Genomic DNA, 144,179 nt, shown 5'->3' on the forward strand with positions numbered 1-144,179 from the left:
GAAAAGTTTCTTATCTGAACAATCGGTTGTATGAGATATATACTATATATACAACCGATCTCTATGATTTTTTCAAACAACAATATATGCTATATATGTAAGCAATCGGTGAAATTTGAAGCTTACAGCTGTTAAAATGGGGTAGAAATTGCGAAAAGTTTCTTATCTGAACAATCGGTTGTATGAGATATATACTATATATACAACCGATCTCTATGATTTTTTCAGTAAACAATATATGCTACATACCTAAGCATTCGTTGAAATTTGAAGCCTCTAGCTCTTAAAATAGGGCAGTAATTATGAAAAGTTCCTTATCTGAAAAAACGGTTGTGGGGGATATATACTATATATACGACCGATCTCATCAATTTTTTCAGGCAACAATATGTGCAATATGCGAAAGTATATGGTGAAGTTTGAAGCTTCAATCTGTTAAATTGGGTAAGATATTACAAAAATCCTCTTTTTCTGAAAAATCGGTTGTATGGAGGATATATGCTATAGTGGTCCGATCCGGTCGGTTCCGACAAATGTCTAATCGGACACACAAATACACCCGCTCACCAAATTTTATCAAGATATCTCAAAAATTGAGGGACTAGTTTGCATACAAACAGACAGACGGACAGACGGACATGGCTAAATCAACTCAGCTCTTCAACCTGATTATTTCGGTATACTTAATGGTGGGTCTATCTATTTTCCTTTAAGGACTTACAATTTTCGGTTTCGTGACGAAATTAATATACCATTTCACTTTCATGAAAGGTATAAATATAGGTAGGTACTTTGTGTGAGGATGCAAAGCTTCAGGTTTTATGTGGTCTGAATGTAAAAACTATGACTACGAATCACGTATTTCAAAAATATAAGACGTAAACGTAACTATTTGATGAAATTTGATGAATTTTGAAGCTTCTATCCGTAAAAAAGGGGCAAAAATGAGAGTTTATATGAAGTATATAATATATATGCCACCGATCTCTATGATTTTATCAGACAAAAATATATGCTATATACGTAAGCATTTGGTGAAATTTGAAGCTTGTAGCTGTTAAAAAGGGGCAGAAATTGCGCAAAGTTTCTTATCTGAACAATCGGTTGTATGAGATATATACTATATATACCACCGATCTCAATGATTTTTTCAGACAACAATATATGCCATATACGTAAGCATTCGGTGAAATTTGAAGTTTCTAGCTGTTAAAATGGGGCTAAAATTGCGAAAATATGTATATATACTATATATATATACTATATATACCTATATATACTATATATACCACCGATCTGTATGATTTTTTCAGACAACAATATATGCTATATACGTAAGCATTCGTTAAAATTTGAAGCCTCTTGCTCTTAAAATAGGGCAGCAATTACGAAAATTTTCTTATCTGAACAATCGGTTGTGGACGATATATACTATATATACGACCGATCTCATCAATTTTTCAGGCAACAATATGTGCAATATACGAAATTATATGGTGAAGTTTGAAGCTTCAATCTGTTAAATTGAGTAAGATATTACAAAAATCCTCTTTTTCTGAAAAATCGGTTGTATGGAGGATATATGCTATAGTGGTCCGATCCGGCCGGTTCCGATAAATGTCTAATCAGACACCCAAATACACCCGCTCACCAAATTTTATCAAGATATCTCAAAAATTGAGGGAGTAGTTTGCATACAAACAGACAGACGGACAGACGGACATGGCTAAATCAACTCAGCTCTTCAACCTGATTATTTCGGTATACTTAATGGTGGGTCTATCTATTTTCCTTTAAGGACTTACAATTTTGGGTTTTGTGACGAAACTAATATACCATTTCATTTTCATGAAAAGTATAAAAATAACAGTGACTAAAACTGTGATTATGACATACGCAGCGACGGCAACGAGAACCGTGATAGTATCCGAATCATGACTGAGACGAAAACCATTGCCCTCAAATTTTTGGTTTAATCCTTATAAATAAATAAATGTAAAGCGCGATAACCTCCGAAGAGGTCTAAGGCCGAGCTTCTCTTCCAAATTGCGTCGTGCTCCTCTTGATTTTCCCTACAGATTGGCCGGACCGGACCCACATGTTTTATACCGACTCCGAACGGCATCCGCAAGGCATATGAGTTTTTCCTGAGAGCTTTTCATGGCAGAAATACACCCGGAGCGCTTGCCAAACACTGCCGAGGGGCGACCCCGCTTAGAAAAATTTTCTACTAATTGAAAAACCTTATTTCTAAAATTTTGATGTGGCTTTGCCCGGGATGTGAATCTAGGGCGTACGGTGTGGTAGGCGGAGCACGCTACCATCACACCACCGTGGCCGCCAACTTAATCTTTAACTGCAGCAAAAACCGTGACAGTGACAAAAATCATCATAGTGACCGAAACGGATACTGAATAAAAACTATAACAGTGCCCCAAAAACTTCAATTTAAAATGCAAATAAGAGATATTGAGGGACCTTGTATGTATGGGAATCAGCATTAACAGCGAAAGCAATATCAGCTTAGAAATCAAACGAAGAATAACTCTTGCCAAAAATACTATTTTTGACTAAATGGGCAATTGAAAAGAAAACTCCTCTATCAACGAACAGAAAACACGCACTACAAGTCGCTTATCATAACTAGGGGAAAAAGACGAAGACATATAAGAGGAAAGAAAAACAAAAAATGGAAAATAAAGAGGAGAGAAAAGAATTGTAAGAGATTACCATCATCATAACTTTATTTCTTCTGCTCCATTTTCTAATATTCCTTCTTCACCGTTTTTCCATTTCCTCATTTCTTTGGTTGTTACTTTCTAGGCCTTTCATTTCATATTACCTTTCCTTTCAGTCCTCTCTTTTACACTTTAATTTTGTTTATTTCTCTCTTCTCGTTACCATCCGCTTTCGTTGTTCTGATTTGGTTTATGTCAACCCTGTAAGAGTTTAGAGCTGTTTCCTAAATATTCGGCTACACCTACCGTCACTTAAAATCGTACAGGGAGAAGTTGGCAATTCACTGGAGTCTTCTATATCTTCATCAAGGGCATTCACAACTTAAAGCATTTGTATAAAAAATGTTCTATAATTCCTAACCTCCCTAATACATCTACATCTCTACAAATATTCACTGCTTTGCGTATCTTATGAGTATTTGGCACAAAGTAATACAACATCAAAGCATTAAAGTTTTTGGTTATTTAATATTCTCTAGATTTTGAATTATTTTGTAATCTGATAAACATACATATGCACAAGCACACACAAATTAACATATCCACATATATATTTTTCCTCGTGACATATATGCAATTTTTCAGAAGTGGCCGAAGGCTTAACATAGCCGCCATTCATATACTGTTAAAAATAAAAAAATAAATGTAAGGCGCGATAACCTCCGAAGAGATGTAAGGCCGAGCTTCTCTTCCAATTTGCGTCGTGCTCCTCTTGATTTTCCCTACAAATTGGCCGGACGGGACCTACATGTTTTATGCCGACTCCGAACGGCATCTGCAAGGCAGATGAGTTTTCACTGAGAGCTTTTCAGGGCAGAAATACACCCGGAGCGCTTGCCAGACACTGCCGAGGGGCGACCCCGCTTAGAAAAATTTTCTTCTAATTGAAAAACCTTATTTCTAAAATTTTGATGTTGCTTTGCCCGGGGTTTGAACCCAGGGTATACGGTGTGGTAGGCGGAGCACGCTACCATCACACCACGGTGGCCGCCATTCATATACTGTTAGTTTTGTTTATTTCAATAAATTTAAATTAAGTTTCTTATTTAATGCAGGCTTCTTTGTACGAAAAGTAAAAGCTCAGTATAAGATGTGGCCACTCTTATGTAGTACACTCATACATACACATACACAAACGCTCTTGTGGAAATGCTGTATGTGAAAATACCCAAAAGCACTCGCATCGCCTCATTTGGGTTGTATGATTTTGGTTCCGTTTGTGGTCCTTTTTGAGTACTAAAATAACAAATATTCGTTAGCTTTGTACAGTTATCATTCAACAAATGTGTGTATTGCGGTTTTTCAAAGTAAAAGTAGGTGTTTCAGGTAAAATAATTAATTAATGAAATGTTTCAAAAATTTTGAGAAATTCGTTTTTATTTAAAAAAAACATGTTATACGCCCTTCGAAAAAGCTATAGTTTTTTTTTTTTCTTATACTTGTCAAGAAGAGAAACATGCTTTTGGGAGTACAAAATCGGCATATATACATATGTATTTCGATCAAAGGTGGCCAAGAAATCTGCAAATATTTCTCATACGAGACATATATCTCTATATGTCGAGCCGCATATTAGTTTGCAATGAACTCCGAAAGTAATTCATCGATTTGAGAAGAATTTGGTAGGATAAGGCAAGCTTATTATACTCGTCATACTATAGAATACCCTTCCTACGAAATGTGAACCGGAAATCCGTTACATCAAAAAAATATTTCGTGTGATAAGATTTGCTTGATAGATGAAGGGTACAAGGGTGGAGATGGGCGAAAAAGGAGGGAAAGATAGGAATAGAGATATAAAGAGTAAGTAGGAGTAAGAGTAAGAATAAAAGTAAGATTAAGAGTAGGGTGAGTGTAAGAATAAGACAGCAAGTGTTATTGAGAGTAAGAGCTAAAGTAAGAGTAAGAGCAAAAGTAAAAGAAAGACTATGGGGTAGAGTAGAATAAAGAATAAGAGTAAGTGTGAGAATGAGAGTAGGAATAAGAAAATGGAGCTGAGAAATAGTAAGATCAAAATAATGAATTTGAGAAGGAGAAAAGATATAGAAGGTGGCGACAGAAGGACAAAAGGCGTAGAATATGCCCGAGATAGGCATGCCAGTCGTAAGAGACACTTAAAATCCACAGACCCAAAGGGTCGTGGGTGAAAAATAATTGTTCCCGAGGCAGTCGAGCTAGTACCTGTAGGTTTTTGTCCTGCAAGGTGCGGATTCATATCTGGCCTGCCATATGTAGTTAAAAATAAAGCGAAATATGGGGCTTTGTCTTCTCAGATGCATCAATTTTTATCATAGACTCTGACTGAGAAGTACAATATGATCTAAATCACAGTTTTCAATTACAATTTTTTATAAACGTAATCACAGACCCAATCACAGTTCTCTTCACAACAAAACATTTGGATCCAACGATATGAATCAACTCCCCTGCAGTCAAAAGCCAAAGTAGTCAGCAAACATTCTAGTTAATTGACTAGAATTGTGTGGCGTTCATCATACTGATTAGTTTTAGGATGGTTCATTGGCTATAATTTTGTGGTGTTATTAATACTAGTTAGTATTTAAATAATTCATTTGACTAGAATTTCGTCTGTCGGCTCGAGGAAATGCGCGAGGGCTTTCTGTAGCCAACTTGCAATGCATACTTCAGTTGACAATGCTAGATCAAATCAACGGGCACAGAAACACAAGCATGACGAGTCAACCCTCACCGTTACCTCAACAGAGGTTAAAGAAGTTATTGAAAAGGCCAAGCCATCCATATCAATAGTCCCAGACGGAAGACCTATACCGATGCCAAAACACCTGTGCCATGAGGGCATCAGTAGCGTAGGACATTTTGTCTACTTGTCGTTAATAGCCTATGCCTTTCCAGAATAACAGAGAAAGACCGAAAACCCAGTCAGTATCTACCGATATTATCCCTTTAGTCAGTGACGAAAACGTTTAAAGCCGTTATGATTACCTCAATTAAATGAAATTGTTCGGTTATCCAGCCATAAGCATGACTTCCGTAAAGTGCATATCACTACCACCATTCTGAACTCCATTAACACTCATAACAGGACGGCGCTAGTGCAGCTTGGCCTGTTTTTACACAGTCAACCACTACTGGTTCGTCCCTTCTCCGTTAGATAGATAGATAATTTATTGAGGATTGCACTGCGACCTTTGGTCAGGACCTCATCCCATCCGACTTCCATGATGAACCCTAGCAGTTCTCTTGGCTTGAGGGATTTAATGTGGGAATGTTGTGGCCATCGTGAACCCATAAACCTAGCCCTGCGTCTTCAGATTGCGTCACATTCGTTTGTTATTCTGTTAATTTTTAGCTTTCATATATATGTACGTATTTTTATTAAAATTTATTCCAAAGTATAATGAATTGAAGTGATAAATTTTAAAGTTATATACATATGTATACATATACATACATTTTATATATATGAAATATAATGAATAACATAAATTTGAGCTAATTTTTTCAATTTTCAAGTAATTTGTCAACCCAACTGAGACTAGTATATTAAATAGTAGGACATTGATGCATAGACTGAGTAGTATGCCAATTGGTATGATATTGGTGTATATAATTACTAGTTTGTCAATTGGTATGATGCTGATGCAGAGGCTGGCAATTGATATTTCGTAGGACATCGGCGTGTTAAAAATACCAGTTGGTAATATGGAAAAAATACAGAACTCATACTAGTTGAGATTTTTGACTGCAGAACTAACTGGCGCCATCTGACATGAAAAAGTAGCAACTTGCAAAGTTTGTTGCAAGCAAAGCATAAGAAGATGAATTTGACATTTGCTTTGGTTAAGGGTGCTGGTACTCTTTTCGAGTAAAATAATTTTTCCCACTCGTTGGTAACTTTTCCACCATTTTTCACAATTAAAGACTGCAATATAACAAACTGATATGACACAAAATATGTTATCAAGTACTTTTGTTGCATATAACAATGTTTATAACAGTGCTTCGCGAAAATTTGAATGCGAATGGGCAAGGCGAAGTAAACTTCAATTGCCAAGTCTGAAGTTTCTTCATATTTATAAACGCAGCATCTTGGTTGATTTTGCCGATGTTACTGGAATGAATAAGCCTGCACTGAGTACTCATTAAATGCTCAAAGTAGACCAACCGTTGGCAAAATTAACTTATTTAACACATTTGCTTTGAACTACTTTTCTACTGTTCGTTGTCACTATTAATAGAACATATATTTTTGGGTAATACATTAGCATTTAACAGAAATTTCCTTATTAAAGTACAGCCTGCTCACATACACACATATATGTGCTCACACCAAATCTTAATTTGTGCCAACGGCTTGTAAACTTTTTCAGCTGTTTCTAATTTATTATAAAATTCTAAATTTACTTATTTTAACTGCATACATACATACATATTCACATACATACTTACATATACAGCAGGGACCCATTTTAATAGTTATTTTCCTTTTTAAGTCGAAAATTCGGATCAAAAACTGTCCCAGTTGTAAGTTTATGGGATCCCGGGATATCCATAGCATTTGCATAATGAATCATGCATCCTTTTCATATTCCGGACTTTTTGCAAAAAGTACACAAATAAAAGTAAAATCCGAACTTTTATTTTATAAGTCCGAATATTTAAGTTAAATCCCGACTGGTATTTTTTAAGGACAAATAAAAGCCCAATCATATAACTATGGCCTGGTTCAGCCAACTAAAACGAATTTTTTACCAATAAATTCTGTCAAATGTCTAGATTTTAAACTCATATAATCATTTGAAAGTTTTTGTTAATAATATCAAAAATTTTCCATAGAAAAACTGAAACCAATTCTCATAGTATTATACTTAGGTTCTTCGCATAGCGCACTTGAAACTGTGTTTTTTTTTCATAAAGTTTGATCCAATGAGATATTGTTTTGCAATTCGATGCGCTGCTTTTTGTTGAAACAAGAACGATTCTGTGTGAAAAAAATTCGTTTTATTAGGATGAGCCGTTTCATAGTTATAGGGCCGTACTTTTATTTTGTCCCTATAAAATAAAAGTCCGGATTTAACTTTTATTTCGGACTCTTTAAATAAAATTCCGCATTTGAAAATTTTTTGGGACTACAAACTAAAAGTCCGTAATTAATTTTGCCGAAGAACTTTTATTATAAAGGAATAACAGTTTGGGTCCCTGATATACAGCCTTTTCAATTTTTTTACAGGAGTTATGATGTTTGAATATTTATTTAAAATTTTCAATTAAGTTTTTTACAAATATGAATTTCACCTTTGTAAATTAAAATGAAATTGTGCATATTTAATATTTATTTTTAATTTTCCAATCGTATTTTTTATTTTTTACGTGTTTCTACTCCGTTTTTTCATTCGCACGTACTTTAAATGCATTTCTGATCAATGACGCAGAATAATATTTTATTATATATTAATACCTTTATATTAAGTCGCTTTCATGTTTGTCCCCTCATTTCCGTACGAATTTTTGACCCACGGAAAAGTCATTTTCGGTAACTTCCCGTCGAGCTAGACACTTGATAATCAGAGCATAGTTCAGATCTGGGAGACATTACAATGCAAGTGAAAAAAAAAATCCGCTGGGTGGCGCACGGATCGAGATATACAGAAAATTAATTTTAAAATGGAAATTTTAATATCGACTTTTAAGTAACTTTTCGGGGATCCAGAGATTTGAAACTTAGCACATAGTTTGCGAGTCGATGGCACTACAATTCGCGGAAAACAAAATGCCGCCAGGTGGCAGACGAATCGAGATAAACGAAAATCCCTGAAAAAACGCAGGGAATCTTGCGATCGATTTTTAAGTAACTTCCCGGTGAGCTAGAGACTGAAACTTGGGCCGTGAGTCAGAACCCGGTGACAATGCAATATTTGATCAAAAATTAATTAATTAATTTGATTAAGAAAATTAATTAATTGATTAAGAAAATAAATTTTGATTTGGAAATTTTTCAATCCATTTTTAACTAACTTCCCGGTGACCTAGAGACTTGAAACTTGGCACACAGTTCGAGGCTTGATGACAATACAATTTATAGAAAACAAAGTTCCGCCAGGTGGCGTGCTAATTGAGATAACTACAAATCCCTGAAAAACGTGGGAAATCTTGCGATCGATTTTTGCCTAACTTTCCGGTGAGCTAGAGACTTGGAACTTGGGCCATTGGTCAGAACCCGGTGACAGTGCAACATTTGATCAAAAAAAAATTCGCTAGGTGGCGCACGCGGATCGAGATGGTAAGAAAATAAATTTTAATTTGGGAATCTTTCAATCCATATTTAACTAACTTCCCGGTTACCTAGAGACTTTAAACTTGGCACTTAGTTAAAGGCCTGGGGACAATACAACCTATAGAAAACAAAGTTCCGCTAGGAGACGCGCTAGTCAAGATAACTGCAAATCCTTTAAAACGCGGGGGGGGGGGGGGGGGAATCTTGCGATCGATTTTTAAGTAACTTTCCGGTGAGCTAGAGACCTTAAACTTGGGCCGTGAGTCAGAACCCGGTGGGAATACAATATTTGATCAAAAAAAATTTCGCTAGGTGGCGCATGAATCGAAATATTAAGAGAATAATTTTGATTTGGGAATCTTTCAATCCGTTTTTAACTAAATTTCCGGTTACCTAGAGACTTGAGACTCGGCACTTAGTTAGAGGTCCAGTGACAATACAACTTATAGAAAACAAAATTCCGCTAGGTGGCGCGCTAGTCAAGATAACTGCAAATCCTTGAAAAACGGGGGGAATCTTGCGATCGATTTTTAAGTAACTTCCCGGTGAGCTAGAGTCTTGAAACTTGGGCCGTGAGCCAGAACCCAAAATTCCAAAGCCTTTTTGTAGGCAGCACTAAAAAAGTGAAAATAAAAAGATGATAAAAAAATTTTAAGGACTACCTTTATATAAATGGACCAAAAAATAGAAGGCAATTTTTCCTTTAATACAGACAAAATCTTGTTGAATTTTGACTAAAAAACTTTAACAATTGCTTTTGTAAAAGAATTTTGGGATTTAAAATTGTGTGTGGAATTGTGTGTGTACGTAACAATATAAATTAAGTGTTAACTAAACTTTAGCTCCATTTTTATGTCGAGAGTAGCAGATTCAGATGTTCTATTTTTTAACTGAGCGTAGAATTTAATCAAACCAAAAATATTTTAAAATTAAAAAACTTATTTACACTTAGTTTGAACTCGCCTCTCAATTAATAGCTCACATAGATTGAATGTGTCCAAAGTGTTACATTTACTTGTGACAATTTTGTGTAAACTTTCATACTCATCATCATCAGTTGAGGCCCACCGCTTATCCGATTTTTGACGTTTCGCAACAAGTCACGCCAGCTATCCTTGTTTCGCGTTAACTGATGCCAATTGAGAGCACAAAAGGTCAGAGTCTTCCACCACCTGCCACTCCCAACTCAATGGGTGATCTCCCCTTTCCTCTGCTTCCAAACTGCGGCGTTGACTGAAATATTTTTCTGGCCGGGCCGTCTTCGACCTTTCGCAAAATATGACCTAGCCAGCGAAGCCTCCGGGATTTTATTCACTACACTAACATCATATCTGCGTAAAACTTAAGCAACTCATCATTATACCTCCTTCGATAGTCGCCATCGGCATCACGTATAGAACCATATATCTTCCGGAGGACTATTCTCTGATTCCATGATTCTGAGCCATACATCAGGACAGGTATGATGAGTGACTTATGCAGCGTGATTTTGCTTCGTTGCCATCTTGAATTTATCTAACTCTTCATCGACACGGTATTGACAAGTTATCGATATGTTGTCGAACTTTTATAAATTTGCTGTTGATAACAAAGTTAGTCGATGAGTAGTTGTTTTTAAACGACGATTTATAAGTTTTATCTTAAAGCACCTGAAAAGTTATCGACTTCTTGCGGAAAAGTTTTTAAATAAATAAATGTAAGGCGTGATAACCTCCGAAGAGATTTTAAGCCGAGCTTCTCTTCCTATTTGCGTCGTGCTCCTTTTATTTGTTCCTATAAATTGGCGGGACGGGATATACTTGTTTTATGCCGACTCCGAACAGCATCTGCATGGCAGATGAGTTTTCACTGAGAAGTTTTTCTTGGCAGAAATATTTGAATTGAAAAAACTTGTTTCTAAAATTTTGGTGTTGCTTTGCCAAGGGCGTGAACCCAGAATCTTCGTTGTGTTAGGCGGAGCACGGAAAAGTTATTATGTGTGGATAAAATATAACTAACGGTAAAATATTTAACGATTTTGTATCGACAAATTTATCAAATATTTATCAACAAGTTATCGACTTGCTTTCGAAATATTATCGAAATGGTACTGATCTGCTATCGGTACAAATTTTTATCGGCGTGGTTTTGATATATTAACAACGACTTAGCGGCTGGTTATGTAGCAGTTACCTTTACAGCTTCCATATATAATCGAAGACACATCAGTAATCTGTCAATAACAAGCCATTAAAAAATCAATAAAATTGAGATAACTCGACGGTAGCAAACCGATAACAAGCCAACACTCGACCACAATTCGCAACGGATAAAAAGCCGGTAATAAAAAAATATGGTCGTTAGCGTTACGAAGCCGGCATAAGCTCAAAATTCCCCAAAATTATTGTTTCGCCTATCCTATTGTGGCTGAACTTTAACCCATTGGCACGCCCTATTTTATTTAAACACATAAGTTTTCCAGACCTCGGCTTGTATGTTTATGCATCGAACTTCACAAATGCTTGGTACTCACGCCTTTTTTGTGTGAAAAGGTGCCTTCCATCCTTCTTCTACCACTTACCGAGTTCACGTTAAATGCGAAATTAAATTAAAAACAAAATAATATTAATGACTTTTAATTTGCGTTAGTATCAATCTCGTACTTAATTACCCAAACCGAAGCTTAATTAGTTTAAATGTAATTAATTAGCAAAAGAACGCACTTTATCAACCAACATCCGTTGCGAGCATTATTACACTTGATTTATTACTAACGCATTAAATTCCGTTTAAATTAAATGCAATTTAAGCAGTGAAATCAACAAGTGCAATATAAAATGAAAATGTTGAACGAAATTAATGAAATGCATGTGAGCGTATTGAAGTGCCACGAGAAATCACAAAATTTTTGTTCAAAAGTACATGAATAGGCTCTCCGATTTAATACAAATTTTAAATTTGCATCAATTATTGTATTCACACTGCTTTAATAATAATAACTTGCTTTATTTAGTATACTCTACATACTAAACATTGAATTTCATTACTAAATTATTACATTAATTATGCAGTAAGTTAAGTGAAGCGCATGATTGTGTATTTGTCGCCATTTATTCATTCATTCTTGCATACAAATTGGGCGGCGGGTCAACGGTGCGTATGAGCACTTAATTTAGCAAAATTCTAATACAAAGCATCAAAAATTAACTGAAAGCCATTAAGAAGCTTTTGTTGTATAGCCGCACCATTCACTTGCTTCATTAAAATGAGACATATTTTATAAACATCGTAAATTTTCTAGTTAATAACATACAACAACAATAATTGAAAATTTGATTTTATATTTTGTGACATTGTGCATACATACATACATCCATATATATTTGCATTTGTGTCCAATTATGTGCGCTCACTTTCTATCGTCTAGCTGAAGTCATATAAGCCATGTACATTATGGGCATTGCTTCAGCTGTTAAAACATTTCTATTAGAAAAGCAATATTTATTTGTATGTCTAATATTCAGATCGTTACTAAAAAGTGAATATGTAGGCAATTGAAAGAACAAAAATCATGGAAAGAGTGTATATTTAGATAATGGCCCCATCTTTTTTAAATGAGTCGAAATAGTTCTGATCAAAGGATATTCCTAGGTATATGGTACCAGGAGACATCATCACCAGCACGGTTGCCTACCGCACGGGAAAAGCAACACCAAACAATTACCTCTCAGCAGTGCTTTGTCAAAGAGTCCGAGTGGATTTCTGTTAAGAAGAGCTTTGCAGATACCATTCGGGCTCGCTATAAAAATCGTTCTGTTACGGCAATTTGTAGGCAAAATTGTGAACGTAACACGACAAAAGAAGCACGGCCTAAATCCCCTCTGAAGCATATCACGCCAAATCTTTTAACCTAAATTAAACAAATGTAAATAAGTTCAATACCAACCGATTTGTCTTAATATTTAGAACTTAAAAACATATACGGTTGCAAGCAGGAAAATAACAGCGAAAATTCTAACAAATGTTTCTACATTTTTTCTCCTTTTGTTCATATACTTAAAATTCAAAAAGAACTTCAATGAGTTGTGTAACTAAAATAATGCAAAAAAAAAACATAAAAACATTTTCCAAAAGTTCGAAAATTAGAGTTTTGTGATGAATATTTCGACTATTTTTTTTAATTTTTCAGAATATGTAGATCGCGTGCGTCGGTCAAAATAAATATGAAAAATTGAGACATGCGGTTCCAAAAATAAACCATTTCCAAAAAAGTACCCTTTTAAATGTTTTTGCAAAGTAACCGGGCTCAAAAAAGTATCTGATTCCAAAAACAAACTGGTGTCAAAGAGGTATCCAGTTCCAAAAAGAAACCGGTTTCAAAGAAGTATCCGTTTTCAAAATGAAACCGGTTCCAAAGAAGCATCCGTTTCCAGAAAGAAACCGGTTTAAAAAAAGAACCGGCTGTAACAAGCAAACCGGTTTAAAAAAAAAAAACTTTTTGCAAAAAGGTACCGGTTTCGAAAACAAGCTTGTTCCCTAAATAAACAGATTTCTTAAAGAAACCAGATTGCAAAAATAAAACGGTTTCATGACAGTGTAAATGATGAAAGACAGTAACCGCCTCCAAAATAATAAGCGCTTTCCAAAAACTAACCGCTTCCAAAAAACCAATCGATTCCAAAAAAGGAACTGCTTCCAAAAAATTTTACGGCTAAAAAATAATAACCAGTTCCAAAAAGTAACCACTTCCAAAAATGGAACCAATTCCTAAAAAGTAACAGGTTTGGTATGGAACGTTTACATAAGCTACCCGATTCCATGAAAAAACTTTTTCTATAACGACCCAGCTCCATGAAGAAGTTTGTTACAAAAAAGTAACGGGTCTCGGTTCTAAACAGGTAACCGACTCCAAAAAAACACATGTTTTCAAAAAATTTAAAAGTGTAATGCGCGATCACCTTCGAAGAGATTTTAAGCCAAGCTTCTCTTCCACTTTGCGTCATGCTCCTCTTGATTTCTTCTCCGCATTAGCGGGACGGGACCTTCTTGTTCTTCTAATGAAAAAACGTGATTCTAAAATTTTTATGCTACTTTGCACGGGGCGTAAACCTAGGATCTTCGGTGTGGAGCACGCTACTATCGCACCACGGCGGCCGCCAATCAAAAAATTTACCAATTATAAAAAAGTAGCCATTCCAAAAAGTAAGCGGTTCAAAAAACGTAACCCGTTCCAAAAAGTAACGGATTCTAAAAAATTAATCAATTGCAAAAAAAGTAACCGTTTTCAATAAAGCAACCAGTTTCAAAAAAGTGAAAGGTTTCAAACAAGGATCCACACAAGTAAGCGGTTCCAAAAAAGTGACCCGTTCCAAAAAAGCAACCAGCTTCAAAAAAAGTAACAGGTGCAACAAAAAGCGGTTCCAAAAAAGTAAATGGTTTCAAAAATCTAGCCGGTTTAAAAAATGTTTAAAAAACTTGACATATTAAAAAAAGAAAGCCTCTCTTTTTTTTTAAACGTATTTCACCTGGATAAGCTTATCCTACAATCTGACTGGTATAGTAAAACTCAATCGTTTCCTGTTATTTTGTAAAAAACAAGTTTACAGTAAGAAATAAGGTTTTTGTGACTTTTATTTTATAAATCATAACTGTTTCATTCTCTGCATTTAGAAAAATGTATGCGAATTTCTAGTTTCAAACTTGATACTTTTGTCAAGCCAATTTATCGATCAGCTGTCGCACTGTGCGGCGTCTATCTTAATCAATAAACCTTCCCAGTGTTTTAAGATGAAAAAAATAGTCTTAATGCTTTTAATTTTTTTTTTTTATAGAGGTTAGATTTGCTTATTCTAGGAATTAAAAGCAACGGATGCTTTCTCCAGGTATCTGGTACATTATCGTCTCGCATAATTTGAAACCATTAATATGCTACCTCGATCTACGATATTAGCTAATTTGGTTTTCGAGGAAATAAAGGAACCTTTCGATATCATTTAATTTTTCACATACCCAAGAGTCCATGAACTGCCGCAATTTATTATTCTATTTAGAGCTAGATGTGATCCAGATGGTTTTTTGCGAAGCCTTGATCTCTCCTCTGTTTTCTTAGGTTTCCACAAAAGTTTCATGATTTTTTTGTTTTTTTTTTTTTGTAGTTCCAATCGTGATTTTGTTTACAAGTATCGACTTGAGTCAATATTTATAACAAAAATTCCAACAGTTAATTTTCTTAAGTTTTAAATTAAAAATTGTTCTCACAAATTTTATAAAATTTTACCATTAAATCCATAAGTTTATCAAATGCCATTTAAATCAAATTCACAAACTCCTCCACAGCATATGCTTACATATGTAAATATACAGATATATTTATGTGCACACATACATATAAATTTCAGATTTATAACTTTTAAACATTTGCCTAATTTTTTATGCAGATTTTTGTCAAAGCTGTTTTCATAAATATTTTACCGCCCTTAAACGAACGAGAAAAACTTAAATATTCTACACAGTTCATTGATTCTGTAAACATGATATGCAACACAATGCACTGCGGTGATGTGTATGTGTTAGACCGCAGTCAGTTGTACCTGTTGTACTTGTATGAATGCATGTTGCGCGTGTGGTGAAAATGTTAGGTATTGTACAATAAAATTACAAAGTATGCGGGTTGACAGTCATGCATACATACATACATGTGATTATGATGAAGTTGGAGCTTTGATGCAGATATCATGTTTTGTCGCAGAGACACATAATACTAATTTATTATGCACAAGCACATTTATGTATGTAGGCGCTCGTATCATCGTTGCAAATACCCGATAGAAAATTTGCATTGCAAAACAGTTCAGCAAGCTTTTAAAATTTCGTAAGGGGTAGCATATCTCCAAATAAGCAGTCGTGCATATGGAAATTCATCACTGCCTTTGTACACTTCTCCAATTGATTAGTGCTTAGCCATTGTCTCATTACCAATTAATGAATTGAAATTGAAAATCTGCCATTGGCGCACTTTTAACAAAAAGTAGCTCATTTTGTTTAGTAATGAAGCACGGTTATACATCGAAATTAAGGCCTTCAAATTATATGGTTGTGGAACTAAATAGTACACTGTGTTCAAATGTGCTTCTTTTAGCTTCATAGTAAATTTATTACTAGCTTCACTTGTACAGCTTAAATCGAATAATACAAGGTTGTAATGGCGTAGAGGCATCGAGATGTATATTACTTAAATCAAAACTTTTCGTTTCGCAAATGATTTTGATTGAGCGAGTCCGCTCGTAAATCCGTTAACACTTTAACTTGAGCAAAGCTGTTGATATCAGCCCCAAGTTTTATACACGGGTAAATATGAACCCTGAATTGAGTGGTATCAAAATTGCTTGAAATCATACGATGACAACGCCCACTTTTTCGATATCGAAAAATTTGAGAAATGAGTAATCAAGATCCGTGGAAGATATTTAACTACTGAATAATTATTGTCATTAGCATTTGGAACAGGGTTTATTCTCAGAACTGGCACTTTATGGAACTGAAAACTTTTTACTATTCGGATTTTAAAACCGGCCACCTTTTCAGAATCGAGCACATTTTCGGAACCGGTTACTTTTTAACAACCGAGAACTTTTTGCAATCCAGGTAATTTTTTACAACATGGAACTTTCGCTAAACCTGGGATTTTTCGCCATACATCAAGATCCGGGCTTTTTCGTATCCTGGTACTTTTTTTAAAACCGGGCAATTTTTTTTTTAACTGAGTACTTTCTTGGATTAGGGTACTTTTAAAAAAGCAGGTACTTTTTGGTTTCGGGTACTTTTTTGCAGCCAGGTACTTTTTATTATCGGGTTCTTTTATAGAACTTTGCCAGTGAACGCACTTAAGTTGGTGGGATGTATAACAGTTATAAGCCACTAGCTTTTATTCCTAAGGAAAGGGACATAAACCTGTTAAAAAGTATGAATTTTTCGTACTAAGGACGTAGGTACAGGACAACGTCTAATGGGCTCGAGTTCGTAGTATTTTATATGTAAAACACAAAATATAGGAAACACAATATCATGCTGCACTCGAACAGCTACTCTTCATCATCTTCACTTAAATACATACAAAAATTTTAAGCTATTTTTATATGTAAGCAACATTTCCATTTTCAATAATACGGTCATAAATAATGAGATTTTCAAACCCGTGATGGGCGTATCATTTGGTCTAGACAACTAACAGCGTGAATGCACCTGGCTGGGCAAAACAGCATACAAACATGCAGGAAATATTTTATAACTTGTACCATTAATTAAATATTTTACATGAATACATAAATGCTCTTTTTTTTTGCATAAAAAAGGTGTTAATTAAATTTAGCTGCCCTTACATTTATTTTGTGAAAGCTTTGCTAAAAGCTTTTCGTTATTGTATCCAGCGTGTGGCTGCGTATGGGAATATTACAACTTTGATGCGACAACGGTTCTTTTTTATCGAGAGAGATATAGACCTTCTCCTATTCGTATATCTCAATATCTTTATGTTTCTTAACTTGCTTATGTCAGCATCGAAAAAGATTTTTTTGAGCCATGTCCATCCGTCCATCCGCCCGTTCTAACGATAATTTGAGCAAAAATTTAGATATCTTTACGAAATTTGGTTTACTGGCTTATCTGGACCGAGAAAAGATTGATGTCAAAAAAAGGGACGAAATTGAATTATAACCACGCCTACTTTTCAACATAGGGAATTTCGAAAATTAAAAAATATTCAATTGATAATTTACCTCCAAAGGCTGATAAAGCAATGGCGTGGCACCGGCCATATTTCAATGATAACAAGTAAGTGTGTCTAAGTTCGGGTGTAACCGACATTGTGTACTCAGCGGGGGTTTCAATTGTACAGTTCATTTCAAATAAATTACTTTTCCAATTTTATTACAAGGGATTTATTTTTTTTTGAGGCTCTAGAAATGTTGTGTAATGCTTGATCGGAATAAGGGCGTGACACCGCCCATTTAAAAAAATGTATCCCAATTTCCTCTTGCAATAAAACTTGGTAAGTGAAATATCATTGATAAAAACAGTTTTTCGCTAAGATATGGACGGACGGACATGTATCAATCTTATTACGATCCGATAATTTTTCTTCGAGTTATGCCTCCCGAAACATAGAAAGTTGCTTGGTCAAAAAAGGGGCGGTGTCTCGCCCATTTCCAAACATTTTAGATTTTTGCTTTTCTTGTTATAATTCCACTTGGGAAACACCATTGATATAAAGCTCATCTAAGAACCTTTTGAAATATTTTATATAAAATGAGGCGTGGTTATTAACCGATTTCGATATTTTTTTACTCAGTTTACATAATTTGGCAGGGATAGTGCCTCGGACGGACGGACGGACATGTATTAATACAATTTTTTTCGATACTGATGATTTTGGTATATTATGGAAGTCTATATCTATTTCGATCCGTTTATACCTGTACAACCAACCGTTAACCAATTAAAGTTAATATACTGTGTGTGCAAAGCATGCTGAGTATAAAAATTGTGTAGTATTAGAAGCCGTACAACTGTCTACGTCTGTTGGAAGATTTCCTGTTGACAGATATTTCAGTGAAAATTAAAAAAAATTCACAGGCAACGCCAAAGCAACTCAATAGAAACGCAAAAATTTGATTCATTTATATTAAATTCAACTTTCAACTTTTTGTGTACGTTCTAATAAAATTGTTAATACAAATTTTTCATCATAATAAAAAATCAATTATTGAGTTTTCTCTTGCATTCATTTTAGCAGGCAAACTTTCAACGTGCATTATTTCAAAGTGACGCCAGCGTCAAAACAACGCAAAAGTCGAACGTTTGGAACTCAAACGTTTTATAGCCTCTTACGGAAGAAGACGTTTTCATATGTATATATCAGTTTCATACATTATACTATTCACAGAGCTTGGTATATAATCTTCGCCCGAACTTTCACTTCCTTACTTTTATAATTACATTTCCTCAAATTTCTCAAAACTATTCTTTATCGCACTTGTAGATCCAAAAAATCTCGCTTAATAAGCAGGCGAAACTACACTCATTTTTTAAAAATCGTATGTACCCGCCTTAAGAACTCTTTCGGCTACCTTTTGTGCTAATGCGAGAACCAATTTTTCGATACTTACATTGATGACCCATATTCTGTTATGTATGGAATTTGTACATTAAAGGGGCATTGCGATATACCGATTTTGCTAAGAATGTGTAATCGCTTTACTATCGTCGAATTGGCGGTTGTGTTATGGAAAAGTTCCCGATATATTATTGAAAATATATGTGAAAAGTTGTCGTTTTGTTATCGAAAATTACTGACATTTGATCACCAAGCTTTCGAAATGTATCGATTGATTTCCACAAAGTTTTCGATTTATTATAGAAAAGTTGTCGATGTGTTATCCAAAAATTTATTCGATTCGATTTGATATCGAAAATTTATCGATTTCTTTTCAGAATATTACCAATAAAAAGCCAATAACAAACCGATGACTCGACGATAATAACTCGATATCGATAATGTCGGTTGTTAACGATTAGATACCGTCAAGGTTTTTCTCAAAAACCCCGTAATTATTTTTTATACTCAGCTGAGCAGAGCTCACAGAGTATATTAAATTTGTTCGCATAACGGTAATCCGTAACGGCATAAACTAATCGAGATATATATAGACTTCTATATATCAAAATGATATGGGTGAAAAAAGAAATTCATTTAGCCATGTCCGTCCGTCTGTAAACACGATAACTTGAGTAAATTTTGAGGTATCTTGATGAAATTTGGTATGTAAATTCCTGGGCGCTCATCTCAGATCGCTATTTAAAATGAACGAAATCGGACTCCAACCACGCCCACTTTTTCGATATCGAAAATTTCGAAAAACCGAAAAAGTGCCATAATTCATTACCGAAGACGGATAAAGCGATGAAACTTGGTAGGTGCGTTGACCTTATGACGCAAAATAGAAAATTAGAAAAGCTGTGGACAATGGGCGTGGCACCGCCCACTTTTAAAGGAAGGTAATTTAAAAGATTTGCAAGCTGTAATTTGGCAGTCGTTGAAGATATCACGATGAAATTTGGTAGGCACGATACTCCTATTACTATATGTGTGCTAAATAAAAATTAGCGAAATCGGATGACGAAAAAAAAATTTTTTTTTTTAAGTCAAATTTTAACAAAAAATTTAATATTTTTACAGTATAAAAGTAAATTATGTCAACATTCGACTCCAGTAATGATATGGTGCAACAAAACACAAAGATAAAAGAAAATTTCAAAATGGGCGTAACTCCGCCCTTTTTCATTTAATTCGTCTTTAATACTTTTATTGGCATAAGTCGAACAAAAATTTACCAATCCTTGTGAAATTTGGTAGTGATATAGATTCTATGACCATAACTGTTTTCTGTGAAAATGGGCGAAATCGGTTGAAGCCACGCCCAATTTTTATACACAGTCGACCGTCTGTCCTTTCGTTCGGCCGTTTACACGATAGCTTGCGCCTAAAACGATATATCTTAACTAAACTTAGTTCACGTACTTATCTGGAGTCACTTTATCTTGGTATAAAATATGGCCGAAATCCGACTATGACCACGCCCACTTTTCCGATATCGAAAATTACGAAAAATGAAAAAATGCCATAATTCTGTACCAAATATGAAAAAAGAGATGAAATATGGTAATTGGATTGGTTTTTTGACGCAAAATATAACTTTAGAAAAATCTTTGTAAAATGGTTGTGACACCTACCATATTAAGTAGAAGAAAATGAAAAAGTTCTGCAGGGCGAAATCAAAAGCCCTTTGAATCTTGGCAGGAATACTATTCGTGGTATGAAATATATAAATAAATTAGCGGTACCCCACAGAAGATGTTCTGGGTCACCCTGGTCCACATTTTGGTCGATATCTCGGAAACGCCTTCGCATATACAACTAAGGGCTACTCCCTTTTAAAACCCTCATTAATACTTTTAATTTGATACCCATATCGTACAAACATATTCTAGAGTCACCTCTGGTCCACCCTTATTGCGATATCTCGAAAAGGCGTCCACCTATAGAACTAAGGCCCACTACGTTTTAAATAATCATTACCACCTTTCATTTGATACACATGTCATACAAACACATTCCAGGGTTACCCTAGGTTCATTTTGCTAAATGGTGATTTTCCCTTATTTTGTCTCCAAAGCTCTCAGCTGAGTATGTAATGTTCGGTTACACCCGAACTTGTCTTTCCTTACTTGTTTCTTATAAAGCTTCCTCTGTTGTGGCTCCAACCCCGAGCGAGCTTTGGTTAAACTAAAAACAGTTCTCTAGACGCACCACATTTTTTATTTCAATTAGTTTATATGTGTACAATTACCTAATATATTTTTCATTGTGTTTATCAATAGTCTAATTGTGCTCGTAAGCAATGAATGTTAAATATTATGTTTATATATTAAAATTTCTTGTAAAATTTTTTTCAATTTTTTATATAACCTCTTGCATGCAAAAGTGTCTTTAATATGTATGTATTAAATTATACCATAAACCTGCGCATGTGAATGTTTTATATTTGTTCTAAAATAATATAAGTGAATCGCCTTTCAAACATATTCCTTTGTGTATTGCTCATGCTATGCGTGTTTAATGAAATATTTTCCCTTAATTATTGCAAGTCCAAATTTTATGTATTTAATAATACAGCAACCAAACCTTACCCATTGTGTTTTCTTTCCAACGCATTCGTATTTGTTTTACCTACCACAACAAAAAAAAAACAAATTTAAAAAAAACATTGAAAATTACAAAATAAATAGTACACCAATACCAATCAATCTAATACCCCAACAACAAGCACAACACAATCCTCAACCTGTAGTGATATCAGTTTCGAAGAGCATAACGAAGAAGAACTCGAAGATTTACAGGAAGTAGAAGAAGAAGACGATGAATATAATCATAATAAAGATGAAAATGAAAAAAAATTAAATAAAAATGAACAAAACTTAAATAACGAGCAAAGCGCTGTATCGCCAGCTGAAAGTGGTAGCGGAAACAACAACTACAATTCCAATACAGAAGTGGCTACGAACAACGATGTGGATTGTAATTCTCTTACGACTAACTGCAATCTGGATAATTTTAATGCCAATACCGAAACCAATACCACCACAAATAATAGTAATGCGAATGCGATAGCAAATATAAACAATGCATTAACCACGACTGATCCCTGCACAACAACAATTAGCAACACAATCCTTTACAATTGTATTAGTAGTACCCCGTATGAAATTTCAACACTTAATCGCAATCGTACTATTAATTCGCAAACGAATGTTAATCGTAATCAAAATCAAAATTTAGATTTAAATACTAATTCGGTAAATAATTCGATAGCACAAAATTCTAATGCGAATATCAACACAACCCAAAATCAAATGCAACCAAATATTTCCTCAAGTCTTGAGATTATATTAACGCCAATTATACAAAGTAGTCGACGGTAAGTTATTTTTATATGCATACATAAAAAAAATTTATACCATTCCTAAATTCGAAAAAATATAAAAAAATTTTTAATAGTTTTTAAATCCACGTTTAGATACGAATTTATAAGCAGCTCCAAACCTATTCTTTTTTTTATGAATATCTATACAGCAGTGAACACTAAAATAGCAGTCGCAATTCTCATCACATTCCGTCTAACATATTATTCTTTTTTATTCTCGATAATTTAAAATTCTGAACAAAAAGTTCGAAGTTTTAGTAAAACTTTTACCAATTTTGGATTTTTTAGAATTTTTTTTTTTAAATTGCTGTGCATAGTTTCTGTTTCAAAATTCATAGCTTTTTTTGGTTTTTTTACCTGAAATCATAAAAACCAAATTCAAAAACTTTTTCGAACAATTTCGAATATTCCACAAATCGTTACGAAACCTTCGAACTTTTTATTTCACAATTTTTTGTTTTTATTGTAGTTTTGTAGCCCAAACATTTTTTGTCTAACAAAGCGCAAGTTAAGTCTCTCAAAATTCGACAATTTTTGTATTCTGAAGAATGTTTCAGAATTTCTTCTTTATAAAAGAAAAGGAAATAGCCGGAAAGAAAAAGTTCTTAAACTTAAATTCGCAAAAATTTTTTCAAAATTTCGAACTTTTTCTAAGAGAATTTTTATTAGTTTCAGTCACAAAATTTTTTAAAGTTTTCACTCAAATTACCGAAAGTAGAAAAAAGAAAAATTTTATAAAAAACCTGGCGCTACTATTTTTCTGTTCGCTGCTTTACCTACATACGTACATACCAATTTTGTTGCTTGTCCCAGTTTATGTTGTGTTATAGATATTTTATTCATATACCCTCCCAGTTAACAAAAGCAATCTATATCTGTAAATTCATTTATTGATTTCAGGTAATAAGTCTTGATAATCCCTGTGTAAAGAAATATTTTAAAAATTACCTTTCAACGAATTGAACCTTTACTACTCAGATTCCGTTTAAATATTTTCAGTTTCCCAAAATTAATTATAAGACTATCTTTCATTAAAAGCAACTATAAAATTAGAAATATATAACTTAAATAGAAGCTCTTAAGCTTTTGTATTAAATGGTAAGGTTAAATAAGTTAAGTACCAGGGATACACTTTAAAGACTCTATTGCTAGGGTGGTTCTTAAAGGTACGTTATCTATTTGAGCTTACAATTAAAGTTAGGATTTCTCGAGCTTGTTCGAGAAGAGATTTCTCGCGAGTCTCGCCTTCTCGCGAGATTCTCGAAGCTCGAATTAATCGTAAGGCTCGCGAGCTTCTCTACATTCAATTTAATCGATTTATTGGCTGTTTTTATAGAGCTTACGATTTCTTCTGAAGTGCAAACGAAAATGTCCACAAAACCACAAGTAAAAAACACCGAAATGTATAGAATACTGCCAATGCAGTGACTGAAGTGAAAGTCGTAAAGCTCGCGAGAAGCCGTGTTCTCGATGTCTCGTTAAAAAAATAACATATTGTGAATAAAATTATATGCATAATAAATATGTTTTGAGTTAAGTGTCGTTGGAAAGCATAATAAACAACCAAAAAATAACAAGTAAAAAAACCAAGTGTATAAATACTCTCCATACAGCGATTAAGTTTATATCGAGAAGCTCGCGAGATTTGCGAGTACTTCGAGACACGAGAATCTCGCGATAAATCGAGTTCTCGATTTCTCGGGTATTGAAAATCTCGCTTGTGTTCGAGAAGAAATCGTAAGCTCTACTTACAATACAGATTATAAGGATATTTTTACATAACGCATATAAGCATTTCAAATCCACACATACTCAAAAGCCTTTTTGATTTTATAGCTTACATTTTGAAAATCAGCAATTTCCAAAAAATTTAAAAAACGTGACGAATGGGTAAGCTAATCAGCTTGTCTCAGTTATTACACCCAGCTGTACTCGTAAACAGGGTATTATAACTTTGTTTGTATGGTTGTACAGGTAGAAAGGAATCGAGGTAAATATAGACTTCCATATATCAAAATCAATAGTATCGAAAAGAAATTTTAATGAAATTGCCATGTCCGTCCGTCCGTTAACACGATAACTTGAGCAAATATTGATAAATTTTCACCAAATTCAATATACGGGCTTATCGGGACTACTCAGAATAGATTGGTATTGAAAATTAGCGAAATCGGCTGATAACTACGCACACTTTTTCTATATCCAAAATTTAGAAAAATGGAAAAAATTAGATAATTCAAAAACAAATACCGCTAAGCTAATGAAATTTGAAATACGGGCGTGGCACAACACACCAATTTGGAGGTTAAATAAAATATTTATAACATGAAGCTTTTGTAAATATTTTATTGTTGCAGTGCATAAACTCACGAAACATGAAAAGTGCTGATATTTGTGACATGCAATGTGAATCGGCGGCCACCGTGGTGTGATGGGTAGCGTGCTCCGCCTATCACACCGTATGCCCTGGGTTCAACTCCCGGGCAAAGCAACATCAAAATTTTAGAAATAAGATTTTTCAATTAGAAGAAAATTTTTCTAAGCGGGGTCGCCCCTCGGCAGTGTTTGGCAAGCAGTCCGGGTGTATTTCTGCCATGAAAAGCTCTCAGCGAAAACTCATCTGCTTTGCAGATGCCGTTCGGAGTCGGCATAAAACATGTAGGTCCCGTCCGGCCAATTTGTAGGGAAAATCAAGAGGAGCACGACGCAAATTGGAAGAGAAGCTCGGCCTTAGATCTCTTCGGAGGTTATCGCGCCTTACATTTATTTTTATTTTATTTTAATGTGAATCTCCTTCTGCAATCCCTAATGGTGTTAGTACTTCCTTGCCTTATTTTTTCATTTTAGGCAGTTTGGGCGATGTGGGGAGTAAGTTTCCAACAGCATCCTATTTGCTGCGTGCTTTCATTTAAATGTACTTATTTGTGTATTCACTGCATTGTCTCATAAGTCTTATTTGATTTTTGTGCTGCGCCAAAAGATTCAAAACGCAAAAAAACAACAAAACACAATAGTAACTGATGTTGGAAGGCAGTTCTTTTTATTACGCGCAAACTTTTTCAGCTTTTATGAAAATTCATATTTTATGCATTATATAAACATTTGTTTTTTTTTTGTTTTTTTTTTTTTTTTGTTCATTATTTTTGCCTTTATAAAAATTTTATTTCAATTCATTTTGCGTTTCATTCTTTATTTTTATTATATGAGTCTCATGATTTTTGCATTTGCCATTAATTTCACAAATTATTCTGTTTCTTTATGATCCTTTGCCAAAATTTGTTATTTAAACTTTAAAACTTCTTGAAAATTGTTTGCTATGCTAGAGATTCATATGTATTTTTAAAGTGAGAAAGAATTTAACTTGGAAACTTTAATGCAATTAAAGTAAAGCTTTTAGTGTCGGACTCTAATCCAGAACGTACGTCTATTGCGTATTGAAGTAGGGCGGGTTCGATGCTCCAAATGCCTCGCAATAATTTGAGCTTAGTTGATCTTTAAGATGAGTAAGAGGTGCGGAAAAAATTTAAAAGGCATTAGCGATAAGATCAAGGACACATCTTTTCAGAATTTGTAATAAAATACTTAGCTGTACAGTACCAAATGTACCCGCAAAACCTAAAGGTTTCAAAGATCCAACCCTACGTAATATTAAACTTTAAATATTTCACCCGCCTATGGTGTATTCTTTAAAATTTGAAAAGTGTTTACGAAATAGTTTAAGCTTGAACCTACAAATTAAGGAGCCTGAACGCGCACCACATTTACTAATGTGCTTAGGTTAGCTAAAATTCGCTCTGGAGTTGAAACTAAGTCACAACAGAGGAAACCAGTCATTTTTTACTTTTTGAGATGAGCTTCATTTGCGGCACATTATAAGTGAAAACGGATAGCGAAAAGCTAATTTTGTATAATCAAAAGCGAATTGTTATCGTCGAGTTATCGGTTTTTTAAAATCGAGTCATTAGCTTGTTAAAGGGCGGGTTACAGATGTGCATTAATCTATATCTATGAGTCGTACTTAACAAATAGATAACACGGTAATTGCAAACTGGTAACGGTTCGAAAAAAATCCACGACATTTCGATGTCATAAATGGTTTCATAAAAAATTTATAATTTTTCGATAATTAATCGATAGCAAGTCGATAGTTTTTTTTTAACTTTTTTTTCTTCGATCACTTTTTGATAACAAAAAGATAAGTTTTCAATAAATATCTATACTTATTCTATATTAAATCGACAACTGTCAGAACACAAATCAAAAACTTTTAGTGACATATCGATAACATTTTGATAACACATGATAACTTTTCGAAAGCACGCCGATAAAAAATTGGTAAACCTCCGATAACATACCCATAATTTTCCGATAACAAATCGATACCACTTTGAAAACATTTCGACAACTTTTATATATATACTCGATGACTTTTCGTTAACAAACCGATAATTCGTCGACGACAAATCGATAGCACGTCGACAGCGTTTATTATTGATATCAAATGTATAACATTTCTACAGCAAATCGATAGCTTTTCTATACCTCGTCAATATCACACCTATAACGAACCGATATTTCGTCGATAAGAAATTGTTAAGATTATAGCCGGAGACAACAAGCCAATAACTGATCGACATCAAACCGTTACCAATTCGAAAACAATTTAAGAGCACACATAGCCTTGCCTTGCTTCTACTTGAAGTCTGATTTCGCTCATATCAACTCTGCCACGTACATACGTATATCTATTGTTCTGGTATTTCCCTGCAGTGACTAGCTCACGCTTACATTTTTTATTCCTTCATATAAGTTACCATTTCCAAAAACTACAATTAAGCTTATACTTACCTAAAGCTTACATTCCGGATTCCTTAAAAACTTTCGCTAAATGACGGAAATATTGTGATATTTAAAAAATCATCCGAATAGGATCCTCATAGGAAACTTCTAGATAAACTGAAGAAAATGAAACCTTGAACATAGGTAAATCCATATTCGATACGAGATATTTAGAGATGTTTATAAAATGCTGAAAAAGGAGAAAAGTTTTCCGCTAGGTGACGCACGGAAATTCTTTGAAAGTTTTAAATCTTGGGATAGGGTTTTGTGTAGTTTCCCGAAGAGGTGAATAGTTGAAATTTTAAATGTTGTTCAGAGCCTAGCAAATGCCTTACGCATATGACGAAAAGTTTCTCTACATTGTGCACGAATCTTAAAATTTGGAAAGTCGCACGGATCAGATGGAATAAAGCGAATAATTTTTGAGATATTTTCCATTCAGATATTTTAATAAAACATACGTAGTTCTAAATGCATTAAATAAAGCAAAAAATTAAAAGAAAGATGGTGCATGAGATGAAATATTTGAAACTATTTCAAGTCTCGGGCAAATGAAAATCAAACATTTGAAAAAAAGCGTTTGCAAATAGAAAAAAATGTTCCATGCAGGTTGGCCCCTCGGCAGTGGTGCGAAAAATTTTCCATGTATGTATCAGCCAGGACAACTAAAAATAAAAATAAATGTAAGGCGCGATAACCTCCGAAGAGATTTAAGGCCTAGCTTCTCTTCCAATTTGCGTCGTGCTCCTCTTAATTTTCCCTACAAATTGGCCGGACGGGACCTACATGGTTTATGCCGACTCTGAACGGCATCTGCAAGGCAGATGAGTTTTCACTGAGAGCTTTTCATGGCAGAAATACACCCGGAGCGCTTGTCAAACACTACTGAGGAGCGACCCCGCTTAGAAAAATTTTCTTCTAATTGAAAAACCTTATTTCCAAAATTTTGATGTTGCTTTGCCCGGGGTGTGAACCCAGGGCATTCGGTGTGTGGTAGGCGGAGCACGCTACCATCACACCACGGTGGCCGCCAAGGTGCCAGGACAACTTCTCAATGAAAATTCATCTGCTTTACAGGTGCCAGTATTTTCTTTCGCCATAATCTCCGTTAGCATTGGAGCAGTTCGTCAACCCAACGATTATTTTTTAAACTTTTTTAATTTTCTCGAAATATAATAACTATTTTTCAATTCATTCGCCACTTTCTGGAAAACCATTTTTCTTTTATGAATGAAATTTGCACGTTCCGAATTTCCGTAAGCCCTTTTCTGAATTACAATTGACTTATAAATATTTACCTTTTCTGCAAATGAAAATGCCATTTTCGGAAAGAGATTATTTTGTTCTGAATTTTATTAACCTTCCTCTGAATAATAACCTTAAAATTCTTCGATTTTTAAAAAAATATTTTTGAATTTCGGTTGCCCTCTTGTTATGCATAGCACTTTTGAACATTTTCAAAATAAGTTACGGTTTTTCAATTTCTATAATCTTAGTTAACTAATCGAGGTCCGTTTTTTTTTTTTTTATTTTGTGCGCTCTAAAAACAAAAATTAAACTGACTTTCTTGTCTCAAATATACCCATCGGTATATAAAAAAGATCTTTGGCAGCATATAAATGTTCATGTGTTTATATACAAATGTACAAAGATAATAGTGTAAACAACAAAACTCCCCCACATCATTCTACTTGCATAATTTAGCTTTCAAGCGACACAAATACAGACAGCCTGTCACCCCAATATGCACCACTTAACATTTTGCTCCATTTTGGCTATCAGAAGAAATTGTTTTTAAAATCTAAAAGAATTTGGCAGGCATAGCAACAACGGTAAATATGTACTCCAAAAAACAGCAACAATACACATATACTCTTGTATATAAATAAATTACTTGGCATAACACAGCGCGCCGAAAAGCAATTCAATTCCTGGAATTATTGGCAATTACTTAGAATTTTGTTTGTAATGGTGTAAGAGAGAGTGTTTACAATTTTTCACGGTTACTAACGATAGAAATTCAATTTATTAATGACTTCAGTTATGCGGCAAATAGAATGGAAAGTGAAAATAAACAGAATTTAAGTAGACAAGGGACATGAAATTCATGTGTTGTCAAGTTCACTATGTGTAGGTATGCAAATCAGTAAAACGAAATAAATATTTTTATTTAAATTTAAGTTAGCATGTTGCCTATCTTCGCTTCGAGGGAAATCTTAAGGCCACAAAAGAGGCGGATGGTTGGCGCAAGGGCGCTCAAATGGCGGACGTGGCGATACATGTGTACAGTAAGGTGGCCCTTATTTTCCAAAGTGTTCCGATTCTCGATCTATCCCCCTAGAAATATGCGAGTAGCCTAGAAACTAGAACATACAAAGTTTCAGGTCAATCGAAAAAGGGTTAGAGGTGGCGCAAAGAGCTTGAAATCCTGAAAAATTACGAATTTTTACAATTTCTTAAATTTGGTCAACCCTACTTCTTTTTTTATAGGCGCAACGTAACTTATCGTGTTATTAGTAAGTTCTAGAAATATTTGACTTTCAAATAAATCTAGAACAACAAAAATTGGTCAAATAATAAAGTTATAAAATAAATTATGCCTTAAATACGGTGTAATTACTTCAAGAATGTGTATATAATGTGTATACGTAAATGAGTTTGTTTCAAACTTTTTTATTATAAACTTTTTTGAAAATACATTTTTAAAACATATACATATATCTTGTGAAACTTTAGCTGACACGTATATATATAATATGATATTATTTCCTAGAACCTAATTAATGATGATTTATTATGTGATTCAAATTGTTTTTGTAATCAGTTACAACTTGTAATAAATATTGTTTTTCTTGTTCGTCGTTTTTAGGTATTCTATTATATTCTTCTATAAGTTTTACTCCCCGTTCTGCTGTGTCGTTAACTTATTTTATATTTATAACAGTATCCTTAGCTTTTTTATAGGTTTCTGTATCCCCCCAGTATAGAGGATGCACCTCCAGAAATTGATATGATATCCCAAACCGACCAAAAAAATCAATTGTATTTCCTGTTACAAACCCGTGTAGTTCCTTTTCTATGAATTTATTGATTTCACTGACCCTTAAATGTAACCTCTTTAAATTTTCTGTTTACTTGTCGCAGTTGACTATGCTTTTGAGTTTTTCCACAATCTTTTTCCTCATGGTACAAGAGACGTTATAATCGAACAAAGCCAATGCAATTCATTCATCAAACAGGTACCGAAGGTGGTTACAAAACTTTTTTATTGCAATGTCAGATATTTTTTTATTAAAATTTCTGTATTTATAAATTTCTTTAATAAAATATAAGTCTTGAAGAGGTGCTCTATGAGGATTGGTATAGTTTAACCAAAGCTTAACATAGAATTATATAATAAACGCGCGTATACTTGCTATCGAATTCTCTTCATACTCCGTTAGTTTAAACTGTTTACAAAATAAATAGATTTTTAAGTAATACAATGCCTTAGACGTCCACCGAGCACGATAAGTGGGCCTCGGTACACGAAACTTTATGCCATCACTTGGTCCTAGACATATAGACATTAATTCAAATAATTCTCTATAGTCATCTTTTACTATTTTCTTTTTCAACTCTTGCTTACAGAAATTTAGAATAGTATCTTTGCTATCGCTTAAAGTAATTTCAATTCGTTATTTTAATTGGACCTTTTTCCAATTTTCTTGAAATCGCCGAAACAACTTGACGTCCTTACTTGTATTTACTGGAAAATAACATTCGAAAACCCCTCTCATCAAACCTTCATAAATATGATGATGATAAGGTAGATACAATAGTTCTCACTCAAGTGTTTTTCTAATAACGTTGCAGCTCCTTTTATAACGCCTGTATTAACCGATATCGTATCGAAACAACAGACCACAATATCATCCTTCGGATTCCATTCAAATAACAGTTCATACAACGTGTAAGCCATTTCCGAGCTTGTTGCAGCATATAATTTTGGAGCTCCTATTAACTGTTCGCCATTCCTGTAAGTAACAACAACTGGAAGTCGTTCCACCTTTTCATGACCTGTTATTTCTGGAAGTAGTTTTCCTTCCCAATCCAAAGTGCCGCAATTTATCTATTTAAAAAAACCTACTATTCAGAATTTTTTCATTCAAGATCAGTATAGTTTTAATACGAAAACGTTCGAAGTACACATTTTATAACGGTAACGTTTATAAGGGTATATCACAAGCATGTGGCGCTTCAGGATGCACGTGCAACACATTTGCACAGACTTAATTTACTTTTCATATTTGTCTGTCGAAAGTAATATATATTTTGCCCTGTAACTCTGTTATTGATTGACCGATTTTGAAGATTGTGGCCACTTTAGAAAAGGAAGAAAGTAAAGATCTTATTACGGTATAGAAAGGCAGTAAATTTTCATAGGGCTTAGAAATATGGAAGCCTGAAACAGGAAATTGTAAAAATTAGTCATTTTTCAGGATTTGAAGCCCTTTGCGTCACCTTTTAATCTTTTTTTGATTGGCCTAAAACTTTTTATATATTCGTTTTTGAGATATTCGCATATTTTTATGGGGTAAGGTCAAGAATCCAAACATTTTTTCCCCTCCATAAAAAGAAGGGCCACCCTAGTATACACAGGTGGTTCCAAAGTAGTAGAATGAGTAGGGTCTGCGGTATACTGTGCTGATCCTGAAATAAACAGATTCTGCAGGCTGTCATATTACTGAAGCGTTTTCCAAGCGGAAATATTAGCCGTAACCAAAGCAGTAGAAACACTGGAAGAAAATAGCTTAAGATGCAACTGTGTTAACCTTTATATTGACGGTCAAGCAGCAGTTAAGGCAGTAATCTCGCTTAGACTAACAAAATTGCTTCTATCATTAAAATGAGAGGACTGTTGACTCATGACGGGTATTCTGACTGGACACTGCCTTCTGGCGTCACATGCCTTTAAATTAGGTTTGGTCAGTAATAGCAGACGTACGAAGTGCGGGTTGGAGGAGGAAACGATCGAGCACATTCTGTGTTCATGCCCTGCGCTTGCCTGGCTAAAACTCCAGCTATTAGGAGTGATACAGCTGTCAGATCTAGAAGCAGGAGGTGGCTTAAGTCCTAGAAAGCTTCTAGCATTTGCCAAGAGGACGGAGTTTTTTTATAACATAGATCCGGTTTGATGGGGTTCTCAGTTTGGTCGTTAAAACAAACTTCTGGTAATAGTACGGACTCATTCAGTCTATGTGAGGTCCTCATGGACAGGCCAGTTCAACCTCACCTATCCTAAGTGAGCACGTAAGAGTTTGGTTAAGTAAAGATGCAATTTGGGGAATTGTTGTTGGATTACCAAAAAGGAAAGCTTAGAGACTTGCAAAATGAACTTGGAGAAATGTAACAGTTTAGATGAAATAAAATCTTCTAAAAATGATATTAGAACAACTCATGAAAAGTAGCAAACGCCAGCTGCATACCTAAAAAAATTTAGAGTACTCCAAATAAAACGCTCGAAATTTTCGTAAAATTCTCTCAACTTTACGAATTTTTTCGCAAAGGTTTTTGAGGTTTGCTTAAATAAATTTATTTACAAAATTTACAGTTTTTTTTTTTAAATACCTGATATAAGGAGAATTTAATTAATGCAATTTGACTAAAATTGCCGCTGCTATTTTTCCGCTCACTGCTGTGAAATTGGTTGCTCAAAATCTCGTAAATATTAAGCAAACTGCTCGACAACCATTTATCTTTAGTTATATTTCCAAATCAAGGTATATTAAAACAGATGCAATTTGCTTACGCTCAAAATTAACACAATATTGTTTTCATTTCATTTAAAATTTATACAATACTAAATAAATATATAAACATTTTCATATATGCAGCACGCTTTTCAGCTGAATCAACATTTAAGTATCCCATTCATAACGTTAACGTTTTTGAGGTTGTTTAACTGTAAATCGTAAAACTGTTAACAAATTTAGTATCAACATTTTGTATACAAAACATAAATAAATATTTTATCAATTGCGACACATTGCCAATTGCCATTTGAATGCCCACAGAAAATACACTCCAATGCAATCAAATTATAAAATATAAATAACATTTGCGAATGGGAAAACACATGTAGGTAGCACATTCATATATGAATATTAGGGTGACCGCAAGTTATATGGTCAATTTTTTTTTCGTATTTTCACTTGGCAAACCCCTTAGATTTATTCCAAATTAGAAAAAACTTATATATAAAAAATTGTAGATCGTTTGCATTATTATAGGGCGAGCCTTGAGCCCGCAAAATTTGCTAAAAATGCTATTTTTCTCACTATGGCTCGCTTTAATTGTTCTTAACTTCAGTAATATTTATTTTATAGAAAAACTTTATTCACAAACATTCTAGGGAAACATCTGGTCAACAATGTTGCTCTGTATTAGTTTTCTTTAACATTAATATTTAATCCAGAAAAAACCAAATTAAAAAATAACAGCGAAATTTTCACATATCTTCGCATTCTTTGCCTGATGATTATTTATTTTATTAAATGGTGTAATTATAAGAAGTTTTGTAATAAAATCTCCTTCGTGCTCATAGGAAATTGTTTTTGATAGTTTTTTAGTACTTGCAATATATATTGTTTTTGTTCCTCGTCTTTTGTGAGAATTGGGTTGTAGTCTTGCATCAATTTCACCGCTCGTTCAGCTATATCGTTTACCACGTGAATGTCATTAACAATTTGAAGAGCAGTTTTAAAATTACTATCCGCAGGCCATAAACTTGGATCATTTATCAAAAATGCTGTATTTATTTTAAAGCGAAGAAAAAAATTTTTTGTCTCAGAAGAAATGAATAAGTGGTTTTTAAATTTGTGTAATGCAACTCAATTTTTTTAAAAGAATCCAGTTTTTCAAAAGCTGAAAATCTTTGTATGATGCTTGTGCAGCAAAAGGGACAGAGAACCACATCTCAACATATATTGTAACAATAAAAATACATATATTACATAAAGCTTTCCTATCTTTTACTGCCAAATCAAATTCACGTCGAAATAAAAATATTTTTAAGCAGTATATAGCTTTTGCCATCAATCTCGCTTGGTGGACAGCCCTAGGGGCGCGAAAAGCTGCATCGCGAATAGGTGGAGTCTCGCCAAGAAATATTAATATTAGCTCAAGAAACTCCCTGTAATCATCTCTTGGCTGTTTAGTTTTGATCGCGTCGTTCACAAATTCAATTATTTTATCTTTATCTTCTTTTAAATATTTTCTGACATCATTATCTTCCATTCTCCAGACTGATAATTATTTTGGTTAATATTTCCCACTGTATTTTTAAATTTCTCAAATATTTTGACATTTGGGCTTTCATTTTTGTTCATCTTAACTTCAAAGGCACTTTTTAATACGACTTCCAAAATGTGGGTTGGCAAGGTAGCCAAAGAAGCTGCTTTTGAAGACTGTGTTCAATAGTCGTACGTGTTCCATTAAAACGGCCTATATTTACGGCAGTTGTGTCGAACACCAAGGCTTTTATATGATCTTAAAGTGCCCATTAAAATATAGCTTTACAAACAGCAGACGTCTGCTCTTTGCCAGTTCCACTTTTAAATGCGGGCACTTCAATTAGTTGCTCCGTACGCCCGCATGAAATTATGATTGGAAGTCTGTCAACTTTTTCATTCCCGATAGGAGCTGGTAACAGCTTTCCGTCCCAGTGCACACATTGCACTAAGTTCGTTCTGGTTGAAACGTTCTTTTATATTTTGGAACTGTTCTGATCGTATTTATTCCCATGCATTTTGTATAAACGTTTAATTTATAATATAGTTTTGTACTTCAAGACCGACTGCTTCCACCACACATATAACTAATGCACGGCTTTTCGATCACTGATCTTGCAAACATCTAAAGCGGCTGCAAGTTTTGGAGTCATTATATTTTTAAATCCTCTAAATTTTTTGGCTGGCGGTGGTATTACAGCTTCTGCTCCCAAGACCTGCTAAAAAGGAATTAAGTGTTCTGGTTGTAGTTTTGTAATGTAACCCTGCGTGTATCAATTATTTCTCATCTACGTTTTATATAGTTTCATTCTCACGTTTTACTTATAATCTATAACCGTGAACTTACCTCATAGCTAGCAGCGATTTCGCTTTTATCGCTCTCCGCACTGCAGGAAGAAAGTTCAGCTGTTTAATCTAAATAAAGACAGTACAAATAAATATATATATTGTGTACTTTATTAAAAATAATATACAATTTCTGTTTACTAGAAGCAACGAATGCAGGACCATTCTGTTCTTTTCGTTTTAAATGATTTTGTTGATGTTCTTCCATCCTTTCTTCACTTACTGCTGTTTTGTAATCGATGCCATAAATAAATAATCTCCAAAAATAATTTGTCCTCTGAGTTTTTAATAACGTCCAGTGCATTTGCACTTGCTAGATATATCAAATAAGTCATCTAACTTCAACGTCCACGCCTCTTCTCTTTCTCTTTGCATTACCGATTTAATTTTAGAATTTTTATTCACTTTCCTCCAAGCATTATATATATTATATAAATCTTCAAGTTTTGTTATGCAGTGTTGCTTGGTTCTAGTCGGGATTCGACCTTTATCCCAAAAAATATTCCCTTCTTCGACCACTAATTTAGCACTCTCACGTAAATTTAATTTTACCGCCCGTAAATTAAAAAATAATACCTTTATAACTTCTTTGTTAGAAGGTAGTTTACACTCACTTAAGGAAGGAGAAAAATAGCCTAAGAAATGAATTTTTTTACGCAAAATTCTTGATGACATGTCTAATTACTTTCAATGCACGGCAATAAATGAAATGTAGTTGTCGTTAATTAACAACAAAAATAATATGCTGCTCTGCTACTCAGTAGGAACTAACGCTAAACTGTTGCACTAATTGTGTTGCAAATAATTATATGAAAATATATTCGTATACAAAGAATGCGAAGATACATACGTGAAAATTTCGCTGTTATTTTATAATTTTGTTTTTACTGGATTAAATATTAATGTTAAAGAAAACTAATACAGAGCAACATTGTTCATCAGATATGTCCCTAGAATATTTGTGTATAAAGTTTTTCTATAAAATAAATTTTATTGAAGATAAGAACAATTAAAGCGAGCCATAGTGAGAAAAATAGCATTTTTAGCAAACTTTGTGGGCTCAAGGCACGCCCTATAATTATGCAAACGATCAACAATTTTTTATATATAATTTTTTTCTAATTTGAAATAAATCTAAGGGGTTTACCAAGTGAAAATGCGAAACAAAAATAACGTTCACTCTAATGAATATGTTTCATTTTACGTTTATTGAACACCATGCCGTATGAGTGACGGTGACATATAAAAACATTTGCTACATCCCACATGGTCACTCATACGCAGTGTAGGTACTCGATTATGTGTTAGCATAGCGATAAGCAACAATATTCCATATCAAATGAAACTACAGAAGTAAACAAAATTATATACAACTATGAATTGTTTATGATAAAATAATAAAATAACAACAACGCTGCATATATGTGAAATAGGCAATCCTTTTCCAAACACATGTTAACACATAAATAGACGCAATTGGGGTTATTGGAGCTATAAAAAAGGTTGGCTACAAGAGTCAAAGGTTCATGTGGATCAATGGGTTAATTTTCGCTATGTTTGAATAAGCAAGTATATGATATGAATAAACTACAAAACTAAAAGCTAAGCGGCTGGAAAAGTATGAATCCAACAGACAACAACTAACATAAACCTGCACAAGTGCGTTTCTAAATAAGTCATTCCTTGAGTAAATGACCAATAGTTCAAATAGACCGTAATTGAGTTAAACTACATTCGTATTTAGGCCTATGTTTGAAAAAAAAAACAATAAATAAAAAATATTTTGTAAAATTTTCAAGCGTTGACGGAGTATTATTATTTTTAAAGAAACTTGCTTGGGAAAATAATATTTGTCTAAAAAGTTTACCAACAAGGTCGAGCGTTTTATCTAAAATATATATATTTTTGTTTTCGTTTTTATATCAATTTTTATGTCAATAGAGAAAATCCAGTGCCATTTTGAAGAAGAAGAATTCTTAAATAGAGGGTTTTTCAAACAAAACTTTCATATAGGCTGTTTTTTCAAAAGATTTCCCAGAGACGCCGTTCAGCCAAGATAGGCTCATATTCCTGATATATATTGGAACGATTTTCCTTCTCTTGTCTTGTTTCCGGATAAACCGGTTTCGGCGTTGTGCCATAATCAGTAGTTCTAGAACGAAAATCGACACTGATGATGGCACAACGTCGAAACCGGTTTGTCTCGAAACTTCTTGACGGAAAATCGTTCCAATATACATCATTTATCTACCCTGTCGGAAAATCAACAAAACAAAGTAAGTCATATTCCTCTCAACATTCGAAATATACGTTAGTTCATGTTTTCGAAGAAACGCATTTTGTTTCCTATATATTGGACTGCTTTCAAATTTACAAACAAATTTCAAAACAAAGGGCTGGAGATATTTGGAGATCTTAAAAATCTATACGAAGTATGTGTAATCTTACTATCGATCTTTAAATAACTTACCGTTGAGCTAGAAACTTAAGACCCCACCCTTCTTGTTCTACTTGTAGCGAAAGTTTTATATATCACCGTTGAGCCTCTTAGCTCGACCAAACCTTATTTCATGGGACATTTTAGTGCCACCAGAGTTTTGCCTGCTAAATAAATAACATTAGCCATGAATAGGTGATGTTGATATTTGAGTCTGCGCTGGCAAACGCTTGGGAGGGTTGTTATACAGAACGCCATGAATCCCTGACCCTTATCGAGATAATTAGAAAATTCATACGAGACTGGATTGGAAATTTAAAGAACTCAGAACTCAATCACAAAAAAATCTCGCTATGTGTCTTATGGGACTAGATATTAAGAAAAGTCATACTTAGCAGAAAAAACCTTTTGAACAATTTTCAACTTTCGTACCTTATAACACTGCAAGGCGCGATAACCTTCGAAAAGGTTTTAGGCCGAACTTCTCTACTAGTTTTGCAGATGAAGTTTTTCATGAGAGAAATACACTCGAGGTGTTTGCCGAGGGGCGGCCCCGCTTAGAACAACTTTCTTATAATTGAAAAAACTTGTTTGTAAATTTTTGATGTTGGTTTTCCCGGGGCTTGAACTCAGGATATTCGGTGTGGTAGGCTGAGAACACAACCACCATGGGGGAATCTCGCGTTTAAGTTTTAAGAAACCTCCAATTGAGCTTCAGTTTTGCGGCCCCACCATACATCAGGAAACAAAGGCAATACAGCAAAAGCAAAAATCACGCCAGGTGGCGCAAGGCTGGAGATAATTAAAAAAGTTATGAGAGACTTCGAAATTGCGATCGCTGTTTATGTTATTTCTTTGTATGGTAATGACTTAAGTCACACGTAACTTACTTAGGCCCTTTTGCAGAACGAAAAGTTTTCTTTTCACTCAGAGTTAACCTGTCATGAGGGGTTAAAATCATAATTTTTTTACAAATTTTTTTTAACTAACTTTGAGCTAAAAAAAATGTTACACTCTGCAATTGGGTGTTAGGTGATATCGTTTAATACAGTGTCTCGTTTGCTATCCAGTAAGAGCGCAAAAACTATCACAAGAAGCTACGCTTAGGGCTGATCGAATTGTTATAAAAATTCCTCCATAAGGTGAGGGAAAACTTTGTCATCAAGCCAAATTTTGAATCTCATACACAGAAAAAATAAAAAGAGATAACAAAATGCAGTGCATGCACGTTTAATATCTTCTTCGATGCGAGGTTTTTTATTGAGATATACCTTAATTATTTATTCACATATATTCGACTAACGAATTAATAATTATGGTTACTTCTTTTGTAAAACAAAAATTCAATGTGACAAAGAATGGCCCATAAAAGTAAATATATTTATATATGTAAACACTAATGTAAGCATAAATGTAGCGGGCGCTTGTTATTTTGTTTAGATCAACAAAAGGATATATGTAGATAAAAACAACATTTTACACTTACATAAAAATTTTATATTGTATAGAACTCCAAACTCTCCAAAAACCATAAAAATATGAATGAATATTTTAAATAATGACCTACAAAAAACTAAACAATGGCGAAAACGCCTTTAGGCAACTGCCATAAAAAATATGCCAAAGTATCTCGTAGCAATAAATGCTGATAAAGCTAAAAAAAAGAGCAACAACAAAAGTGTCTGCGCGCAAACCTAAAAACACATATAAAAATTCTTTCTGAATGAAAGGACTAAAGCAGCATAAAATAGTGCTGAAGGCTAAACAAAGGAAGCCCATAAACTAACCTATATAGAAAGTATATATGTATGTGTAGGCGATATGTGGCATCGTTTATGTTTACACACAAAAAACAGATACATTAAAAAAGCAAAATAGGAATAAATTTATAGAAAATGAAGAAAGAAGTGTTACTAAAATAGCACACAATTCATTAAAGCACAAAATTTAAAGTAATATATACGTTCCTACCAATCAGTGGAAAATAACTAAAAAAGTTAAATTCTGAAAGCTTTTTAGCTTCAAATTTAGTGTAGCTGACTATGAAGACAAAAAAGTAAATATATAGATAAACTGGGATATATACCCAAATTCATATACATATATTTATTAAGGCGGGTCGATTTAAAAATCGCTCATTGCTCTGTGAAAATCGTATTCTAGGGATCAAAATAAGAAACTTTGCCAAAGGAACCATACCTCTAAAACGAATTCTGATGCCCCCCCCCCCCCCTTTGGGTCGAACTTTTGGGTAGGGGCAATTTCAATTCTACCTGCTAACAACACAAGCAATTTTACGATCTGCAATTGTGTCACAGTGATACCTTCATTTTTTAAAACTGTTGAATAAAAAACCCACACAACTATGTTTACGACATGCAAATGCATCACAGTGATGCCTTGGTTTTAAAAGGGGGTTGTAAAAACGCTAATTTCTAATAATTTTTTTTAATTTTTTTCTATTACTAAGTTAAATTCATTTTTTTATTTACATATGTTCTGACTGAATAAATTTCTAAAGAGAGAAAAATAAACTCCAAAAAGAAAAAACATAGGCATTTCAAAGTGGGATTTTTCAAAATTTGCCCCTACGACCCAAATGGGGGGGGGGGGGACATCAGAACTCGTTTTAGAGGTATGGTTCCTTCGGCAAAGTTTCTTATTTTGATCCCAATAATATGATTTTCACAGAGCAATAGGCGATTTTTTTGCCTCCCCACAAATCGACCCGGCCTAATATTTATATATGATCCCTTCAAAATAAATGTTTTATAATTCCAATAATTATCCAATAGAAATCTAATTTCAATTCTTTATGAATCTATTTACAAACGTTTCTAAAATGTTAAGACGGAACGGAAACCTAAATTGTTTTTAACTGAGCGTGACATGAATGGTTAAACTCATAGATTTTTAACAAATTTTTTTTAATTAACGCTAAGCTAAAAAAAGAAACTGCTGTTCTCCAAAAGGGCCTCAACAAGTTTAAAAATCTTTGGTTTTTGAGATAAAATGGCAGAAAAATTGTTAAAGTTGTTTCGATCTTTTATCGGCATAAAAAGGGTGCGAAAATGATCGTATTATTTACTCTGTCGATACACGTAGATCCTACAAGCTGTCAGATCATTGCAGTGCCTTTCAGGTAGAAATTGTAGCCATGAGGAAAGCAGCTGAAGGCCTGGAGGCGCTTTAACTAGGAATTTCCTGGAATGCAAAGAAGCATTGGAAAGGCTTTGTTCAGGCCAGTAGTGGAATTCACTAACATTTTTAACGACATTTGCCATCGCTTTATTTGCGAATCGAAAACTAAAACACTTTCGTTATTCAGTAACTATTTTGTATCGATATTCGTTTATCGACGATCAGCTGTGTTGATAAATAAGACAGGTATATTGGCTGCGTTAAAAAATTAATATTTCTGGCAATTTTAGTTAAAAGCGAAAATTGGAACTTTAATTAAATACTTTCAAAAAAAAAAAAGCTGTTTTATTTATAAATCAAATGGCAATTGATACCTGGCGTACATTTTATCACAAGATGAAGAATTACTAAATCCATCGCCAGTGAACAGACGCCTTCTTAGAGAAGTATATAACCCATTCCACTTGAATGCGACGGAGTTTCGAAAGCTGTACCGACTAACCCCAGACTTGGCTCATGATATTATTTCTCAACTTGATGGTCAATTAAGGGGTACAAGAATAACTGCGATATCAACAGAGAAAAAAAGAAATTATACCGCATTTACTTACCTTTTGTTAAAATAGGTAAAAACTTGCACAATAATGACTTAGTATACGGAATTTTTTGAGTTTTGGCATTCATTGTGTGTTCTTCGCATTTTTTAGGTTTTGTTAAGCTGTGCTGACACTTTTCTACTATTAAAACGAAATATAAATGTAATTTATTTCGAGTCGTTAAAACCAAGTTAGTGAATAGTACAATCGATAAGGCAAGCGACAAAATCGTTAATTAAAATCTCGACAAATCGCATCGTTATAAGTTAGTGAATTCCACTACAGATCATTTATCTATACAAGGTTCCCGGTCATAAGAGGATACAACGTAACGAAAACGACGATGAGTAGAAAAGAAAAAGGGGTATAGCACTCACTGAAACGAGGATAGACGTCCCAATCTGGATGAAATTTCTAAAATTATTTGAAAATTCTACGACATTATACTCTCAAAGTTGCTTTTATCCCTAAAGAGAGAAGAAGAGGCTCACTATAGGTATACTAACTGGACACTTCCTGGCGTCACATGCTTATAAGTTAGGCCTTGTAAATGACAGTTAAGCATGTTTTGTGTTCGTGTCTTGCACTCGCGAAATCAAGTATGCAGCTACTAGAGGCAGCAGAGTTCCCAAAATCTCGAGGCAGCTATAAGGCTGGGTCCTCGAGAAGTTCTTTTATTTGCCTCAATCTCGGATTTGTTTTATAACCTAGGTCTTTGTAGGAGGATTGGAAGTTTTTCGACCCATCTGCACGCTCATTTGACTGAAGGAATAGAAACGACGGTTTCGACATCAAGAAATCTGTAGTAACTGCGGTTTACATCAAAGTGCTGTGTTCTGATTCTTATTTCCGCGTAAATTAATCAATCAACTAATCTTTTACTCAAATTTATGCAGATTTCGTTGGTATATGCTGAGTAACTTTGAAGGTTCCAATGCTGATTCTCAAAAATATCTTTGGAGCATTCCACGGATTGAATATTTAAATTTTTTATTTTTTTGAAAATTAAAAATAGATACTTGGCGCGATTTAACTCCAAATTTGTTCTTAATATTTTTAATGTTACTTTGCCTTGGACTTGAGCAAAGGACCTCCAGCGTGGTAGGCAGAGCATGCTAGCACCACATCAGCTATTTACTATTCAAAATTAAGGGAAAGGATTCATAAAAAAACTTGGGCTGCCGCTTATGTTTTTTATTATTTTTTCCTTATGCATCGAGGTAGAATAAACTAAACTATATATTGGCTATGAATAGGAGAGGGCTTTTATAAGGAGAGCAATTAGAAAGTCGGCCAAAATGTATAAATACCCATGAAATTTTCGATTTATATCTCACTTAAAAGGAGACAGCGAAATAAGACCCACGCCATCTCCCTCCCTCCCACTCTAAGCAGGAATTGATCAATAACAAAAACAATTGAATAAAGCAATATGAGCATCGCTAATGAAATACAGATAGTAGAAATATTTACTCATACCATTAAAAATTTTCCCAGTTTAAGGAACATTTTTATACTAAACGTTTACAACTTTCAAAATATGTTTTTATTTGAGGATGTGCGTACAGAACAAAATACTTGAATAATGCGCCAGTTTTTTTAAGCTTTTAAAAACATCCTCCGATAAATGATTTCAAACTGTAAATGCCTATAGCAAACAATAGGAGCAACCACAATATGATAACAGTAAAAAATTAGGGAAAAGGTTCCAAAGGCGCTCCACAACTGGAAAATGGAAGTATATTCCTCTTCATCATTTTCTATGTTAATTTTTCTTGCTTCTTGTTACGCGTTACAACAACTCAACATGCAAAAATTTCTAACAAAAAAAAAAAAAAAAACAAAGTACCATGAAAGTTCAACGGAAAACGGGAGGAAAAATATATTAACAAATAATCGTATTGTAAATAAAATGGGCACAGTCGATGACTTGTAAATAAATAATGGAAAGGTCTAAATTTTAATTAAAAGAAGAAAATGTACATTCAATTGAGCGTAGTCGACTTACAAAAGTTGTGCTATAAATGCCTTTAGAATAATTCAATCAAAAGGGCAAGAAAACATAATGGTTAACAAATAGAAAAAGGGCAGCGCGAAATAGAAATTTATTTAGCACGGTGCTTTATTTTCGTTTGTTTAGTGCAGTGTGGCGGCCACCGTAGTGTGATGGTAGCGTGCTCCGCCTACCACACCGTATGCCCTGGGTTCACATCCCGGGCAAAGCAAAGCAAATGAAATTTTTCTAAGCGGGGTCGCCCCTCGGAAATGTTTGGCAAGCGCTCCGGGTGTATTTCTGCCATGAAAAGCTCTCAGTGAAAACTCATCTGCTTTGCAGATGCCGTTCGGAGTCGGCATAAGTTATGTAGGTCCCGTCCGGCCTATTTGTAAGTAAATTCAAGAGGAGCACGACGCAAATTGGAAGAAAAACCCGGCCTTAGGTCTCTTCGGAGGTTATCGCGCCTTACATTCATTATACCTTTCATGAAAATGAAATGGTATATTAATTTCGTCACGAAACCCAAAATTGCAAGTCCTTAAAGGAAAATAGATAGACCCACCATTAAGTATACCGAAATAATCAGGTTGAAGAGCTGAGTTGATTTAGCCATGTCCGTCTGTCCGTCTGTCTGTTTGTATGCAAACTAGTCCCTCAATCGTTGAGATATCTTGATAAAATTTGGTGAGCGGGTGTATTTGGGTGTCCGATTAGACATTTGTCGGAACCGGGCGGATCGGACCCCTATAGCATATATCTTCCATACAACCGATTTTTCAGAAAAAGAGGATTTTTGTAATATCTTACTCAATTTAACAGATTGAAACTTCAAACTGCACCATATACTTTCGTATATTTCACATATTGTTGCCTGAAAAAATTGATGAGATCGGTCGTATATATAGTATATATCCCCCACAACCGATTGTTCAGATAAGAAACTTTTCGCAATTTCTACCCCATTTTAACAGCTATAAGCTTCAAATTTCACCGAATGCTTACGTGTATAGCATATATTGATGTCTGAGAAAATCATTGAGATCGGTGGTATATATAGTATATATCTCATGCAACCGATTGTTGAGATAAGAAACTTTTCGCAATTTCTACCCCATTTTAACAGCTAGAAGCTTCAAATTTCACCAAATGCTTACGTATATAGCATATATTGTTGTCTGAAAAAATCATAGAGATCGGTGGTATATATAGTATATATCTCATGCAACCGATTGTTGAGATAAGAAACTTTGCGCAATTTCTTCCCCATTTTAACAGCTAGAAGCTTCAAATTTCACCAAATAGTTACGTTTACGTCATATATTGCTGAAATACGTGATTCGTAGTCATAGTTTTTACACGCAGACCACAAATACCTGAAACTTTGCATCCTCACACAAAGTACCTGCCTATTTTTAAACGGTTTTATTTAGCTTGAGTTGACAGGCTGCACGGCCGTTGTGAACGAATCTTGTAATTGAAATTTATAGTTCAGAACCCGATGACAATGCAATAATAAGAAAAAAATCGCCGCTAGGTGGCGCAAGGATCGAGATATTCGCAAAATTCGCATTTGTGGTCCGATTTGGCTCATATTTGGAACACATAATACATGCAAGAATAGAAATCGACCTGTAAAAAAAAATCGCCGCTAGGTGGCGCATGGATTGAGATATTCGCAAAATTCGCATTTGTGGTCCGATTTGGCTCATATTTGGAACACATAATACATGCAAGAATAGAAATCGACCTGTGAAAAAAATCACCGCTAGGTGGCGCATGGATCGAGATATTCACAAAAATCGTATTTGTGGTCCGATTTGGCTCATATTTGGAACACATAATACGTGCAAGAATAGAAATCGACCTGTGAAAGAAAATCGCCGCTAGGTGGCGCATGGATCGAGATATTCGCAAAAATCGTATTTGTGGCTCGATTTGGCTCATATCTGGAACACTTAATACATACAAGAATTGAAAGCGACCTATCAAAACAAATCGCCGCTAAGTGGCGGAAGGATCGAGATATTCACAAAAATCATATTTGTGGTCCGATTTTACCCATATTTGGAACACATAATACATAGATAAATAACAGAAAGCGACCTATGATGCCCGATTTGGCTCATATTTGGAACAAATATTGCATACAGTCCGGTAGAAGTGACATCAAAATATAATGGAGTTGGAGGAGGGACAAACATACGTGGCGCAGAGTCGAGTAAAGTCTTTGGAAGGATTATGTATTGAGGACTTAGGTTGTAACAAATTGTCAGGAAAGAGTCCTTGTAATAATGAGTCACTAAATGAACTAAATAGAATGAGAAATAATAGGCAATTAAATAAAGACTAAAAACTTGAAAATAAAATAATTAAAAAAATTTTTTAAGTTAAACGGTTTTATTGAAAACAATACTTACATGAAGTAATAATAATACCAAAAGCTAGAAAATAATTATTTAGGTCCTAGGTACTAGTCATCACACTCCTTATCAATCTATGGCGTTGATCAGACAATTAAATAAAAGCGTTGGATTCGTAATATATCTACTGATAGTCATAAGTAAAACTAACTGAACCTTAATCAGTCACATTTTTAGAAATTTAACGCAACCAACACTTTTATTTAATTGTCTGATCAACGCCATAGATTGATAAGGAGTGTGATGACTAGTACCTAGGACCTAAATAATTATTTTCTAGCTTTTCGTATTATTATTACTTCATGTAAGTATTGTTTTCAATAAAACCGTTTAACTTAAAAAATTTTTTTTAATTATTTTATTTATTTTATATTTATCTTAAAAATCGTTTAGGTATGTAGATCTGTTCATTATATATTTCTTATCTTATACATCCGATTATTCGGAGACTACGAACGGCATAAGATTATTGTTCAGCCCCATTCATGAAAGGTATGAAGTCTTCGGCACAGCCGAAGACAATCACGTCCTTACTTGTTTTTTTTTTTTTTTTTTGTTCATTTAACTGAGAATAAAATTAGCATAGGAAATTTTTTTTTATGCTTATCCAAATAAATAAAAATGCGTGCAAATAGCATTAAATGACAAATGAATGCATTTATAAAAATTTTGATAAAGGTTTTAAATTCAATAAAATTATGCAAGTAGATGTTGGACCACTTCACGACAGTCATCGTTGCTTTGCTATAACTGAAGCCAATTGAAAGTACCAAAAGAAATCGAGTCTCGCTTCACCTAACACTTTCGATTCAGTGGAGGTTTCCCGCTCCTATGCCGCCAAATGCAGGCGCGTGATGTGAATACTTTCTGGCCGAAACACCCTCATCCATACTAATAAAAACTATATAATATAATATTCGAATAATATACGAAAAATATTCAACTCCTGTTTGGATGCAGCGTTTCGCCAATTCGGGTGAAATATGTACCACAACGTTGGAAACAAAATTCTTCAGTGCATAGGGGGTAGTTTTGGTATGTAGAACGCGTGTAATCTGATATATGTACCAATGTATGAAAACTCAATTATCTCTAAAAGTAGAAACGCGAGGAAAATGATGCTTGCCACTCGATATTATATAAGTGAACAAAGTGGGAAAAAACCGGAAAAAAGGGGGTGGTACTTCCCAAACACATTTTTCTTTCCATATCACATGTTTCCTGAACCGCTTAAGCCACATTACTGAAACTTAGCAACGCTGCCAATAGTTAAAGGTTGGCTTTTCTTTACCGAAAATTGGATATATATGGGACCTCCCATACAAACTAAAATTTTCGTATCATGGATAGAGGTAAACCTGATCCACAGAACTCTAAAATGCAAATTTTCTCAACTCCTTTTTTTAATGCACCGTTTGGCCGATTTGGATAAATAATATCCACCAATTTGTAGACAAGAGAGTTATTCTGTGCAAAGATGGAAATTTTAGCATACAGGGGCGTGGCATCTGATATATATAGCAATAAATGAACAATTAAATGATTTAATCGGGGATTGCCCGTATTGCTTTAAATGTATGAAAACATTTATTTCAAGCAATTTTTAATTTTATAATTTATTTAATAATTTGTCACGTTGTTTGAATTTTTCCCAAATTATTAAAGAAAAATTAAATATATCAAAAGGAAGTATTACCAGCGTGCTTTGCACACAGAGTATATAAACCTTGCTTGGATAACGGTTGGTTGTACAGGTATAAAGGAATCGAGATAGATATAGACTTCCTTAATCATCAGTATCGAAAAAAAATTTGATTGAGATATGTCCGTCCGTCTGTCCGATAACAAGATAACTTGAGTAACTTTGAGGTATCTTGATGAAATTTGGTATGTAGGTTCCTGGGCACTCATCTCAGATCGCTATTCAAAATGAACGAAATCGGACTACAACCACGCCCACTTTTTCGATATCGAAAATTTCGAAAAACCGAAAAAATGAGATAATTCATTACCAAAGACGGATAAAGCGATGAAGCTCGGTAGGTGGGTTGACCTTACGACGCAGAATAAAAAATTAGTAAAACTTTGGACAATGGGCGTGGCACCGCTCACTTTTAAAAGAAGGTATTTTAAAAGTTTTGTAAGCTGTAATTTGGCAGTCGTTGAAGGTATCATGGTCAAATTTGGTAGCAATGTTACTACTATTACCATATATGCGTTAAATAAAAATTAGCAAAATCGAATAAAAAACACGCCCACTTTTAAAAAAAAAAAAACATTTTAAAGCCAAATTTTAACAAAAAATTTAATATTTTTATAGTATATAAGTAAATTATATCAACATTCAACTCCAGTAATGATATAGTGCAAAAAAATACAAAAATAAAAGTATATTTCAAAATGGGATTGGCTCCGCCCTTTTTCATTTAATTTGTCTAGAGTACTTTTAATGCCATAAGTCGAACAAAAATTTACCAATCCCATTGAAATTTGTTAGGGGCATATATTCTCTGACGATAACTGTTTTCTATGAAAACGGGCGAAATCGGTTGAAACCACGCCCAGTTTTTATACACAGTCGACCTTCTGTCCTTCCGCTCCACCGTTAACACGATAACTTGTCACGTACTTACTTGAACTCACTTTATCTTGGTATAAAAAATGGCCGAAATCTGACTATGACCACGCCCACTTTTTTGATATCGAAAATTAAGAAAAATTAAAAAAATGCCATAATTCTATACCAAATACGAAAAAAGGGATGAAACATGGTAATGAAATTGGATTGTTTTATTGACGCGAAATATAACTTTAGAAAAAACTTTATAAAATGGTTGTGACACCTACCATATTAAGTAGAAGAAAATGAAAAAGTTCTGCAGAGCGAAATAAAAAGCCTTTGGAATGTTGGCAGGAATACTGTTCGTGATATGACATATATAAATAAATTAGCGGTACCCGACAAATGATGTTCTGGCTTACCCTGCTCCACATTTTGGTTGATATCTCGAAAACGACTTCACATATACGACTACGGGCCTCTCCCTTTTACAACCCTCTTTAGCACCTTTCATCTGATACCCATATCGTACAAACACATTCTAGAGTCACCCCTGGTCCACCTTTATGGCGATATCTGGAAAAGGCGTCCACCTATAGAACTAAGGCCAACTCCCTTTCCAAATACTCATTACCACCTTTCATTTGATACCCATATCGTATAAACACATTCTAGGGCCAGACCTTTGCCACCTTTATGGCGATATCTCGAAAAGGCGTCCACCTATAGAACTAGAGCTCACTCCCTTTTAAAGTACTCATTAACACCTTTCATTTGATACCCATATCGTACAAACACATTCTAGAGTCACCCCTGATCCACCTTTATGGCGATATCTGGAAAAGGCGTACACCTATAGCACTAAGCCCACGCCCTTTTAAAATACACATTAGCACCTTTCATTTGATACCCGTATCGTACAAACAAATTCTAGAGTCAGCCCTGGTCCACCTTTATGGCGATACCTGGAAAAGGCGTCCACCTATAGAACTAAGGCCCACTCTCTTTCAAAATACTTATTAACACCATTCATATCATACCCATATCGTACAAACACATTCTAGAGTTACCCCTGGTCCACCTTTATGGCGATATCTCGAAAAGGCGGCCACCTATAGATCTAAGGCCCACTCCCCTTTTAAAGTAGTCATTAATACCTTTCATTTGATACCCATAATGTACAAACGCATTCTTGAGTCACTTCTGGTCCACCTTTACCCATATCGTACAAACACATTCTAGAGTCACCCCTGATCCACCTTTATGCCGATATCTTGAAAGGGCGTCCACCTATAGATCTAAGGCCCACTCCCTTTTAAAATACTCACTAACACCTTTCATTTGATATCCATATCGTACAAACGCATTCTTGAGTCACTTCTGGTCCACCTTTATGGCGATATCTGGAAAAGGTGTCCACTTATAGAACTAAAGCCCACTCCCTTTCAAAATACTCATTAGCACCATTCATTTCATATCCATATCGTACAAACGCATTCTTGAGTCACTTCTGGTCCACCTTTATGGCGATATCTGGAAAAGGTGTCCACTTATAGAACTAAAGCCCACTCCCTTTCAAAATACTCATTAGCACCATTCATTTCATACCCATATCGTACAAACACATTCTAGAATCACCCCTAGTCCACCTTTATGGCGATATCTCGATAAGGCGTCCACCTATAGAACTAAAGCCCACTCCCATTCAAAATGCTCATTAACACCATTCATTTCATACCTATACACATTCTAGAGTCACCCCTGGTCCACCTTTATGGCGATATTTCGAAAAGGCGTCCACCTATAGAACTAAAGCCCACTCCTTTTCAAAATACACATTAACACCATTCATTTCATACCCATATCGTACAAACACATTCTAGAGTCACCCCTGGTCCACCTTTATAGCGATATCTCGAAAGGCGTCCACCTATAGAACTATGGCCCACTCCTTTTAAAATACTCTTTAATACCTTCCTTTTGAAACCCATGTCATACAAACACATTCCAGGGTTACCCCAGGTTCATTTTCCTACATGGTGATTTTCCCTTATTTTGTATCCGAAGCTCTCAGCTGAGTATGTAATGTTCGGTTACACCCGAACTTAGCCTTCCTTACTTGTTTTAATTATTATGCATTATTTTAATTTAAGTATTAGCTAACGACTTTATTTCCAAACTTAATTTTTAGTATTTTTAATATATTATATGCATATATATTTTGTCATAGGATATAAACAATTCGTGCAATCAATGCACCGTTTGCAAGACAAAGCGAATCCCCCTTTTAAAATATTTTCACGAAATTGAATGAAGATGCTGCGGCCAAAAAGTATTCACATTATGGCTTATTCATTTTATTCATTTTTAAAATGCGAGACTGAATCGCATAATGGAGGCAGGCTAAAGTTGTTTTTAACCAAAGGGGAGGAAAGTCTCTCACTCAAACCCCCACGATTTAAGGCCTATCTTTGTTTCTTTTTAAACCTTTATCATTTTATCAGGACATCGATCAACCCATTGCTTCTTTGGAAAAAGCAGATCAGCCGAAACTCTACTATGCCCTCCTTGGTAATTGTCATTTAAAGAGCGCCTGACTTCAAAGAATACGCCATGGTCGTATTCGTGGATATAGCAGGTAGCTTTAATAATGTTCTTCTGGAAGCAATCAATACAGCTTTAACGCGCCTAAATACCGACGCATTCCTAGTTGAGTTTATTTACAAACTGCTTTCTTACAGAAGAATTTGCACGTTGCTATGTGAAAAAAGGGTGGAGCCGTGTGTAGAAGTCCAGGAAAGTGGGGATAGCTTCTGACCGCCTTTCACCTAGCAATGGCCAGAGCGATTATTTCGTATGCAGCCCAAGCAGCTCATTTCTTCCGGTTGCTTGCGGCCAAGTATCCTCTATGTAGCCACAGAACATCCAAAAAAACTGTCTACAATATATTTAAAAATAAATTTGTATAAAGTAAAACTTGTTAATATGGATATATCACACAATTTGTGTCGTCTTTGTAGTTTTTGTTTTTCATGCTTCGCACATTTAATTTATTTATATTAATTTAAGTAATTGCCTTTACGAAGCCATAAACTGTCTGACGCCTCCTCATTTCATGTTTTTTTTTTGCCTCAAATCGTAACTCATAACTCTTGCTCATTGTTCATACTTCTGGTTGCTTTTCAATTTGTTGATGACGCAGCATTTACATTTATGCAGCAGCAGCGGGGTTTCCTTTTAAAACTTATTGTACCGCAATTGAATCTACATTCAACACTCTATTGTTAAATAAAAGCACACATACAATTATACAGAAAAAAAATGTCATATAAATGTGCGAACTTATTTCATTTATTTGACTGCGTGTATCCTTTTTTAGTGCTATTTGTGTTTCTCATTTTTGTTTTTTTAATATGAATGAAATTGACGCTTTTTTTGTTGTTATATCGGCCTACTGATTTTAAGATCGCGGGTTCGAATCGAGCTCAAGGCCTAACAATAATTTTTTATCATTATTATTGTTATGATAAATTTTTTCTTGATTGAAAAAATTTTTAAATTAGAATAGAAGAAAGAAAAAATTTTAGACAACTGCCAAAGCTCGTTGTATAGATCCATTTCGGGAACTGCTAAATTCCTTCATCGGCAACGTTTAGGCGCCGCTGCTATAACCATTCAGCCATCACAGCGGTTTTTTGTTTGTCTTCATTAATCCTACTTCTATTCTGGTTCGTGCCAATTGATATTCACAACACTGCGACACCTGTTGCAGAATGGATGTGAAAATTGGACTTGTTTGATGGCAATACCACCATAGTGTCATATTTTATTGACACTTTTTCCCCGTGCTCTGGGATGTATTAACAATTTTTGTTGTTATATCGGCCTACTGATTTTAAGATCGCGGGTTCGAATCGAGCTCAAGGCCTAACAATAATTTTTTATCATTATTATTGTTATGATAAATTTTTTCTTGATTGAAAAAATTTTTAAATTAGAATAGAAGAAAGAAAAAATTTTAGACAACTGCCAAAGCTCGTTGTATAGATCCATTTCGGGAACTGCTAAATTCCTTCATCGGCAACGTTTAGGCGCCGCTGCTATAACCATTCAGCCATCACAGCGGTTTTTTGTTTGTCTTCATTAATCCTACTTCTATTCTGGTTCGTGCCAATTGATATTCACAACACTGCGACACCTGTTGCAGAATGGATGTGAAAATTGGACTTGTTTGATGGCAATACCGCCATAGTGTCATATTTTATTGACACTTTTTCCCCGTGCTCTGGGATGTATTAACAATTTTTGTTGTTATATCGGCCTACTGATTTTAAGATCGCGGGTTCGAATCGAGCTCAAGGCCTAACAATAATTTTTTATCATTATTATTGTTATGATAAATTTTTTCTTGATTGAAAAAATTTTTAAATTAGAATAGAAGAAAGAAAAAATTTTAGACAACTGCCAAAGCTCGTTGTATAGATCCATTTCGGGAACTGCTAAATTCCTTCATCGGCAACGTTTAGGCGCCGCTGCTATAACCATTCAGCCATCACAGCGGTTTTTTGTTTGTCTTCATTAATCCTACTTCTATTCTGGTTCGTGCCTAAACGTTGCCGATGAAGGAATTTAGCAGTTCCCGAAATGGATCTATACAACGAGCTTTGGCAGTTGTCTAAAATTTTTTCTTTCTTCTATTCTAATTTAAAAATTTTTTCAATCAAGAAAAAATTTATCATAACAATAATAATGATAAAAAATTATTGTTAGGCCTTGAGCTCGATTCGAACCCGCGATCTTAAAATCAGTAGGCCGATATAACAACAAAAATTGTTAATACATCCCAGAGCACGGGGAAAAAGTGTCAATAAAATACGACACTATGGCGGTATTGCCATCAAACAAGTCCAATTTTCACATCCATTCTGCAACAGGTGTCGCAGTGTTGTGAATATCAATTGGCACGAACCAGAATAGAAGTAGGATTAATGAAGACAAACAAAAAACCGCTGTGATGGCTGAATGGTTATAGCAGCGGCGCCTAAACGTTGCCGATGAAGGAATTTAGCAGTTCCCGAAATGGATCTATACAACGAGCTTTGGCAGTTGTCTAAAATTTTTTCTTTCTTCTATTCTAATTTAAAAATTTTTTCAATCAAGAAAAAATTTATCATAACAATAATAATGATAAAAAATTATTGTTAGGCCTTGAGCTCGATTCGAACCCGCGATCTTAAAATCAGTAGGCCGATATAACAACAAAAATTGTTAATACATCCCAGAGCACGGGGAAAAAGTGTCAATAAAATATGACACTATGGCGGTATTGCCATCAAACAAGTCCAATTTTCACATCCATTCTGCAACAGGTGTCGCAGTGTTGTGAATATCAATTGGCACGAACCAGAATAGAAGTAGGATTAATGAAGACAAACAAAAAACCGCTGTGATGGCTGAATGGTTATAGCAGCGGCGCCTAAACGTTGCCGATGAAGGAATTTAGCAGTTCCCGAAATGGATCTATACAACGAGCTTTGGCAGTTGTCTAAAATTTTTTCTTTCTTCTATTCTAATTTAAAAATTTTTTCAATCAAGAAAAAATTTATCATAACAATAATAATGATAAAAAATTATTGTTAGGCCTTGAGCTCGATTCGAACCCGCGAAATTGACGCTGATTTACTATCTTTTTTATTCATTAATATTTTTATTTTATATGTTTTGTAGTCCTTTGGCATTTGTTTACTTTCTTTCATTTTATCATTTTTTATGTCCATTGCTTTTATGTTTCATATAAAATTTATTATTTATTATATTAACTCACACTCAATAAAATGTGTGTAAAAATTCAATGCGTAGCGCACAAAGTAAAAAAATGCTGCTTATGAAAAAATAAATGACCAATAAAGGACTGAATATAAAATAATAAGTAATTAAACATATTCTTGCAAATAAAGAGAAACGAAATTGGAGCAAACAATTTTATTTAATTCCTCTCTCCAACAAAGATTACCCAATTGCCAGCGGCATAATACTTACCGCCAACATTTTAAAGTTTATATGAAAATATGGCAATTCATTGAAGTATTACAATATTTTTGGGTTACAAAAAAATCAAATATTATTCCCAATCATCGCAGCCATTGCGTTTTCAGCATAATGTTACGTATACGCAACGTTGTCCAATATAAAAGGTTAATCAAAATTGAAAACTGACTTTTAATCTATAACTTTTAAATGAGTCGCTTTAGCGTAATATGTGTGATTTTTGTAGATCCTTAAATTTCCTATTTGATTCGAAAAAAGTTTAAGTTGATTTGAAAAATTTTTCATTTTACTTGAAAAAAGTTTAACTTGATTTGAAAAAAGTTTCGCTTGATTTGAAAAAGTTCATTTGTTTTGAAAAAAAGCTTAATTTGATTTGAAAAACGTTTCATTTTACTTGAGAAAAGGTTAACTTTATTTGGAGAGAGTTAAATTTGATCTGAAACATTTACAAAAAGTTTCACTTGGTTTGAAAAAGTTTCACTTTGTTTGAAAAAGTTTCAGTTGATTTGGAAAAAATTTAATTTGTCTTGAAAAACTTTCAGTAGATTTGAAAAAGGTTTTATTTTTTTGAAAAAATTCGTATTTTGTTTAGCAAAAAGCTTAATTTGATTCAAAAAAAAATTCAACTTGACTTGGAAAAGTTTCATTTGAATGGAAAAAGTTTAGTTCATTTTAAAAAAGTTTCAGTTGATTTGAAAAAAGTTTTATTTGTTTTGTAAAATATTTAGTTTTATTCGGAAAAAATTTCAATTCATTTTGAAAACGGTTCATTTAGCTTGGAAAATTTCATTTGATTTGAAAAAAATTGTATTTGTCTTGAAAATGTTTCATTTCATTTGAAAAAGATTTATTTCGACTTGAAATATTTCATACGGTTTAAAAATGTGTAATTTGACTTGACAGGCCGCCGTGGTGTGATGGTAGCGTGCTCCGCCCATCACACCAAATATCCTGGATTCACGCCCCGGGCAAAGCAACATCAAAATAAAAAAATTTAGAAACAAGGTTTTTCAATTCGAAGTCGATTTTTCTAAGCGGGATCACGCAAACACTCCGAGTGTATTTCTGCCATTAAAAGCTTTCAGTGAAAACTCATCTGCCTTTCAGATGCCATTCGGTGTCAGCGTTGAACACGTATATCCGCTCACGCCAATTTGTAGCAAAAATTAAAAGAAGCACGACGCAAATTGGAAGAGAAGCTCGGCCTAAAATCTCTTCTTAGGTTACCGCGCATATACGTACATTAATTTGATTTGAAACAAGTTTCATTTGATTTGAAAAAGCTATATTTGGTATTTATAAAATTGACATTTTGGTATCATTTTTCCAGGGACCCCCGCGAACCATTTTGTCATAACGGTACTCCAGATATCGAGTACATTCTACTGTCCTCACTTTAGTTATGGGTACTTTTTGTGAGTATTTTTTTGGGAGATTTTTATTTTTATTTTATTTTTATTTTAAATACTCCCCAAGTACTTCCTAGGTACTCATACTCCACAGTGGCAGCATTTTTCAACTAAATTTTTCCTCTTTTTTATCTTCGATGGTTTAAAAAACAAGTTCTAAGAGTTTTGTAACTAAAACTATGCAAACCAATATCAGAAACGTTTTCGAAAATATTTGAGATTTCAAGGAAATTTTACGAAAATATCGGATATTTTATTTAGTGCTTTTTTTATTTTGCTATAGTATGCATTTTTGTAAAACAAACAATTTAAAATTTACAATATGCAGGTTATAGGTCTCCCAAAATTCGCATTGATTTTTGACAATTTTTTTTTTAGGGTATTTCAGATTTTCATTTAAAGAATAAATAAATACGTACGCGCTAGGTACAAGCAAAAAAAATTTAATGAACCAACACAAATTTTGAGAGATCTAAAGCTCTACTTTGTGAAACTAAACTTGTTTGGGCTATAAAACTACTTAACAAAATTAATTCCGACAAATTTAAATAAAATATTCGAAATTGTCGTAAAACATTCTCGACTTTTGAAATTTCCCGAAAACGGACTGGTTTGTATGGTTTCAGTTACAGAGCTCATTGAACATTTTTCTTAAGGCATCGCAAATAAGAATACAAATATTTTATTCAAATAAAAACCTAAACTACTTGAAGAAGATGCGGAAGCATCGAAACGCGTAGGAGAAAAAATTAATATTTAAATTTTGCGTTATAATTGCTGGGCCTAAAGCTGCAACTTAGTATTTAATGACGAAATTTGATAATAATTGCCACTGCTATTTTCTCGTTGGCTGATGATTCTTAAGTGCTCCGTAAGGAGTATAAGAGCTCCAAAACGCATAGGACCCTTTTTTTAATTATTTAAAGATTAATTTAATTGACGATTTTTTTATAAATTTATTTTCGTGTTGGCTTGAATTCTTTTGGGGGATTTGAGAAGTTTTTCTTAAGGATCATAGCATAACTACACCTCTTATGCACATTCAACATAATTTTCAACTCAGTTATTGTATAAATTGTATTAAATTATTGCGTTTTGTTCCAGCATGGTCAAATTCTCTACATAGATTCTAGAAAGTTTATCCGCCCAATATCTCAAAAAAAATTATAACATCGATTGCCTATTGTTATGAAATCCCTCAATTATATCAAAACTACCATTGCAAAAAATATTGCCAAGCTTGTATATGTATATATCACTTGAAAAAAAAATATTAATAAATATCAACTCATAAACTAAAGCAAAAGGTTGGTCCCACTCTCCTTTTACTTCGAGTAGGCTACGCTATTTTATCAAAAATATTCATTTATCTATGAGTCGATTTAGTTTCAATACAAATTAACAGTAGATTTAAGTTATAGCATTGCACTTGAACACAGCTCATTAACAGAATTAAATATTTGTAGAAAATAAAAATTCTTTGAATTTTACATATACACACACAACATTGCTTTTAAATTACAAAACAAATTGCTTTTATATTAATAACCCTGCATTTAACAAAATATTCTAATATTAATTCAATAATTTCACACTATCCAACTTTCAGAGCGCAGTAGTCGGCGAAATGAGTACGGAATTATGAGAATTAGCCAAATTCAATAGACTGCAATAGCAGCCGGTGGCAGAGCCTGAAGAGCCCGTATCAACAACATTGATTGGAGATTATAAATTAAGTACAATGGAATTGCTTGTGGAGCATAAACAACTAAAACAACAACAACTACAGTCGCAGGAACAACATCATCAACAACACGAACAGCAAATGCAAGAACAACAACAACAAGCAATAGCACCACCACCAAGTGCATTTTGTAAATATTGGCTAGCACAACAACAACAATTACAACAAGCACAGCAAAAGTTTCAGTAACACAATAACTAGAAAAACAAACAAGATCATACATACATATATGTACAATTGGAATAGTAAAAACTAGACCAACAGCACAAGCAGGACGAACAAGAGAACACTAGCAACGACAACAATGTCAGCAACGGAAACAGCACTACACAATTTAAGCTTAAATATTATATGAAATTGCAACAAGTTAGCAACGTGAGGCAGAACATGCGGGATGGACCAAAAACGAAAAGAAGAAAAAATTTTACCAAAACAAAATAAGTATATACATAACTCATATTTTTCAGTAAGTGCAGTTGCAGGCAGCTCGCTATGTAGTGTCCACATAAATGTGGTTTTTCGTTGTTGAAGCATAAATTTTTGCATGTGTTGGTAAGTTATCGCCCCTGAAAATAGCCAAAAGAGTAGGTTAGCGGATACGGAAGATAAGTACATAAATATATTTGTTGGCAAGCAACATAAGCAATAAACCATTTTGCATAAAATTTTGAAAGCAGACAAAAAAGAAAAATTGGTGTAATGAGCCAAACTTTGCTGAGCTGTAAGCGGTATAAGTTTTACGTATGTTTTGGTTTGTATGAATGTGTGTGTGTGTATGGTTAACCAATGGTTATATAAAAAGAGTGGCATATATGCATGTATATACAAATATGGTAATAACAGGATCTACTTAATTTATATCAAATATTTAAAATTGCATAAAATGAAAAAAATTATATTTTCAAAAAGCTTGCTTCTTCTTTATATATGGAGATTGATACATACATATGTATGTACGGACATCGGACCGTTTCTTAAATGGAAAATTTATTTTTTATTAATTTTGAAAAATTTCCTCTACATGTAAGCAATAGGCTTTTATAAAACATCGCTCAAATATTGGAAAGCTCGATGTTCCTCTTTCAGATATCCAAAAGGAAAGACATAAAATCTTAAAAATTTATTTGACTGAAAACTTGAAAGTTTGTAATTTTTTGCGACCGGTTACTTTTGTTGAAACGGTAAAATTTTTGAATCCGGTTAAGTTTTACAATAACAGTTTCCTATTTCTTTAAACCCGATTAATATTTTGAAACTGGACACTTTTTCTAGAACTTAAAATTTTAGATAACACAAAATTTTTGAAAACGGTAATTTTTTCTGAACGGGTTATTTTGACTGAATCGATTATTGTTTTTTTTTTACCGTCCTAAATTTTTGGAGCATTTAGTATTTTAGCCCGTAAACTTTTTTGAAAATGGTAATTATTTCTGAACCGGTTATTTTTAAGGAACCGTTTAAGATTTTAGAAATGGTAAATTTTTTTAAATTACGAAACTGTTACTTCTTTGTACTGGTTGCATTTTTTTATAAAGTGAGTACTTTTTAAACCGTTTTAAACATTTTGATTGCGTTAACTTTTTTGAGCCGGCTACTTCTATCAATACGCTAAGTTTTTGATTAGACTCTTAAATCCGGTAACTTTTTCGAACCGACTTTTTTTTTGGAATATTTGACGATTTTAGAATTGTAAACTTTACGAAATCTTCGCCTTTCAGGAAACTGTTATTTTTTCTTAGAACTCTAAACTTTTTTGAAGACATCGAATTTTTAAAACTGATTTCTATTTTGAACATGGAAATTTTTTTTAGAAGTCCAACCGTTTACTTTTACTCGACCAGTTAATTTTCAGTAACCGGTTAAATTTTTGGATCATCTAATGTTTTGATAGCGCTAACAAAGAAGAGATAACTTTTCTAGAACCGGTTATTTTAACTGAACCAATTTTTTTAAGTAGAAACAATTAAGGAAAGTGTTACATCTTGGAGTAGGTTACCCTTTTTGGACTGGTTACTTTTTTACACTGGCCACTTATTTAGATTTTAGAATCGGAAACTTGTTTGAACTAGAAACGATATTGAAAAGTTTTCGGGAACCGTTTAAATTTTTCAGACGTCTAATTTTTTGGTACCGCTAACTTTCTTGAGCAAGGCAACTTTTTAGCACCGCTTACTTCAACTGAACCGGTTACTTTTATATAAACAGAAATTTTTTGAACTGAAACAATTATGAAAATTGTTCCTTTTTGAAACTTTTTGAAAAACTTTCCTGTTTGGAACCAGCTCACTTTTTAGGGTTGATAACTTTTTGAATAATTTTTGGAAAACTGCGATGGAATCATATTAATTATTTTCTTTTCTTTTAACTATTTGACCCTTGTGTGATTTGATCATGTACTTTAAAAGCGCGGAACGTAAAGTGCAATTTGCCAACAATCGATTTCATTTATTACGCACTCCAAGATGCCGTTGGAACTCGGTTGCCATTAGGATTATTCATTTATTGTCTTAAAGACACAGCCATATTTTGTATTAAAAGTAGTCGATAACTCCAACTTTCCTCTCAGAGATTGAAAATCTCATTTTTCACGGACGCGTTCTATTCACATATCTTATTGTTCACATTCTTCTCTTTTGCTCTCGTACGCTATAAACTGGCTTTCGAGAGCTTTACGCTTTACCGTGAATCTTCGGACGCTCGGTTCAGCAATAATAATACCACTTCCGGTTAGTGAAGGTAGGGAGTAGGTCAGGGATCTGGCAAGTAAACAAATAATTTTTCTATTTCGGGTGCGAAACGATAGCAAAATAACCTCATGTAGCAGATGTTAACTTCCGGGAAACGGGGTTGGTCGACACGGATTTGGAAAACACTCCGAGTGTAATTCTGCCATGAAAAGCTTCTGAGTGAAAACTCGTCTACCGTGCAGATGCCATTCGGAGTCAGGGAGAATTATGTAGACCCCGTGCCGCCAATTTATCGGAAAAATTAGAATGAGCATAATGCAAATTTTAAGAGAAGCTCAGCCTTAAACCTCTTCGGAGGTTATCGTGCCTTGTTTTTAATTTAACTAATGTTAATACTTATTTTTCTAAAAACCATTTACTGGGCAACTTAAAAATTACTTTGCTTTAAAATTAAGATGAAATCATAAACGCTTATTATTATTTTTTATGTTAGTCCAAGTGAAATTCTAGTACTACGTACTCCTTAAAGTTGCCCTGTACCAACAAACACATCTACAAACTATTTCATATACAAATGCGCTTTAACTAAATACTTTTTAAAATACAAGCAACGAGTGTTATTCTAATTAGAACCGGAAATTCTTGATGCTCGAAGCAACAAAAGTAATGAGTAGACATTGTTGGTATAACTACAGTGAAAATAAGTGTAAAAATAAAGTGAAAAATCAAATATAATTATAAAGACAACTAAAAGCTCTGCTATGGAGTAAATACCATGAAACTATCTGTTATTTGGATATGCTTTCAAACATTAGAGTGGAACGATTTCCTTGCTTAACTATTAAATGTTTCAAAGTGCAATAACTTCCTGAATACCAAGTAATTTTCTTATTCGATTACCTCGTACAAGTACTTCCTTGCGTATGCATATCTTTGAAACTTCCATATAGAAGCTCACAAAGACTACTCAACCCAGCAATGAGTTTGGCATTATATTTTAGCCAAAATTTAGAACACTCTTGTAGCTTTCGAAAAACGATCCTATGATTTTTTCAATCGTTTTCTTCTAGTCAAGAGCAATTTCTGCACAGGACAAAGTTTCGTGATAGAATTTTTCTTTTTAAAATTATTTACCAGCTGCCGATCTGCCTTAATAGTTGCAACAACTCCATGTTTTTGTAACACAAAGTGTGCTCTCACGCAGAAGCTTAACATTTTCCTAATATAAACTTTGTTAATTAGTACTGATTCCTGTTTAAGCTTGACTAAAATTTTAATCTTTCTTTTTGTATTGCATTATTTGAACTCGTTTTGTTCGTTTCCAGAAAGTGCAAACTCGTCAAATTACAACCAAAATAGGTTAGTTTAGTTTTTTTGGCCACCGGTGCGAGCACTTAGGCCCATAGAGGTCCCATTGTGATACCACGTGGATCTCTTCCTACTCATACTAACGGCTTGACTCAGCAATTATCAGGAATTTCCTAGATTCCACATTAGCCAGACCACAAAGATAATCAAAGGAGGGAGATTCCAGAAATAACTTAACTGTTCTAACTCCTCCTCATTACAGGGAGCACTCAGCCATTCTGCATACTTTGCAAATCCTATTTTGCCGGTTAAAAGTCCAATCTCCAAAGATATGTCCTCTCTTCCCAGAAGAAGCAGACTTGCCTTGCGTTTTACATGCATTCAGGCCACACGAGCTTAGCATGATAACAGGATTCAAGATTCCTCCATCTCACCACCGATTCCCAAACGAAAATCCCTTTCATAATGAACTTACAGGTACGTAGCGGCATGCTCAATTCCCTCCGGGACAGTTCGTCGGCCATCTCATTGCCCGGTTTATCCGATTGTCTAAGCACCAATACCAGACTCAGGGAAATTTGCTCAGCAATCCCGTACAAAATCTGCGGCACTTTTCTACTGTCCTGGACCTACAGGAGACCGATTCAAGCACCTTTATTGCAGCCTGGCTCTCGGAATAAATAATAAATTTGTTATAGCCGTGAACAGCTTTTCTCAGGTAATCAACGGCCTCATTAATTGCAGCGACGTCCACCTGAAAGACACTGCAATGGCCGAGTAGGTTGAAGGATAGATTCCACCCCAGTTGAGGTGCACAGATACCGCTTCCCACCTTGTTATCCAGGTTGAAGCCGTCAGCATATATATGGGGCCCATAGACCAGGTGCGGCGGCTTGTTTAACCAATAATCCCCATCCGGAATGAAAACCTCGTACTTCTTATTTAAAAAGGCAGTCGAAGCGCAATAGTTGGACGAAGGTGGATCCATACTCATAAGAATGGCTGCATGGTAATACACATTGCCTTTCCAGCAAGATATTAAAAATAGTGTCCACCGCTTCTGGATGAGTGGTACGCAGAGCACCCCCACGCAAGCTAGAGCACTTCTTTGTACCTTATTGAATACTCGTTGGTTTGATTAGCTCGTCCACCAGATCAAAGGCACATATAAAAGGATAAGTCTAACCGTAGCAATGTAGATCCACAGGGTATCATCCGGCGATAGTCTTCACTTTCGCGCAACAGATTCCCAACAGTAGTACAGTGCCACCGTTAAAAACTGTTTTCTAAAGATTTGGACGTTGCTTTTGTCGGGCCTTAAACGTAGAACCTTCAATGTGGATCGCCTCTATACCTCTCTCTAATCTTTGCTGTTGCGTTGTCTCCCATTCCTGTGTATCTCAAATTCATTTTTCCTACTTATATGTGTATATGTATTGGTCTTAGTATCTTGTGCTTGTATTACCGTGTTGTGGCAGCAGCATTTGTAAATTGTTGAAAGGAGTTTGAAATTGTTAAGTGATTTACGGTGCTTCATACCATTCGCCACATGGCTATATAATTTTCGCCTTTCTGCGGCTGTAACAACTTAAAGTATCAGCTAATACGGAGACATTAAAGAATTAAGAGTTCCAAAAAAAAGTTTGTCTTCATGAACTTAAAAACATGCTAGATTTCGCTATATCTATGTTAAATAGATATCTTCCATTGATGTTCGAAACTTACTTACCTATAATTCTTTTATTACTATGCTATCATTTTGATTCTTATTTCCACTTAAGAATATCGGCACTTGATGACTCTGCATTAACTGTAATTCATACCAAATTTAACGATGCACGACGTCGTACTAAAATGAAGAGCAACTATTAAATGCAGAAAAATTGATTTTTCATGCTCTTACAAATAAAATCGCCATTAAAGTATTTACTACATTCTTTTACAACTTCATCTTGCAGCTATTAAATACAACGCTTTCGTGTACTTATTGAAAGTAACTTAAGTATTGAAATCATAAAATATTAAGAACCATAACGAGAAAGCAATTATGAGCATGCAAATATGTATGTGTGTGAGATCATTTCCGTGTATTAAATATGTATGTGTATAGGTGTGTGCGTGTTTATGTGAGGTTATACGTTTGCAAAGAACTTTTACTTACAACTTGAATTCAATAATATAAAAGCGCACTGTACTTAAATATTGAAAAAGCTCTGAATAAAAATGTATATAAAATGACGTCTTGTACAAGTGTGAGTGTATGTGTAGGCGTCATAAATAATTTTAAATGTTTGCCAGGTTTGCATGTAATTGATGTTAACTGCCATAATAAACTGCTGCTTATTATAAATTAATTCATGTAATATATACAAATGTAATGCGTAGAAAATGAAGCTTCCTATATTTGGTTAACGTTTAACAGTTCGTAGTTATCTTATAACTTTATACGAGCAATTCTTGTTTGTTTGTATAGCCAAACGATGTCGGGAACGGCACAACCGATTTAAATGAAATTTAGCACAGAGATAATGTATCACCTTCTAAGACTTTCTATCTAGGTGTTGCCACTCAGAATGTTTCACAAGGTTGCCACCTATTCGAAATTTAAAAAAATTTGCATGAGATATGCCGATATGGGTATCAAACTAAAGGTAATTCACTCCGCATTGCAATAGAGACATTTTTGAGCAGGGTTGCCATTTAGGGTTTTCACCTATTCGAAATTAAAAAAAATTGCATGGGATATGGGTATCAAACGAAAGGTATTTCACTCCGCATTACAATAGGGACATTTTTGAGTAGGGTTGCCATTTAGGGTTGCCACCTATTCGAAATTAAAAAAAATTGCATGAGATATGCCGATATGGGTTTCAAACGAAAGGTATTTCACTCCGCATTACAATAGGGACATTTTTGAGTAGGGTTGCCATTTAGGGTTGCCACCTATTCGAAATTAAAAAAAATTGCATGAGATATTCCGATATGGGTATCAAACTAAAGGTAATTCACTCCGCATTGCAATAGGGACATTTTTGAGCAGGGTTGCCATTTAGGGTTTTCACCTATTCGAAATTAAAAAAAATTGCATGGGATATGCCGATATGGGTATCAAACGAAAGGTATTTCACTCTGCATTACAAGAGGGACATTTTTGAATAGGGTTGACATCTAGGATTGCCACCTATTCGAAATTAAAAAAAATTGGATGAGATATGCCGATATGGGTTTCAAACGAAAGGTATTTTACTCCGCATTACAATAGGGGCAATTTTGGTTAAGGTTGTCATTTAGGGTTGCCACCTATTCGAAATTAAAAAGAATTGCATGAGATATGTCGTTATGGGTATCAAACGAAAGGTATTTCATTCCGCATTGCAATAGGGACATTTATGATCAGGGATGCTATTTAGGGTTGCCACCTATTCGAAATTAAAAAAAAATGCATGAGATATGCCGATATGAGTATCAAACGAAAGGTATTCCACTCCGCATTACAATAGGGACATTTTTGAGTAGGGTTGCCATTTAGGGTTGCCACCTATTCGAAATTAAAAAAAATTGCATGAGATATGCCGATATGGGTTTCAAACGAAAGGTATTTCACTCCGCATTACAATAGGGACATTTTTGAGTAGGGTTGCCATTTAGGGTTGGGGTAGTTAGACGAAATAGTACTCTACTTACTCATATTCTATTAAAGCTTCAAAGTAGAACATTAAAGTTAAAAATCTTCGTAAAAAATCTTACACATTATTCGACTTAATTTTAAATAATTTTCTTTTAAATGAATAATTGCAATTTCTCACAGATTACTATTAGAAAGATTTCTCAGCACAACGAAATATTGCCGGGCAAAGCTCGGTCGCCCAGGTACTTATGTTTAACACTGTGCAATGGCAATTTTGGGAACGCAATAATACAAAGTCAGAATGAAAGTTTCAAACCCATATGCAAAAGTTCGAAATGTTTTAGGCATTATTTTTTGCTTCGTTTATTTATATATGTAATACAAGTAATTTTACTTTTAGTAAAAAAGTGTTAAAATACTTATGGGGAAATATGCAGCAAGGATTAAACTAAATTTTTATTTTGTAGAAAGTTTTAACCCGTTACTTCTTTCACGAAATGCTTTTTTGGCTCACATTTAAAAAAGTTCGCGCAAATGCCATTTAAGAGGTTGCAACAGGGCTAAAATGCTTTGGACAATAATTTCAGGCTGAGTACTCTCAGCGAAAACAACTGCGCAGTGATGCCAAATCTAGAGATGCTCTCCTTTTTTTGGGATTTTTTAATAAAAATTGGCTAAATTAGTACAAACGATTTCTGAATGCTTACTCAACAAATAGTGGAATTTTTAAAAATCCATACTTTTCCATTGGGCAGTTGCACAAAAAAAATATCTCAACTGAATTTGTTTGTTATATCTCATTTAATTTGTTTATACTTCTCATTTTGCCCTCCTAGATAAAATCAAAAACAGCCTTTCAATACGGTTTTGAATATGACCAAAAGTGTATCGAATAATATTTGGATGAAAAAATTTGGGCAAAGGCTGATGCCAATTAAAGATGGCCTAAAACATAAGGTTGAAGCATTCAGTACGGCAACATTAAAATGCCAAGGTTCAAAGAATCCCAAAAACATGACAATAAACAGTGTCACAAAAATAAATCGATTGCTAAGTAGAATATCACCCTATCTCGGATGCTGTTTCAAAAATACCCTAGCTCAGAATTTTTTAAAAATTCGGCTGAAGAACGCCCTATTGCAGAATTTGTTCCAAAAACATGATGAAAAATAATTCTAAGAAAGGGTGTTATGAATACCAATCCTGAGATAGGTCATTTTTAAAAAATATTCTCAGATAGGACGTTTTCGAACAGCCAGCTGAGATGGCGTGATATTTCACTCAGCCGTCGATATTCAAGCTAAACGCTTCGGTTGAATTAAAATTTTTTGGTTATGACTTCGTCCTGTTTGTGAAAACACTAGAGAATATCTCGCTCACGTAAGGAAAAAATTGAGGAAATGCAATGCATTTGGTTCATAATCTTTTTTGTATGGCATCACTGCGCCTCTAAAAAAGATAGTTTGGCGCCTTGAAGTATGCAATAATTTTAATGTTTTATCTGATTGCTATTCACAGTTGCCACTTTGCTTCATTTGGACCGAAAATGCTAGCCTTCGGTTTCAAGTACAAAATCATAAAATAAATTCAGAGGCTTAAAGTTAGAAATCAACAAACTACAATTCATAACTAATTTTAGGATCAGAAAGTTCAAGCTCAGAAATTTTCAATATTATTTCCAATTTTAATTCAGAAAGTGGTAATTCAAGCTCAGTAATTTTCAATTTTATTTCCATTTCCAATTTTAATTCAAGAAGTTAAAATTCAAATTCAAAAAATTACAACTCAAGTTCAGAATTTCAATTCAGAAATTTACAATTAAAGTTCAATTTTCTAATTTAAAATGAGAATATATAAATTCACCTTTAGAAAGTACCGCTCGTATCACGCTCAGAATTTTTAATTTATATTTGGAAAACAAAACCTTAAATTCAGAAATTTTATTTAAACTTAGAAAGTGACAACCTAAACTCATCAAATTTTAATTCAAGCTCAGAAGTTTACAATTCAAGTTTAGAGTTTCCAATTAACATTCAAAAAGGTGCTACTCAGATTCAGAAAATTACAATTCAAATTCAGACTTATCAAATGAAATTCAGAAGATTACATCGTAAGTTCAGAAAATTTTAACTCTTATTGAGGAGCTTACAATTCATATTCCGAAAAATAAAGCGAGAATTCAGAAAAATTCAAGTCAAGTTAAGAAAACTAAAACATTATTTGTTGCATATTCAATGGAGCCAGTCTTCTTTTTTATTCGTTCTGATATTTTATATTCATTGAACAAGGATTTTCTTGAAATTTCAGGACCAATTTTGATTCTCAAACTGTGATTACCATAAATGCGTAAACTTTAAGAAAACCTTTGTTATATTGGTAAATAGATTTATTTGAGCGAAATTTCGACTTCTTTAACTGTAAATATATAGGAAATTCACAAGGACCGCTATTCGCCTATATTAATCAAATTTTGTATTGAAAACCATAGAAATAACTTAATTCGTAACATTTTTACATGAATACGACACTCTTGTGAATTGCCCAATCGTTTTTTTCTTTTTGTTTTTTGTTTCATTTAAGTAAATTAATAGTTTTACTTATTCTGCTTAACACTGCCATTGATATATTTATATAGAAATACATGCTTAAAATAATACTTAAAATATTTGAAACAAACTAAAAAACGCAAATTTTGGTAATACGTGAACACAAAAACAAAAAATTACATAATAATGAATGTTTGTGCGTATATCTTTAACAAAATCAAACAATTAAGCTATTTATAAGAAAATAACATAAATTAGAAATTAATTACTAAAGAACTTGATATTTATGTGTTATTTAAGAAGAGTTCTTTTACATATTTACTAAATTATTAACGAATAATCAAAATTAAATTAAGTCAAAAATAGTCAGTTAATTTACATATAATAATATATTAATATGCGATAATAAATATCAGAATATTCGATGTTGATGACAAAAAAAATTAATATTTATAAAGAAATCAAAAATTAAAAGCAGGAAACTAAAAAAAAAAAACGAAATTCAAATCAAACGTTAATTAATTAAGCTGATAATCAAATACTTTATACGCTTTGCATTAATTTTAATACTCGTGCATACTAACACATATGCATATTCAAATGTATAAATATATGTATGTCTTTGCGACAGCAAAAAGTGAAATATTTTTAAACTTCCTACATACACTCATAACTATTTTAGTCGAATATATCGAATTCATTTGACTAACGATATAAAATTTTAATACTAAGTAATTAACTAAGCTAATTCATATGTATATATAAATGTGCTCGTTTATGTGTTATTACATATTTACATATACATATGTAACTACGTATGTATAAGTCAACAATATATATTAAATACCAATTATGTATTTTTTACGGTGTAGTTTTTATGTATGTATGTATGTATGTAACTTTTACTTAAAAACGATAAACGAATTTGAATAAACGTTTTTTTATATATATAAAACTTAGTACTCTTTGTGTACTCTTTCTTTTTATTTTCCAGGGATGCACCTTAACGTTAAGCTAATCGTTTATCAAAAAATTTCCACCGTTTCCGTTGAAACACTTCGAAATATTATCGATAAAGAAAATATCAAGATAAATTGTATCTCGTTTTTAACCGAAACGAAAAGCTTTCGTTAACGTTAAAAACGTTAACAAAAACGTGATACTTTATGTTTGAATTGTGCTGGCAATGCTATAGCCATGGTGAAGCCGTAAGGTGGTAACAACGAGCGCACATACACACACAAACTCCATGTAATTTGTTTGTGTAATTCGTTGGTGGTAATGTCAAAAATACTCTGAGAAATGTTCGTACTGTCAAAATTCATGAGAAAAGTTGCAATCAGCTTGGCTAATACTTTCACCTTTAATGACTCCGCCATCAATCAGCTTTGCCAGCATAGTTTGAAATTAATAATCAACATAAACGATTTGATTTCGTTTTGATATGGCAGAAAACGAAACGAAATCATTTCGTTAATTTGACGTTCTTAACGTTAATAAACGAAACGAAATGACTTTGTTTCGTTTATTAACGTTAATTATCGTAACGAAATGATATCGGTTCGTTGGTTAAGCATGCCTGTTATTTTCTTAGATGGACATGAAGGTAATTTAGGTACAGATTATGTATGACACCGTGATACTTTGCATCGCAGTCACTTAAGATATGATATCAAAAATTGTATTTAGTTATTCAGGTTTACTGTTGTTCACTGAAGTAAATGAATGCTGTTTTATGGTAAGAATTTTGATTCACACGAGAAAAAATCACTCGTTGCGTTATACTTGACTCACCCCTTGAAATGCTTCAGAAAGTTTATGGAACATGAATATTGAAGTCATGGTTGAACGTGTTTTGTAAAAGTTCAACCATCGCAGGAGTACGGGTTCGAGACCCACTCCCAGGAGAGAAAGCTTTGATGAGACTTACAAGGTATAATCAAAACAGATGTCGCCCTGTCCTTCATGATTTCACGTTGTATAAATTTATCTTAATTTATTGAATAAATTAAAAAATCCAAGCTCCTCACTTATGGGAAAATTTTAAGTCGGATATGAACACACTTAATATGTATATATAACGAGCTCATCTCTCAGATAAAACTGCATTTTTATTACGCTTATATTAACTTTGCTGTTGCTTTGTATATATCTCTTTGATACCAAATAAGACTTACAAGGTGAAGTTCGGGTGTAACCGAACATTACATACTCAACTGAGAGCTTTGGAGACAAAATAAGGGAAAACCACCATGTAAGAAAATGAACCTAGGGTAACCCTGGAATGTGTTTGTACGACATGGGTTTCAAAAGGAAGGTGTTAAAGAGTATTTTAAAAGGGAGTGCGCCATAGTTCTATAGGTGGACGCAATTTCAGGATATCGCCATAAAGGTGGACAAGGTGTGACTCTGGAATGTATGTTGTACGATATCTGTATCAAATTAAAGGTGTTATTGAGGGTTTTAAAAGGGAGTGGCCCTTAGTTGTATATGTGAAGGCGTTTTCGACATATCGACCAAAATGTGGACCAGGGTGACCCAGAACATCGTCTGTCGGATACCGCTAATTTATATATATATGTCATACCATAAACAGTATTCCTGCCAACATTCCAAAGGCTTTTGATTTCGCCCTGCAGAAATTTTCATTTTCTTCTACTTAATATGGTAGGTGTCACACCCATTTTACAAAGTTTTTTCTAAAGTTATATTTTGCGTCAACAAACCAATCCAATTACCATGTTTAAATACTTTTTTCATATTTGGTACAGAACTATGGCATTTTTTTCATTTTTCGTAATGTTCGATATCGAAAAAGTGGGCGTGGTCATAGTCGGATTTCGGCAATTTTTATACTCAGTTGAGCAGAGCTCACAGAGTATATTAACTTTGATTGCATAACGGTTGGTTGTACAGGTATAAAGAAATCGAGATAGATATAGACTTCCATATATCAAAATCATCAGTATCGAAAAAAAATTCGATTGAGCCTTGTCCGTCCGTCCGTCCGTCTGTCCGTTAACACGATAACTTGAGTAAATTTTGAGGTATCTTGATGAAATTTGGTATGTAGGTTCCTCGGCACTCATCTCAGATCGCTATTTAAAATGAACGATATCGGACAATAACCACGCCCACTTTTTCGATATCGAAAATTTCGAAAAATTTAAAAAGTGCGATAATTCATTACCAAATACGCATTAAGCGATGAAACTTGGTGGGTGAGTTGAGCTTGTGACGCAGAATAGAAAACTAGTAAAATTTTGGACAATGGGCGTGGCACCGCCCACTTTTAAATGAAGGTAATTTAGAAGTTTTGCAAGCTGTAATTTGGCAGTCGTTGAAGATATCATGATGAAATTTGGCAGGAACGTTACTCTTATTACTTTATGTCTGCTTAATAAAAATTAGCAAGATCGGAGAACGGCCACGCCCACTTTTTAAAAAATTTTTTTTTTAATTCAAATTTTAAAAGAAAAGTTAATATCTTTACAGCATATAAGTAAATTATGCCAACATTCAACACCAGTAATGATATGGTGCAACAAAATACAAAAATTAAAGAAAATTTCAAAATGGGCGTGGCTCCACCCTTTTTCATTTAATTTGTCTAGGATGCTTTTAATGCCATAAGTCGACCAAAAATTAACCAATCCTTGTGAAATTTGGTAGAGGCTTAGCTCCTAGGACGGTAACTGTTTTCTGTGAAAAAGGGCGAAATCGGTTGAAGCCACGCCCAGTTTTTATACACAGTCGACCGTCTGTCCTCCCGCTCGGCCGTTAACACGATAACTTGAGCAAAAATTGATATATCTTTACTAAACTCAGTTCACGTACTTATCTGAACTCACTTTGTATTGGTGTAAAAAATGGCCGAAATCCGACTATGACCACGCCCACTTTTTCTATATCGAAAATTACGAAAAATGAAAAAAATGCCATAATTATATACCAAATACGAAAAAAGGAATGAAACATGGTACTTGTATTGGTAACTTGGTAAAATGGGTGTGACACCTACCATTTTTTTTTTTTTTTTTTTTTTTTTTTTTTTATGGACGTTGTGGCAGCGCGCTGCCTTCAAGTGGCCCAATGAGTAGAAGAAATGAAAAAGTTTTGCAGGACCAAATCAAAAGCCCTTGGAATCTTGGAAGGAATACTGTACGTGGTATTACATATATAAATAAATTAGCGGTACCCGACACCCTGGTCCACATTTTGGTAGATATTTCGAAAACGCCTTCACATATACAACTAAAAACCCTCATTAATACCTTTAATTTGATACCCATATCGTACAAACACATTCTGAAGTCACCCCTGGCCCACGTTTATGGCGATATCTCGAAAAGGCGTCCACATATAGAACTAAGGCCCACTCCTTTTTAAAATACTCATTAACACCTTTCATTTTATACCCATATCGTACAAAAAAATTCTAGAGTCACCCCTGGTCCACCTTTATGGCGATATCTCGAAAAGGCATCCACCTATAGAACTAAGGCCCACTCCCTTTTAAAATACTCATTAACACCTTTTATTTGATCCCATATCGTACAAACAGATTCTAGAGTCACCCCTGTTCCACCTTTATGGCGATATCTCGAAAAGGCGTCCACCTATAGAACTAAGGCCCACACCATTTTAAAATACTCATTAGCATCTTTCATTTGATACCCATATCGTACACAAAAATTCTAGAGTCACCCCTGGCCCACCTTTATGGCGATATCTCGAAAGGATCCACCTACAGAACTAAGGCCCACTCCCTTTTAAAATACTCATTAACACCTTTCATTTGATACCCATATCGTACAAACAAATTCTAGAGTCACCCCTGGTCCACCTTTATGGCGATATCTCGAAAAGGCGTCCACCTATAGAACTAAGGCCCACACCATTTTAAAATACTCATTAACACCTTTCATTTGATACCCATATTGTACAAACGCATTCTAGAGTCAACCCAGGTCCACTTTTATAACGATATTCCGAAATGCGTCCACCTATAGAACTAAGGCCCACGCCATTTTAAAATACTCATTAACAACTTTCATTTGATACCCATATCGTACAAGATAAATTCTAGAGTCACCCCTAGTCCACCTTTATGTCGTTATCTCGAAATGACGTCCACCTATAGAACTTAGGCCAACACCCTTTTAAAATTATCATTAACACATTTCATTTGATACCCATATCGTACAAACAAATTCTCGAGTCAGGCCTGGTCCACCTTTATGGCGATATACCTAAATGGCGTCCATCTATAGGTCTATGGCCCACTTCCTCTTAAAATACTCTTTAATGCCTTTCATTTGATACACATGTCATACAAACACATTCCAGGGTTACCCTAGGTTCCTTTTACAACATGGTTGTTTCCCTTACTTTGTCTCCACAGCTCTCAACTGAGTATGTAATGTTCGGTTACACCCGAACTTAGCCTTCTTACTTGTTTATACTAAGATAGAGTGAGTTCAGGTAAATACGTGAACTGACTTTAGTAATGATATATCGATGTTTGCGCAAGTTATCGTGTTAACGGGCGACCGGAAGGACAGACGGTCGACTGTGTTTAAAAACTGGGCGTGGCTTCAACCGATTTCGCCCATTTTCACAGAAAACAGTTACCGTGGTAGAATCTATGTCCCTACCAAATTTCACAAGAATTGGTAAATTTTTGTTCGATTTATGGCCTTAAAAGTATTATTGGCGAATTAAATGAAAAAGGGCGGAGCTACGCCCATTTTGAAATTTTCTTTTATTTTTGTATTTTGTTGCACCATATCATTACTGTAGTTGAATGTTGACATAATTTACTTGTATATTGTAAAAATATTCATTTTTTGTTAAAATTTACTTATTTTGTTAAAATTTACTCAAGTTATCGTGTTTACGGACGGACGGACGGACATAGCTAAATGAATTTCTTTTTTCGTCCAGATCATTTTGATATATAGAAGTCTATATCTATCTCGATTAGTTTATGCCGTTATGGATTACCATTATGCGAACAAATTTAATATACTCTGTGAGCTCTGCTCAGCTGAGTATAAAAATCGTACGCTTCGCACAGTTACCCGTCTTTTCAGGTAGTACGGATACATTTATGTGCTATTTGTTCGTTTTTAATACCATAACGTGCTTATTTCTGAAACGCTTAAGCTAGTATATAAGCATGTGACGCCACATTACATTGGCATGGAAGTATCTGCTCTCATCATGAGCCTGGTGTTTGCCCTTTTTAGAAATAAAGGCAGCTTTGCTAATCGGATATCGTACGACTTACAAACCATCACAATTATTTAACATGCTGATGCTTGAATCCATGCCTTTCTTGCTTGACTAATTTAGCTCAAATCATGTTGGTCTTTCTTCTATTTATTGACCGTAATATTCATCCGAAGCGCATGCGCCACCTTTTTGTTCCTCTTTTCTAGATTCAGGACCTTTTCTTTAACTCTACGCGCAACATATCGTTCCCTTTTTTTTTTTTAGGGATATAATGCTGACTGTATGCTTACCTTCCGATCTCGTGTTGCTTTATTCGAATTTTTCCCATGAAACAGAAGCCGTACATTTCCAACTTCGACACACATTGAATTTATGCCTGGAGCTAAGAAACATGCATCAGCGCTATGTTTGTCGTGTAAAAATGTGCACTTAAATTCGCTGTATTATATCGAATCTCTTTACTCCCTAGGTCACGTTATTATTGCACTTCATCCACTTAGGCCAATTGCAGCATCCTTCTGACTGGTATTATCATTCGGATCATAACAACTAGCTGCTTCCTTCCTAAAAATAAATACACTTCGGCAGACATCTGCCTTAACGGATTACTGCAATTAGCTTATATAATTTATATATATTATATAATTTCCTTTAGCTTCTTCGAATAACTGAAATCCTTTGTCATTTTCTTTTCCTGTATCAACTAAAAAGTTAGATCCACTCCCTGTTCATGAAATACTTACACAAAAGAGAGAGAAATCGTCTTTCCATGCGGCTGTAAGAGCACATGGATCGTAACTATTGCGAGTTCTACATTTACAATGTCTTGCTACCAGGGCTAGCTGGTTTGTTCGCGACCTACCTTTTACACGCTTTCTCGGCCTTCTTTTTCTAATTGTACAAATGCTGTAACAAGTGCCCGCTTTTCCGATTAGTTGGGTAGAAAATGCCTCCCAGAAACTGGGCAGCTCCTAGTGCTGGCGGTGTTGCGAGATCGCTCTACTACCCTCTTTTTTGGGAATTTTTTTATTCTGATCGGTAAGTATCTATTGAAATAAAAAAGGCGTAAATACAAAATATTTGTGAAATCCGATGTATAAACATACAGTGTACGTCTAGAAAATGAACTAGAGCTTACTCAGCGTTTGACATTCGACTACTACAGAGGTCATTTTACCAAAAAATAATAATTTCAGTGTTTTGAAGATGAGCTTCGTCGGCTCTTATCTCTAACATCCAATACCGAAAAGTTATTGTTTTATTATCAGCTTTTTAGCGATAGCGGGCTCTCAGCGTCGAGCTATTGGTTAGTTATCGGCTTGTTATCGCCGGGTCATAGACTTCTTATTGGTTTCTTATCGGCTTGTTATCTAAGGTTACAGATATTACATCGTATTTTTATTGAAATTTAATCGGTTTCTGTTTCATAACAAACCAATGAGCCGTACATAACAATTCGATAACACAGCGCTAACAGGTTCGTAGCACAACGTTGAAAAATCGATAAATCTTCGAGACCAAATCTATAACTTTGTTAGCGCTCCGTTGATAAATCGATAAATTTTCGCTATTTGTTCTAAAACTTTTTGTTTAAAAGTTGATAACATTTGGACTCACAAATCGATTGCTTTTCGATAATAAACAGATACCTCGTCAATAAAAAATCCGTAACTGTTATCGACGGGTAACAGATGTAGCGTCGTTTTTATATTGTTATTATTGGTATCTGCTTCTAAATAAACCTATGAGCCGTCTGTAACAAATTCGATAGTAAATTGGTAATACTACGATAACACATCGATAACTTTTTGACAGTGAATCTATAACTTTTTGATAGCACATTGATTACAAAACGATAACTTTTTGAAAACAAATCGATAACTATTTTATTATTACTTCGATAAATAGTTAATCACTTTGCGATAGTAAATCAATAGCTTTCCGATAACAAACCGATATCTCGTCAATAAAAAATCTATAACTTGTTGACAAGCTTTGTCATCAAAAATTTCATATTCTGCCTTTTTTCACTATTTTCCCACCAACTCCCTTTAGACTCAAGTGTGACGTGTAATCACGTTTTTTGATACAGCAAGGATAAGCGTAAAGTCATAAAATGAACCATTAACAATTGTAACACAGTTTAAGTTATATCCTATGCTTAAGGAAAATCGCGAAAGTTTAGAAAACTAAGCAAGCACAACAACAATGTCACAATAAAAAAATAAATAAAGTATAAAGTCATAGAACTTAGTGAACCGTAGCTAAACAACAAAACAACCATAAAACTCTAAGCTAACAAAAAAGTATAGAAAACAATAAACAGCGAAAGAGAAACAAAAAAACAATCACAAATGTTAGAGCAAACATTAAAACAAATACAAAAACAAATGATACAAATATTTGCAAAGCATTCAAGAAATAATGGTCACAACAAACTCCCAAGACTTTAAGTAAGTGTGTGTGTGTATGTGTGTGTGTGTGTGTGACACTACTATCTTAAATCGACATTGACTTCAACAATGATAAAAAACAATAAAAACAATGATAAGAAATAATACAAAGAGTTGATTGCTTGTGAAAACGCAGAAGATATGAAGATATATGAGTAGGGTGTGTAAAAGTTCGAAAGAAAGTGTTGTTGTTGGCAGTTGCCAAAAACTATGCTCCCCAAGAGAGTTGTCAGATTTCACAGCTTCTTGGCAACGTTTACTTGAATGCGAAAAATAAAAGAAACAACAACACATAATAGTTGCCGAAACAATAACGCCGTACCTAAGTAAGTGTCTCAAAAACAATACAAACAAATATTCAAAACACAAAAAAAAACAAAATAAACAAAAGACTTAAAATGGACCAGTAACACTACTTAAGCGAAAATGACAATACCATAAGGGGATAATTCTGACAAGGACATTGTTGAGAAGCGGCTATAAAGGCAACGAGAGTTAAGCCAGTTTAGCTATCTGATGACATGTTCAAAAAAAATACAACTACAGCACAATAACTGCTTTACAAAAGCTGAAATGTCAATGGGTTAGCGTTTAATATACTTACATACGATATGCTCCCAAAAACTACTACGCTTCTAAGTGGAATACTTGAACATTTTCCAGAAAATTGTAACATATACTTGAGTGTTGTTAGTTTAGCTGGAGCGCAAAGGATAATGCGTATTACGGATGTTTGTATTGCTTTCTTACATGCTGGTTTTTTTTAGTACGTATGTACTTGAAAATAGTTCAAATGAACTTTTTTTGAACTAAACAAACTGTAAATCTCCTTAACATGAGTGAGGTTAAAGAGCAACATTGGAGTAGTTCATAACGTGATTACGATTCAATTCCATGACGCAGTAAAATCAGACGGATGCAGCCAGTAACACAACAAAAAATATTCGCCGGCCCTCTTAATTCGGTCATGAATTTTAAAGTACTGTGGAGGGAAAATTGTTGATACTATTTTGCCATTTTTTTAGTACCTTAGTTATGTAATGTGCAGAAAAAAACAAAACTCGGTACATCTCCACATTGCCAACGGAAAGAGAAACTGTAGGAGGATGGGAAGAAAAAGTAGACGAAGTGGGAGGGAATTGGAGAAGTAAAGAGAGCAAGAGGAAGATGGAGAGTGAGAATAAAAGTAAGAGTAAGGGTAACAGTTTGAGACAAAGTAGTAAAAAGAGGTTAACAGGAACATTAACAGGAAGATTAAGAACAAGTAAAACATTAAGAGTAATAGTGAGAGTTAGAGTTAGACTTGGATTAAAGCAAGAGCGGGAAGAGTAAGAGCAAGAGCGAAAAGATTTACGGAAGAATGAGACGAATACGGAAATTGAATGATGATCCTATAAAGTTTATTTGTTTAATGGTGTGTTCAATTTATACTAATTATTAAGAATTCATGAGCCTAACACCGGCTTGTAATAATTGAATATTCAATATGAATGAAATAAGCATGAAAACAAGTACCAGCAGGATAGCCTAGTGGTTAATGCAGCTGCAGTTTCACCGTGTGATTTGCGGTTCGAATCTCGGCGAAACTTTTGATAACATTACGAAATTGCCTGACGATTATTACGTTGGCGGTTTTCGAAATGGTACCATCGCAATATGCCAATAAATGTTTATTTCTCTCTTTTCAGTTTCTCTCAGAAAAAACATAATAATTGAATATTCAATTATTATAAGTCGGTGTTATACTGTTTTCACACAGAAACTTAATGATCTCATTTCACCTTCTAATGAAATCGTAAATTTTTTGCATTCACACAGAAGTTACTGCTCGATTAGTATGAAGGATGAAATGTCAAGCGAATAAAATGACAATGCTATATGACAGACAATCATGGCGGAACGATACAAGGTGGCAGCATGGTGACATACCTACAAACATAAAAAAAATTCCATGTACTTGTAAATTCGATGGACAAATGTCAAAATCGTACTGCGCCGGTAGTTGATGTATCAAATCAAATAAAAAAGGTTATAATCAGCTGTTCGATGCGGCCACCTTGTATCGTTCCGCCAAGCAGACAATGACATTTACTTTGACAAATGACATTTTTAAGCACTGAGCACACCAAAAACTAAGAAGCGGAACGCTGCCAACAGAGATGCATTATGCTTTTGACTTCATTAGGCATTCGATTAGCTACTAATGAAATAATTATAGATTAGAATTTTGTAGGGAAGATTGAGCTCAATAATTGTCTTAATGTAGAAAACTGTCTTTATTATTCAATAAGCCGTCTGTGTGAAAACAGTATTAAGCTCATGAATTCTTAATAATAAATATGATCCTATTAAGATAAACTAAAAAATGCAAAGAGCAGAGCAATTGAGAGAGGAACAGGGTTAGAGGAGAAGTGGGTGGATAGATACAAAAAATCAAAACAATGTCTGTCTGGTTTGATCATGCGACTGAGGGTATTTCATATGTGTCTAAACGTTTCCAGGTTTAGCCAGAGCTGCTTGAAATAAAATTCCGGTAAAATGACGCTTTTATTTTTCCTTCAGATAAATCTATAAGCTCTGATTTGTTAAAACGTGTGGCTGTAAAACCTCTGCCGCTATATATTTATACAACAGCCATCTCCTTCTGCGCAATGACCTACCTCAATGCGAGGTTTACATAGATAAATGTTGGCTGCCAGATACTAATCTGCAACTTCACGATCGTCAATGACTTAAATGATGTCAGCACATTGTGTAAAGAATTTGATACACTGAAGAGCCAGTCAATCAGTTCCGTTGATTAGAACTTTTGCATTTCCTCTCAGGAAAAGTAAAAACACCCTTCTATAAAATAAAGCACAAACGAAAGGCATTATTATCCTGTACGTTACTTCATATTTCAGAAAGGCATAAATGTATTGTTTTTTTTTTATGATAATGAAAGAGTCGATGATGTAGATAAGTCAAAAAGCAACATTAAATTAATAAGTGTAACTATAGTCAAATGCAACTCAATTTTTGGTGACGGAAGGAGAAAGTGTTGAACATTTTCCCTGCAGATGCCCTGCTCTAGCCAGAACACGCATGAAATATCTGAACAACGTTTGCGCAGTTGGTTTCGCTAGAATTGAAGGCATCATAATCTATTTAAACGCGCAAATAGGTTCAACTTTTTTGCAAAATTTTAAACGAGGAAGGGCATTAACTTATTCAGTTGTTTCACTATGGGCCAGCTGGCTTAAGTGTGCTTCATGGCCTCCCTGGGGGGCAGCCAATTTAACCTAGCCAAACTTGCACTCTATTGCATAGACAAGTTTCTACCCACAGATATCCGCTCATCCGCCTATATATTGCATATAAGTTATTCATACTTTTATGAGCGTTTTTATTCCATGTTTGAGAAGTTCGGCTTTAACCGCTTTCGTCAAAGTTGAGTAGCACATTCTTCAGCACTATGATATGAAGTTTTAAAAAAAAGGAAAAAGGAATTGTTTCGAATAACTATCAGTGGACTAGAAAATAATATAACTAAACTATTTGCAGAAATTATAAGAAAAATGGTAAGCCCTTATTGGCCACGCAGACTGGTAAAGTAAAACCGTATATAAACTCACTGTGGCAGCGTATTTATTAAGTGAGATTAGCCCCTGCTACCCGACATAAACTTCAGTACGGAACATAGAGGTTTAAGAGCACTCTGTATAAGTTATAAATAAATAAATAAATGTAAGGCGCGATAACTTCCGAAAAGATTTTAAGCCGAGCTTCTCTTCCAATTTGGTCCTTTTAATTTTTCCTGCAAATTGGCGTGACGGGACCTTCTTGTTTTTTGCCGACTCCGAACGGCATCTGCAAAGCAGATGAGTTTTCACTGAGAGCTTTTCATGGCAGAAATACAATCGGAGTGTTTGCCAAATACTGCCGAGGGGCGATCCCGCTTATAAAAATTTACTTCTAATTGAAAAACCTTCAAAACATTTGGATGTTGCTTTGCCCGGGGCGTGAACGTACTACCATCACACCACGGCGGCATAAGTTATGTGGATAAAAATCGGGATAGATTTCGAACATAGTTTTTTTTCCATGGAACCGAAATAATCATTTAAAATAATGTAACGAATTTGCTTGCAAATCCTCTTATTTGCAATCCTCTGCTAAGTTCGAATCACTAAACTGTTGAATAAATAACTCCAATTTGTAATAATGCAAAATGACCTTTATTAAAGTACTTCACAATAACAAACTGTGCAACGGATAGCTTGCTTAATAACCACACTGATTGATAGCTCAATGAAACTCTACTATTCAAAATAACACTGCTATTGCTCGCTAGATATCGTCTTAATCAAACTGCTTGACAACTCAAATCAAACTGAATTACTTCTTACTCGCTTGCCACGCTTTTATAGTTTACGCTGCATACTTCTAGGCTCTTCGATTTCCAGAACTTACTAGTTGTTTCGGCTACAAAATCGCCAGCCACAACTACGTGCACAAATTATTGCTCTCTCTTGTGACAACTCAGATAAGATATATGCATGTGTTTGTGCATTGCCGCTCCGCTGCTCGTATACGTACATATGTGTAGACGCAATTATTTATTCGTTTATGTAGATACATAAAGATTGAATTATTGATGTGAATGTTTGTAGTTTACAGTCTCTCGCGCGCACATAGGCATATAAGTAAATGCATCTGTGTGTGACATCTCTCTGGGCTGCCTTATATATGTGTATACTTGATTTAATTATTAACGTAAATACTGCTTGGCATGGCCTTAGCATCGCCTTAGTGATGGGATAATTTAGTGATGCTAATATCCGTGACAATAATTTACTAAAAAATCTTTTCAAATATAAAATTTTCGCCATACTCATGTCGCTATCATCAACTTAGTAAAGTAGTTTTCACAATAAAGTAAGTGAAATTGTAATAAACTGTGCTATAATAGAAATTTGTGGAGACGCGTGTAAACAATAAAGTTCACATCAACTAAATAAATCTTGTCTCCTTCTCCAGTGAATTCGGAAATTGTGGTGATTTTGCGAATTCGGCGGTCTGCTCCGGTAGTAACTGCATACTAACACATACGTGTATACTTATTTAACAAACAGTAGGAAGTAGTTAACTGGAAGATATATTGACGGAAGCTTTTAACCGAAACACATTAGCCAAGTTTAGAGACAAGAACAACTTTGTTAGCCGACAAGTGAAAGTATCCATAGAAAATATATTTTATTTGCCTATTTGTGTAATTGTGTAAATACATAGATTTGGACTGATTTGGGGATGTCTTTTGTATGTTTGCGCTAGAACTCCTTTTGCCTGACTAAGCAAACACTTCAGCATAATCCGCCACCATCGCTTGAGAAAAGTAATTTACAAAATGAGGCCGCCCTTAAACATAATTTATAATCACAGCGTTGACTAAAAACGATCAACCCATCCAATTCACAGCATGTTGTACTGTTAGGCGTCTTGTTGTTTGAAAAAACCACAACAGAAATTACAGTTAGACACGGCTACTAAGAAAGGGATGGCATGTACATAAGTTTCAATCAGTTAATGGTATCTATACAAAAATTAAAGTTAAGTTCTCAGTATTTGGACGTACATTAACTGGGGCAAGCTTTCAGTCCGGGCCAAGCTTACTAAATACTGAAAGCTTGACAACCATTAATTTACTTAATACTTCATTGCAATGAAATAATTGCGTTGTCAAATTTCTGTATTTGCTTGGGAGTTAGTTTGAAGTTCGTTAACTATTTCACTGTCCAAGTCGGGTTCTTCGCACCATTCCTCGCTCGAGCAAATGAAAGTTCCAGTTGTTGTCACACAAATCGGTTTTCCTACCTGAGGTAAGCTGGTAGTTGCTAAAAATGCTGGAGTGGCCAAACGCCCAGGACGCAGCTACCTTGCTCACAATATCCAAACATTTTGGTAATACTTTCGTGTGCCGTGCGCTGAACCAAACCAGCAAGCCGTAGAGGATTATTGGCTTGACTATCATCTCGCAAGTGCACGACCCTTGGCGAGAGGCCTCTAGCCAAACGCGAATTACATTTCTTTAGCACATTTACGCCTTCTATCGAGGTTCAAGTACACCTCCTCCGCAGGGAAGCTAATAAAGCTTAATATATCTTTTGTACCTGCGCGCCACCTTGCGTCACCTTATGCTTTTTTTCAAACCAATTTAAGTTGCGTTAGAGTCCAGCGACTTTTCCAAACCCTGCCCATCCAAAACCTCCATTCGAAAGCCAAGACGGTCTGGCACTTCTCTAAGACGGTACACTTCGGTACTAGCTCTTTTGGTACTAAGTATCCGTACAGCCCCGGGCGTGTTAGGGGGCTTAGAATATACCCGCGGTAGGTCTGCCTGTCGTAAGAGGCGACTATATTAGCAAATTGATTCAACGGGTTGCCAGCGCATTATATAGCTTCTCCAACCCAGTTGTCAACCTCACCTACCCGTGGCAAATCCTGTTTCATTAACAGCCGAGGCTCTGGCGACCCCGAACTCCTGATGGATCTAGGGGGTGGAAGGGCGTTATAGTATAGAAGGTTTCATGTGATCATACCAAATCTTTCCCGAGATAGTCGGACTAGTACCTTTATGGTGCTTGTTACCGGAACGTATAGGATCTGCATCTGCCAAAGGACCATCGACATCGATAACACTCCCCAAGACCTTGGGGTAATGTCCTTATCGCTACAACAATAACAACAACAGCCCCGGTTTTCTGACCCTTCCAATATTTGGCTCTGGGGTAAAGCTGCCCCTGACGTTACGTATGCCTATTGCGTGAAATTTATAAACCCCTAAACGACCTCAAGGGGTTGATTAGCGCAATACAAATCTTTATAGCTCCCGCAACCCATAAGAGGCGAGGCTCTGGCAACCCCATATTTCTCATGGAATTACGGGGTGGGGCGGTATAACCTAGAAGGTTCAATGTGGTCATAACAAATCGTTTCCGAGATGGATGGTATATTACTTTATTGTTGCTTGTTACCGAACTATAGCGGATCTTAATGCGGCAAAGGACCATCAGCATCGATAACAGTCCTTAAAAAACTTCGTAGTGTGTCTTTTTCGCTACAACAACAACAGCAACAACTTCAAACTGTACACTTCTTCCCGACCATCTAGCCATCTCTCAGTTTTATTCCATCATTTTAAACCCATTTAACTAACCCACTGAATCAAATGATGTAAGTGGTTTATAAGCCCATATTAAGTCACTGTTTCGCCACATCCTTCATCCTCCTGGAAATGCCGGAGTCTTAGCGCTACCTGCCTTGCGTATCTTCCCGAAAGTCGTACCATCACTTGGCTTATAACCCTCTAATCAGTTCCCCTCCCTCCTCGCCCTTATTAAATGGCTGTTAAGCTGTAGTCCCATATCCATGTGTCTGTTATATAATTATGTAAATGCTTTTTCAGCAAAGTTGGTACAAAGGCCCTTAGTAAACAATAACTAAACCTCAGTTTCACCTACACTTTTAAAATCCTCCGTAAAAATAAATACAAAAACTTTTACAAGGAACAAAAGTAACAACAACTTTGTATGTAAATATGTTTGCTCAGATGTATAGTGGTGTTTACAACAAAAAGTAGTGTTACAACAAAAGTCAGAATTATAATTATCATATATCCTTGTCAGGAGTAGCACGAGCAAACTTCCCAAAACCGCAAACTCATAAATAAATATGTTTTTAAAAGCGTCCGGGGCTAACAACGTCATAGCCACACACACATACTTATATAAATTTGTCCATTTTACATTTTGTCATTCTTTTTGTTTGTGTTTAATTTTGGCATGTTGTTATTAATGTGCTTTAATGAAATTTTCTGTTTCATTAGTTATATTTAATAATGAATTCTTCTCCGCCCACAATTCGTATTCATGGTAACACTAAAAGCTGACCGTTTTTTAGTACTTTGGTAGTTTTATAAATAGCTTCAGAAATCATTGAACTTTTCTGAGTATTTACTTTAAGCTGCAGCTAATCTCTTCAAAAACTTTTAAGTATATATATGTACATTAGGGCGGGTCGATTTAAAAATCGCTCATTGCTCTGTGAAAGTCGTATTCTAGGGATCAAAATAAGAAATTTTGCCGAAGGGACCTCTAAAACGAATTCTGATGTCCCCCCCTTTGGGTCGAACTTTTGGGTAGGGGCAATTTAAATTCTACCTGCTGTGTCTTGTGGTGGCTTAAAAAAAACAACACAAGTAATTTTACGACATGCAAATGCATCACATTGATGCCTTGGTTTTAAAAGGGGGTTGTAAAAACGCTAATTTCTAATAATTTTTTTTAATTTCTTTTCTATTACTAAGTTAAATTCATTTTTTCATTTACATATGTTCTGAATAAATAAATTTCTAAAGAGAAAAATAAACTCCAAAAAGAAAAAAACATAGGCATTTCAAAGTGAGATTTTTCAAAATTTGCCCCTACGACCCAAAGGGGGGGACATCAGAATTCGTTTTAGAGGTATGGTTCCTTCGGCAAAGTTTCTTATTTTGATCCCTAGAATATGATTTTCACAGAGCAATGGGCGATTTTTTCGCCTCGCCACAAATCGACCCGGCCTAATGTACATAGATTCAGATTTTCCCAAAAAGGGTCGCAAACGAAAAGGTTGGCAAGCAAATGCATAGAACTAGATGATTACAATGATCAGTGTATGGTTGGAGGGTTCTTCCAAGAAAACTTTCCCAGACCATTCATATAGCCCATTCAGCTGATAACTGAAGAGAGTGCAAAAGTTAAAGCATTTAGACACATGGTACTTGGTCAATCAATCGAGGTCTCAGGTCTGGTGGAGGTCTGGTGAAATAAGACGCTGAGTCCTTTGTGTAGACAGATTATAGAGATTTTTATGCTAGAAAAAACGGTGGAATGTGAGGCAAGCTGGAGCGAGTGTATAGAGCTGTTGCCGATCTATTTTCCTGAAATCAATAAGGACAGAAGTACATATATCATTGAAGAGTCTTACAAAGAACATGGGGCCTTTCACAATGTAATTAAGCTGCATCCAGCCTAGAGGAAAAATATTGGCAGAAAGCGTAATGGCCGGAAAGTTACTTTGCCTTCGCAATGGGGTCTATATACTAGACAATGCTGCGGTCTCTCACCTTATAACTCTCAACGTTTTGCTCCGAATAACGAAAGAAGAGACGAAGTGGGAGAACGCTCCCTCATTTACGATATATTTGTCTCATACCGTAGTGGCGTTTTCGCATTCACATTTGATTGTTCTAATTGCTAAAATACGGGCGGGGCTCTATATTCAAACCTTTTTACTTAAAAATGGAACTTGCTGTCATTTTTATATGATAAGTTATTTTAATTTGGTCGATTTTTGAGTAGCCCTTCAGCAACCGATCCGCAAACATATCTCCTCCTAAGTGTGCTGTAAGTAATGTGCATTAACGTGAAGTCTAAAAAATCTGAGAAAAACCGAATCCGAATTAATACCAGAACCGAAACGGAAAATCCATTCGGAGGCAAAACCAAAACCGGAACAGAATCTGAAAATTATGAAGTTGGAACCCCTGCCGTAGCCCAAAGCGAACCCGAAACCATAACTACGACCGATTCTGGAATCAAAATTGGCACTGAAACAAAAACGCGAACCAAACCTGAAAATTAAAATACGGTGACATCAAGCTGGACGCATTCTATAATGAAAAGCATCTACATTATATTGGACAGCCAGGCGGCACTGCGTGCCTTGCAATCCTACACAGTTACATCTAAGCTAGTGAATGAATGCACTGAAATCCTTAATGCTCTGGGAGCCAAAAACAACGTATTGTTTGGATGGGTTCGCGGACATCAGGGACATGAAGGTAATGAACATGCAGATTACTAGCAAAACAGGGTGCTACATCAGCATTCTATGGTCCAGAGCCCTTTTTTGGACTCACAGAGGCACACACCAGAGAAACTATAAGTAACTGGGAAACTAAACAATTCAGGCGTCACTGGATTGATTGCCCAGGGCAAAGGCTGGCCACACTGTTTATACTTCCGGAAGCATCAGCCAAACTCATTAACCTAAGCAGGGAGGACCTAAGAACTTTTACTGGGAACTACACGGAACACTGCGGTCTACGATATCACCTAAGTAAATTAAATCTATCTGATGCCTAAATTTGTTGTTTCTGTGAGCTGGATGATGAAACGCCGATTCACATTCTCTGCAAATGCGTCGCTCTGATAAAGCAGAGACTATCCCATCTAGGTGGTGGGACTCTTAATCCCTATGCGATATGGAGTAAAAGCCTGAAGGGGTACTTAGATACATCAAGAGCCTCCAGATACAAAATTAGGCAGAAAGGACTTGCACAATAGATCTGCACAAAGGGTGCTTCCAGACCTATCAATAATAATGATGATCTTAATCTAAGCTTCCTCCACTTAAATTTTTGTTTGTTTTTATTTTCTTATTTTGGCCGTCTTTTATGAACATCTGACAATGAAGGAATCGATTAACAGCTGTTATATCTATCGAAGATGACTTAGAGTTGTGTGAAAATGTGAAGCTGAGATTCCGCTAAAAAAACTATCTGTGTCCTATTTGGGACAATGCTCAAACCAGTAACTAAAATGTAGATTATGTATTTAATTAGCAAGCTTTGCTCATATTGCTTTATACAATGATTTTTGTTATTGATATTACAATTTTTCTCTAATATCAGTAACTAAAATGTATATTGTTAAGCGCACTGATAGTGGCCTGCGCCTACCATACCGAAGGTCCAGCATTTAAGTCCCGGGCAAAGCGAAATCAAAAATTGCAGAGAGATACTAAGGGCTTCTGATTTAGGCTTGCAAAGCTTTTAAAATTACGTTTACTAAAAGTGGGCGACGCCACACCCATTTTTCAAAATTTGACCAAATTTCAATTTTCCGTTACCAGAATTGGTAAAAAATTATCGTGTTTCCATTTTTCGAAAATATCCATGAATTGAGCGTGGTTGTTGTTCGGCTTCGCCCATTTTCAATATCAATCTTTTCTAGCTCCAGATAAGCCAGTATATAAAATTTTGACTGCAATTACACGCTGAATATAACAAAGGCTATAGCGCATTGGGTGTTACTGTTAATGGTAAAGGTAGCTCAGCAGAAAGGGCTTCTAAGGCGAAGGTAAAAAGAGCAAGAATTTTTTATAGAGTATCCACCATGACATCAAAGCAGTATTTAAACAAGATGTTACATCTACAATTATGACGAAGTTAGAATAGCAATAACCAGATTTAAAAACAACAAGGCCGTGGGCGCTGACGGTTTGCCTGCGGAGCTATTCAAGTACGGCGGCGAGGAGTTGGTAAGGCGCATGCAGCAGCTTCTTAGCAAAATATTGGCCGACGAGTGGAATCTAAGTGTTCTTTGCTCAGTCCACAAGAGGGGGAATACTGCAAAATGCAGCAACTATCGTGGAATCAGCCTCCTTTATATCGCATATAAGGTCCTTTCAAGTGTATTGTGCGAAAGATTGAAGCCCACCGTGAACCGGCTGATTGGACCTTATCAGTGCGTCTTCAGACCTGGTAAATCTACCATCGACCAGATTTTCACAATGCGCCAAATCTTGGAAAAAACCCGTGAAAAGAGAATCGACAGACATCATCTCTTCGTCGACTTTAAAGCCGCCTTCGATAGCACGAAAAGGACTGCCTATATGCCGCTATATCTGACTTTGGTTTCCCCGCAAAACTTCTACGGCTGTTCAAAATGACGTTGAGCAACACCATCAGCTCAGTCAGAATTGGGAAGGACCTTTCCGAGCCGTTCGAAACTAAACGAACGAAACAGGGTGACCCCCTATCGTGCGATTTCTTTAATTTGATGCTGGAAAAAATTATACTAACTGCAGAACTTAACCGCACTGAAACAATATACTATAAAAGCGTGCAATTTCTGGCATATGCTGATAACATTGATATCATCAGCCTAAACACCCGCGCTGTTAGTTCTGCTTACTCCAAACTGGAAAAAGAAGCGGTAAAGATGGATTTGATGGGGAATGAGGATAAAACGATGTAGCTGCTGTCATCGAGCAAAGAGTCAGCGCATATGCGTCTTGGCAACCACGCTACTGTTGGCAGCCAAAATTTCGATATAGTAAAATACTTCGTTTATTTGGGAACCAGCACCAACACTAGGTACAACATCAGCACTGAAATCCAGCGAAGAATCAATCCTTCCAATAAATGCTACTTTGGATTAGGTAGGCAATTTAAAAGTAAAGTCCTCTCTCGGCGAACGAAAATCATACTCTACAAGTCACTTATCGTACCCGTCCTGCTATATGGGGCAGAAGCATGGTCCATGACAACAGCAGATGAAGCGGCTTTGGGAGTGTTCGAGAGAAAAGTTCTTCGAAAGATTTATGGATCTCTACGCGTTGGCGATGGCGAGTACCGAAGAAGATTTAATGATGAGCTGTACGAGCTATACGCACACATCAACCTAGTCCAGCGAATTAAAACGCAGCGGCTGCGCTGGCTAGGCCATGTTATGCGAATGAAAGATGATGCTCCGGCCAAGAAAGTGTTTCTATCGGAACCCGCCTATGGAAGCAGAGGAAGAGGGCGGCTCCCACTACGTCGGAAGGACCAGGTCGAAAATGATTTAAACTCCCTTGGTGTGACCAATTGGCGCCGGTTGGCGGAGCGAAAGAGCGACTGGCGCGCCTTATTGGACGGTCATAACCGTTTAGACGGTTAAGTGCCAATTAAGTAAGTAAGTAAGTAAGTTACATCTACGGACGATCAGGTGTTACTAAGTTTTTAAGGGGCAAATTATGTATAATACAGCGAGTCGTTTTTTCTCATGTGAGCCAAGATTGCTATCATATAAAGGCATTCATTCATTTGAAATTTGGTATTATGTATTGGGACTGTGAATGTAGGTGACTGCGACACGAGGTGTCACGGCGCCATACATTATCTGACCCTAAAGCAGCAAATTTACTTGCCGAGGGTTTGCGCAGTGGTGCTTGCTAAGCTGGGTTACTTCCACCAGAGCTCATATTGCACAGTTTTTGCCATAGAGCAAACTATTCATTATTTATACCATCTAGTGGTGATATTTTTCGTCAAAACTCGTTCTGAAGTATAGTTTGAAGATCTTCTTTCGAGTATTATGTGTCCAGGAATAATAGCAATAAAATAGGAATGATATAGTGAAGAATTTGCAAAAGGGCAAACGAAACTTAAATTACCACCCAAAAACTATTTATATAAATAACTCAATTCATCTGACTTTCTCATACACTTAAATACCTCAATCACGCTAAAACACTTGCTTTGATTTCCCCACCCTTACCTAGCTCAACGCCTTTGATAACATTTCACTAACATACTCAAGTACAAGCACACATATATTAAACGTGTAACAAAATGTAAATCCTCAACTCAATTGTGATTACAATATCTTATCTAGGCTTATAGACACACAACACCGGCGTGCCAACAAGCAAACACCAACTTGAGCAAACTCACACACAAAGCACAGCAAAGATGTTAAGTAAGTAACTAAATACATGCATAAGTACCTATGTGATATACAATCTACATTAGCAAACACCCTCCAAAAAATGTCTACCCATCCAACCTACAAGCAACAGCGATTGCATATGGATACAAAAAAGGGAGAACAACACTTGAAGGAAAGGGCAATGCAGCCTAAAGTGAAATTACGGAATGTATAACGGTTGGAACACAAATATATAAATACATGTGCATGCATGTGTGAGTTGTAATAGTATGAGTAAATAGAGTGTGAAGTACTCAGTTAACCCCTTAAGGTTAACGGTTAAAATGTTTGGTTTTTCGACATAAACGCACCGCGCAGACATTGAGGATATTTCAGGGAAAATCAGAGTCTTCCGCTCACCTTTCCTTTAGGCAAACATTTAGAAAACCACATAATGAACGACCACTTATGCATATAAATATGGCCTTATACGTACTTTAGGGTGGTGCTTAAAGTAAAAGTGCCAGTTTTACATTGGAATTGCACACAACAAAGTATATCAGTAAGCTTCCGCCATTCATATAAATACTCATAGGTGATGGGATACATAAGTTATTTTTAGAAAAGAACAAAATCTTTAAAACTGTCAAAGATCTTACTCCACTCATTCGCTTTAACGTGGTACAACCACTTAAGGTATAGTAAATATCCACAGTATGGGGGAATATGAAATGTAAGCGTGAAAATAGTCACTGCACAGTGGTAAGGCGTGAGAACAATGTACGTAATAGAGTCGATGTGAAATCAGACAGCAAATCTAGACAGGGATAGCAAAGGAAAACTTTATGATGGGCTACGGACGGGGTCGTATTATCCATTTGTTAGCAAAGTGTTAAATATTTTCTATCGATAACAATAAAATTAATAAATGCAAGGTGCGATAACGTCAGAAGATATTTTTGGCCGAGCTTCTCTTCCAATTTGCGTCATGCTCCTTTTAATTTTCGGCATCTGTAAAACAGATGAGTTTTCACTGAGAGGTTTCCATGGCAAAGGGCCGACCCCGCTTAAACATATTTTCTTCTAATTGAAAAAAACTTGTTTCTAAAATTTTGATGTTGCTTTTCTCGGGGTGTGAACCGAGGATAGTCGGAGTGATAGGCCCAGCACGCTTCCATCACACCACGATGGCCGCTATCCATAACAAAGTGTATCCTAATTTCATCGACGAATCATCGGTTTCATATTCAGAAGATTTCGATTTAATATATAAAAGCTATCGAACATTTTTCGAAAAGGTATTCAAGTGATGACAATTAATTAAAACGTGAACGATATATCATCGAAAGTTATCGATTTTTCATCAAAAACTAACCGATTTTCTATCAAAAGATTATTGGTTTTCTAATGAAAAATTATGGAATTGTTATTAAAAACTTTTCGCTTTGTTGTAAAAAAGTTATCGAGTTATTATTGAAATGCTACCGATTATTTAAGGAAAATTTATCGATTTGTTATTAGAGTTTCACTTATTTATTTGTTATTGGCTAAAGCTATAAATTTTCTCTCAAAAATTTATCGATTTGTTATCGAAAAATTATGAATTTTTTATCAAAAATTTATCGATTGGCTACCGAAAAACTATTGATTATTTGCGGGAAATATTCGATTCAATATCCAAATTTTATATATTTGTTTTCGTAAACTTGGCGATTTTTAATCGAAAATTTTTGGATTTGTTATGGAAAATTTAACTTTTTTGTTTTCGAAAAGCCACTGGGTTCTAAACTAAGGGTTACAAATTTGTTTTTAGTTATCCTCGGTTTATTATGAAGCAGGTATGGAAAAAATTTCATTAAAAAATCAATAACACATCTGTAAACGGTCGATAAAAACCCGATAAGAAACCAATAACAAGCCGAAAGCAATACGAATACTTGACTATAAGTAATCGATGTCAAGGAAACTTCTGTGGGGATATTGGACTATTCCGGAATCATTTCTAAACATAATAAGTGGCTATTTGTAACAGGAAATTTTGACAAAAAATAAGTAGGACCCAGATTAGTTTCAAAACCCTTCCCATCCCAAAATGATCCCGATAGCAACCCCGAAACTGTCTTGAAGTAATTCGGAAATATATCTGAAATGTTTCTGAGATGGTCCAGTTATTATGCTGAGAAGAATATTGAATTGATGCCGCAAGCTTTCGGAGTAATACCGAAAACAATCCCGAAATGCTTCTGGAATGATACTTAAATAGTCCTCACAATTAATCCCCAAAAAGCTCTTAGCAAGCTTTATAATTTTTAGTTTCACCTTTTCGATATTTTTTCTGTAATCGAAGACCCGCACTTTTCTAAACTCAAAGTATATTTTCTGTCAAATCGCTTGAAGTCACTGGTGATGTTAGACTAACGCAACTGTCCGAATTTTGCGTCTTTCGTAACGTCAGGTGTCATACATTTACGAAATGTTTTCAACACTATTTAGGCGTTGGGAAATTATAACCAGGGCAGCACGGTTAGTTTCTATGGCAAAATTTTGATACAATTTCCCCCGGAAGCAATTTTCGATGACTACTGTTAGATTACTTAGTCTTCCATAGGAATATACAGATCTTCTATATATTCAATACTATTCGGTACTATTCCGTAGTATTCATGAAAGTGATATACAAATCTGCTATGCCCCGCCAGTGCAGAGCAGGATTTCCACCTCATTAAAGATCATGTTTACAGCATCAGTTGGATATGACTTTAGTGCTTCCGTTACCCTTCCATCGTTGATTTACTCTGCTATTTTAATTGTGCTGTTTTCACAAGGCTTGCCAGAATAGTATAGCCCCACATGTTAGTATGGATCCAGTAATCCCCGCCTAAGGCCATATTGCGAGTTGTTAGTCCCCAGTTTCTGTTTACTTCTATTTCAGCGTATTTGATGGCGGTGGCAGTCACCCTAATTTCTAGATGGTTAAAAGTTCCTGCTATGCACGAAAACTTTCATATCACACTTTATATATTCACATATATATTTAATATCATTTAAGTATCTCCTAAGCTGGAGTACCATAAGTTTATCCCAAACAGATTTGAGTGTACATAAATGTGTTGGTAGGTTTGTTTATGACGATAAATATGTGACGATGAAGGCAAAGAATTATTTTTCCAGCTGTATGGGTTCCGATCTCAACATACACATCCTCAATTGTACCTATATATAACTCAGGTAAAAGAGTGTCATGTGCCCTAATATTGCCGCCAGTTTAAGAGTACTCTAAAAGTTATTTAAGGCACACAAAATACAAAGAACCGCATATACTCGTTAGAAGCAGCGAAAGTGAATTGCCATTTTAGTTAAGACTTACCCTCTGGCATATTTTTCACTTTTCGACGATTATCTCTAGCGCAATAATACTAAGTATTTATTGCTTTAAACACTTGGAGTGTAGGTACATTTTCCACAATAACAACAAAAACAAACTCATTATTTTATTTCCGTTTCCGCTATGACATTTCGCGTAAACATTTCACTTTGCATTAAAATGAATTTAAATTTTGCCATAAACGCTTCACTGACTACGCTCAGTCGCAGACTCCTTGTCTCTCGACTCGTTCAGTTTTTCATCCACCTGGTTGTAAAATGCACATGTACGTATTTACTTTTGTATGTAAATAAGTAATTTATTCGAAATAGGCGAAGTGTTTGTGAAGTGCTTTGAATGCGAATGTGAAAAAGTAACTTTCACCAGGAGTTTCGCCTATAGCTCTAATTTTTTTTGATAAAAAAATATAAATAAGCATTTCACTTCTCGCATTTTGGTGGTTTTATGGGATGCTAATGATTTCAGTTGCTTTTTTTGCTAGAAATATCTATTTTGGTACCAATTTTACGAGCAATTTTGTAAAATATTTATAGCCTACAAAATGAGTTACTCATACGCCATGTTGTACCTCAGCTTATTTATTCAGTTTGGATGTGAGGATATTCCTTGTATTGACGTTTGCTGCTCAATAACACCAGAACGGTAGACGTGTTTGAATGAAATTCGTCACGCAAATAGCCAATAAATTTGAAAAGGGATGAACTGACTATATTCCATTTGAAAACGAGATAAGTAGATCCTACAGGCTGCCAGATTTGACTTAGACAATGATATTTGATTAACATATGTCTAAAGGATGTACATCAGGCGTCTGTATTCCAAAGCACAGTTTTGATCACATTGCGAATGCGAAATGACAACCACTTTCAATTTTTGAAGACCGATGGTGGACATTCACCTATAACCAATTTAGAAAGTATAGATATGTATTCGAACAATTTCTAGACTATTCCAGAAGCATTTTGGTGCTGCCTCAGGATAGTTTCCACATTGCTGTGTAAACAGTTTTGGCTATATCGAGATCATTCTGAGACTATTTCGGGATAATTTTTAGATAACCTCCATATCATTTCAGAACAATATCCTGATAATTTCGCCATCAATTTAAATTTTTCTGCTGCATCGGAATTTTTCAGGACACCATCAGGATTATTTTGAAATCATAAATTCAGGTTTGTTGTCAGCATCATTTCGTTAATAACTCCAGCCAATTTTATGGCCTTTTATTGAGATCGTTTCAAGACCCGTGCAGAATAATTTTGGGATTGTTTTCAGGTTTGTATAAAAATTAAGTGAGATCCTTTTATATTGTTTTGGCATAGTTTCTGAACTACTTCAAGACATTTTCAAGTTTTTTTTTTTTTGGAATTATTTCGGGGTTATGTGGGAATTATTTGAGGACCATTAAAATCGCCTCGGAACAATTTTGGAATCATTTTAAGATTATTTTAGGATAGTAGCAAGAATAATATCGGAGTAATTTCAGGAGCGGGTTATGACTGGAAAATTATCCCTAACGTTTCTGAGCTAGTATGGAACCGCTTTGGAATCATTGTGTCGGGAAACTTTGGAACTATTTCGCGATTATTTTTAGTTTAATTGCTGGACTATTTTACGGATCACAGCAGGGCGACTTCGAAGCTTGAAAATTGAAAAGCAACCTCAAACGTTTCTCAGATCATTTTGTGTTTATATATGGGTTTCATTATCATTTTGTGAACTATTTTGTTATAGGTTCGGGTTTAACCATCATATCGTATTTCTTTTGCAGAATTTAGTAATTGTTGTTGAGTTCGTTTATGGACTATTTGGGGATAATTTCAACATTGTGATCGGAATTATTTCGGGGCTTTATCGGCATAATTTCAAGGTTTTTCTTCAAATCATGGCTATCTACAATAATTTGAGGACTATTTTCGAATTTATTTGGAAATTATATAGTGATCACTTCGGATTTATTTCGGCGTAGTTATACGGATCATAAAGAAGCTTTTTCGAGAGCGGTTTGTAATTGGAAAGTGACACCTAAATTGCTTGACTTGCTCAGGAGGGCTACGGTAATATTTTCGAAATAATTTTTAAACCATTTCGTGATTATTTTCAGTTTCATTGCTGGATTATTTTAAGGATTATTTCAGGAAAATTGTGGAGCCACAGTCGCAGGAATCTTTCGAGATTATTTCGAAGTTGTTATAAAGAAAGTTCTAGATTGTTCCAAAGACCACTTCGAAACTATTTCTGTATTCTTTCGGAATCATTGAGTAGTGAAACAGGAACCAATGGAATAGTAAAAGAGCATAATGATGCTGGCCAAAAATTATTAAATACATCGGTGCGTACCAAAGATACCGTTACGGAGAAGGCACACATCAACCTTGGTTATTCCCTTCGGAGAGTGGAATACGCCCCGATTGCTTGTCCAAACAAACTCTGTACAGCTCACCTTTTCATCCCCATATGACTACTAGAGCTAGGAGCAACGTGACTATTGCCACGGATACCGTTATGCGCTAGCCAATACATTTTATCAAAAAATATTTCGACGCCATTGCGAGAAAAGTAACGCAATCCGTACCAACTCTCGAGTTAACAGAAGCATAACTTAAAGTTTTACTATCCAACTAAGTATTAAATTGCCTCACTATATTCCTTTCTTGAGGGAATATGAGCAATAAACACAATTACAAGAGGTGACTTTAGCACACTATAATATGTTTTACCTGGGACGAAAAGGCACTGGTCAAAACTCTGGAGTGCCCGTGATTCTTAAATTGCCTATAGCATCTGAAACCGGTGCAGTGCATTCATGTTGCTGACCGTCGCCTCTAGATCTCCACAGAAGACTGTCATTCCTATTTTCATTATAGCCTTTTCGTGTGTATTTTGCACAACTCTTCCAATTTTGTTGTGTCTTATTCAAGGAGAGATTTCAAGAAAGCTACTTTGAAAGGAATGCCTACTTTGATGCTGTTCATTTCTCATTCCTTTCTGCTGAGCCCTTTAATTTGCCATATTCTTAAGACTCGAAAGCTATGTAAGGAATTCAAAGAGTGTGTTTGTGAAAAACTAAAAAATATTTAAAGTGATTTCAAATCCTTCATCCTCATCAAATTATAAAATAACTTACAAGAGCAAAGAACTTTTTGACATTTTATTTAGTTTGACATTTTAATCAGTAAGAAGATTTCAAAACAATTTCTTCTTTTACTAAAATATTAAATTATTAAGAGCAATTTGCCTACATTCAAATATTCATGTCCCAATTTTCGATGCCATTTTGTTGTTCACAAGCATATATAAATAGATCAACATACGTATCTACAAATGATATCTGCTTCCAACAGCAGGAGCCCATCCAAGTTTATTTCATTTAAATTAAACCACTTAATTGCCAACCTCTAGCAAGTAAAATGCTAAAGCGATTAAAAATAAATGTCAACATAATAAGCGCAAAAGAAATTACAAATTGTACAGATTCAACGCAAAATGACAGACACATACATTTGTAGTTACTTTAGGGTGCCTCGTTTGAGACGAGTGTTTTTTTTTTCATTTATTATTCGCCCAACGGTTGGAGGTAGACCACAAATGAGGTAATTGTACCAAAAACAAATAATCGTGGACCTTTTGTGAAGAACTATGTCTATCTTATTATCGATACCCGATTGTTATCGCGAGTTATCGGTTGATTGGCGGCTTGTTAGATCATCCGTATCTGTTTCATAAATCGTCAATAAAAAGTCGAAAATACGCCTGTCACATATCAAGAAATCTATACCTTTTCGATATCAAATTGTTACCTTTCTAATAACAATTCTATACAATACAACAATTTTATATTGAAGTTTTAACAGTATTTGGTTCAAAATAAACCGATGAGCCGTCGATAAAAAAGCGATAACACTCCGATAAAAAATTGGAAACAGTTCCTTTAAAAATCATACAAGTTCAGCCATTAGATTTACGGAGTTTAGAAATTGGAACGAAAAGCTTTATAGCCACAGCGGTATTCTAAGAAAGCCCCCCACGTTGATGGGTCAACAAAATACATATCACTCACATTGAACTTTGACAAGAATTTGAGGTCACGGATTGGTCAGCTGTCAAAGCCTACAAAGACGGCGTGACCTCACTCTACACCAGCAGGTCCAAAATAGCCTGCAGTGTTGGTACGGGAGTTTTCTCCAAACAGCTTGAAATCGCCGCAATATCCGCCCTTCCAAACTCAACGAGTTTTCTCAAACCAGAAATATTAGGTGTAGGGGGTGCCTGTTTTATTTTCTGTTAGAGAATCGCGGAAGCGAATATGAGATACGCATATACTCTGACAGCCAAGCAGCGCTGAAAGCATTATATTCACCATGTACGTTCTCTAAGGCAGTAAACATTGCGCCCATCACGCTCACTTGGGTACACGATCAAAGGAACATAGATCGTTAGGCACCTCTAAGGAAGTCACAGTACCCCGGCCACTTTTAACAAGAGTGATATTCTCATCAGCCTTAAGAAAACCGCAAGTCGTAATTGATACTCTGTGAATACTTGTAAAATAACCAAGCTAACATGTTCTGACTACAAAGGAAGAACTACAGAGTCTCTACTGAATATGTTTAAGAAAGAGAGAAGAGAGAAAGTGAGGATCACATCAAACACAACAGAACACTGGTTATTTAGCTCCCGCGCGTAGAGAATGGTAGTCCCCCTTAAAGACAGGTGCATGAGCTTCAGCTCTTTTAAGAGTGCTCAACCCTTGCGAGCATGAGGTTCCGAACTTTAGGTAGTTGTGATATCGGAAGGTTAATTGATCTAAACAATATGTAAGAATATGCATCCAAATGGCGCCCGAATCGCTTCCTAGGTCCGGTCTCTTCGGGCGAGCAGCACAGCAACCATCCAACCATAAAAAATTTATAATTTTTTTGCTAACATATCAAAAACTTTTCGATAATATATCGATGAATTTTTGATAACAAATTTTTTATTTTTCCAAAAAATCGATAGCTTTTCGATTACATATCGAAAACCCGACAAATCTTCGATAAAAGCCGGTAACTTATTGATATCCCTTGTTATCGTTAGTTAAGTTATAACATTTCTATTAAAAATCGATAGTTCGGTCTTACCTCGTCGATAACACGCCTATAACACCTGCACTTACCTCATATTTTCACTACCAAAAATAACATACAAATATACGTTCAACTTCCTACAACTACGCTTACGCTTTCACTCACCTTACGCTTACATTCTGGACTTCCCCATACCATGAGCAAAGATTTTTACACATCAGCAGTATTCTCAAACCAAGCATGCTAATGTACATGCTTGCATACAAACATATGAATTCCAAATCGTATTAAGACCTTTTTGTCTTTCTGCTAAAAATGCACAAATGTCAGTGAAATTGTTGCGAATCGACAAACGAATTAAGTCGGTGCACGCCCACAAAATGAGTAAAATTCATTTAAAATTTTCCACTCCAACCAACGTGGTAAAAAAACACCTGCACGTACATATACACATAATCAAAAAAAGAAAAACAAATTTGCCACGAGTTGCCAAAACATTTCAAAGGATTGCCCGCATAGTCATATGTAGAATATTTGTAGGTATGTATGTGTGTCGGTGTGTTTGTGCAGCAGCACATACGTTGACAAAGTTTCAACACTTAAAAATTTTTTAAAATTGTTACAGAAAAGTTGTTCATATTTTTATACTCAACTGAGCAGAGCTCACAGAGTATATTAACTTTGTTCGCATAACGGTAATCCGTAACGGCATAAACTAATCGAGATAGATATAGACTTCTATATATCAAAATGATCTGGGCGAAAAAGAAATTCATTTAGCCATGTCCGTCCGTCCGTCCGTCCGTAAACACGATAACTTGAGTAAATTTTCAGGTATCTTGATGAAATTTGTATGTGGGTTCCTGGGCACTCGTCTCAGACTGCTACTTAAAATGAACGAAATACGACTACAACCACGCCCACTTTTTCGATATCGAAAATTTCGAAAAACCGAAAAAGTGCGATAATTTATTACCGAAACCGAACATAGCGATGAAATTTGGTAGGTGCGTTGAAATTATGACGCAAAATAGAAAATTAGTAGAATTTTGGACAAAGGGCGTGGCACCGCCCACTTTTGAAAGAAGGTAGTTTAAAAGTTTTGCAAGCTGTAACTTCGCAGTCGTTGAAGATATCATGATGAAATTTGGCAGGCACGTTCCTCCTACTACTATATGTGTGCTAAATAAAAATTAGTGAAATCGGATTACGATCACGCCCACTTGAAAAAAAAAAATTTTTTAAGTCAAATTATAAAAAAAAATTTAATATCTTTACAGTATATAAGTAAATTATGTCAACATTCAACTCCGGTGCAACAAATACAAAATACAAAAATAAAAGAAAATTTCAAAATGGGCGTGGCTCCGCCCGTTTTCATTTAATTCGTCTAGAATACTTTTAATGACATACGCCGAACAAAAATTTAACAAACCTTTGTGAAATTTGGTAAGGGCATAGCTTCTATGACGATAACTGTTTTCTGTGAAAATGGGCGAAATTGGTTTGAAGCCACGCCCAGTTTTTATACACAGTCGACCGTCTGTCCTTCCGCTCGGCCGTTAACACGATAACTTGCGCAAAAATCGATATATCTTTACTAAACTCAGTTCACGTACTTATCTGATTTGGTATAAAAAATTACCGAAATCCGACTATGACCACGCCCACTTTTTCGATATAGAAAATTAGGAAAAATGAAAAAAATTCCATAATTCTGTACCAAATATGAAAAAAGAGATAAAACATGGTAATTGGGATGGTTTATTGAGGCAAAATAAACCTTAGAAAAAACTTTGTAAAATGGGTGTGACACCTACCATATTAACTAGAAGAAAATGAAAAATTTCTGGAGGACGAAATCAAAAGCCCTTGGAATCTAGGCAGGAATACTGTTAGTGGTATTGCATATATAAATAAATTAGCGGTACCCGGCAGATGATGTTCTGGGTCAACCTGGTCCACATTTTGGTCAATATCTCGAAAACGCCTTCACATATACAACTAAGGGCCACTCCCTTATAAAACCCTCATTAATACCTTTAAATTTACACCCATATCGTAAAAACACATTCTAGAGTCACCCCTGGTCCACCCTTATTGCGATATCTTGAAAAGGCTTCCACCTATAGAACTAAGGCCCACTACGTTTTAAATAATCATTAACACCTTTCATTTGATACCCAAATAGTAGAAACACATTCTAAAGTCACCCCTGGTCCACCTTTATGGCGATATCTCGAAAAGGCGTCCACCTATAGAACTAAGGCACACTCCCTTTTAAAATACTCATTAACACCTTTCATTTGATACCCATATCATAGAAACATATTCTAGAGTCACCGCTGGTCCACCTTTATGGCGATATCTCGAAAAGGCGTCCACCTATAGAACTAAGGCACACTCCCTTTTAATATACTCATTAACACCTTTCATTTGATACCCATATCGTACAAACATATTCTAGAGTCACCGCTGGTCCACCTTTATGGGATATCTCGTAAAGGCGTCCATCTATAGAACTAAAGCCCACTCCCTTTTAAAACCCACATTAATACCTTTAATTTGATACCCATATCGTAAAAACACATTCTAGAGTCACTCCTGGTCCACCTTTATGGCGATATCTCGAAAAGGCTTCCACCTATAGAACTAAAGCTCACTCCCTTTTAAAATACTCATTAGCACCTTTCATTTGATACCAATATCGTACAAATGCATTCTAGAGTCAACCCTGGTCCATATTTATGGAAATATCCCGAAATGGCGTCCACCTATAGAACTATGGCCCACTCCTTTTTAAAATACTCTCTTTTACCTTCCATTTGATACCCATATCATACAAACACATTCCTGGTTTACCCCAAGTTCATTTTCCTACATTGTAATTTTCCCTTATTTTGTCTCCGAAGCTCTCAGCTGAGTATGTAATGTTCGGTTACATCCAAACTTAGCCTTCCTTACTTGTTTGTACTTATTTTCTTATATTTAAAGGTATACCTAAATACGTATACGAATACACATTTTTTTCTACATAACACATTTTTGTACATACTTTCACCAAAGCTGTATAAGCTGAAGATAAAAATTTTTAACACAATAAACTTTACAGCAATCGTAAAAACGAGCAATTAAGTTCTTATACAAACTGTTTTGTCAGCTTAACTCAGCGCAGTGAAGTCGTAGGTCTGAGCTAGACAATTTTGCAAATGTACAGTGGTTTGGTTTTAAGAAATGTACCCTAAAATAAGTATATTTAGATATAATTTTAAAGGTTCAATAACTTAGAAATTTGCATTTGAGGATATTAGGGAAGGTAGGGTTAAAACTTTTACTAACCCATTTACTAACGGATAGTCATTATAAATCTCTGAAAGGCTAAGATATATTTGCGTATAAGGCAAACTTTGACGGAGGATGTATTCACCTTAAACTATTATACGTCGATCTCGTGCTGTCGAATTGGTGTTTAAAGAAGGCTCCCGCCAATTCCTACTTGAGTCCTACGTTATACGGAATCCATCTTTTTAGCAGTGGTCAACGAATAACATTGCAAAGCAAAAGAAATTTTCAAGATTTTTGTAAGCCTAAGAAAAGTGAAAGCGTAAGCACCGTCCTTGAAAGTGGTATGCTATATAGGAGAATACAAAATGTAAGTGTAAACGTAGTCACTACTAATATGGAAAAACTGTATTATCTGTTTCTTATCGACGCTTGTTATAGGTTTGATATCGATGAAGTATAGACGATTTATTATCGAAGTGTGAATTTTCTATCGATTACAAAGTTACCAGTTCTTTATTGACGAATCTTCGGTTTGATATCCAAAAGTTATCGCTTCTTTATTAACGTATTATCTTCCATCATTTATCGAAAAGCAATCGATGTATAACCAGGAAAATATCGAATTGTTTTCGCAACATTATCGATTTTTTATCTAAAAAATGTCGACTTTTAATCAAAATGTTTTCGGTTTACTTGCAAAACGTTGACGAAAAGTTTTCAATTTATTATCGAAAAGTTATAGAGTTATTTTTGGTAATTTTTATAGCCTTATGCGTTTACGTTATGTTAATAATAATGAGCTTAAAGGCCGTGGTTAAATAAAACACAATGTTTAAAATTTCATTGGTTTTTTAATTTGTCAATATTTCGGCTTCAGTCTGAAGCCATCTTCAGGACTGTAAGTAAACACAAATGTATAAAAAGGGGGCATTCATTTCAGATACATGGTCATTAAAATTTACGTTATGCAACTAGGTATACATATAAACGAGACACAACTTACACTTGTGGTTATTCTTTATCGACTGATCATATGTTCGGAAAACAAAAGTAAAATAAACATCAAAAATGTGTACAATTTTAAAGTACAGTAAGTGTAAACTAAAATATGCACAAACAAATATATAGGGATACAAACAATAGATCAACGAATATGTCGTCATCCAACATTATGATTTGTTGATCCCAAGTATGCTGCTAGCGGAATAATTTCTGTACGCTGCTTTCTTTCATGTGCGCCGTGAGACTTGCATTTTGTGTTGTTGTTTAAGCAATTAATTGCGATATGCATATGCGCATTGGTCTGTGTCACTTTTAAAATTAATTCTCTTATCATTAGGCGTGTTCATAATGTGGAGCATTTCCATGGTGAAGCGCTTATTATATTGTTTCTCTATGTCCAATATAGTAACATTCTGGAAATCGGGATAGTGGCCCGTATCCTTACAGTGGGCCGTTAAGGCCGTTTTATTTTCCGAAGCCTTGTTTCTAAGTTTAATATTGGACTTATGGCCGGAAATCCTTGTCTTTAATTTTAATTTTGTTGTCCCCACATATACCTTCTCGCATAAGTGAGACCCGTCACCGTTGCATGGGATTCTGTATATTAGGTTGGATTTCTCATTTTGGAATTCTGTCCTTTGTATTACTGTAAATTTGTTTCAATGTATTGTTGTATGTGAACGCTATTTTGACCTTTTCTTTGTCATATAAATCCGATCTCTTGATCCTCTCTGCTATTCTTGGGACATAGGTTATCTCTTTGTATATTTTGTTATTTGCTTCTTCAGGTTTACGTTCATTACGTGTTCTGGTATAGAAATTTCGGACCAGTTTATTGACCAAGCTACTTGGAAACTCATTATCCTCTAGAGTTTTTTTGATGATCGTGATATTCTTCTTGTGGTACATTCTGTCGCTTATTGTAAGTACCCGTCTTATGAAGTTTTGGCGGTATTTATTATTGTACTTTTTTCGTGTTTTGAATAATAGTTAATTAGTCTTCCCGTAGCTGTGGGTTTTCTGTACCAGTCAATATATAATTTGTTGTTTCTCCTATTGATTAACGTGTCCAAGTACGGTAGTTGACCATCTTTCTCAACCTCTATTGTAAATTTAATGTTTCTGCTGTAGCTGTTGAGTTCAGTGAGAATGTTTCCAATTTGTTCAGTTTTTACAATGGCAAATTTTAAACATTGTGTTTTATTTAACCACGGCCTTTAAGCTCATTATTATTAACATAACGTTATCGAGTTATTATCGAAAAAGATATTAATTTCTAATTTAGGTGTGTACGATTTGCTATGAAAGTTATCAACATGCTATCAAAAAACAAATAACAACTAAATTTCAACATAATCGATTAATGAATCGGTGATTCAATATACAAAATAGTCCATGGATCGAAGCTGAATGAACGGCGGTTTATCAACCAATGACAATATGAGCTTGGGTTTATGTAAAGTCCTGGCCGAGAAGATGACATGGCGGAGACCGCATCAATGTCTTGGGTTGCGTTCATTCCCCTGATACAACAACAAAAATTAATAAGTGAAGAGGCCAACCAGTGCGATTCGCGCAAACGGTAATCTGGAACACAGATATGATGCAAAAACTGCACTTTCGTTTCCCTATCAAGTGTGTATTATTTATAGCACTTAAATAGAAGTAATTATAAAACGTTTGAGAACTTCACGCATTTGCTCTAGGCGAATGAAATGCATTCAAGTATATCTTGCATTACGTTGGTATCTTTCGTTCTCTTGCTTATCGCTCCTTACGGTGAGAGTGCATGTGTAGTAGTAACTAGAGGTGCGAGTGTTCCTAATGCTGTTAAAACAAGACAGCGGCTAGGGGTATAGTAACTCTTAGAGTATATTTAATGCATTCAAACAGTCAATCTTTTATGATAAAAACCTTTTAAAGATATTTAAAAGCTTACAAACCGCATAAATACCACAATCACCGCTAGTGTGCCGATAATCTCTTTCAAACATGACTTAACTTTTCATAACCTCATTGCCAACTTTAACCACAATTGTTTCATAGTACTCATACGTTTGCCACAGATTTAAGGGATGACGCTGCGTCACCAACGTCAGTTTTTCAATTTTGTCAGCAACGCACCACAGGGCGTAACCAAAATCATCAAGCAGCAGCAATGTTTTGCCGGCAATGTTACCGCTGGCCTTTGACGTGGCATATCATATATAAAGTACATACTATGTACATTAGACTGGATCCGTCGGTAAACCAAAAAATAAACAAAATTTAAAATTTGCAAAAGTCCGCTTCCAAAGGAAAGGAAACGAAATGAAACGAAAGGACTCCAAAACAACCCAGATATACTCCATGTACGTTCTGGATAAAATGAAAATGTGCCCCCACATGACGCCAACCATCTCTTCGATTGCAATGTGGCAATAACGCCTCTTCCAACCCTACCTATCTGTTCCCACCATATTGAAAATACCAGGCTCGCTTAAAAGAATATCGATGGCAATTGGGTGAATGCGACGAAGCATTGATACAAGAAAAAGAAAGGAAAGGTAAAACTAGAAGTCATAATCGAAGCCGTACCCGAAACCGGACAGCGTGTTATCAATTTATTATCGAAGTTTATAAAGTTCGTTATCGAGGACCTATCATTTTTATCGACTTTTAATCAATGGGATTTCTGATCGACAAGTTATTGGTGTGTTATCGACGAGATATAGATGTTACTTTTATAAACTTGCCATGGATAACAAAGGTTATGGATGAGTTATCTGTTTTTATTAACGATTCATCTGTTTAATATCGATTTTTTATCAAAAAATTATGGACGTATTGTCAAAAAATTATTGGTTTGTTATCATAACTTATCGACATATTATAGAAAAATGGTCGGTTTGCTATCGAAAAGATATCGGTTTTGATGTTTGAGAATTATTGTCTGCTATCGATGATAAACCGATTTGTTAAAGAAAAGTTATCGATTTGTTATAGAAGTTTTTCTAATTTAAATTTGGAAAAATGAGTTATCGGTTTTTATTAACGATTCATCGGTTTGATATCCATTATTATCAAAAAATTATGGACGCATTGTCAAAAAATGATTGGTTTTTTATGGTTTGTTATTAAAATTTGCGACGTATTATATTTGTGAAATATAAAAACCATTGACCATATTTTGCTAAGAGTTTCTATATTGTGCGGCAAGCGTTGCCTAATTGCTCTATTAATTTAAGTCACGAGATATATTACGTGTCTTTCTTTCAATGAATTCGTCTATACATTTAACTTCTTTTTTAATTCGTATATATTCTTCAAAGGTATAATGAAAATAAGGTACGGGTGGCAAAAATTTATTATAATCTGAAGTTAAAGGGTCAAACTCTTAGAAGATCACACTATGCTCTTGCACAAGCTGGAAAACAAATGTATAACCTCATGAGTCATGACACATTTTATCGATTATAGTGTTTGTTATCAGTGGATACCGAGTTACCACATCGCACATATCGACGAGTTACCGGATTTGATATTTGAGGATTATTGATCTGCTATCGATAATAAATCGAGTTTTAAAAAAAATGTATCTATTTATTATCGGAGTTTTGCCAATTTACTATCGGCTCACCGTCGGAAAGTTACCGATTTGATGTCGAAGAGTTATCGATTTGTGACCTTTGTGTTATCGATTCAAAACCGAAGAGTTTTAAATCTTGTAGCGAAAAGTTGTCTATTTGTTATGGGAGTGTTAGCATTTTACTATCGGGAATTATGGATTTGTTATCGACTCATTGCTTTCTTATGAAACAGATACCGTTAAAACTTCAATATCGATGACATATCCGTAACCCGTCCTTTGCAAGCCGCTAAGAAACCAATAAGAAAGACTAGATCCGGGACAACAAGCCGATAATAAGCCGCTTTCGACAATAGCCCGATAATAAAATAATAACTTGTTAGTTTCGGTTGTAACCGATTAGAAGCCGAAATAACTTAAGATCGCATAAGAGCATTATATGGAATTATAAAGCTCTTAAAGACTGAAATAAATAAATAAATGTTTCACCTTTCTTTTCGAATTTTTTTATGTGGTCGAAACGAAGCAGGTAAAAATTGCACACATACATAGAAGCTGCAGTTTGTGAGCTTCAAAGATTTTTTTTGTTTGAAATTGAAGTTTTAATTGGATTCTGAATTCAATTTACAGATTTGCCAGAGCTAAATTTAACAAATTTATGAACTTCTGCACATTTCATGGCTTTCGACAGAGTTCGAACATTGCATCTAAAGCAAAATGATATCAAGTGGCTGAGATATCTGAAAAGTGAAATTTGAAATATATTTAAAAGCAACCATATATATAGACATACAAACATATGTTTTTGGAATATTGGTAGCATTGTATATTGTACGTACATATGTATTTATTAATTTGCGCTTTTGCAAATCTATGCTATCTTCATTCAAATTGAAAGACTAAGTGAACTCACTGCATATGCATTAGGGTGCACCTTATCTTGCAAGTTTGTGCCGTTCAAAGAATATTTACTCAGAAATGACACCGTCGATTTCTGTCGATTTATTTGTAGCACTGTGCACGTTAAGTTTACGTAATGCCGATATTTTAATGTAAGACATTGATATCACAATCATTTCGTTATATTGTGTCGAAAATCTATTTCAATTACGGATACATATATACATCATATAAATATATTCGAGAGAAAAGGCAATATTTATGTGTGTTACATTATACATATATATAAGCATTAGGAATCAGTCATCTTCTCCATTAAGAATACCACACCCTCACAGGCGTACTACATTCATTCTCACTTAATTGAAATATTTTAATTAGTTTGATTTGTCTTATCAACCGTATGTTGAAATTATAATTCACTTAGATATTGGCAGTAGAATACCTCGATATTGTGATTCAACTACTCAGTGAATGCGTTTGAAACGTAAGAAAATGGTTTTACATAATTCTATTTATGTATATATGAAGTTTAGATATTTATCATGGTTGCTTTATCTGAAGAAGTTACACATCAATCAAAGTAGCATTTATTGTCAAGAGTGATTCTTCGCTGGATTTCAGAGCTGATGTTGTTGTTTGTGTTAAAACTAGTTCCCAAGTAAAGGATATCTATTTTGAAATTATGGCTGTCGACAGTGGCGTGGTTTCCAAGGCGCAAATGCGCTGACTCTTTGTTCGCTGAGAGCAGGTACTTCGTTTTGTCCTCATTCAGTATCAAATCCATATTTTCCGCTTCTTTTTCTAGTTTGAAGTAATCAGAGCATACGGCGCGGATGTCCAGTTAGATGATATCAATGTCATCCGCATATGCCGGAAAAATGCTTTTATATAATATTGTTCCAGAGCAGTTCAGTTCTGCAGCTTGTTTTATTTTCTTCAACATCAAATTAAAGAAATCGCAAGACAGAGAGCCACCCTGACTGAAACCTCGTTTAGTTTGGAACGGCTCGGAAAGGTCCTTCCCAATTCTGACTGAGCTGATGGTGTTGCTCAACGTCATTTTGCATAGCCGTATAAGTTTTGCGAGGAAACGAAGTTCAGATATAGCGGCAGAAAGGCAGCTCATTTTCATCGGATTTAAAACCGATGAATAGGTAATGTGTGTCAATTCTTTTTGTGAAAATTTGGTAGAGGGTAGATTAACCCGGACTGAAGCCACACTGATACGGTCCAATCTTTCAGACAATATGCTTTACAAGACCTTATATGATATACTAGCCTTTACCCGCGGCCCCGTCCGCAAGGAGAAAATAAAATATATGTGCTATTCACGTTAGCCTGCTTATCAAGTTGTCTGTTTAAAAATTTTTTCTGTCAATGTATTTTATTTTTTAATACAGTAAAAAAAAAGAACTAACTGAGCTGATGGGCACGCTTACATGAATAGTACAATACACTTTTTTCGAATTAAAAAAAATACATTTTGTTTCTAAGTTAAATTAATTGATATGACAGGGGTGAAAGAATTACTACTCATAGAACAAAGGAGTGAAACTACAATTAGCTAAAACCAAAAAGAAGTTTTTAAATGAAAGCAGAGTTGCTTTTTCGGGTATTTAGTTGGTTAAAATATTACAAAAATTTTAATTAGAGTTGTAATAGTTCGTTACAGGATTCATTTAAAAATAGAACGAAAAAGCTGTGATATATTAAAGATAAAACATACCGAATTTTAATTACGAATAATTTGCCGTAAATCCACGGCCATGTGTGCTGAATTACCGGTTTCGAAGAGACCTAAAATGATCCCGGAAGTGTCCCTAAATGACACCAAATAGTCACGAAATGATGCCGACGGGATCCTGGACAAATCTCGAAAACTTTCCAGAAATGATGCCGGAAGGGTCCCAAAATAATCCCGAAGTAGTCACGAAAAGTCCCGAAATGACCCTGACGGGATCCCGGACGGATCCCGAAAACCATCCAGATTTGATTCCTGAACGGTCCGCAAATGATCCCGATATAGTCCGAAAAAGTCCCGAAAAAACTCTGACGGGATCCCGGACAAATCCCGAAAATCGCCCAGAAATTATCCCGGAGGAGTCCCAAAATGATTCCGAAATAGTAGTCACGAAAAAGGCCCGAAATGACCCTGACGGGATCCCGAAAACCATCCAGAAATGACTCTGGAGGGATCCCCAAATGATCCCGGAAAAGTCCACAAACCATCCAGAATTGATCTCTGAAGGTTTCGCAAATGATCCCGAAATAGTCCCGAAAGTCACGAAAAACTCAGACCCATCCCGAAAATCATGAAGAAATTATCCTGGAAGGGTCCCAAAATTACCCCGAAATAACTCTGACGGGATCCCGGACAGATCCCGAAAATCATCCAGAACTGAGCTCTGAAACGTCCACAAATAATCCAGAAATAGTCCGGAAAAATTCCCGAAAAACTCCGTCGGGATCCCGAACAGATCCCGAAAATCACCCAGAAATTATGCCGGAGGGGTCCCAAAATGATTCCGAAATAGTCCCGAAAAAGTCCCGAAATGACCTTGAGGGGATCCCAGACCGATACTGAAAACCATCCAGAATTGATCTCTAAAGGGTCCGCAATTTATCCCAGATAAAGTCGCGTAAAACTACGAAGGGATCCCGAACAGATCCCGAAAATCATAGAGAAATTATCCCGGAAGGGTCACAAAATGATCCCGAAATAGTCCCGAAAAGGCGCGAAATAAACCTGACGGGATCCCGCACGGATCCCGAATACCACCCAGAAATGATCTTTAAGGGCAACTGACCCCGAAATAGTCGTGAAAAAGTCCCGAAATTACCCCGACGGGATCCCGAAAACCATTCAGAAATTATCCCTGAAGGATCCCCAAATGATCCAAGAACAGTCTCGAAACTCCCTGACATTTTCCCGAAAAAGTAAAAAAATAAACCCGACGGGATCTCGGACGGATCCCGAAAACGATCCAGAAATGATGCCGGAAGGGACCCCAAATGATCCCGAAAAATTCCCGAAATTCCCCCGATGGGATCCCGGACGGATCCCGGACCATCCAGAAATGATGCCAGTTGGTACCCCAAAATGATCCCGAAATAGGCCAGAAATGACCCCGTCGGGATCCCGGACGGATCCCCAAAAGTATACAGAAATGATGCTGGAAGGTGAAATGATCCCCTTAAAGAAAGATGAAAAATGAAATGATCCCCTTATAGTTCCGAAATGATCCTGACGGGATTCCCGACGGATCCCGGAAACGATCCAGAAATGACGCCGGAGGAGACCCCAAATGATCCCGCTAAAGACCCAAAATGACCCCGACAGGGTCCCGGACGGATCCCGTAAACCATCCAGAAATGATGCCGGAAGAGACCCAAACTGACCCCGAAAAAGTCCCGTAATGATCCCGGAAACCATCAAGAATTTATCTCTCGAAGGTACGCAAATGATCCCGAAAGTACCCCGACGGGATCCCGGACGGATCCCGAAAACCATCCAGAAATGATGCCGGAAGGGTCCCCAAATGATCGCGAAATAGTCCCGAAATGATTCCGGAATAGTCCCGAAAATGTCCCAAAATAACCCCGACGGGATCCCGGACGGATCCCGAAAACTATACAGAAATGATCCCGGAAGGGTCCCAAAATGATCCCGAAATAGTCCCGAAAAAGTCCCGAAATTACCCCGGCGTAATCCCGGACCGATCCCGAAAACCATCCAGAAATGATCCCGGAGGGTCTCGATATGACCCTTACGGGATTACAAATAAGGTGAAGCTAATTATAAAACCATGTTAATAAGGCAGCAGGGGCATTGGAGCGAATAAAAAGTTACATAGAAACATACAGGTAAAGCTAATAAAAGCGTGCTAATAAAAACAATTGATGGAGGGCGGATGGCGGGAGTAGAGGAGAGGACCACTGATCGTTCCTCCAAAATTGTCTAGATCTCGTTCTGTATGTACCAGATACCAAAAACTATTGATTTAGGAGAAAATTTATATTGAGTTATAACAATTTATAGATTTTACACCAGAGGGTGAGATAAAGGGGGGTGGGCGGGCGGAGGGTGTCACTGTTTACTTTGTAAGACCTGGACTTATTTGACCCCTTGAGTCTGTGATATTGGTGAAGGCCAGTATACGTAAAGTTATAATGTGTAAAAATTATTGAAAAATAATTTCTCGAAGGGGTCGTGGGACCCCCACCCCTCTTTCCATGTTCGAAAAAAATTTCGCTAGTAGACTACTGTCTGTGTCCCAAATTTCATCAAAATCCGTGTAGCCATTCTGGCGTGATTCAGTCGCAAAGACGAAAAAATATAATAATTAAATTATAACTGTTCCTAGGTGGCGGGGACCACGCCCCTTTTCAAACATATATAGTTAGTAGATCCTTCTAGACTATTGGCTATATGTGTGCAAAATTTCATCCAAATCGGTCCAGCCGTTCTTGCGTGATTGAGTCACAAAGACAAACGTCTGGACAAACATCCAAACATCCAAACATCCAAACATCCAAACATCTTCACATCCAAACTTTGCCATTTATAATATACTAGCCTTTACCCACGGCCCCGTCCGCAAGGAGAAAATGAAATATGTGGGCTATTCACGTTAGCCTGCTTATAAAGTTATCTGTTTAAAATTTTTTTTCTGTCTAATGCATTTTATTTTTGTAATTGAGTAAAACAAAGAACTTTATGAGCTGATAACCTGATAGGATCCCAAAATGATAACGAAATTATCCAGAAAAAGCCACGAAATGACCCCGACGCTATCGCGGACGGATCCCGAAAACCATCCAGAAACGCCCCGGAAGTGTTTCCAAAAGTTCCCGAAGTAGTCCCAAAAAACCCCGAAATGACAACGACACGATTCTAGACTTATCCAGATAACCACACAGAAATGATGCCTGAAGGGTACCATATTGATCCCGAAATAGTCCCGAAAAAGTTCCGAAATTACCCTGACGGGCTCCCGGACGGATCTCAGAAACCATCCAGAAAATATCCAGGAAGGGTCCCTAAATTATCCCGACTAACTCCAGAAAAAGTTCCGAAATGGCTCCGAGGGGATCCACGATGGATCGCGAAAACCATACAGAAATGATTCCGGAAGGATTCCAAAATGATCCCGAAATAGTCCGGAATTGACCCAGATGGGATCCCGCACAGATCCAGAAATGATCCCGGAAGGGTGCAAAAACTATCTCGGAAAAGTAACAAAAAATCCCGAAATGGCTCCTACGGCATCCCGGACGGATCCAGAAATGATCTCGGAAGGGTCCCCAAATGATCCCAAAATGGTCCCGAAATGACCCTGATGGATCCGGCAAACCATCAAGAAATTATGCCGAAAGGGTCCCAAAATGATCCCGAAATAATTCAGAAAAAGTCACGAAACGACCCCTAGAGGATCCCCAAATGATCCCGTATTAGCCCCGAAAAGGTCCCGAAATACCCCGACGGGATCCCGGACAAATCCCGAAAACCATCCAAAAATGATGCCGGAAGGAATCCCAAATGATTCCGTAAAAGTCCCGCATTGATTCCGACGGGATCCCGAACGGATACCGAAAATCATCCAGAAGTGACGCCGGAAAGGTCCCCAAATGATCACCTAATAGTCCCGAAATGACCCTTAAGGGGTCATGGACGGATTCCATAAACCATCCAGAAATGATCCCGATATATTCCCGAAGAAGTCCCGAAATGACCCTGACGGGATCTCGAACGCACCCCTAAATGACCCTGACGGGATCCCGGACAGATCCCGAAATCCATCCAGAAATGATCTTGGTAGGGACCCCAAATGATCCCGAAAAAGTCCCGCAATGATTCCGAGGGGATCCTGATCGGATACCGATAACCATCCAGAAGTGATGCCGGAAAGGTCCTCAAATGATCACCTAATACCAAAATGACCCTGACGGCATCCCGGACTGATCCCAAAATCCATCCAGAAATGATCTTGGGAAGGTCCCAAAATTATCCCGAAATAGTCTCGGAAAAGTTCAGAAATTACCCTGACGGGTTCCCGGACGAATCCTTAAAGCCATCTCTAAATGATCCCGAAAAAGTCCCGAAATGACCCTGACTGGACCCCGAAAGGATCCCGAAAACTATCCAGAAATGATGCCGGAAATGTCCTCAAATGATCACCTAATAGTTCCGAAAAGACCCTGACGGGATCCCGAACGGATCCCGACAACTATCTAGAAATGATGCCGAAAGGGCCCGCAAATGATCCCGTATTAGTCGAGAAAAAGTCCCGAAATGAACCCGACTGGATGCCGGACGAATACCAAAAACCAGCCAGAAATGATGCCTGAACAGACGCCAAATGATCCCGAAAAAGTCCCGCAATAATTCCGACGGGATCCTGAGCGGATACCGAAAACCATCCAGAAGTGATGCCGAAAAGGTCCTCAAATGATCACCTAATAGTCCCAAAATGACCCTGACGGCATCCCGGACAGATCCCGAAATCCATCCAGAAATGATCTTGGGAGGGTCCCAAAATTATCCCGAAATAGTCTGGGAAAAGTCCAGAAATTACCCTGACGGATACCGGACGAATCCTGAAAACCAATCTTAAATGATGCCGAAAAAGTCCCGAAATGACCCTGATGGGACCCGGAAAGGATCCCGAAAACTAACCAGAAATGATGCCGGAAAGGTCCTCAAATGATCTCCCAATAGTTCCGAAAAGACCCTGACGGGATCCCGAACGGATCCCGACAACTATCCAGAAATGATACCGAAAGGGCCCGCAAATGATCCCGTATTAGTCGAAAAAAAGTCCCGAAATGACCCCGACGGGATGCCGGACGAATCCCAAAAACCATCCAGAAATGATTTTGGAAGGGACCCCAATGATCCCGAAAAAGTCCCGCAATTATTCCGACGGGAATCTGAACGGATACCGAAAACCATCCAAAAGTGATGCCGGAACGGTCCTCAAATGCTCACCTAATAGTCCCAAAATGACCCTGAGGGCATCCCGGACAAATCCCGAAATCCATCCAGAAATGATCTTGGGAAGGTCCCAAAATGATCCCGAAATAGGAAAAGTCCAGAAATTACCCTGACGGGTTCCCGGACGAATCCTGAAATGATTCCGAAAAAGCCCCGAAATGACCCTGACGGGATCCCGAAAGGATTCCAAAAACTATCCAGAAATGATGCCGGAAAGGTCCTCAAATGATCCCCTAATAGTTCCGAAATGACCGTGACGGGATCCCGAACGGATCCCGACAACTATCCAGAAATTATGCCGAAAGGGTCCGCAAATGATCCCGTATTAGTCGAGAAAAAGTCCCGAAATGACCCCGACGGGATGCCGGACGAATCCCAAAAACCATCCAGAAATGATTTTGGAAGGGACCCCAATGATCCCGAAAAAGTCCCGCAATTATTCCGACGGGAATCTGAACGGATACCGAAAACCATCCAAAAGTGATGCCGGAACGGTCCTCAAATGCTCACCTAATAGTCCCAAAATGACCCTGAGGGCATCCCGGACAAATCCCGAAATCCATCCAGAAATGATCTTGGGAAGGTCCCAAAATGATCCCGAAATAGTCTCGGAAAAGTCCAGAAATTACCCTGACGGGTTCCCGGACGAATCCTGAAATGATTCCGAAAAAGCCCCGAAATGACCCTGACGGGATCCCGAAAGGATTCCAAAAACTATCCTGAAATGATGCCGGAAAGGTCCTCAAATGATCCCCTAATAGTTCCGAAATGACCGTGACGGGATCCCGAACGGATCCCGACAACTATCCAGAAATTATGCCGAAAGGGTCCGCAAATGATCCCGTATTAGTCGAGAAAAAGTCCCGAAATGACCCCGACGGGATCCCGGACGAATCCCAAAAACCATCCAGAAATGATGCCGGTAGGTATCCCAAATGATCCCGAAATAATCCCGAAATGACCTCGTCGGCATCCCGGACGGATACCGAAAATTATCCAGAAATGATGCCGGAAAGGTCCACAAATGATCCCCTAATAGTCCCGAAATTACCCTGATGGGATCCCGGACGGATCCTGAAAACCATTCAGAAATGATGCCGGAAGAGCCCCCAAATGATCCCGAAAAAGTCCCCAAATGACCACGACGATATCCCGGACGGATCCCGAAAACCATCCAGAAATGATGCCGGAAGAGCCCCCAAATGATCCCGAAAAAGTCCCCAAATGACCCCGACGATATCCCGCACGGATCCCGAAAACCATCCAGAAATGATGCCGGAAGAGCCCCAAATGATCCCGAAAAAGTCCCCAAATGACACCGACATACTCCAGAAAAGGTTCCGAAATGGGTCTGAGGGAATCAACGACGGATCGCGAAAACCATACAGAAATGATTCCGGAAGGATCCCAAAATGATCCCGAAATAGTCCGGAAATGACCCAGATGGGATCCCGCACAGATCCAGAAATGATCCCGGAAGGGTCCAAAAACTATCCCGGAAAAGTAACAAAAAATCCCGAAATGGCTCCTACGGCATCCCGGACGGCTCCAGAAATGATCTCGGAAGGGTCCCCAAATGATCCCAAAATGGTCCCGAAATGACCCTGATGGATCCGGCAAACCATCAAGAAATTATGCCGGAAGGGTCCCCAAATGATCCCGAAATAAAATAGAAAAAGTCACGAAACGACCCCTAGAGGATCCCCAAATGATCCCGTATTAGCCCCAAAAAAGTCCCAAAATGACCCTGACGGGATCCCGAAAGGATTCCGAAAACAATACAGAAATGATGCCGGAAAGGTCCTCAAATGATCCCCTAATAGTCCCGAAATGACCGTGACGGGATCCCGACAACTATCCAGAAATGATGCCGAAAGGGTCCGCAAATGATCCCGTATTAGTCGAAAAAAAGTCCCGAAAGGACCACGACGGGATCCCGGACGAATCCCAAAAACCATCCAGAAATGATGCCGGTAGGTATCCCAAATGATCCCGAAATAGTCCCGAAATGACCTCGTCGGCATCCCGGACGGATCCCGAAAATTATCCAGAAATGATGCCGGAAAGGTTCCCAAATGATCCCCTAATAGTTCCGAAATTACCCTAATGGGATCCCGGACGGATCCCGAAAACCATCCAGAAATGATGCCGAAAGGGTTCCCAAATGATCCCGTATTAGTCGCGAAAAAGTCCCGAAATGACCCCGACGGGATCCCGAAAACCATCCAGAAATGATGCCGAAAGGGTTCCCAAATGATCCCGTGTTAGTCGCGAAAAAGTCCCGAAATGACCCCGACGGGATCCCGGACGGATCCCGAAAACCATCCAGAAATGATGCCGGATGAGCCCCAAAATGATCCCGAAAAAGTCCCCAAATGACCCCGACGAGATCCCGGACGGATCCCGAAAACCATCCAGAAATGATGCCGGAAGAGCCCCCAAATGATCCCGAAAAAGTCCCCAAATGACCCCGACGATATCCCGGACGGATCCCGAAAACCATCCAGAAATGATGCCGGAAGAGCCCTCAAATGATCCCGAAAAAGTCCCCATATGACCCCGACGAGATCCCGCACGGATCCCGAAAACCATCCAGAAATGATGCCGGAAGGGTCCCCAAATGATCGCGAAATAGTCCCGAAATGATTCCGGAATAGTCCCGAAAATGTTCCAAAATAACCCCGACGGGATCCCGGACGGATCCCGTAAACTATACAGAAATGATCCCGGAAGGGTCCCAAAATGATCCCGAAATAGTCCCGAAAAAGTCCCGAAATTACCCCGGCGTAATCCCGGACCGATCCCGAAAACCATCCAGAAATGGTCCCGGAAGGGTCTCTATATGACCCTTACGGGATTACAAATAAGGTGAAGCTAATTATAAAACCATGTTAATAAGGCAGCAGGCGCATTGGAGCGAATAAAAAGTTAGATAGAAACATACAGGTAAAGCTAATAAAAGCAAAAACAATTGATGGAGGGCGGATGGCGGGAGTAGAGGAGAGGACCACTGATCGTTCCTCCAAAATTGTCTAGATCTCGTTCTGTATGTACCAGATACCAAAAACTATTGATTTAGGAGAAAATTTAGATTGAGTTATAACAATTTATGGATTTTACACCAGAGGGGGAGATAAAGGGGGGCGGGCGGAGGGTGTCACTGCTTACTTTGTAAGCCCTCGACTTATTTGACCCCTTGAGTCTGTGATATTGGTGAAGGCCAGTATACGTAAAGTTATAATGTGTAAAAATTATGAAAAATAATTTCTCGAAGGGTTGTGGGACCCCCACCCCTTTTTCCATGTTCGAAAAAAATTTCGCTAGTAGACTACTGTCTGTGTCCCAAATTTCATCAAAATCCGTGTAGCCATTCTGGCGTGATTCAGTCGCAAAGACGAAAAAATATAATAATTAAATTATAACTGTTCCTAGGGGGAGGGGACCACGCCCCTTTTGAAAAATATATAGCTAGTAGATCCTTCTAGACTATTGGCTATATGTGTGCAAAATTTCATCCAAATCGGTCCAGCCGTTCTTGCGTTATTGAGTCACAAAGACAAACGTCTGGACAAACATCCAAACATCCAAACATCCAAACATCTAAACATCCAAACATCCAAACATCTTAACATCCAAACTTTCCCATTTATAATATACTAGCCTTTACCCGCGGCCCGTCCGCAAGGAGAAAATGAAATATATGGGCTATTCACGTTAGCCTGCTTATCAAGTTATCTGTTTAAAAATTTGTTTCTGTCTAATGCATTTTATTTTTGTAATTGAGTAAAAAAAAGAACTAAATGAGCTGATAACCTGATAGGATCCCCAAATGATCCCGAAATTATCCAGAAGAAGTCACAAAATGACCCCGACGTTATCGCGGACGGATCCCGAAAACCATCCAGAAATACCCCGGAAGGGTCTCCAAAAGTTCCCGGAATAGTCCCAAAAAACCCAAAATGACTACGACACGATTCTAGACTTATCCAGAGAACCACACAGAAATGATCCGGGAAGGGTCTCAATATGACCCTAAGGGGATTACAAAAAAGGTGAAGCTAACTATAAAACCATGTTAATAAGCAGCAGGCGCGTTGGAGCGAATGAAAAGTTACAAAGAAACATACAGGTAAAGCTAATAAAAGCGTGCTAATAAAAACAATTGAAGGAGGGCGGATAGCGGGAGGAGACGGAGAGCACCACCGATCGTTTTTCCAAAATTGTTTAGATCTCGATCTGTATGAGCCGGATACCAAAAATTATTGATTTAGGAGAACATTTATATTGAGTTATAACAATTTATAGATTTTACACCAGGGAGGTGAGAAGGGGGGACGGAGGGTTTCACTGCTCATTTTGTAAGCCCTCGAATTAATTGGCCTATTGAGTTGTAATATTGGTGAAGGTCAGTAAAGGTAAAGTTATAATGTGTAAAAATGATTAAAAAGTAGTTTTTCGAAGGGGTCGTGGGACCCCCACCCCCTTTCCATGTTCGAAAAAAATTTCGCTAGTAGACTATTGTCTGTGTCCCAAATTCCATCAAAATCCGTGTAGCCATTCTGGCGTGATTCAGTCACAAAGACGAAAAAATATAATAATTAAATTATAACTGTTTCTAGGGGGCGGGGAAAAATATATAGCTAGTAGATCCTTCAAGACTATTGGCTATATGTGTGCCAAATTTCATGCAAATCTGTTCAGCCGTTCTTGCGTGATTGAGGCACAAGGACAAACGTCTGGACATCCAAACGTCCAAACTTTGCCATTTATAATATATAGCCTTTACCCGCGGCCCCGTCCGCAAGGAGAAAATAAAATATATGTGCTATTCACGTTAGCCTGCTTATCAAGTTGTCTGTTTAAAAATTTTTTCTGTCAATGTATTTTATTTTTTAATACAGTAAAAAAAAAGAACTAACTGAGCTGATGGGCACGCTTACATGAATAGTACAATACACTTGTTTCGAATTAAAAAAAATACATTTTGTTTCTAAGTTAAATTAATTGATATGACAGGGGTGAAAGAATTACTACTCATAGAACAAAGGAGTGAAACTACAATTAGCTAAAACCAAAAAGAAGTTTTTAAATGAAAGCAGTGTTGCTTTTTCGGGTATTTAGTTGGTTAAAATATTACAAAAATTTTAATTATAGTTGTAATAGTTCGTTACAGGATTCATTTAAAAATAGAACGAAAAAGCTGTGATATATTAAAGATAAAACATACCGAATTTTAATTACGAATAATTTGCCGTAAATCCACGGCCATGTGTGCTGAATTACCGGTTTCGAAGAGACCTAAAATGATCCCGGAAGTGTCCCTAAATGACACCGAATAGTCACGAAATGATGCCGACGGGATCCTGGACAAATCTCGAAAACTATTCAGAAATGATGCCGGAAGGGTCCCAAAATAATCCCGAAGTAGTCACGAAAAGTCCCGAAATGACCCTGACGGGATCCCGGACGGATCCCGAAAACCATCCAGATTTGATTCCTGAACGGTCCGCAAATGATCCCGATATAGTCCGAAAAAGTCCCGAAAAAACTCTGACGGGATCCCGGACAAATCCCGAAAATCGCCCAGAAATTATCCCGGAGGAGTCCCAAAATGATTCCGAAATAGTAGTCACGAAAAAGGCCCGAAATGACCCTGACGGGATCCCGAAAACCATTCAGAAATGACTCTGGAGGGATCCCCAAATGATCCTGGAAAAGTCCACAAACCATCCAGAATTGATCTCTGAAGGTTCCGCAAATGATCCCGAATTAGTCCCGAAAGTCACGAAAAACTCAGACCCATCCCGAAAATCATGAATAAATTATCCTGGAAGGGTCCCAAAATTACCCCGAAATAACTCTGACGGGATCCCGGACAGATCCCGAAAATCATCCAGAACTGAGCTCTGAAACGTCCCCAAATAATCCAGAAATAGTCCGAAATCACCCAGAAATTATGCCGGAGGGGTCCCAAAATGATTCCGAAATAGTCCCGAAAAAGTCCCGAAATGACCTTGAGGGGATCCCAGACCGATACCGAAAACCATCCAGAATTGATCTCTAAAGGGTCCGCAATTTATCCCAGATAAAGTCGCGAAAAAACTACGAAGGGATCCCGAACAGATCCCGAAAATCATAGAGAAATTATCCCGGAAGGGTCCCAAAATGATCCCGAAATAGTCCCGAAAAGGCGCGAAATAACCCTGACGGGATCCCGGACGGATCCCGAAAACCACCCAGAAATGATCTTTAAGGGCAACTGACCCCGAAATAGTCGTGAAAAAGTCCCGAAATTACCCCGACGGGATCCCGAAAACCATCCAGAAATTATCCCTGAAGGATCCCCAAATGATCCAAGAACAGTCTCGAAACTCCCTGACATTTTCCCGAAAAAGTAAAAAAATAAACCCGACGGGATCTCGGACGGATCCCGAAAACGATCCAGAAATGATGCCGGAAGGGACCCCAAATGATCCCGAAAAATTCCCGAAATTCCCCCGATGGGATCCCGGACGGATCCCGGACCATCCAGAAATGATGCCGGTTGGTACCCCAAAATGATCCCGAAATAGGCCAGAAATGACCCCGTCGGGATCCCAGACGGATCCGCAAAAGTATACAGAAATGATGCTGGAAGGTGAAATGATCCCCTTAAAGAAAGATGAAAAATGAAATGATCCCCTTATAGTTCCGAAATGATCCTGACGGGATTCCCGACGAATCCCGGAAACTATCCAGAAATGATGCCGGAAAGGTTCCCAAGTTATCCCCAAATAGTCCCGAAATTACCCTGACGGTATCCCGGACGGATCCCGAAAACCACCCAGAAATGATCTTTAAGGGCAACTGACCCCGAAATAGTCGTGAAAAAGTCCCAAAATTACCCCGACGGGATCCCGTAAACCATCCAGAAATGATGCCGGAAGAGACCCCAAATGATCCCGCAAAAGTCCCAAAATGACCCCGACAGGATCCCGGACGGATCCCGAAAACCATCCAGAAATGATGCCGGGAGAGACCCCAAATGATCCCGCAAAAGTCCCAAAATGACCCCGACATGATCCCGGACGGATCCCGTAAATCATCCAGAAATGATGCCGGAAGAACCCCCAAATGATCCCGAAAAAGTCCCGAAATGACCCCGACGATATCCCGGACGGATCCCGAAAACCATCCAGAAATGATGCCGGAAGAGCCCCCAAATGATTCCGAAAAAGTCCCCATATGACCCCGACGAGATCCCGCACGGATCCCGAAAACCATCCAGAAATGATGCCGGAAGAGCCCCCAAATGATCCCGAAAAGGTCCCCAAATGACCCCGACGAGATCCCGCACGGATCCCGAAAACCATCCAGAAATGATGCCGGAAGAGCCCCAAATGATCCCGAAAAATCCCCAAATGACCCCGACATACTCCAGAAAAGGTTCCGAAATGGCTCCGAGGGAATCAACGACGGATCGCGAAAACCATACAGAAATGATTCCGGAAGGATCCCAAAATGACCCCGAAATAGTCTCGGAAATGACCCAGATGGGATCCCGCACAGATCCAGAAATGATCCCGGAAGGGTCCAAAAACTATCCCGAAATGACCGTGACGGGATCCCGACAACTATCCAGAAATGATGCCGAAAGGGTCCGCAAATGATCCCGTATTAGTCGAAAAAAAGTCCCGAAAGGACCACGACGGGATCCCGGACGAATCCCAAAAACCATCCAGAAATGATGCCGGTAGGTATCCCAAATGATCCCGAAATAGTCCCGAAATGACCTCGTCGGCATCCCGGACGGATCCCGAAAATTATCCAGAAATGATGCCGGAAAGGTTCCCAAATGATCCCCTAATAGTCCCGAAATTACCCTAATGGGATCCCGAACGGATCCCGAAAACCATCCAGAAATGATGCCGAAAGGGTTCCCAAATGATCCCGTATTAGTCGCGAAAAAGTACCGAAATGACCCCGACGGGATCCCGGACGGATCCCGAAAACCATACAGAAATGATGCCGAAAGGGTTCCCAAATGATCCCGTATTAGTCGCGAAAAAGTCCCGAAATGACCCCGACGGGATCCCGGACGGATCCCGAAAACCATCCAGAAATGATGCCGGATGAGCCCCAAAATGATCCCGAAAAAGTCCCCAAATGACCGCGACGAGATCCCGGACGGATCCCGAAAACCATCCAGAAATGATGCCGGAAGAGCCCCCAAATGATCCCGAAAAGGTCCCCAAATGAACCCGACGATATCCCGGACGGATCCCGAAAATCATCCAGAATGATGCCGGAAGAGCCCCCAAATGATCCCGAAAAAGTCCCCATATGACCCCGACGAGATCCCGCACGGATCCCGAAAACCATCCAGAAATGATGCCGGAAGGGTCCCCAAATGATCGCGAAATAGTCCCGAAATAATTCCGGAATAGTCCCGAAAATGTTCCAAAATAACCCCGACGGGATCCCGGACGGATCCCGTAAACTATACAGAAATTATCCCGGAAGGGTCCCAAAATGATCCCGAAATAGTCCCGAAAAAGTCCCGAAATTACCCCGGCGTAATCCCGGACCGATCCCGAAAACCATCCAGAAATGATCCCGGAAGGGTTTCGATATGACCCTTATGGGATTACAAATAAGGTGAAGCTAATTATAAAACCATGTTAATAAGGCAGCAGGCGCATTGGAGCGAATAAAAAGTTAGATAGAAACATACAGGTAAAGCTAATAAAAGCGTGCTAATAAAAACAATTGATGGAGGGCGGATGGCGGGAGTAGAGAAGAGGACCACTGATCGTTCCTCCAAAATTGTCTAGATCTCGTTCTGTATGTACCAGATACCAAAAACTATTGATTTAGGAGAAAATTTAGATTGAGTTATAACAATTTATGGATTTTACACCAGAGGGGGAGATAAAGGGGGCGGGCGGAGGGTGTCACTGCTTACTTTGTAAGCCCTCGACTTATTTGACCCTTTGAGTCTGTGATATTGGTGAAGGCCGGTATACGTAAAGTTATAATGTGTAAAAATTATGAAAAATAATTTCTCGAAGGGGTCGTGGGACCCCCACCCCTCTTTCCATGTTCGAAAAAAATTTCGCTTGTAGACTACTGTCTGTGTCCCAAATTTCATCAAAATCCGTGTAGCCATTCTGGCGTGATTCAGTCGCAAAGACGAAAAAATATAATAATTAAATTATAACTGTTCCTAGGGGGCGGGCACCACGCCCATTTTAAAAAATATATAGCTAGTAGATCCTTCTAGACTATTGGCTATATGTGTGCCAAATTTCATGCAAATCTGTTCAGCCGTTCTTGCGTGATTGAGGCACAAGGACAAACGTCTGGACATCCAAACGTCCAAACTTTGCCATTTATAATATATAGCCTTTACCCGCGGCCCCGTCCGCAAGGAGAAAATAAAATATATGTGCTATTCACGTTAGCCTGCTTATCAAGTTGTCTGTTTAAAAATTTTTTCTGTCAATGTATTTTATTTTTTAATACAGTAAAAAAAAAGAACTAACTGAGCTGATGGGCACGCTTACATGAATAGTACAATACACTTTTTTCGAATTAAAAAAAATACATTTTGTTTCTAAGTTAAATTAATTGATATGACAGGGGTGAAAGAATTACTACTCATAGAACAAAGGAGTGAAACTACAATTAGCTAAAACCAAAAAGAAGTTTTTAAATGAAAGCAGTGTTGCTTTTTCGGGTATTTAGTTGGTTAAAATATTACAAAAATTTTAATTATAGTTGTAATAGTTCGTTACAGGATTCATTTAAAAATAGAACGAAAAAGCTGTGATATATTAAAGATAAAACATACCGAATTTTAATTACGAATAATTTGCCGTAAATCCACGGCCATGTGTGCTGAATTACCGGTTTCGAAGAGACCTAAAATGATCCCGGAAGTGTCCCTAAATGACACCGAATAGTCACGAAATGATGCCGACGGGATCCTGGACAAATCTCGAAAACTATTCAGAAATGATGCCGGAAGGGTCCCAAAATAATCCCGAAGTAGTCACGAAAAGTCCCGAAATGACCCTGACGGGATCCCGGACGGATCCCGAAAACCATCCAGATTTGATTCCTGAACGGTCCGCAAATGATCCCGATATAGTCCGAAAAAGTCCCGAAAAAACTCTGACGGGATCCCGGACAAATCCCGAAAATCGCCCAGAAATTATCCCGGAGGAGTCCCAAAATGATTCCGAAATAGTAGTCACGAAAAAGGCCCGAAATGACCCTGACGGGATCCCGAAAACCATTCAGAAATGACTCTGGAGGGATCCCCAAATGATCCTGGAAAAGTCCACAAACCATCCAGAATTGATCTCTGAAGGTTCCGCAAATGATCCCGAATTAGTCCCGAAAGTCACGAAAAACTCAGACCCATCCCGAAAATCATGAATAAATTATCCTGGAAGGGTCCCAAAATTACCCCGAAATAACTCTGACGGGATCCCGGACAGATCCCGAAAATCATCCAGAACTGAGCTCTGAAACGTCCCCAAATAATCCAGAAATAGTCCGAAATCACCCAGAAATTATGCCGGAGGGGTCCCAAAATGATTCCGAAATAGTCCCGAAAAAGTCCCGAAATGACCTTGAGGGGATCCCAGACCGATACCGAAAACCATCCAGAATTGATCTCTAAAGGGTCCGCAATTTATCCCAGATAAAGTCGCGAAAAAACTACGAAGGGATCCCGAACAGATCCCGAAAATCATAGAGAAATTATCCCGGAAGGGTCCCAAAATGATCCCGAAATAGTCCCGAAAAGGCGCGAAATAACCCTGACGGGATCCCGGACGGATCCCGAAAACCACCCAGAAATGATCTTTAAGGGCAACTGACCCCGAAATAGTCGTGAAAAAGTCCCGAAATTACCCCGACGGGATCCCGAAAACCATCCAGAAATTATCCCTGAAGGATCCCCAAATGATCCAAGAACAGTCTCGAAACTCCCTGACATTTTCCCGAAAAAGTAAAAAAATAAACCCGACGGGATCTCGGACGGATCCCGAAAACGATCCAGAAATGATGCCGGAAGGGACCCCAAATGATCCCGAAAAATTCCCGAAATTCCCCCGATGGGATCCCGGACGGATCCCGGACCATCCAGAAATGATGCCGGTTGGTACCCCAAAATGATCCCGAAATAGGCCAGAAATGACCCCGTCGGGATCCCAGACGGATCCGCAAAAGTATACAGAAATGATGCTGGAAGGTGAAATGATCCCCTTAAAGAAAGATGAAAAATGAAATGATCCCCTTATAGTTCCGAAATGATCCTGACGGGATTCCCGACGAATCCCGGAAACTATCCAGAAATGATGCCGGAAAGGTTCCCAAGTTATCCCCAAATAGTCCCGAAATTACCCTGACGGTATCCCGGACGGATCCCGAAAACCACCCAGAAATGATCTTTAAGGGCAACTGACCCCGAAATAGTCGTGAAAAAGTCCCAAAATTACCCCGACGGGATCCCGTAAACCATCCAGAAATGATGCCGGAAGAGACCCCAAATGATCCCGCAAAAGTCCCAAAATGACCCCGACAGGATCCCGGACGGATCCCGAAAACCATCCAGAAATGATGCCGGGAGAGACCCCAAATGATCCCGCAAAAGTCCCAAAATGACCCCGACATGATCCCGGACGGATCCCGTAAATCATCCAGAAATGATGCCGGAAGAACCCCCAAATGATCCCGAAAAAGTCCCGAAATGACCCCGACGATATCCCGGACGGATCCCGAAAACCATCCAGAAATGATGCCGGAAGAGCCCCCAAATGATTCCGAAAAAGTCCCCATATGACCCCGACGAGATCCCGCACGGATCCCGAAAACCATCCAGAAATGATGCCGGAAGAGCCCCCAAATGATCCCGAAAAGGTCCCCAAATGACCCCGACGAGATCCCGCACGGATCCCGAAAACCATCCAGAAATGATGCCGGAAGAGCCCCAAATGATCCCGAAAAATCCCCAAATGACCCCGACATACTCCAGAAAAGGTTCCGAAATGGCTCCGAGGGAATCAACGACGGATCGCGAAAACCATACAGAAATGATTCCGGAAGGATCCCAAAATGACCCCGAAATAGTCCGGAAATGACCCAGATGGGATCCCGCACAGATCCAGAAATGATCCCGGAAGGGTCCAAAAACTATCCCGAAATGACCGTGACGGGATCCCGACAACTATCCAGAAATGATGCCGAAAGGGTCCGCAAATGATCCCGTATTAGTCGAAAAAAAGTCCCGAAAGGACCACGACGGGATCCCGGACGAATCCCAAAAACCATCCAGAAATGATGCCGGTAGGTATCCCAAATGATCCCGAAATAGTCCCGAAATGACCTCGTCGGCATCCCGGACGGATCCCGAAAATTATCCAGAAATGATGCCGGAAAGGTTCCCAAATGATCCCCTAATAGTCCCGAAATTACCCTAATGGGATCCCGAACGGATCCCGAAAACCATCCAGAAATGATGCCGAAAGGGTTCCCAAATGATCCCGTATTAGTCGCGAAAAAGTACCGAAATGACCCCGACGGGATCCCGGACGGATCCCGAAAACCATACAGAAATGATGCCGAAAGGGTTCCCAAATGATCCCGTATTAGTCGCGAAAAAGTCCCGAAATGACCCCGACGGGATCCCGGACGGATCCCGAAAACCATCCAGAAATGATGCCGGATGAGCCCCAAAATGATCCCGAAAAAGTCCCCAAATGACCGCGACGAGATCCCGGACGGATCCCGAAAACCATCCAGAAATGATGCCGGAAGAGCCCCCAAATGATCCCGAAAAGGTCCCCAAATGAACCCGACGATATCCCGGACGGATCCCGAAAATCATCCAGAATGATGCCGGAAGAGCCCCCAAATGATCCCGAAAAAGTCCCCATATGACCCCGACGAGATCCCGCACGGATCCCGAAAACCATCCAGAAATGATGCCGGAAGGGTCCCCAAATGATCGCGAAATAGTCCCGAAATAATTCCGGAATAGTCCCGAAAATGTTCCAAAATAACCCCGACGGGATCCCGGACGGATCCCGTAAACTATACAGAAATTATCCCGGAAGGGTCCCAAAATGATCCCGAAATAGTCCCGAAAAAGTCCCGAAATTACCCCGGCGTAATCCCGGACCGATCCCGAAAACCATCCAGAAATGATCCCGGAAGGGTTTCGATATGACCCTTATGGGATTACAAATAAGGTGAAGCTAATTATAAAACCATGTTAATAAGGCAGCAGGCGCATTGGAGCGAATAAAAAGTTAGATAGAAACATACAGGTAAAGCTAATAAAAGCGTGCTAATAAAAACAATTGATGGAGGGCGGATGGCGGGAGTAGAGAAGAGGACCACTGATCGTTCCTCCAAAATTGTCTAGATCTCGTTCTGTATGTACCAGATACCAAAAACTATTGATTTAGGAGAAAATTTAGATTGAGTTATAACAATTTATGGATTTTACACCAGAGGGGGAGATAAAGGGGGCGGGCGGAGGGTGTCACTGCTTACTTTGTAAGCCCTCGACTTATTTGACCCTTTGAGTCTGTGATATTGGTGAAGGCCGGTATACGTAAAGTTATAATGTGTAAAAATTATGAAAAATAATTTCTCGAAGGGGTCGTGGGACCCCCACCCCTCTTTCCATGTTCGAAAAAAATTTCGCTTGTAGACTACTGTCTGTGTCCCAAATTTCATCAAAATCCGTGTAGCCATTCTGGCGTGATTCAGTCGCAAAGACGAAAAAATATAATAATTAAATTATAACTGTTCCTAGGGGCGGAGACCACGCCCCTTTTGAAAAATATATAGCTAGTAGATCCTTCTAGACTATTGGCTATATGCGTGCAAAATTTCATACAAATCGGTCCAGCCGTTCTTGCGTTATTGAGTCACAAAGACAAACGTCTGGACAAACATCCAAACATCCAAACATCCAAACATCCAAACATCCAAACATCTTAACATCCAAACTTTGCCATTTATAATATATATTAGACTAGCCTTTACCCGCGGCCCCGTCCGCAAGGAAAATTTTAAATATATGGGCTATTCGCGTTAGCCTGCTTATTATCTGTTTAAAATTTTGTTTTCTGTCTAATGCATTTTATTTTTGTAATTGAGTAAAAAAAGAACTAAATGAGCTGATAACCTGATAGGATCCCAAATGATCCCGAAATTATCCAGAAAAAGCTACGAAATGACCCCAACGCTATCGCGGACGGATCCCGAAAACCATCCAGAAATGCCCCGAAAGGGTCTCCAAAAGTTCCCCGAATAGTCTAAAAAAAACCCGAAATGAGAGCGACACGATTCTAGACGTATGTAGAGAACCACACAGAAATGATCCCTGAAGGTATTCCAAAATGATCCCGAAAAGGTTCCGAAAAGACCCTGACGGGCTCCCGGGCGGATCTCAAAAACCATCCAGAAAATATCCAGGAAGGGTCCCTAAATTATTCCGACTAACTCCAGAAAAAGTTCCGAAATGGCTCCGAGGGGATCCACGATGGATCCCGAAAACCATACAGAAATAATTCCGGAAGGATTCCAAAATGATCCCGAAATAGTCCGGAATTGACCCAGATGGGATCCCGCACAGATCCAGAAATGATCCCGGAAGGGTGCAAAAACTATCCCGGAAAAGTAACAAAAAATCCCGAAATGGCTACTACGGCATCCCGGACGGATCCAGAAATGATCTCGGAAGGGTCCCCAAATGATCCCAAAATGGTCCCGAAATGACCCTGATGGATCCGGCAAACCATCAAGAAATTATGCCGAAAGGGTCCCAAAATGATCCCGAAATAATACAGAAAAAGTCACGAAACGACCCCTAGAGGATCCCCAAATGATCCCGTATTAGGCCCGAAAAGGTCCCGAAAGAACCCCGACGGGATCCCGGACAAATCCCGAAAACCATCCAGAAATGATGCCGGAAGGAATCCCAAATGATTCCGTAAAAGTCCCGCATTGATTCCGACGGGATCCCGAACGGATACCGAAAATCATCCAGAAGTGATGCCGGAAAGATCCTCAAATGATCACCTAATAGTCCCGAAATGACCCTTAAGGGGTCATGGACGGATCCCATAAACCATCCAGAAATGATCCCGATATAGTCCCGAAGAAGTCCCGAAATGACCCTGACGGGATCTCGAACGCACCCCTAAATGACCCTGACGGGATCCCGGACAGATCCCGAAATCCATCCAGAAATGATCTTGGGAGGGACCCCAAATGATCCCGAAAAAGTCCCGCAATGATTCCGAGGGGATCCTGATCGGATACCGAAAACCATCCAGAAGTGATGCCGGAAAGGTCCTCAAATGATCACCTAATACCAAAATGACCCTGACGGCATCCCGGACTGATCCCAAAATCCATCCAGAAATGATCTTGGGAAGGTCCCAAAATTATCCCGAAATAGTCTCGGAAAAGTTCAGAAATTACCCTGACGGGTTCCCGGACGAATCCTGAAAGCCATCTCTAAATGATCCCGAAAAAGTCCCGAAATGACCCTGACTGGACCCCGAAAGGATCCCGAAAACTATCCAGAAATGATGCCGGAAATGTCCTCAAATGATCACCTAATAGTTCCGAAAAGACCCTGACGGGATCACGAACGGATCCCGACAACTATCTAAAAATGATGCCGAAAGGGCCCGCAAATGATCACGTATTAGTCGAGAAAAAGTCCCGAAATTAACCCGACGGGATGCCGGACGAATCCCAAAAACCATCCAGAAATGATGCCGGAAGGGACATCAAATGATCCCGAAAAAGTCCCGCAATAATTCCGACGGGATCCTGAGCGGATACCGAAACCCATCCAGAAGTGATGCCGAAAAGGTCCTCAAATGATCACCTAAAAGTCCCAAAATGACCCTGACGGCATCCCGGACAGATCCCGAAATCCATCCAGAAATGATCTTGGGAGGGTCCCAAAATTATCCCGAAATAGTCTGGGAAAAGTCCAGAAATTACCCTGACGGATCCCGGACTAATCCTGAAAACCAATCTTAAGTAATGCCGAAAAAGTCCCGAAATGACCCTGATGGGACCCGGAAAGGATCCCGAAAACTAACCAGAAATGATGCCGAAAAGGTCCTCAAATGATCTCCCAATAGTTCCGAAAAGACCCTGACGGGATCCCGAACGGATCCCGACATCTATCCAGAAATGATACCGAAAGGGCCCGCAAATGATCCCGTATTAGTCGAGAAAAAGTCCCGAAATGACCCCGACGGGATGCCGGACGAATCCCAAAAACCATCCAGAAATGATGTCGGAAGGGACCCCAATGATCCCGAAAAAGTCCCGCAATTATTCCGACCGAATCCTGAAAGCCATCCTTAAATGATCCCGAAAAAGCCCCGAAATGACCCTGACGGGATCCCGAAAGGATTCCACAAACTATCCAGAAAAGATGCCGGAAAGGTCCTCAAATGATCCCCTAATAGTTCCGAAATGACCGTGACGGGATCCCGAACGGATCCCGACAACTATCCAGAAATTATGCCGAAAGGGTCCGCAAATGATCCCGTATTAGTCGAGAAAAAGTCCCGAAATGACCCTGACGGGATACCGGACGAATCCCAAAAACCATCCAGAAATGATGCCGGTAGGTATCCTAAATGATCCCGAAATAATCCCGAAATGACCTCGTCGGCATCCCGGGCGGATACCGAAAATTATCCAGAAATGATGCCGGAAAGGTCCACAAATGATCCCCTAATAGTCCCGAAATTACCCTGATGGGATCCCGGACGGATCCCGAAAACCATCCAGAAATGATGCCGGAAGAGCCTCCAAATGATCCCGAAAAAGTCCCCAAATGACCCCGACGATATCCCGGACGGATCCCGAAAACCATCCAGAAATGATGCCGGAAGAGCCCTCAAATGATCCCGAAAAAGTCCCCATATGACCCCGACGAGATTCCGCACGGATCCCGAAAACCATCCAGAAATGATGCCGGAAGGGTCCCCAAATGATCGCGAAATAGTCCCGAAATGATTCCGGAATAGTCCCGAAAATGTTCCAAAATAACCCCGACGGGATCCCGGACGGATCCCGTAAACTATACAGAAATGATCCCGGAAGGGTCCCAAAATGATCCCGAAATAGTCCCGAAAAAGTCCCGAAATTACCCCGGCGTAATCCCGGACCGATCCCGAAAACCATCCAGAAATGATCCCGGAAGGGTCTCGATATGACCCTTACGGGATTACAAATAAAGTGAAGCTAATTATAAAACCATGTTAATAAGGCAGCAGGCGCATTGGAGCGAATAAAAAGTTAGATAGAAACATACAGGTAAAGCTAATAAAAGCGTGCTAATAAAAACAATTGATGGAGGGCGGATGGCGGGAGTAGAGGAGAGGACCACTGATCGTTCCTCCAAAATTGTCTAGATCTCGTTCTGTATGTACCAGATACCAAAAACTATTGATTTAGGAGAAAATTTAGATTGAGTTATAACAATTTATGGATTTTACACCAGAGGGGGAGATAAAGGGGGGCGGGCGGAGGGTGTCACTGCTTACTTTGTAAGCCCTCGACTTATTTGACCCCTTGAGTCTGTGATATTGGTGAAGGCCAGTATACGTAAAGTTATAACGTGTAAAAATTATGAAAAATAATTTCTCGAAGGGTCGTGGGACCCCCACCCCTCTTTCCATGTTCGAAAAAAATTTCGCTAGTAGACTACTGTCTGTGTCCCAAATTTCATCAAAATCCGTGTAGCCATTCTGGCGTGATTCAGTCGCAAAGACGAAAAAATATAATAATTAAATTATAACTGTTCCTAGGGGGCGGGCACCACGCCCATTTTAAAAAATATATAGCTAGTAGATCCTTCTAGACTATTGGCTATATGTGTGCAAAATTTCATCCAAATCGGTCCAGCCGTTCTTGCGTTATTGAGTCACAAAGACAAACGTCTGGACAAACATCCAAACATCCAAACATCCAAACATCCAAACATCTAAACATCCAAACATCCAAACATCTTAACATCCAAACTTTCCCATTTATAATATATATTAGATTAGATATATTAGATTAGATTAAGAAGGCTGATTCTTACAAAAGTTTGCAAGATTCCCCTTTTTATTTAATAAGACTCCAATCGTTTGATATGCAATCGTCCGACCATATTTTTAAGAAGCTGATGTGCCTTACCAGCTCTTCGTCGCCGTATTTGAATAGCTGCGCAGGCATTCCATCAGCGCGTGCGGCCTTGTTTGTTTTTTGATCTGTTTATGGCTATTCTGACTACGTCGCCGTCATATCCCTCATTAATTCTATCATCATCTGATGGTGAATCGGATTCATCATTCCTGGGGGTACATCGCTATCTCCATGTTCTCCGTTAAGGAGAGCAGAGAAGTGCTCCCTCCATAATCTTAGTACTCCCTGAGCTAAGATTACAATGTCGCCATTTTCGTTCTTACAGGAGTTTGCACCGGACTTAAAACCTGCCGTCTGTCGCTTTATTTTTGATAAAATTTGCAGGCCTTTTCCGTGGGGACTAGCAGCTCAAACTCCACGCACTCACGCCTTTCTAACTCTGCTTCCATCTTTCTGAAAAAGCATCGCGCTTCCATTTTCAACTCGGAGTGACTTTCACACACTGTCATGCGGCATTTTTCATCGTACTTGTTGTTTTTCCATGGTCATCGGTAACCAATCTTCTTCTCGGCGGCGGGTACAGAATGCTTTAGAGATACGTTCCCACTGCTGCTGCATTCCATCGGCTTGACTTGTGCTCTCAGAGAGCAGGTGTGAGAATCGAGTTGCGAAATAAATGGCAGACTTTTGCGATTGCAGCCTTTCGAGGTCTAGCTTTCTTTGTGTTTATTGTTCCTTCCGAGATCACACCAATTATATTTGACAACTTCCATAGTCAAATTTGTTGTTACTTTAATCATACCGTTACATATATCAAGATTAATGGAATGTATAAAGTAATGGATTAAGGGCTAAATGAGCATCTCATAGCGTGCACACTAGCGCTTCAAAAACTCCAAATTTTGAATAAGTATATAAACATACTTGAATTCTATAAAGGTTTAAATATATATTGAGTGTGCATACAAATATATTCGCTAACCAAAGTGTCACAGCTACGATTGTCCTCTGCTCGACTTAAGTGCATTTCAACTTTAGCGCTTCACTTTCGGCGTTGTTACAACAAATCAACTGAAGCAGAACGCGCACACATAAGTACGTGCACACAAACCCAGCAAAAAGTTTGAGGCTCATATAAGGCTTACTTCATGTGGCCAATGGTTTTATGGTATCAGGATTTAATTTTACTAGGCGGACCCGTGCACATCTTACGCAACAAATATAAAAGTCTCATATCAAATATCAACTGCTCTAACAATCAATCATCTATCAATAAAAACTTACATGCGCTTGCGCTGCCATCTGGCGAATGTTACCAACTGCCGGTAATGCAGTGTTAGTTCTAATCAAATATTCACAATAGTGTCATAGTGCAAATAGATTTCTTCGTGTGCTCACAATCGTTTATTTTTAACAAATTATTTTAATAAAATATAGCAAACAAAAGCACTACGACCAATAATGCCCAAAGCTCGCTGATCTCAATCTTCCCAACCAAAACTTTATCTATAGATTTGGATGTCAGATAAGAGCGAGATAAAGAATATTAGCTGTATGGCGTATTCTTTATGATGCTCCTTATTCTTCTGTTCTTATGTTATTAGGCCTGAGAGTTATCTTAAATATACGCTTTGCATAAGGCATATTGCCCATATTAAATAAAGCTTACATAAGGATAATAATTGGGTAGAGTATAACAATCTTATTATAAGGCTAATGCACCAAATAAAATAAGGCTTACATAAGGCCATATTATATGATACTACTTGCTATATTAGGAACCTTTATATAAGACTTTTAACCCACTTAGAATTAGGCTTACATAAGGCGATATAATAAAATAAATCGAGTGCAATTACCTGATATAAGGTTTATGAATCAAGTAGAATTAGTTATAGTATGTCATATTTTAACCAAATTATAAGTTGCACATATAAAATCAGGCTTGTATAGAACTTATACCAAGCAACCATCTGACTTTAAGTTCCTTTTTTAAAATATTATTAAAGTATAGATTGATAATCTATCTTTGGATTTCCATTTTCAGGCCCTACGTTGAAGTTACTGGTGTACTATACTGGTATACTATATTCTAAGGTTTATATATCAGGAGTGTGAAACCAGTATTCCTTATTGCTTACAACCACTTATGCCAGTTTTTGCCGGGAATATATTTCCATACACATATATATATTCAGAGGCAGTGAGTTCGACACATAAGCCACTGCCTAACAAATATACATACGTACTGTATATATTAATATGTATTTCAAAGCTTACTTGCATTCCCAAGACAGCATTTTCTCACTTTTCACCATTCATTAAAACCAAACCATGAACCAAAATGAAAGCAACATGAATTCTTTTGATATCAATTTGTTTTCCTTCAACGCTTTACAGTTAGTCAATAACTTCTATGTCTTTAGCATAAATTTACTTTAGAAAAGAAGTGCGCGTAAAGACCTAACGGCCGCGTCACAATGAACTTTTTCGTATGAATGCGTTCAATTGCACGTATTTTAATCGAGCGACAGCAGCGACATCTTACATACAAAAGTTAGTTTTTACCATGAAACAAAAAATGGAGGTAGTTAAATTTGATGTGACCTTAGCCACTTGTCTTTTGTGGGGACAATGAGATTTTCACCAAAAACAAGTTACCAGATAGAAAAATGTTATGAGTATTTCTAACTTTGATAGATGTTATATTAACGGATGCGACTCATTTACTTTCCTAGTCATGTTTCAATTTAAATAAAAGAAAGTAGTGTTAGTTACACTATTTATAACTCAAGAACAGATGAACCGATTTGGCTGAAAATTGGTGGAGAGGTAGCTTAGAACCAGGAGACGGACATAGGGTACCTTTTATCCCGTTCTGGCTAGGGTCTTGAGATCAAAACGTGGACCTGGGTAATCCTGGGATGTGTTTGTACAATATGTTTATGAATGGGAAGCTGTTTATGAGTACTTTGATACGGGGTATTTTTCGTACCCCTGGGTGACTAGGGTCTCGAGATATAGGCCAAAACGTGTGTAATATGGATATCATTTTAACGCTGTTGATGATAGCTTTAAAGTAATTTTCATTGTAATATTCGATTTAGTCGCACCAACCTGGCAAAACTGATAAATATGCATGCGAAGCCGAATTAAAGACAAGAATTAATAATACCCACATACCTATTTACATACGTCCTATACGACTTGCCTGAAATCTCGTATATAAAAATGTCTACATTAGTATATACAATCCTTTTTTCCGGGAAGTAGACCAGAGACGAACTGGGACTGGGATTAGGACTAGGACTGGGACTGAGACTCGGAGTGTGTACACACCACCCTCTGGGACGGGCAATAAGGGATGAAGAGGAATGAGAAGAACTTGAGAGAAGAGAAAAGAGAGAAGGAGACTGAGGCTGAGAAAGAGATAGTGGGAGACGAAGATAGAGATAAATGAAGCGAAAAAGACGGAGGGAGGAGTGAATAAAAGGATTAGGAAAAAGTGAAGAGGGGGGAATTCAGAGTTAGATGGAAAAAGTTTTTAAAATGTATGCGGATAGACCAACATGTTGGGCAGAAGAACCTCTGGCGGGTCTGCTAGTTTTAAATAAAAAGGACAAAAATTAGCCGAATGTGGTGGAAATATGCAAAGCAATGGAACACAGCCTTCCCAAATGTTCCTACGTTTGCTCAAAACATTTCGACAAAACATACATTTGTCAGTTTTTTGCCGAAAGGAGGTCCTAATAAACCGTCACCGCAATTTCTAAAGAGTATGGCAAACTTAAACGCAATTTTTATTCATTGTATAATTCAAGCGTAGCGGTGGAGGAAGGATTTTTCAAACCATTTAGGGAGAGCATTGCCCTGTAGTTCTGCAGGTTAGCCACTAGTGGTTGGAGTTCTTATGCCTGTTCTACCAGGGGTCACCTTGGTGCGAGCCCGCCTATACACATTCTGTGTCCTTTTAGCATTGATATTGGCATGGAACTAACTACTCACTGCATACTTTTGAGGTACACTTTTTCCCAACATGGTCTGGGAAATATCCACTGAAGAGGCATGATAATAGGGCCACGCTAGAACAACAGGGTTTTCGTGTATTTTTTCTGTCTTGGGGTCAAGCTGCCGTAAAGATAAAAGTTATTAACCACTGTATAAGTCATTATCCACTATATTTCAATAAAATTGCATGTTTTACAGTATTTTCAATCGATATGTATGCACTGAAACCGTGCCAAATAATATTATTTTTGTCTCAGATGACCATTGCGTTTTCATCCTGAAATAAATTCCCTTACCGAAAAACTACAATTTCGCCTTAAACCGTAAAAGTATAGCAACGCTTCTAGCAAAACTACAAGCATTATGAAACTTGAAAAATTATCATATACGTCAAAATTTTGTATGTTGAACTACCTTCTTTTTTATACCATGATTTTTACTACTTGTAGAGCATAAGGAGAAGAATTCGACATTTGCTTTGACTTTGACTATTTTCACACTTTGCAAGTCAAATTATTGTTCCCACCCTTTGGTACTTTTCCAATCTTTTTGACAATGAAAAACTGCATTTTAACAAAAGAATAGTAGAAAAAGCAGGTATTTTTCTTGCATAGTGAGAATGTTTATAACAGTGGCTTCTGCTGGCGTTTGAATGGCTAAACTCTTGAATAAATCGCTCCAAAATTCAGTTTTGCAAACTGGTCTTTATTTAGTTTACTTTGGGAGTAGTACTTCACAATTATACTTCACAACCAATAGCGTGCTTAAATCAAAACTTATTCGTTATTACTCAGCTTGCGCTGCTTTTATACTCTCGGTTTCCTCGATCACACATTTCTCCTAAAGTCCAGTAATTTTGCGAACAGTTGCAGCTCATGCTTGGTGAGTTACAAGCTATATAAGTTCATGAATATTTGTAGTTTATAGCCCTATTCGTGTGTATGTATGAGTATCTTCTTCGGCTGATGACTAGAATTGTGTGTTGTACATAAGAGTGGCCAGCTTTAATGAGTACATGTACATAAGAGTGGCTGCTTCATGTTTTTGTTGTTGCGTGATTATTTACTAACAGCATAGTGATGTCAACATTCGCCACAGTATTAATGTTTGTGTGATGCAAGAAAAATTATGTACAAAGTAAGGAGAAACTTACGGATTTAGCTTTATATTTATATTATTATATTGAGTGTGTTTATAACTAATTGCTATTTTTCATGTTTATTGTTAATAAAAACAGAATACCCTGAGGATGGCGCTGTCGCGTCGAAACGCGTAGGTATGAATAAACAATATATTTTTGTTTTATTACCAAAAACGGCCGAAGCAGCTCTATATTCAACAGAAAAATTAATAAGTTTCATCTGATAAATCTGAAGCTTTGTTTATACAAATGCATCTGGTAATGTTACTATCATACACAACATTGCGTTGAATGCACCTATGTATATAAAAAGGTTCATTGTGACGCACCCAAAACCCTTGTACAGTCAAACGTATTTTATGCCACATCTAAGAACTTTTACCTATTACAAACAAAATGTAGCGAAGACATTGAAAAGTGTCTGCTCTGGCTCGTTCTTTAGTTGAATCCATCTTCTAAGTAGTAGTTGTTGTTATATCTCTTATGTGTGAAATTGAGAAGCTTTCATTGGCGCGTCATTACTTACTTAGTATCCACAGATAACAATGATGATGAAGTTTTTCGTTACGCTCCATATGAAGTTATTATGTAACTTATGTTGTCTGGCTTTTTGTTCAAAGTGCTAAATGTGACAACGTGTCTTATAATCAACTTAGTCTATAAAATGTGTCAACACTACATATATAAAGCAAAGAAAAGGTAGAAAAATATGTAGGTGAGTGTGTATGTGTGCATTATTATCAAACCGTGTCACTCCTTTTGAGACTTCCTAAGCTTATTTGGTATGCAGTGATGCGTTCCCACAACAACTTGCTTTACTTCATTGAACAAAAGCTAAGGAATTGGCTTTGAAGATATTGCAAACTTTATATTTATTTAAGAAGTCTGGAGAAAAAGTTTAAATGTTTCCGTTGAATCGATTTAAGAAATATGAGTTGCATTGACGCCTGGAAAAAGAACAGAGTTACTATGCTCTCAAACACATTTCTTAAAGTTTTCAAAAGAAATATAGAAATTTCTCTGGCTATATAAATGCTAATATAACAGAACAATAGCCTATTTGGATGAGAACTTTCAAGTGGATGATGGCTTCACAGCCTTCACCTATGATCTGCATTCTCTGATTGGGAAGGTTTAGCAGGCAGGATGACTACTTGACTCTAGAAGAAGGGACGGAGGCTAAAGGCTCGGTAATTGCTCACCACCAATAAATATACATATGTGGAGGCTGGCGTCACCAATTCGAACAGAAAAAGAACATTTGGAAGTTCATCTATGGCGAGATCAGTCGAAAGTCATGATCATGTGCTCGATAAGGCTTTCGAGTAGACAAGGCGGAGAGAAGAAGGAATTATAATTCCCACCCTCCCTTTGCGCTCATTTTCTGGCCATTGTCGCCTAGAGTTTTCTCTTGACGAGTCACGTCCAAAAAAAAGCCTCTTTAAGAAATCCCAGACGAACCCATTGGAAATCGTATCGTTGTACAATGGAGGAACTTCTTTCAGGAGCAACTGCGGTGAGAGCGGTGCTTTCCGAATATGATGTGGATGCGGTGGTGAATAAGTGCATTCTGGCACATAATAGGGCTTTTTATTACTTATGCTTACTGGGACCTAGTTGTGGTTATACAGCCTGAGAGCTGTACGAATTGCGGTTACGTATTTTTAAATGTTAAATAAGGGTACACAAGCGCGAATACCAGGTAAACTTCTGCGAAAATGGCCAAACTACAGAAGATCCCATTGAGGGATCCTGGATAGGTGGCCTCTCTAATAAATATGGAAGGCAGTTGGATAATAAGCTATGAGCGCTAATGAGTACCTAAGATTTCTAATGTACATTCGTTTTTCACTTGTTCAGAAATCTGCTTCACCGCTGCCGAAGTCCTTGCAATACTTATAAAATCTTGCTGGATTTGCAGCAGCTGGCTGTCACCTTCATCCTACAGGCGAAGAAAAGCTCTCGAGCGCATCTCAGAAACTTAAGGCCAATAAGCCTCTCTTCGTTTTATTTAAAGACGCTGGGACGTCTGATTGATCTTAACGTAAGGAGCAGGACTCCCTCAGACCAGCTTTCGCCATCACAATTACTCCTATTATCATTAGCAATACATTTTTGCTGTGTACCTGCCTCGAATTCGAAAAAGCCCCTAACACTCCATTTCTAAGTGTTTTAATCTGGCTTACAGCTATAGAAACATCTTCCCAGACAAAAAAGGTGCAGGCAGTGTCAAACGGATAGAGGGGTCACTTAGTATCAAAGAATTTGTATTGTATACCTATATTGACTTCGAGGGAGCCTTTGACATACCTTTTCATGGAGTCTTAGTATGGTTTATAGCAATACACACTCTTTCCCAAGTTAAAAGGATGAAGTAGTGTATCTGTTGTCAATGGTTGGAATACGCGGAGCTTCTTGTATAAAACCTACTCCGGTACTAAGCAGAATATTCCTTATTGGAGACAGTTAGGATTCTTTAACATAAAAGCCACAATACTCATTTTTTTATGTAAAATGGTATCAAGTATTACCAGAAACTCCACCCGGATTGAGAGCGAACTTCACTAGTAGTTCCGAATCCAAACCAAATGTCAAACTAGAAGACTATGTCTCTTAATATTACTTTAACTTAAGGCTTAGACTCTTAAGGGTAAGAGGGGTGTTGCCGATGAGTACAGTCCATTGGGAGCCCAAGCATGAAAATGGTGATGGCCACCGATTTCCTTTAAGATCAGCAGTCATCCTTCTTTCGAACCAAGCTTTCTATCCTTCTGCAAGAGTGACTGCAGTTGATTTTAGTCTACTAAGGCGACTAGTTGCCCTTTCAGTTTCAGAGAAACAATTCTCCAGTCACAAACATGCCTTTCGTGCAGGCCAAAACTAATGCATCTGCATCCTCTGATGACTCATAAGGCAGCGCGCTGTTGGTGCGCACATAGTGATCCCCAAGTCTTCTCCCTCCTATCCCTTTATAACCGCGAAACTAGTTTAGATCCACGCTCCGCTCTGAGGGGATCCTAACTAATACTTGTTTGCGCTCTGAATAGCTTCGGAATTAAGTGATATATACCGGGTCATTATATGAAAAAGTACCATTTGTATCGATAACACTTTCGAAAACCATTGGTCTCTATTGCTTTAAGAAGAAGAGGAGCCCACTTTGTTGGCAAAGCCTGGTATGGGTTGAATTGGCGGAAATTCCGGCAAAAAAGAGAACTAACACTTTGTTGTGAGGGTATAAAAGAAATTGGTAAAGAGCCACTTTGAAGCACATTAAAGAGTTTTAAAGCAGAAAGTTGTAGCGCAGCAAAATTATAACTCTGGAAATACAAATCATATAAGCAGAAAACAGGAGCTTTAAGGAAACCAACTGTCAGTTTAAGTAAGCCTTTTTTCTAACACATAAATTTGTTATGTATTTATTTAGGTACTTGTATGTAAATGTTCAACCGAAAAAGTTAAATTGCAACCCAAAACGGAAGTGGGTAGCCAAATTTATAATTCTAATCTTTCGAGCTCGCCATCCGTACTGAATAATCGCAACACCATCTACAAGCTGATGTTCATACATAAACATAACCGAATAAGCTCTCTCACGCGAAAAACATAACTCGTTGACATGTAAAATTATGCAAGATTTAAATTACTTGGCTCGCAAGAGAAAATTTGCTATTAAGTTTACACGGCACTACCAACAACAAGCTCATGAAATCCCAACATATGCATACATAATTAGCTTGCTAGCCAAATACAACGAGAAATAGTGCTACAAGAAGAAGAAGAAAAAAATGTATGCAGAAAAAATGCGTGAAAATAAGTTGTAACAAGATAAGTACGGAGTAGAAGCGGGTGAATAACTTAGGATTGAGCAGCGACTATGAAATTAAAAACCTGTTGAAAGCAAAAACGCGAAAAACTATCAAGGTTGCTTGATATATACAGGTGTATGTATGTGTGTTTGTGTTAATGTATGCAGTTTATAAAAGTAGCAAGTAACAATAATAACTTACAGGCAAACAGACAACTTGACGCATATGAAAGTCTGTCAACATTGCCTAGGTGACAGCAGACAGAAACGCATGATGGCTCGACAACAATAACAACGAGGAGAAGGCATAAAAGTTCGACTCTTACTTCTATTAGTAACTGGGTTAACCTCGTCCCTGGTAAGATAGACTACTATTAGCCAGTTTCAGCCCCTGGTGCTAATCTCATTAATCATATTTCCTCCATGGAGGAATTGGGTGGTAAATTAATACGGGGTAGGTTGGGTAAGGTTTGGTTGAACTGGCCAGTCAATAAAGACCTCACATGTATTGAATGTTTCCATAGTGCACCTAGAATTTGTTTGACGATCAAACGGAAAACCCCAATTAGGTACAAAGACTTACGTTATAGAATAATCCCGTCCTCTTGGCAAATACTAAAAGTTTCCTACGACTTACTTTAATTGCGAACGCATGTTGGAGCATATGCAACTTCTTGGGCGGGAGTTTGGTTTACTTTTTTTACTTTATGAAACCAAGCCTAATTTCAGAGTTCGTGGGTAGTATTCTGCCAATTTAGGCTGCCTTATCACTTCAAAACTTCCATCGCCGTGGTATCGGTCTACTTTTTGGCAAAAACTATCTGGTCAGAAAATAATTATATCCTAGCAATCCATACTGGCACTTGTGGGCTGAACGTGGTTTCCAATAGAGGCTTTAGGACTCCGCGGTTCACTTTTTTCAGCCTCCTTCACATATGGGGCTCAAGTCGGTAAAGGAGCTCTATCACCGGCCAAGTATTGATGTTTTTCTGGTCAGTTACTACTTCCAAGGCACAGACGGAACTGTTAGGGTCAACTAAAATGTAACTAACATATTCCCGGCTTCTATAAGGTATGTCTGTATCTCAGAGCTTATATACACATATGAATTCCCCCTTATCCTACACCAACTCTCCAAATTAGATATTTTTTTCTGTCAGTTACAAACCTTCCGGCAATTACTTACTATTTTTGGCCTGTCAAAGGACTGGTGGGCAGTTGTAACCTTACATGCACATTGATCCATCGACTATTTGGCTTACCGTTCTTCACCGTTTCTTTTTTAGGTCAGCCCAGCATAAACCGATCCATCGGTTATTTTGGCATCGCTACCCGCCAGCAAATTTACCGCCCATCACTCCACCGCGCCCAAGGATACCACCAACCATTCATAAGTAAATTTCCCAGGCTCCACAAATCCCACTCTCTGAGTGCTAGCCTCACCTTCGAATTTGACTACCCTACATAGTACTTAAATGTCACCTCTAAATGTCCGCTATTGATCAGTTAGATGTCAGATGTGCAAAGAAACGTGCTCGAACGGTACTTGGGCGGTAGGGTTACTGATTTTGAGAATTTTGATAAAAACAAGTTCTCATTCCGTATTGGAGGCTATTCATCAACCCTGCTTATTGGAATTTTAATGGATCATTATCTAATGGCTAACACATAACTTCTAAAGCAGTGGCAGAAATAATGACATGATAAAGAGTATTCAACGCCTTGTCTGAAATGAGGAGGAAAATGGGTCCTTTTTAAGCACACTGTCCCATTGCACTACATGAACTGGCTTTACCGCTCTATATTGGCAAGCCAACTCGTCCATTTTAGCACCTACTATATAGAGGACAATTTAAGAAGCGAGTCCGAGTGGATATTCTTTGGCATATTTAGCTACTGTCAGCTAGCGGACGTCGTGGTTAGGGTCACCCCATGCTTGACGTGAACGAAGGGGAAGATGCCTTCAGGAAAATGTATATCCACGTCGCCCAAACAAGGAGAGGGGTTAATTTCTAGCATGGATGCACTACCCATTCATATCAGGGCTGACTTCGGCCGTGCACAGATGTGTGAGCATTGCGGGCTAGTACTGTAGCTCTAGGATGAACTTCTTCTCAGGCAACGTTTCGTTGTAAAAATTCCTGACTAGTCCAAACTAATCTTCACCCGTAAACATGGATATGTGGGAGTCCAGCGTACGATTCAAAATCATCTCGAGCCTTTACAGCACACGTTGTGATTGGCAATCACACCGAAAAAGCACTACCGTAAACTCCCCCTTAAGTAGAAGTCATCGCAGAAACATTCATCCACTCGACTCTTCTGGTATACGCTCTGTCTCTTCCTTCCAGTGTTGGTCACCACACTACATAAATTGTGCGGCCTGCTACTACACCGCTGGCCAGCTATTACTATGGTGTTGCTATACCACACTATTCGTAGCTACAACTTGGCGTTCTAATTTTCTCTGGTTGTTTCGATAGTCTCTACAAAAACCAAAAGCTAGCATCACTTGTTCGACGTGTTCCCGTAATTTCCTCCATTCCATTCCATTCTCAGTGATTGAGAATCATGCTCTTCAAGTCTTTTATGGTACCCGCTATGCTATTTGATTCAGAAGCATTCAAGCGTCAATATCTTGTGAGACGGATTTGACAGTTTTCGAGAGAAGA

The 144,179-nt window shown here is 37.0% G+C and overlaps 1 protein-coding gene across 1 annotated transcript; it reads left to right on the top strand.

Annotated features, from left to right (window-relative positions):
- The first annotated feature begins 6,705 nt into the window (after positions 1-6,705).
- Positions 6,706-58,603, top strand: LOC137241222 (putative uncharacterized protein DDB_G0267716). Its single transcript, XM_067768574.1, has 3 exons — positions 6,706-6,756; positions 21,817-22,505; positions 57,684-58,603. The coding sequence occupies exons 1-3, from the start codon at positions 6,706-6,708 to the stop codon at positions 57,691-57,693; spliced, it is 750 nt and encodes a 249-aa protein (XP_067624675.1). The 3' UTR covers positions 57,694-58,603.
- Positions 58,604-144,179: the final 85,576 nt, after the last annotated feature.

This window comes from Eurosta solidaginis, chromosome 1 (assembly GCF_040869045.1).
Source record: "Eurosta solidaginis isolate ZX-2024a chromosome 1, ASM4086904v1, whole genome shotgun sequence".
NCBI classification, from domain to species: domain Eukaryota; kingdom Metazoa; phylum Arthropoda; class Insecta; order Diptera; family Tephritidae; genus Eurosta; species Eurosta solidaginis.

Bases quoted from the DNA above. Each gene is read 5' to 3' on its own strand.
- LOC137241222 (XM_067768574.1), top strand. From the start codon at position 6,706: ATGTTTATAACAGTGCTTCGCGAAAATTTGAATGCGAATGGGCAAGGC. The intron at 6,757-21,816 runs GTAAACTTCAAT...CAAAATAAATAG, and splicing joins ATGCGAATGGGCAAGGCGAA to TACACCAATACCAATCAATC.